Source organism: Squalius cephalus (assembly GCF_949319135.1).
Source record: "Squalius cephalus genome assembly, chromosome: 14".
Lineage (NCBI taxonomy): Eukaryota > Metazoa > Chordata > Actinopteri > Cypriniformes > Leuciscidae > Squalius > Squalius cephalus.
The window spans coordinates 16614431-16744876 of record NC_137135.1 but is presented as its reverse complement, the minus strand read 5'-3'; the positions used below and the strand labels follow the sequence as shown (position 1 = coordinate 16744876).

Here is a 130446-nt window from a genome sequence, read left to right as displayed (position 1 = left end):
GAAATATAGGCCTTTAAATGTCAGATGAACTGTAAAAGTCTACCTGAAACTTCAATTTGTCATGAAACACAATGAATGTTGTTTTGTTTGGATGTTAACGGAATGTTAATAAAATAAGGTTATATTTGGATTTCAGGTTTGGGAATTACCTTCAAAAACTCTGGAGCTCAGTATAATAATAAAATAGGCTTTTGTGTGCACTGAAATGAGGTATTGGGTTTATCTTCACTTCAGTAGCTGAGTCATCCATATGAAGCATTGCCCATCCTCAATTAAGCAGTCTGCTATTGTCATTCACATCATGGGAAAGAGCGACGTCAGTCTTAAGGAATCCACTGCAGGTGCCAAATCATAGGCTGTCAGTCTGCTGCTTTCTTGAGCTTTAACAATGAAAATACCCTTCCTTTGTTCATTTGAAAAACATTTACAGCAAAATACACGGTAACACTTTATTTTGACGGCCCACTTTAGAAATTATACTACTAACTATAAGTAACTTTGACACTACGCAAACTATTAGAGTATCAGTACACTGTCTGCTTAATCTATCTATCTATCTATCTATCTATCTATCTATCTATCTATCTATCTATCTATCTGTCTATCTGTCTGTCTGTCTGTCTGTTTGTCTATATATAAACAGTATATATGTTTATTATTACTTTTCACTAAATGTGTTACCATAGTTCTCAACTAGGGGGCCTCAGCAAACTCCCAGGGGGGCCCCGATGTCTTAAAATTATTTAAATGTAGTTATATTAAAGGGATAGTTCACCCAAAAATGAAAATTCTGTCAGTAATTACTCACCCTCATGTTGTTCCAACCACGTAAGACCTTCGTTCATCTTCGGAACACAAATTAAGATATTTTTGATGAAATCTGAGCCCTATCTCACTCCTCCATAGGCTGCTAGGTGGCCCAAACTTGCTGGCCCAGAAAAGTTATTAAAGAGATTGTTAATATAGTCCAAGTGACTCCAGTGGCTCAATCTTAAGTATATCAAGCGACGAGAATACTTTTTGTGCGCAAAAACAAACAAAAATAACGACTTTATTCCACTATTCATTTCCTTCTCTCTGGGCCTCTAGTTGGTTCGCGTAGTGTTTTTGCGCAGCGCGTCTGTGTTACACGTCACCACGTAGGCTCACTATTGGCCGACGCTGGTCTTGTGTGTGATACGTGATGACGTGCAACACAGACGCGCAGCGCAAAAACACTACAAGGCCCAGAGAGAAGGAAATGAATAGTGGAATAAAGTCGTTATTTTTGTTTGTTTTTGCGCACAAAAAGTATTCTCGTCGCTTGATATACTTAAGATTGAGCCACTGTAGTCACTTGGACTATATTAACGATCTCTGAAATAACTTTTCTGGGCCAGCAAGTTTGGGCCACCTATAGCAGCCTACGGAGGAGTGAGACAGGGCTCAGTTTTCATCAAAAATATCTTAATTTGTGTTCCGAAGATGAACGAAGGTCTTACGCGGTTGGAACAACATGAGGGTGAGTAATTACTGACAGAATTTTCATTTTTGGGTGAACTATCCCTTTAACATAATCATAATTAGGCTATAATGTTAAAAAACACTAAACATAAAGGTGTACAACATTAAACTGACATAATATTTAATTTTATTACAGCAGGGGGACATATCAGCTTAGATTAGTGTTGCCAGGTACTCGGTTGTCTACTCTAGCACAATAGGACTATTTTGAAAATGCCACAGTTTTCCTTTTTTCTTGGTGGCCACCAAAACATTTAGCTTTAGACAAAGAAAAATGAAAATCCTTTTACTAATTTGAATTGATCCTTATGAATACCTGGCAACCTATGAGGATCGCCGAAAGAGCGACTGGGCGAAGGACAGATGTATGTTTGATGATTTTTTATTAAATAACTGAAGAGGTATAAAATAAAGATTAAATAATTAATTTATTATATATAAAATATTACATATAAAATCACTTAAATGTGGTTTATAACAATAAATACAATAAATACTTTTATTTTAAGGACCTTTGTGGGAAGCATTCCATTTTGGCAGGTTTTGAGTCAACTTGGGATGGAAATTTTTTCTGGGACCTGGGAACCCTGGCTTAGATAGGAAGGCCTTCAACTATAATAGAGAAAGGGGACCACGGAGTCAAAACGGTTGAGAACCACTGCAATAGGGGTTTGTTGATTTTTAGTCTCATTTTTGGAGGCTTTTATACTGTCACAGGTCTGTGTAATCCAACAATAAAGACGCATGACACTAACAAAGAGACATTAATGAACGTCAGGTGATTCAAAATGAGTACACAACAATACCGAACAAACAATAACAAGAACTGAGGGCTTGGCCTACAAGACATGCTAATCACTGAAACAAGGAACAGGTGCTAAACCAATTAGAAACCATAGTAACAAATGAACGAGAACGAGACATAAACACGAAAACCATGACAAAGAAACTAAACAGTGAAGTACATGAAGCACCTTGAGTTCGCCAGAGTGAACCCCGAACATCCTAAACTAAAACCTTTTATCTTGTTACAATTTACTACCCCTAATGTAAATGAAATTGCTCCTGTTGTAACAGCTGAGGTCTGTATGTCAATGATGTTCGGACACCCCATTGTCTGAAATGGCTCTCAGTTTCCCACATCTGTTCCCATTCTTCAATTGATGACCATTTGTTTAGGATTTGATCACCCCAAATAGTGCAGAAACAACATAACTATTGACTTTCTTCTTCTCTATAACAATAAAGCATTTTTGGGAAATGAATATCATCTATTTTGGAGTGGAATCTGGGTTGGGGCAGTCTTAGTTTATTTTACCATAAAACTAAACAGAACATAATCATCACATGTCACAAAAATGGCCCATATCAATCAGAAGCATAAGAAGTGGGGTTATACCATCAGAGGGCACTAATGAATCCCTCGAGACAATGGTTCTCAAACCAAGGGGCCGGGGTTCATGAGGGGGGCCCTTAGATTACTTAAAATAAGATGAAATAAGAATTAAAATAAGACAAAACAACTGAAAATCAAGATTTTTCTTATTTGAATTCTTTGAAGAAATAATGTTCCCACTGTCTTGAAAAACCTGAGTATATGAAGTATCCTAATTCTAAATTGTGATAGACGTGGAAAATTCTTATAACATCATGGGCATTTTTATTAGAATACGCATTTTTCTAGTGATGCCAAGCTCTGAAATATTTTGTCAAGTAGATTGTGAGAATTAAAAGTGATTAGTTGACTTAAACAGCATGCGTAATTGAAAAAAATAAGTTATGTGAACCTGACATTCCACATAACTTTTTTTTTTTTCAATTACGCATGAAGTTTATTTACTTATAATTTTAAGGGAATGGGTTTCCTTTTTTAAGTTAAGTCAACTGATACATTTGTACAGTGTAATTAAGCAAATAAATAAAATTCCAGTAAATCACAAACAACTGGAAAAGTCATGAAAGCTTTAAAACAAAACTTTGTCGTTACAGCAGAAACATATTAACATGGGGGCCCTTTGAATATTGTTGTGGACAATGGGAGGCCTTGGAGTCAAAAAGATTGAGAGAACCACTTCTTTAGGATGCAGAAATAAATACTATGCATACTGCAACAATACAAATCACCAATGCTGTAATTAGCCCCTCACCACTCCATTTTATATTTAGATGATGGCTCATTAAATTATCTCTTGAAGGGGTTTGTTTTTATCACTGCTAGATGATCTCTGCGGCCATCTTTAGACAGCCTCTGGTCACCTCCACACCAGTCGTATAGGCTATGTGCTGTCCAGCTGTCCAGAAAGGCTTTGCTGTGTTGCTGGAATGTTTTGAGATGATCTCAGCCTCCTCCTCCTCCATGTGGCAGGGTCATGAGATCACACAGGGTCTCCTCTTTCCCTGTCCTGTAATGTGGCTCAGCAATACAAGGGTTCACTGTAGACTGATTCATTCCATTAGGGTCACACAAGGGCATTCAGTATGACTCGTCTCACACATGTCTAAACATAGCTCCCACCGAAATATATATTGTGGTTTAAGTTTAAGTGGTTATGAAGTGTATTAAACACTGAGAGGTTCAGCTAGACCTGTACTGTGCAAGTACTGTGACTCTCATCAAACTTTCCCATAACACATGTTAAGGGAATCCTGAGAGTGAAGGCCCACAAGAACACAAATATTTCCCTTAAGGCATCAGCCTCAGTAACCTGATCCTGCGTCGACTTCAAAGTCTCTCAAATTTATTTCATTCTCATGGCAGTCATTTTCCCCTATGAAAAGCACAATTGTGGCTGATATTTCTACTTTTGTTGCTGCATTGTTAATGGATTTATTTTCATGAAGAGTAAGACTGAAAAAAGATAGGCCTAGACAGGCTCTGATTTGTTACAACCAAGTTTCTTAATTATATTGGCTTAATTAACTTAATTTCACCAAACAAAAGTTAAATGTAATGGTTATGTTCTGTTTTGTTTTATGGACTTTTAGCTTGTATCATCTCGTTTTCCTGTGTTCTGTTCCTGTTTCCCATTGGCACGCACTGAGTGTCGTAACAAACACAACAAAGAAGATGAAGATCTTTAATAGTATACGTAACTCAGGAGTAGCAACGATCGACAAGACCTGACAACGCCGAACTGAAACAAGAGAACTTAAATACACAGGTAAATGAGGATAGACTGTGCAAAACTAACATAAAGTCGAAACAAAGGGAAACTGTGACACCAATGTTCCCGCTCTTCATTTGTTGCCATAGTAAATGATTATGTTGTACACCTTTTTCCAGTTAAGTTGCTTGTTATCCTGTGTATTTAGCTCTAAGATTTCCTTTTTTTTCCTTGTTGTTTATTGTCTTTGCTTTTGTGAATCTGTTGCAGGTTTCCCTGTTCCTATGGGTTTTGTCTTTTTGGATTTCCTCCTTTCATTTTTGTTTGTATAATAAAGTTAAGCTACATTGGTTCCACATCTCATATCATCTCCGGCTATGACTGTAGGAAAAAAGTAAAAACATTTTGCTAGTCAATGTTTTATTCAGTTTACTTACTAAAGACAAATTTGATAGACCTTAACCCGTAAATGCATGTATGTTTCACCAATCACTATTACAAATAAGGGTCTTTAGCGATCCGGATAACGGATGGATCTCTACCTGTCGTGATAATATCTGATAGAGTAACAATTACAGAAGAATAAAATAAAGCATATTTTGTTACCTTTTGGAGCCTGTAAGGGTTTGAGCAGATGTTTTACACCATCATGACTGTCCTCATCAGAACTCATTTCCCAGTACATTCAGCATCTGGCTCATATTCGCCATCTCAAACATATTATCAATACTATCTTTTTCAACATCTTCAAAATCAATATTTTGATCACTGACAGTTTCACCAGATCCACCATCCAGTGACAGTGACACTGATATTTGATTGCGTTCAGTTCTTGCTCTGCAGTAAATCACTGAGCCATTTCAAGTTTTGCTGATGATACTTCCTATTCTTTTGTTTTCTGCCTGCGGTAACTATGAGTGAAACGTCACTTCATCATTGTGTATCAGACATTGCCATCTTGTGAAATAAAGGTGAATTGCACTAATTCAGTCATCAAAGATAGTTAGCGATCCTATTTTTTTACAAAAAATTTACAATTAAAAAAAAAAGGGAAAAAAGGCATTTTTTTATCATTTTATTGTTTTTTTTCTTGTTATATAGTTTATAATTAATTGATTGAGGAATAATAAGAAAGTTGATGTCTAACTTTAAAAAATGAATGAGGAGGAGGGTGAAAAAATGAAAAAAGGTCTGCAGTAAAAATCTTTTATTATAGACAGGAGATAAAGTTAACAAATGTTTCGGCTCTTTGCCTTCGTCATTGTTATGTACTAACAAAAAAAAAAAAAAAAAAAAAAAAGCCAGAAAAATGCATAAAACACCCATAATCATTTCTGCAGTCAGCAATGAGTTCTGCACATCAACACTATGTTGTCTATTTCAGAAAAATAATTTATTTTATTTTTTTCTTTGGTAGTGTTATTTGCTTTTAGACAAATAGAGAAAAAAAAAACAGTTTAAACCTTAAGCCACGATTTTCAATTATATAATCCACTTTAACGGTTGTTTCACTTTTTTCACTGTACGACAGCCCCTCTATCTAAACAGAAGTGAGCAATAATAATGACGTGCATGTATTTAGAACACTGAAGTATTAAGAACTATAATAAATTAGATTAAAAGCCATATTACTCAGATACAGGCATAAACACAGACAATGTGGGAGGATGTAATCCGAGAAAAATGTACAAAAATAAAATGACCCTTGCTGGAGGACATTGGGGCACTAAACAAAGTACATTTTGAATTGTCTCAACAGATTTCCGCCCATCTGACCTCTTCGGCCGATTCATCAACTTGACTGGAAAGATGCTCTCGGATTGTTTATAGCAGGGATTCCTTGCAACTTATGGTGTAACCATGAGAATTTGCTCCTATATACAAAGCCACCTGTTATACATTTCTTCACTTTCATATACCGCAAGATCCAGTAACTCACTGTTTTCATGTCCATTTTGGATGTTTTCTTTTTAAATGTTTTTAGGGTCAGTGTTGTATTCTTGCTAAATTGTTTTCTGGCTTCAGTTAACCTGATCTTGGAAACAGGAAGTAATGCTAGACAGTAAGGAGACCACTGGTATACCCCAAAGAGACTGGAAAAACACACTTAATTGTTTCCCCTTAAGGTAACCCATTCCCCATTACCCGTGACTTGATATGGAAAGCTGCAGTGATACAGGATGCTGCATGGGCATTTTTCAATCCATTAAAATGATTCTGAATCACCAAAGGAAAGAACGATTAATTCAAAAAGTGTGAAAAGGGCAGGGAAACACTGAGAAATGCATGCATGGAGCTTCAAAGGAGAGCTTAGCTCACACTAAATTAACACACAAAGGGATTTATATCAAATGTCTTGATGTGGAATATAAAAATTCCACTTTCACTCATTTTTGTTACCTGGGCATCTGAAGCATTGAAGTATCAAAATTCAAAGGACAAATGGGTATTCCTTCTCCCTTTGGAGGTTTTAGTGCAAAGGAATGTGCTCTTCCCTGGCTGAAGCTGAGCTGAACATTAAACTCTACGCCCCATGGCAACTCCTGGACATGGCCATAAAAAGTAATAGAAGAAACAGACCTCAACAAGGTAATGTGCCATACTTCATTTCTGACATGAAATAACAAATAAGAAATAGTGAGTAAATTAGACTGTCAATCAATGTTGATTTTTTTTAAATTCTTATTCTTTAATAGACACTTTTTATTGGAGATGTTCTTATTGTTTGTGTAGAACACGTAGTGTATTAAACAGATGCCATTCATTGAAATGCTATTAAGATCAGATGAGAATTGGAGATTGGATTCGCTTTCAGTAGAATATAAAGACTTCTGGAAACATGAAAGATTTATGTTTATTGTGTAAGAAAAAAGGGATAGAATTCAAAAACAGTCGGCAGGTTTGCTGCAAAAAGTCAGTATTAAATGGTTCTCCAGAGAATGTATGCGATTAATATTTTTCCCATTGAACTTAGAATCAGTTAAGAACTGGTCTCTCAACATACTCTTTGGCAAAGCAGGCAAATTATTCATGCTTTAAACGTCTAATTTTTATTTAAGTTTTAAAATTTGATATATCTACAAAATAAAAATGATTAATTTAATCGCTGCAATAAAATATGCAAAGAGATTCCTTTAAACTCATGCACTGAACAACATTTAACCAATTTTACTATTTTTTATTTATTTTATTATTTAATATTAATTTAAAATATTTCTGATGAGACTGATGTCTTTCTTGTTCAAACATGTTTGTCGGCATCCTGGATCCCCGCTGCAAAGAAAGAAAACTGGAAAATAACCCCATTGTGGTTTAGGTGTAACTCAGAAGATATTCCTGTTATTCAATAAACTTCAAAAAACAAAGTCAAGTATAAAAGTAAGGCTATAATGCACATGCAGTGCAAGAAGGGAAAACCCCTCCCCACAGCACTCAGGAGGAATCACCTCTCTAAATACCACACAGCTAATGGAGCATCGGGCTAGAGGATATGAGGAGAGGTCATTAACCACTGCTGCTAGATTTATAGGGTAACCCCAAAATAAACCAGGTACCAGTTCTAAAGAACTTACTGTAAAATAAACTAAAAATAAAAACAATAATATGAAAACACACCATCTCCTGGCTTTGACACTGTGTTTGTTTTAGATAATCTCTTGGACTATTGTCAAAATCAGCTGCAATTTTGTTTTGGGCGGCACAGTTGCTCAGTGGGTAGCACTGTCGTCTTACAGCAAAGAGGTCCCTGGTTTGAGTCCTGGCTGAACCAGAAGGCCTTTCTGTGTGGAGTTTACATGTTCTCCCTGTCTCTGTGTGGGTTTCTTCTGGGTGCGCTCTGGTTTCCCCCAAAATCCAAAAACATGCAGTATAGGTGAGTTGGGGACGCTAAATTGTCCGTAGGTATGTAATGGGGAGGCTTGGGGAAGACCTGGCAACCTACCCTGGAAAAATCATTGGCAAGAAAATTCATGGTCAGTCTCTTGCATATGAGATGGTCCATAGATCACTAAGTGTCGGATACGGATGAAATGGTCAAGGAATGAATTTAGTTTTGGAGGTCTAGTACATTAGGTTGACACCCATCCAAAGTCAAAAATACTTAAATTGTCTCATAATTTACATTGCACATCACCTCATTTCTCAAAGAGTCAGAAAACGGTTCATTAGAAGATTCAGTCTCTATAAGCCCCTCCTTTCACAATCCTAATCTGCTCTCATTGGTCAGATGGCCCAGTTTGTAGTGATTGGTCGGCTGCTTACAGTGTGTGTCGGAAACTAAACTTCCATTACCATATCTGAATTTCAGCTCCGGAGGCTTCCTCAGTACGTGAAACACAATGATCCGAACAGTAAGAATGGCGTCAGTTTTACTATATCAATTCCTGCGCGAGTCCTCATCCTTTTTAAATGTATGCAAAGTGGATTCTCAGCGCTGATGTCAAAAACATGACAAACTCTTCCAGGTCAACAGTGTTTGAGGGCAGGTCAAAGTAGAGGCTGTTCACAGGCAGCCAATGAAGACCATAGTCTGGCATTATGCAAATGTGTTACATTGTGAAGTAGATATGTAACAGTAAGTGATAATGAAATGACTGACAACTCGTTTCTGTAGATCAGAACCAATTCTTTCTTTTACGAGAAAATAACTTTATTTGTCATGCACTTTGATCTTTAAAATTTGACAGCTGACACACTTCGCCGTCTTCTGTGGAATGGCGGAAAGTCTGTGGGTTTTAGGCTTAGCCCTGTGCAAAATCTCTTTGATACTAACGCAGTCGTGGTATGAGACGTGGAAAATGCATCTGAGGCACCGCTGGTGGAACACGTCCAACTTGTGGACAATGTGCAGTGTTTTTACAGGTCTTGCAGTTTTGTGTTCATGAGTGAATTATACTGTGGACTATGTGGAAGAAGAAGTCTGAAGTGTTCTGACGTAATGTGTGTGAGAACGGAAGTGAGTAAAGTAAAGAAGATGGATGAAGATCGCTACTCCTGTCTCATTTGTTTTATTGTTTAATAATTCCAGACAGACATCACAAGCTGGCATAGATTGCTATGGGTAACAAAATGGTATGTCGTAGTATGTAAACCGGTCTATATCATTGAGCAGCTGGTTGCCAATGATGATTGGCATCGGTAGATCTTCGTCTTCTCCATTCATTTTCATCACTTGGGTCTTTTTGATATTGATCTGCAGACCGATCTTAAGTGAAAATCTTTCTAACATGGTGGTAAGTTGCTATAGCCTCTCCTGCGTCTCTACTTGTAGTGCAATATCATCTGCAAAGCCCAGATCGGCCTTGGCGAAGTTGGCGCCACTCATCTGGTACTTGTTCTTCTTCCCAATGTTTATTCATCAGCTGTGTCAGTGCTTGTATCACACTAGATCCGTCATGTTTCAGAAGTTCTGCGGGAATCTGGTCTTGACCTGCTGTCTTGTCCTATTCAATTTTTTCACAGCTTGCTACCTCATCATCTGTCAATGTGTCTGTTTTCACTTGCAGTTCTGGGGAGAAATCCCTGAGGTCAAAAACAAAAGTGCTCTTTGGCTCAGGCTGGTTCAAAGACTCTCGGAAATGCTCAACCCAACGCTGGTCTTGCTCTTCTTTCGCCACATAACTCCCACACTAGATTAAATAAGCTGTAAAAGTGTATGCCTAACTGGCTGAACTAAATATTGTTTTTAAATATTTTAATGCCCAAAGAAAAATCAAGTGTTTATTGTCTCATTTCCTCTAATGTGATCCAACTGGATTGGAAACTTAACCTTATTGTACAATAAAATGCTTATTGGAAACACATTTGAAAGAAAAGTGTTGCAGTAAGGAAAGAAAAGTAATGCAATTTGTGCTGCAATGTGAGGGAACTGGGAGAAAAGGTTAAGAGTTATCTGTCTGTTACAGTATATTGGTATATTATTATATATTCTGTTCTGTGATGAAAGTGAGTGCAAATGTTTCAAAGAGCCTAACACATGAACCAGACATGGTAACTGTTTTATTAATTCTGAAAGTAATGGAGTGCTGTCCAACATGTTTTGATTAAAGCCGGGGACACACTTAAAGACTGTAAGGCCGAGATTATTAATGTAATTTGATACTTACAACTGATCAAGCCCAAATGTGCCAAGTCAGAGACAGTTGCGTTCAGTCAGTGTTCACAGTCTGTGTTTAAAATCTGCTCCAGTCATTGGAAACAGTCTGTAAGTGTGTTTAGTTCAGTCTTAGAATGTTTCAGCTAGCCGTTAAGTGTGTCCCCAGTTTACAAGTGTTTCTATGTTCTGTTCAAGTGAGGTGGAAGATATTTTGGTGAAGTTTATCAGGGAACGTTTTAATTTCAGAATAGCTGTATTTCTTTTGAGTAATTCATTCCTCTGTAGAGTCTTTAGAGGTCAGAGTTGAGGTTATTTACTCACAGCATTAAGTATGCAAACCAACAAATCTCTAAAATGGAAGTTTGTTTTACCTTTAAAAAATAAGAAACGGCTCCCTTGCTACTATACCCCATCCTATTTAAGAATGCTACTGGTACAATCACAATATGGTGAATTATCGAGGTATTATTCTGCACTAAAAATTGCTGGGTAAAAACAACCCAATTTGGGTAGTTTTTAAACGCACTGCTGGTTAAATACAGGACAGAACACATGCTGGATTTGTACCATCTCGTCCACTATGATGACGACAGCGTGTGTGTTTTTTCTTCTCAGGGTAGGCATACTTGTGTCTCCGCGTTGAGATCTTCCCGGAGATGGACCTCAAGGGACGTTCAAGAAATATTTAGACTGGGTTCATCTACATAATGGTTCCCCTTTCACCATCTGCGAGAGAAAGGAGGAATTCAGCGCACCACCCGCAGCCATCATCCCAACGGACGCTAAGCCCTAGCCTGACGCGAACCAAGAGCCGACGCCTGAGCCCCAGATCGCCCTGGAGCCCAGGCCAACCATGTTAGTTTGTCCGGTGCATGAGCCGGCAACATCATCTGTCAGTGAGGGAATACTGTTGAAATATGAGAAGATGGAATGGAGCCCTCTCCCTTCAGCTAAGGTGGCTGAAGATGCTCTAAACTCTGAGCCCCTGATTGATTTGGAAAATGATTGCACCCTTCCTTTTCCATCACCCTGCACCAAGCCTGTTTCGTCACCCAGCACTGGAGTTATTGATGTCTGTGTTCTCACCCTTCCTCCCACTCCCATCTCCTCTGCCTGTTCCGAGTCGTCAAAGAGTGCCATTCCTGAAATGTCTGCTTGTTTCGCGTCGGCCTAGAAAGTAATTCCTGAAATGTCTACCTGTCCTATATCGGGCAAGGAGGATGTTCCTGAGAAGTCTGTCAGTTTTGGAAAACCGTTTTGTAAACCCCTGCCTGCACTGCCCAGTTCTTAAGGTCTTCATCGCCTTCTCGATGCTTTGTGAATTCGCCTCAGACTAATTGTTCGCCAGTTCAGCCCTGGACTGTCGATCCATTTGCTCTGCCTAGAACCTCTGTGCCTGTCAATGACTGCTCGTCCCCACAGCTCCGCCTTGGTCTCCAGGACCTTCTGTGTCACCCGGTCTCGTCGGCACTTCGGCTCTGCCTGGGTCTCCACCTACATCTGATCCGTCTCGGTCCCTTGACTCCAACATGGGCTTTCGTCCTGGGGTTCCTACTGGGGATTCCACCTTAGCTCCTCCCACTATTATCTCCGCCCTGGGTATTGCCGCCTTCAGCTCCTGCCTGGATTCTCTGGTTGGTTGCTCCGCCATGGCTCCTGTGTTTGTCCCTTGTGCCTGCCCTGCACCCACCTCCTAAACCCCCTCCCGTCCTCTTCTGTTGGACTTTGTAGGACGCGCCTTCCTAATTCTGGGTTTAATGTCTGTTTTGGGTGGGTTTTGCACTTGTTTTGGTTCCGTTTCCTGGTTGAGTTTGTTTTTTCATTGATTGATTATGATCTGCACCTGTTCTCTATTTCGTTGATTAGTTTAACTAGTGTTATTCAAAAGTTAGTTCAGTTAATTGTCCGTTCTCATCAGTATTATATTGGTTATGTTCTACATATTTTTGTATCCAGTATTCTAAGACGTGTTATTTTGAGTTTGTTTTCATTAAACATTCACTGCTTGAGATTAGATACAGCTCTTTATTACATTGTGTTTGCAAACAGAGCTGACACAGGCTGGGTTGCACATTTAACCCAGATGGTTATTTCATTTTATCTCATGATTATTACATTTTTTTGTTACTTACAGAAAAGTCCATAAATCGTAACTATGAATATAACAGGTCAGTTTTTATTCAATGTTTTATGGCCATCTTTACACTTTTACATTTTTATGACTGTTTTAATAGTAGTGCATACAATTGAATGTATTTATATTTTTTTATTTTTTATTTTTTACAAAAAACTTTTATGATTACAATGTATCAGAGCTATATCATCATGGTCGAAAAATGTACTTTTAAGTGAAATGTGTCTGTGTCTGTAAAGTGAAAGTGTCGTGTTGCTGTCCTCTGAAGCCCCTCCCAGAGCACCAGAGCGAGGGGTCTCGGTATTTAAAGCGGGTCACAGCCGCTTCCAGCGCCGCTGTGGAGTGCGCGTGCAGGGACGCAAAATGAAACGCTTAACTTTGTTTGCCCTGGCTATCACATTAATCGCGACAGTTTTCGCCGCGAAATCCCCGTATCAAGCGGTTCTTCAGCACAGCAGGATAAGAGGAAGAACTCATGGGTAAGGGCTGTTTTGCTGTGTTCGTACACTTGTATTTCATTGATCATTTTAAAGACTTGATAGCCGTTGTGTTCCATAAATAGGATTTAAAACAATGAGCACAAATAAAGTATGACCCTCATTTATATGCACATATAAACATGGTTTTGAGCATCAGTAAAAAGTTTTACTTTTTCTTTAGTCCTGCACAATGCATTAAGCATTAGGTGAATGCATGGAGCTTTTAAAAAAGGGTGTGTTTATTTGATTTGCTTTGCAGCCCCAATGTTTGTGCTATGCAGAAGATTCAAGGAACGGATAAGAAGTACTTCACCAACTGCAAGCAATGGTATCACCGCAAAATCTGTGGCAAACCAACGTGAGTTACTGTCATAGATATCTTAATATTGAAAATCTGAAATGATATCTATCTATCTATCTATCTATCTATCTATCTATCTATTGGACAGGTACAGTTGTCAGGATAACATTTTGCATTTTGCAGACATGTTCCAATATTTTACTGTGCCAAAGTCTGAGCCAGTGTACCAGACATAATAACTATTTCTTCATAGGTCAAATAATACCATTGTCTTTTCAAGTTGCAGAGAAAAAATCTCTCAGGACATAACTAGATGTAAAATATTTCACCCGTGTCATACCAGAATCTTTTCCCCACATTTATGGAACCAGATTGAAGTTTAAGTTAATGACTTATTTTCAGTATTAACTGCCAGAATGTGCTGAGAGATGAATATGAGAATAAACTTATATCACCTTTCCAACACAGTTTTCACAGAGGAGTTCAAATGCATCATCAATGCGGTTTGAAGTGGTTGTACTAAATAATATTTATTACCCTGAGATACATATATTCATAGCTTCTGATGACTTTGGTGAAGTATTTTCCAAATTGCAACCTTTTGAAGTGATGAAGAGAAAACGTCCTGCTAAAGTGTTAATGACTGTTGTATGACACACTTTCCACCAGCTGCGTAGCTCATAAAGTTCTAATTTTACACAATGGACAGATTCACTTTTTTTGGTAACAGCCTCTTTTCTTTTGTATGAAACGGTGAACAGGGTATTTGAGTTCAAGTTGACGGTAGATATAGAAGAACGTTGTGTAGTAATGGTTACCATATGTCTCTTGGTAATTGGCTTCAGTCTTCACGGGGTTAAGTTGCCTAACATCCTGAACAGTGCATTAATGCGAGGCTGACAAATCTGTGTGCCTTTCTGTCTGAAAGCTCTTCAGTGCTCCAAGACCTGGATTACAATTACAACTTGTAGAAACACTGTTTGATTGACAGCCACTTAATGTCCCCACAGGGGGGAAAGGTGTTATGAACATTCCACAGACAAATATATATTCAGGAGGAACCGCATGTTCAGTGTCTACAATACAAGAACAAAAATTATAGCCTACTTTTAAAAGACAAATAAAAATAATAGATTTAATGGGATAGTTTTAATTGGTGAAGTTGCCGTTTTGGTGCAATACGTTCCATGATGGATGGTTATTAAGAATGTTGGAATCTGGATTGGAGTCTGGAATGTTTATATGGAGACATTATGTAAGAGATTAATGTTGCTTACATAAGGTGTGCATGCTAAATTAGGTGCACCAACAAGTTTTGGGAGTTTTTTAATTGCGGCCGTTTTATATAATCCCATGTGTCCTGGCTGATGATACTTTTTACTGAGTTTACGGCACCATATGTTATGCAGTACCATTCAAATGTTTTTTTAATCTCTTATACTCACCAAGGCTGCATTTATTTGATCAAAAATACAGTAAAAACAGTAATATTGTGAAATATTATTACATTTTAAAATGACTGATTTCTATTTTAATTTATTTTTATAATGTAATTTATTCCTGTGATAAAGCTGAATTTTCAGCATCATTACTCCAGTCTTCAGTCACATGATCCTTCAGAAATCATTCTCATATGCTGATTTGGTGCTTGAGAAACATTTATTATTCACTTTCAGTTATGCTGCTTAATATTTTTGTGGAAACCATAGATTTTTGTTTTAATTGTTTTACCCTTTGATGAACAAAGTTCAAAAGAACAGCATTTATTTGAAATAGAAATCTTTTGTGACATTACAAATGTCTTTTAATCTCACATTTGATCAGTGTGATGCATCCTTGCTGAATAAAAGCATTCATTTATTTAAAAAACAACTTTTGGATGGCAGTACATCAAAAATTCAATGCTGTGAAAGAGTGACACGATTTTTCCCATTTTAGAAATATAAGGATGTTAGCATAGATCATTTATAAAGACTTAGACTTTATATAATTTATTTATTTATGTAGCCTGTTATTTGTCATTTTTCATTATTTCTTTATTCAAATGATTAAAAGCTGTCTGTTTGGCAACTCTGATCAAGAACAAAATTTAATAGTGTACAGTGAAATCTTGAGATAGAGAAGGATTTGTTTTATTCATCTTCCCCATTTTTAAACAGAGTTTCTTTCATAGCAATTCTCAAGAAAGAAGGAAGTCAGAGTTGATGTGGGCGCTTGCTTCTAGGAAATTATTTCAGTTGGGAGTCCTGTAGAAGGCGTTATATCCCCAAATGCACACAAATCATTGACCAGGTCTCAAAAAAAAAAAAAAAAAAAAAGAAAGTCTTGCAGTGGAAGGATGTACCTTCCTCAGGAAACCCCAAGGTTGTGTTCTGTGACACTGAAGTTCACTTGATTTACAGAGTTTTGAGGTTTTGGGGTGGGAGGAATTTTGTGGGAATAAGTGCACTCTTTGTATGACTGGTTTATAAAGGTCTGTACTGTGGAACATGATGTTTCCAGGTCACTTGAGGCGAGACTAATAACTTTCTTCAGCATTGATTCCCTAGTGCTCTCTTTTTGCTAGACACCTGGTTCAGGCTCTTTATTTTGATATATAGTGGTGCTGTTTGATAACTTCAGCAATGATGTGCTTTTAAAGATATAATTAATTTATTAAGATATTTAATCAAATTAGGAATGATTGTTGTCATCTGCTTTTTCCAATTTAAGAAGAAGTTATCAGAGAAATCATGTTGTCACTTTTGATATCCTCTTTATATATGGGAAGTGAGATGTTTTAGAAGACGCAAATGATAAATCAGCTGACCATTCATACACTGAAAATAGATTTCAACATAATCAAGTATAATGCAACTTTCACAATACTTCTGGGAACCTCTTGTCACACCACTTGAAAGTGCACAATATGTGGCCTAGCTGTTTATTTAGTCAGAAATCCATGGCTACCATCTTTGCTTATGTTGGCAGAAGACAAACAGGAGTTGAGTTACCATCTGTTTTGATAATCAGTTCAGTCTGCTCTCCTCTTCCGTGCGTTTTACAAGTCTACCCCATGCCTGAATGTCAGGATTGTTGTCTTCGTTTAGATTTGCCTTCTAGTCTTCCAATCTCACACTCTTAAGATGCTGTGGGTTACTCAAGCTAGTATGCTAACATTTTGTTGCAATTATGTGAGCAACCTTTAAAAATATATAATTCAAATTACTTTGTCTCTAAGTGGTCATACCACTCATACCACATCATCGATGTATCCTCAAGGATTCTTCGCCAAATATGTTAAACAAATAAGTCAAAGAGTTGTTTTATAATACGTCAAGAAAACTATGTAATAGCAGATTCTTATGTTGCATACGCATATTGTTAAAATAAGCACAGACATATTTTACCTTTAAGTCTATAGGCTTTAAAAGGGATTTAGTGATCATTATTTAGTCCCATATAAGCACTTTTTTGTGTCACTGAAAAACCCTTACACTCATGAAATAATGCAATGATTATTTCTTAGAAAAACAAACAAATAAAACAGGCCAACACAGACTCATTTTTTAGTATTGAATTATTAGTAGCGACCTAAAATGATTATGTATATAAAGATTAACCGCATTAGTAAGTGATCATAACATTTTTCTGAAATGGAAACGTTTAAGGAAAAGCTATGTGTCAGTCTCTTGCACCTTTGTATGGTGGTTCCTAGGAATTTCCCATTGTTTTTATTGGCAGACATACTGGTGTTAGACTTCCCTCTCAGGAGATTCCCCCTGGCCCATACTGTGCCTCTGGATTCTTCTGCATCTAAAGGAAATTAGATTTTATGACCCTCTAAGACCAACTCAAGGACAGATCTTATTTATCATGGAGATATCTGGCAAAAATTTAAATGAAGAAGTACAGTATAGCTTAAGCCATGCAGTTTAAAACACATCGAGGAGTGCGTTGGTTGTCTCCGCTTCAGCCCTCGCAATAATAAAGAGAGAAATATAGACTTGATTTCCTGCAGACGTTTTGAGGGGATCTGCACCGAATCTTCTGTAAAACTCAATGAAGTGTAGAGCAATGTTTTTTTGACCTTGTTAAATCTTTTTGTAGGGTGATCAGCTATGAGTGCTGCCCTGGCTATGAGAGGGCCATTGGAGAAAAAGGCTGTCCAGCAGGTATGTAAATAGAATTGCATGCATTAAAAGAGGTTTGTTATGATATAGCAATAAAAACTTGATTTGTTTTTCAAAGCTTTACCTCTGGCGAACATCTATAAAACCTTGGGTGTGGTTGGAGCCACTACTACTAAGATGTACTCTGAAAGAGCGAGATTGCAGGAGGAGATCGAAGGACCCGGCAGCTTCACATTCTTCGCTCCCAGCAATGAGGCTTGGGCTGCGCTTCCCACTGTGAGTTCCCAGTAATGCGTCTCCATAGATCATGTAGAACAAACAAAGTGTTCATAGCCTGTCGTATTCAGGCTATGTAGGCAAAGAGTTCCCAGAAAACATTATGTATTGTCTACCAAACTGTAAAAATAGCAAGAAATATCAACATAAGCTCAATGTGCTGTGTAGGAAATTCTGGATGCCCTGGTGAGCAACGTCAACATTGAACTCCTCAACGCTCTGCACTATCACATGATCAACAGACGCTTGACTTCTGACGATCTCAAGCATGGCTCTTCGTTCGCCTCCATGTATCAGGACTTTGATGTTCACATCCACCATTATTCTAACGGAGTAAGTCAAATGTGAATGAAATCGGTTTGCTGCTTTAACCAAGTCTTGTTTAGATTTTCTCACTTATCTATAGTTCGTTAATACTATGTTGACTAGCGTTTTTGGTTTATAATAAGTATATAGTAATAAAGTACTTGCAAATCATTTGCAAACTCTTAGTTTATAGTGAATTCATTGTTAATATATTATAGTCTCTACATTGTTAATATATTAATAGGTTATATACAAATAGTGAGTTCTTCATTCATTGTCACTGTAATTAACCAAATTATTGTTTAATTAGCCCACATGTAAAGAGTTAGAGTTTTTGTAATGCTTTGTTAACTTATTAACTTTAACTAGTTCTCACTTTAGATTAGGCCACTGAAAATGGGAAAATGTCATTAATTAATTGTTTTAAACCAAGTATTAAGTGTTCCTTAAAAAGTGTACAATTACATTAAGTGTGTGTGTATGCTTAATGTATTTGTAAACTTTTTAAGGAACACTTAATACTTATGTAATTAATGTCTAATAAAGGTTGGTTTAAAGCACTTAACTAATGACATTTTCACATTTTCCATGACCTAATCTAAAGCAAGAACTATTTACTCCTAATAACCAATTAACAATTCCTTTACTACGAGCTAATTAAACAATAATAATTGTGTTATTTACAGTGACAATGAATGTAGAACTCACTATTTGTGTATAACCTGTTAATATATTAACAATGTTGCGACTACTTTATTACTGTATACTTATAAAGTGTTACCATGTTTTTGTTTTTTAATTACAAATGATTTGTCTGTACATTACCAAACCATATGTTTTGTTGCAGATTGTGACAGTGAACTGTGCGAGGCTTGTGAAGACAGACCAGCATGCCACCAATGGAATTGTGCATGTTGTTGACAAAGTTATCACTGCCATTACGAACAATGTCAACTCCTTGATTGACACCGATGACGACTTGGACACTCTACGGGTAGATTGAGGGAGTTTACTGGTTCAATAGGCATTAAATGTAGTATAAATGGTACACAGTACAATGAATGACTTTTCCCCTTTTCATTTAGACTGCCGTTGCTGCTGCTGGTCTCACAAATCTGTTGGAGAACGAGGGTACCTATACCATCTTTGCTCCTACCAATGAAGCCTTTGAGAAGATTCCTCCAGAAACACTGACCAGGATTTTGGGAGATCCTGTTGCTCTTAAAGGTACTTTTGTTCTTCTTCAGCATAAGGCACATGTGATGCATTTCTGAGTGAAACAAGATATTCTATGAGAAAAAATGTTGAGTGGAGCAAATTTTATCCATTGGGAAGTGATTGGATTGTAAAAAGTTGGCATTATAGTGCATACCAGATTGGAGCCAGGAGGTGGGAGGAGGTAAGAGAGATTCATTTGTATCATCGGCCAAACAGAAAAAAATTTCAGAAGCCAAGAAAGCTATTACATTTTGCTAAAGGATTACGAAGACAAACGTTTTGTAAGTAATAATGTGCACTTGTGAATCTCCCAGATACTGCAACAGCAGTTTCATTTTTTTCTTCCAGAACAATTATTATGGTATGTCTTTTTCCAGTAGCACAGCTGTGCTGATGTTGAGATGTGCTGTCACCTTGTCATCATTTTTTGGACTCAATCCACTTTAGATCTGCTGAATTACCACATTCTGAAGAACTTGCACTGCTCTGAGTCCATTGTGGCTGGAACTCCTCTGGAAACCCTGCAGGGCTCCGTGCTGGAAGTCGGCTGCGATGGTGCAGAGATGACCATCAACGGCAAAGCCATCGTCATGCAGAGAGATAAACTTGGAACCAATGGAGTTGTTCACTACATCAATGAACTCCTCATCCCTGACTCAGGTATGATCATTAGGAGACTTTTAGATGCTGTTTTATGGTCAGTGTCATGACACATTTTTTTTTTTATTGCTCTATTAACCCTTAAACACATACCTCGGGTCTTTAGTGACCTGGGACGTCATTCACTACCCTCCTCCTCATTCATTTTTTGAAGTTAGACATCAACATTCTTAGTATTCCTAAATCAATTAATTCTAAACAATATAAAAAGAAAAAAAATGATTAAAGAATGCCTGTTTTCCCATTCATTTTTTGTAAAACTTGTATAGGGTCGCTAAAGACCCCAGGTGTGTAACAGTGTAAGTATATTTTTTTTTCTGCATAACATTAATTGAATCTTTGATGACTAAATAAGTGCAATTCACCTTTATTCGACAAGGTGGCAATGTCTGATACACAATGATGAAGTGTCGTTTCACTCATAGTTACCGCAGGCAGAAAACAAAAGAATAGGAAGTATCATCAGCAAAACTTGAAATGGCTCAGTGATTTACTGCAGCAAGTACTGAACGCAATCAAATATTAGTGTTACTGTCACTGGATGGTGGATCTGGTGAAAAAAATAATTATTTTCGGTGTCTTGGACACTTTTGTTTTTAGTTGATTTTTTAAGCATGTTGTATTCAATGCTTTACTGTGCTTTTTTGTTTGTTTTAGCCAAGACCCTCCTGGAGCTTGCAGAGGGATCAGTTGTTAATACAGTCTCAAAGCTTTTTAAAGATGCTGGTCTTACTGATCATCTCATTGGTTCTGAGGCTGTGACCTTATTAGCCCCACTGGATGATGCTTTTAAAGGTTGGATCACTCCATTTTCATTAATCTAGCAAATGAGCTTTAAGAAACTCTGAAATAACTGTAACTGTATCATTTGTGTGCAGACAAGAGCTTGGCCATGACACCCGACATGAAGAAACTGCTGAGAAACCACATTCTCAAGGAGAGGTTTACCTCCAAGAGCCTTTACCATGGGCAGGAGTTGGAGACTCTTGGTGGATTGAAACTGAGAGTGTTTGTGTTCAGAAATGTAAGTCTTTAAATGTCAATCCATCAAATACACATAAGAGCCACGTTTTTTGTTTCTAGCCATGTTGTAGCTGGCAGCGAGGGTGGTATAGTTCTGTCTGCGCTCTCACATTTCTGCTTTGTAATGGAATTCCCAGACCACCGGAAACCTCTCCTTTGGATCACCTTAACATTTTCCACAGCCCACTTCATGCATCATCAGTCTTGTGAGAAAAGAGAGCTTTGAAACAAATGTGCTGACCTGTATAACCAATAACCTTAACCATTTCACTTGCTTGGACGTTGCAGAACCTGTGCATTGAGAATGCTTGTATTGCTGCCCATGACAAAAATGGACGCTATGCGAATATGTTCGTCGTTGACAAGGTCCTGGCACCCCCCATGGGAACTGTTATGGACGTCCTGAAGGCAGATGATCGTTTTAGGTAAGAAGATCATAAACATATTCAAAGGAAACTCCTTACAGTGAAGTCTTAAAGGGATAGTTCACCCAAAAATGACAATTCTGTCATCATTTACTCACCCTCAAGTTGTTCCAAACCTGTATGTGTTTCTTTCTTCTGCTGAACACAAAATTATATATTTTAAAGAATATACTGTTGGTAATCAAACAGTTGCTGGTCCCCATTGACTTTCTATAGTATGTTTTCCCTACTATGGAAGTCAATGGCTACATCAACTATCCTGTTACCAACATTCTTCAAAGTATCTTATTTTGTGTTCAGAAGTAAGAAACTAAAACAGGTTTGGAACAACTTGAGGGTGAGTAAATGATGACAGGATTTTTCGCCGTTAGTCACTGAATCTTCCCTTCCGCTGTTGCTCTGAAACCAAATAGCATTTGGTCAGAAGACACAGGAGAACAAATGTCTTTTGCTGTCAAAAGGCACCAGCACACCAAAGCTTTTTAGTCGTATAGTCTACTTTTATGATGTTTTTACAGTTACTTTTTGGATCTTGACACCCAAACGACCTTGTCCTTATATGGAAATAAGACAAAATACAAAAAAAAAAACCTCACCTTTTGTATTCCACACAAGACAAAGCGTGTTTAGAATGACATGAGGTTAAGTAAAGGATGATAGGATTTTCATTTTCCTTTTAAATAAGATGCTAATGACTGTTTAAGCCTATCTAGAGGTATTTGGAGAGAATGAACTTCAGTACAAAAGATTTAACCTCACATCAGTGGTGCTTTAAACGAAATGGCCTATTAAAAAAACTAGAAGAAAAAAATGTTCCACCATAAAGGGTGTAATTTTCAGAGTCTTATTGAAAGGAAATATGCAGCTGCCGTTTTTCATCCACATTCAAAGACCTCAATGTCAGTCTCTCAAATGTTTTTTTTTTTTTTTTTTTCCCATAATGATAATGTAGTTGCATGTTCAAACTTGAGGCTGTAATTTCTTCAGATTTCAGATGACCTGGGTGGAATTTGAGCTGTCAGTCTAACTGTCTTTATAGCCTAAAGATATAGTCTAATAATGTGCTTTGATGAACTTTCATCCGTACAGCACCTTGGTTGGCGCCATTCAGAGAGCAGGCCTGACTGAGCTCCTGAACAAAAAAGGGACCTACACCATCTTCGCCCCCACCAATGTTGCTTTCAGTGCAGTGCCCCCCGCCGACCTCAACAAACTCATGAGTAATGTCTTTCAAGTGCCACTCTTGTTTCACCATATGTGTTCGTAAAACAGATGTTAAGTGCATGATTACACACAAGCTGGTCAGATTTGGGAATTCTGTAAGGCAGCAGTATAAGTGTTTGTGAATGTGCAGCATATACTTACATCTGTTGTTTCACTGCTATTGTATGTTGTACATAGGAGACCCCAAGGAGCTGGCAAACCTTCTGAAATACCACATTGGTGACGAGTTCCTGATCAGCGGCGCTGTGACCTCACACACCAGAATGAAGCCCCTTGCAGGCGATAAACTGGAGTTAGGCACTGTCAGTACAATCAATTTTATCTTATTATTGAATGAAGAAAATAAATGCTTTTTAGATTGTGTATCTTCGATAGAAGTAGAATATAGGTTATATATTCATATTGGTACACTGCCGTTCCAAAATTTTATGAAAAAAGTCTGTTATACTCACAAAGGCTGCATTTATTTGATCAAAAATGCAGTAAAACAGTATTATTTTGAAATATTATTACAATTTAAAATGTAATTTATTCCTGTGATGGCAAAGCTGAATTTTCAATTCTTTCAATTCTTCATTCTTCAGTCACATGATCCTTCAGAAATCATTCTAATATGCTGATCTGGTGCCTGAGAAACATTTCTCATTATTATCAATGTTGGAAAAACAGTTGCGCTGCTTAACATTTTTGTGTAAACTGTGATACTTTTTTCAGGATTCTTTAAAGAATAGAAAATTCAAAAGAACAGCATTTATTTGAAATAGAAATATTTTGTAACATTATAGGTCTTTACTTTTGATCAATTTAGTATACAATTTCAGTAATTTCTGAATAAAAGGATTAATTTCTTTTTTTTTTAAAAAAACGTATTTACCCTAAACTTTTGAATGGTAGTGTATATATATAAAATTTCGGTCATTATTTACTCACAGTTGAAACTATATGCTGTTATTCTGCAGAACACACACACACACACACACATACAAAATCATGAAGCATTAAAGAATTAATGAATCTGCTGAATCTTCATATTGAAGATTCATAACTGCCGTTCTGTTGAGAAGGTCTGTTTGAAGATTCTTTCAAATTCTCCTTTTGGAGAAAAAAATAACATGTTTTTTAACGAAGTCAGGGAGAGTAAATGATGACAGAATTTTCATTTATGGGTAAAATATTCCTGATTTCATCTGATAATGAATTAATTATTTTTTGTATGATTTTCAGCGTAACTCCACCATGTACGTGAACAGGGTGTCTGTTGTGGAGGGTGACCTGATGGCTACCAATGGAGTTGTACATGCTGTTGATGTAATCATAAAGCCACTGCGTAAGCCATTAGACACATTTTCTTAAACATTTTGAGAATAAAAATATCTTATTTCAGAGCTTCATAACAGTATGACGTGCCACTTTGTTTTAGCTCCTAAAACTGTGAGTGACCAGGCAGAAGGCTCGACAGTCAGACGCTCCTCTGCTGTTAGGGTTAGTATAATGTCATAAACAGATTCCAATAGATCAGTGCCTCTATTTAATTTCATTTTTTATAAATGTGAATTATTGTCAAAATAAATGAAATATTTCTTCTCACTTTTCCATCCCAGGCTGGGACTCATGTAATGAAAAATGGTATGCACTGTTCACTAACTTTAACTTTTTTTACCCCTACATAAATAGTCAGATATATATCATCTTTTGCTTGTGACTGTATTGAGATGTAAAAATAATATATTTCTTGTCACATTCCAGATGATCTCTTCCAGAAGGTCCTGAGAAGTCAGAGCAGCAAAGCAATGTCTCGTGTTCAGTAAACGTAGCTCTGCAAAGTAAAACTGCAATTCATTTGAACCTCCACCACTTTAAGAAGAAGGAAACACGCAGTTCAATGTCTTATTTTGCGCAGTGGAGAGATAATCTGAAGACTAAGACAATTCAGGCAATAAAATACAGAATTCTGAAAATGGAAAACAGTTTGCATTGCAAAGCATTGTAACTTTTTCACATGCCAAAGACCTTTGAATGAACAGCAATGTGTTTTTTTTTTTTTTTATATCACAACTTGATGACAGCGATTTGTTATGGCACTTCATATGTTTTGGATATTCATTCAGCTTCCGTTTTGGACTTTCAGTCTGAATTATTTGAATCAGATGTTGGTTCAACACTTTTTATTACCATTTTGTATTTCTTTTTATTGTTTTTGGTTGTTGTATTTGATATACCTGTAGCATGTTTGCATGGTTTAAGATGGAACAAATGCTATTTGGGCACATGAAAACACAGACCAAATGTATGTCTTCATTTCTCATGATCTACAATGTAAAACCTGAAACTTGTGCAGATTATTTGTCATGTTGTATCAAAGATATTTTGTAAAAAACCAAAGATCCCTTTCGGCATATTTCATAATAAAATGACCATTTTGTAGCCACAGAGTTATAGTTTACATAACTAGTCAGTGCCCTTGAATGTAGTTTACTCTGTCTGTTATAAGCCAATTTGTCAGTTCACTGAGCTGAATTCACAATGTGCTGGATTGTCATAACGTGGTGATTAATCTGTGTGGTAATTAAAAGTCTCACTCAGATGATCATTTAAAAGTCTGCTTGCTCCTATTATTCATGACTAAAGAAGTTCTTTATGTTTCCTGTTTCTTTCTTAAAAGCACATTTTCATCAATCCAAAATATACCAGCATTTGGTGGCTTATTTTGCTTCCAGACCTGGATTTTACATTAAACATCACCCAGAGAATCAATATTGTTTTTTTGTAAAACTAAAAACAATATATATATTGTGTATATATATATATATATATATATATATATATATATTCAGTGAACCACTGGAATCTGAAAACGAGACAGTTAATGGGATCTTCTGTAATGACTGAAAAAAAAATATTTTTGCTGCTTGTTCAAATTGGTTAATTAAAATGAGCTCCAGCAACACAATTGCTATACATTTTGTCCTAACTTAATTTGATTATGTTCAGTCCACTTAAATATGTAAAATGTAAGTGTACTCAATCCGTTTGTGTTGGGATTACATTAATGATTTGTGTCACATTAACTGAAACTGGGCGGTGCTTGTTAGTTCCCAGCATGCTTTGCAATTGTTATTTTTTTGTATTTATGGGGTCTTTAAAAGTTGTTAAACCTATTTAATTTGCTATAATCTCATAATTATACAGATCATTGCATTTTATTATTTACATTTAGCATTGCCCCCCATCCATGAGCCTACGTATCAGAACAGACCTGCCATTTTTGGATCCCAACCAACAACTGGAATCTGAAAACGTGACTGCCAATGGGAGCTTCCGTAATGGCTTTACATGAAAAGATGCCTGTTGTTTAAACCTGCCATTTCGCTTCACTGTGCTTGTTATATCACCGCGCACACACTCTGGAATAGTCTGAGGATGTTAAACGGAGCTTCTGTATCCCGCAGTGGTCCTGGGATGGGATGTCTCGAGTTTCCCAACAGAGCCGGAGTAGGAAACATATGTGCACAGTGCCCTTTCTCAGCTGGCAGCCCGAACGAAACATTCCAACAGCGTTTTACTTCCACAGCAAGACACTGGCAGACTGTTTTGTGTCTGAGATCGAGGGCAGTGAGGTTTAGTGCTACTGAAACCTGCTGGCAAACACGCTTGTTAAGTTAGTACAGTTTGCAGTATGTAGCAATCAAAGGTCGGCGTGCTGAAAAAAAATATCGAAGATACGCTCATCTCCTCTAAGAAATGTTTAACCACGAAGTTAAAATCATTACAACACTGCTCGGAAACAAATGTCAAGTCTAATAAGTCTGTATTAAATCCAGGATTATACTATATGCCTGAGACCATTATAAATCATTTGATGTCTGTTTTCCTTAAGCATCAGTCCAGAGTAATCAGACATGATTTGTCCACTATTTTGACCGCCTGCATTTAAATCAATCAGATAACCAGTTTAAGTGTTGTTATATAGCGATATCAGTGGTGATTTACAATTCTCTCCACTCAAATTGAAAAAGAAATGTTTCTAGTACACCTACGCATGGCTATTGTATGATACATATCTCCTTTCTAATGGAAAACACATGTGGCCATTGATGGCTCAATATAATGTGTTCTTTCACTCTCTGTATATCACAAATGTGCTTCATATTTGGTCACATCTACATTTACTGGTTCTATTCAAGTCGAAAATATTAGTTAATTTGCTATACACCAAACAGTAATTTTTAAGGGTTAGATCAAGTATAAATATAATGTAACAACCACAGCACAGACACTATTCTCTTTTTACAGAGAACACAGAGACACAAAGTGCCAAAATGTTTGGCAACTTGAACCTTGCTTGGAATATGCACAATGAAGTCAGAGCTTACTTTCAAACATAAGTGGAACTCATGGCAGTCGTTTCATGCTAGTCATGAGTTACAAATGAAATTGTTGTATTGCATGCAGCTGTTCTCTTTTAGCCTGAGTGATAGAGGGAGTTTTCGTTGATTGAAGGGCTTACAGTAACAGAAACCAGCCAGCTTCAGTGTTCATAAAAAGGCAGTGACATAAAAGAGACAAACTGTTTAGATGTGTGAAAGCAAAAAGAATAAGTCCTTCTTCTGTCTTTACAGACAGACACAGATGTTTTGTGATCTGGGTGGATGACTTGGACAACATGCATGACCTGCTCTACATATGTTGCCCTCTGATTTGGCCTTTTGCTGTGTGGGCTTGACCCACAATAGCTCCCTTATATCACATTCAGGACACCCAGTGAGAACAGATTGTAGGACCAGGTTTCCAGTATCCATAAAACTCTCAGCTTGTGAAAGCCTGAACAAAATCTGCGAGGACAAGGGGGAGACGCAAAGTAAAACAGGAACAGAAATTAAACTTAATCACCTTAAACTGCACAAAAAACATCTCGCTCCACTCAGGAAGAGTAATGGTTCATTTAATCCCACTTAATAAACTTGTGGCCTCTGACGCTGTTGTTTGTTACTTCAGGTGTCTTCAGCCGTTCAAAAATATTTTCCAAAATTAACTGTGAAAAATAGTACTGTATCTTAATATGCATTATTGTTGTGTGTTTTTTAGTAAATCTTTAAAGAATCATTTACATCAAGTTGAACGATTTTTTTTTTTTAAAGAATATATTAAATTGAGATTTTTTTTTTTTTTTTTTTTTTTTGGAAGAGAAAGACTGACCCCTGGTGATTACTTCAGGATGTGTCTTCATGTTCCATCCAACAAGAAACACAGAAAACCTGGATGTTAGAGCAATAAAAAAATATTTTATTGGAGTAATAAATGTGATCTGAAGCTACTGGTTTTCCAGGTTTTATTATAGTTACTGATATAAACATATAAAAATATAAACATAATAAAAAAATAATATTTATTATTTTATAATTATTAGTGTTCTTGTGATTAAAAAAAATACAATACTACAAGGATAAGGTGTAACAATGGTCAGACTAAGTGGACGGGTCATCAGGGGCGATTATAGGATTTCAATATTAGGGAGGCTCAGTCCCCAATGAGGGTATGATTTAAAAAAATAATCATTATATATTACTGGTATACTAGGGTGAACATACACTACCAATCAAGTCAATCCCTGAATATTTCATTTTAAATAACCAGCTAATATTCAATAATATTCATTAAGAATATAGACATTTATATTAATGTACTGTAATTGTTTTCAACACATGTAATGTTTAAAATAAAATGTAACTACGTGTGCAGTAAAATGAACTTTAAAGAAGTTATTTAAATTTCTCATTTTCATTCATGGAGATAATATGGACAATGTGCCATGCTTTAGTGGAGGATTACTGTCACCTGGTGGAAAATAAACACATTTAACATGAAATTACCACTATAACCAGATGGCTGCAGAGGACCACATAAGCTAATTTGCCATTTCCACTCTACTTTTATAGTGTGTCTGGCTTATGGATTTATTATAAATTGAATATTATAACAAATATTTTGCAATTTTATAGCACTGAAGTAAGCCTATGAAGTATAGCAAGAGTAGGAAAAGACAAAGTCTCATGCCATTTAGATTAAAGGAATTTTATTACATAATTCAATAAATAAATATAAATAAGCCCCAATTGTACAGTGAATGGGAAACTGTCTTGAATTGCTCCAGCATCATATTATGTAAACTGCATTTATGACAAAGAAGTACACAGACGCAGATATCATAAAAATCTATCAGTAAATGCACACACCTTGTCCTCTGCTTTTGACACTGGCCCTGCTGCGCTGCAACACATTCAAGAACAAGCTGAATAACTTGCAGCCTAAAATACGGGGATGAGCCGAGCCCGAAGCCCATCGGAGCTTTAAATGGGACTGAGGCGATCATGAATTAGCTAGTTAATCGCAAATGTTTAGGGGGCCTTGGTGGAAATTTAAGTGGGCCTCCTAAAATGGCCCTAGTGACACCCCTGCGGGTCATCTTGTATAGGACATGTCTTTAAAAACAAAAAAAAAGCCAGTGCAAAGAGTGCATAAGTGGGATCACAACAGGGGAACAGAATGTCAACAGAATGTTCAGATAAATGTGAATCATGTGGATTTGAATCCAAACTTACCCCTTGGCTCATTCAGGACAATATCATAACCCTGTCTGAGATGCTTCCTCATTCACTTCTGGAAAAAACAGAGAAACCCTGAGAAAAACTCAGTGTCAGTTGAAGGTGTTTTCACATCTGTGCAGTCAGTCGAATGCAACTTTATCATAATAAGCACCATATAGTGTGAAACTCACTGTCTTATTATTTATCCAAGAACTAGAGGTGTTACTAAATGTTAGATTATACATACTTATAATAAACTTAAATGTATATGCTTATATACTGATTATAAATACATTCGTTCATCCACTAGTAGTAGATAGACAGATAGACAGGTAGATAGATAGATAGATAGATAGATAGATAGATAGATAGATAGATAGATAGATAGATAGATAGATAGATAGATAGATAGATAGATAGATAGATAGATAGATAGATAGATAGATAGATGTACTATGGGATCTACTATGGACTTTAATATAGGCCTTAATGTTTCTCCTCGTCCAATAATAGAGATGGGCAAACTAATTAATTTGAATATGACCTCGTGTGTATGCGCGAGTAAGCAAACACCGCGTAACTCACTCTCTATTGGCTGTTGCACTACTGAAGTTTTAAAAGCCAGACAGAGTGGAGCCAAGTTTCGTGACGTCACGTGACCGTAGCACAACTCCAAGACGGGCCAGGCATTACATAGCAACCAACTGTATCCTTCCGCCTTTATATCTAGAGTAGACTATGGACCTGAATGTATTTAGTATTCGCTCATGACAAGTTTGATTGTATGCTGTACACATATACGTTTTTTTGTCATATAATTTTCACGTAAATAGATGTATAACATAAACTAAGCCTATAGCGCCTAATGTTGAAAATAATAAAATGACAGAAGCCCGTTTTAAAATATAAAAATAATAACATGCCTAAAAAAATAATGTGTTATAAATGCATTTCCGCCTGTTTTATAAATTGCCAACCATAAACCAGGGGTAAATGAACTATTTTATTCACTTCGTTCTGTCAGTAGGCCTATTGATGACATTATTATTTTTGATTGGATAATTCAATGATATCTGTCTGTTGGAAACATATAAACCATACTAGGAAGGCTAAGCTGTATGTGGGGGCCGACACAGCAATAAATGCACATACTAGGAAACTGAATTGCAATAGAGCTAACTGTATCACTTACAATTACTTTCGCCATCATATAGCCTAGTGCCTTCTGATCTAATTAGAACAGGCATTTTCTTCTTAGTAAATGCCTTCTGATGTTGTCCATCTTACAGCCACAATAGAGAAACCATCATACTCACATAATACTATACTCCATTTATCACAGACATCTTTCTTTTGATCATCTCAAGTGCATCTGCAGGCACTGAGCTAACAGTGTGTAGAGGAAGAAGAGTGGTCGGTTGTCAAATGGGCGGATGGATATGCACTAATGTGCTTCGCCTCCAGTCTGTTTGACGCCAGGACGGGTGAGAGAGAGAGAGAGAGAGAGAGAGAGAGAGAGAGACGAGGGAAAGAGAGGCAGGAAAGAAGGGGGAAAAAAAACTCCTTCATGTCGGTGTCTGTTAAACAGAGCAAAGGTCGACAGACGCTACACCATTTCATGAAAGGTATGCAATCTAATGATAATACATCTAGCCGATAAAGACGGTTCAGCGGTCACTTATCAACTTTATTCCAGTAGGGATGGTGGTTTTTCCGCAGGGGGTGTTGAGAAGTGATTGAAAAAGTTTCCTTGCTGGGTTTTTTCTTTTCATTTTTGTACGAATGAGGTGAGGAAAACACGTGAACGAAGTATATTTACATTTTATACAAATAATATGTAAAATATTTATAACATGTTATATGCAGCATTTTGAGGTTGTAATTGTTATTTGGGTTTAATTAAATCGCAAATGTGAATGGCTAACTGGCTATGTAGCAACTCGGCTAGCAGTAAGTTAAGTTTTTACACAATAGAGAAAAACAAACGAAACACAAATTTAACCAATAATATATCGTTGTGATTTTAGAAAGTTTTGCAAACGGATAATGTTATCAAAAAAATAAAAGTAGTTCGAATTTAAAATTAATACCCATGTTTTGAACTCAATTACACAAAGTTGCGGCTAAAATGTAGCTTAGCTTCACTCCTCTCGTTTATTAAGCCAATACATATTTACGGTTTAACATTGATCCGCACATATTTGCATACAAAGCCCCACGAGGATCAAATAAACAACAGTGTATTTAATAATAATTGTTGTGTAGTAGAAGAAAGTGACTGTTCGCATTCTTGTGAGGAGAGATGTGCGTGTCGTGGCGTGTCTTTCTGGCTGTGTCTCAAAACCTAGTGTGCTGCCCACTCAGACAGCATTATGGGGCTTTATAATCTCAAAAACTAGTGTTCTTCCTTGGCTCAAACTTTCTAAACGTGCTTGTGATGCCCCAAGATGCTGTCTAGATGGGCAACTACCTCGGTTTTGAGGGACAGGTAGCGAGAATGTCTGATATTATCCGCTTGAAAGCACATCCACAGAGCTTTGTTTATCGTTTAGCGACCAAATTGTCCATAAAGTTTACGATTTTTTTTTTTTCTTTGATCGAGCATTTGAGCTGGTGTAATGAGCTTGTATCATTCATCCACATTTGCATAATTTGGGAATATCCATGGTGTCCTTCTCAAAGTTCATCATTGAAGCAGTTGTGAGGATGAAGATTGTTGTCAAGATATAAATAGGTGTTTTTTGTTTGTTTTGGGGTTAAAATATTGTTCATGTGGTCTAAGACTTGTTTATTGCTGGAGTGTTCCTTGAACCAGATAAAGAGCTTCAAAGGGAAGGTTTTCCCTGGCCTTGATGCACAACGACAGATGCTACACTTTAAAAATATTTTTTTAAAGTATCAATGCCAATCCTTTGTAGAAACAGCATTTGAAAGTCATCAGCTTGTTTTTGACCTTGACAGAGAGGGGAGGTTTAGATACGGTCAGCTTGTAACATGTTAACAGAGATGGAGTGCATTCAAAGAGCAACATCACCATGTTCCTGGCTTTCATGCATCACATAGTAAGATTCTGATTTGTAATTGTAATATTATTATTTTTTGCATGGTGTTGCATAAATAACTATCTTTTGCGACTGTCTTAACTTACTTAAAAGGACAGTTGTTCACCCTCAAGTTGTTCCAAACCTATATGAATTTCTTTCTTCTGCTGAATACAAAAGCAGATATTTTGACTTTAGCTTTCCATACTGTGGAAGTCAATGGGGGTCCATCAACTGTCTGGTTACAAACACTCTTCAAAATATCTTCTTCTATGTTACACACAAGAAAGAAACTCATACAGAATTGGAACAACTTAAGGGTGAATAAATGATGACAGAATTGTTTTGGGTGAACTCTTAAAGGTCTTACTCAGCTCACTTTTTAAATTAAACAGTCTGGATTGGTAAACATTATAAACAATCTACATATACGTAAAAATACATAGCCAGTGAATGAAAATAAACCTCACAGACAGTCTCATTCACTAATAATTGCGTGGATTATTTGTATTTATGCTGACTAATTCACAACACGTGCATACGCAGAGTACGCACATGGATTTGTTCTTGCGTTAATGAATTTGGAGTATTCTAAATGAGCGACCGCTTGCCCGTGGTTAGAAATTTTAATATAGCATGCCAAAACCGTGTCCATATAAGGGCTTCCCTTTCGTCTCTCTCAGTAAACATGATGCTTTCTAGGTTCACACACAATAACCTATTACAAATATAGACCTCTGATTAACCAGCTGTATATCTGCATCTTTTTGCACAGCAATAGCAATATCGACGATATTAGTTAGTATTTCGGCATGTCAGCGGGAAACTTCCGGACGCATTATCCTCTCATTTTACCGTACTCCTGCATGAGATGAGAACACCTTTTTATAATTTCTTGGGTCAAGAATGAATCAGAGATGGGCCCTAGCTATATTTTTCCTCCTTCCTATAGCTACCACAAATAGCTCGCTCTGTCTGGATGCGCAGTAAGGAAGCTTTCCTGTCATATAGCATATCTCATATGCACACTTCAATAAGCCCAAAGAAAGCAGGTTATGTGTACATGCCGGGAGAAATCGGGGTATGGGGCAAAAATCGAGCTGTGTCAGTCGGTTTATGCTTAAACCGTTTATTAATATAATAAGCATTCTTATTTTTGACCTTGACAGAGGGGAGGATTAAGCATAATCGAGTTAAGAGCGTGCATGTAAACGCGCTTACTTATTCCATGGAAGTCAAAGTGAAAGCAAAAACTGACTGAGCTTTTGGCATCTGTCGCTGCATAAAAGGTGCAGACGAGACGACGAGATGAGTCTACCTCAAAATAAGCTGATAACGGTAGCCTATCAACTATCTTAATGTACTGGCTTAATAATTTTCTTGTTGACCAATACATTAATGAAGAATCAGTATTTCTTGTTAAACAAGTTGTTGTATTTTAAGTCGGGTTTTGAAGCTACGTTTGATTTTCACAGATAACTGATTTATGCTGTGTTCAGACCTAAAGACTATTATTAGGCCTATACAATTTTAGTGATATTATTATTAAAATAATTTGTAATTGTATTGTTCCTAGTGTCATGTACAAATGCTTTGTTAATGAGCCGTGGAAACAACAAAATGCTGATGAACAACGATGCCATTTTCATCTTAAGCAACAGTTTTGTAGTCTGTTTTAAATCACATTTTCTTTGAGGAGTATTCAATCCTCATGCGTGCGTGTCACATGTGTGGTTATGTGGTGATGTCATTATGAAATTAGGAAAGGCACCTATACAGTAATATAGGCCTACATATATAGCCTATACATAATGAAATATATTTAAGATGTAACATGTATGTTTAAAATTTCATCTAAACCCGTTTGGAAGACCACCCAGATATCTTTGTGCACGTGTGGTTTCAGTTGTTCCTACATTTTCGTAAATTTTGAATACAATTTAGAACGAATGTTATTAATGAATCATGATTTGTTCGTAAAAATGTTCGTACGCACAAATCATTACTTGCGCACGGTTAGTGAAAGAGACCCATTGAGTATGCCACATGATCAAGTATGATATTTGTTTAAAAAATCTGGTCGTATTTTGCTTCTACAGTTTTAGTCTGTTCTTGGCGCCTAGTTTTTGCAATAGCAGAATTTGTTTCCATTGAGTCTCTGAATATCTGCCAACGTGTAACATCTGTCACATAGATGTTCATGTGAGTGCTCACATCTGTTGTCGATCTTGAGCTGTTACCTGATCATGAATAATATCAGTTGAATTGAATGTAATGCATTGAAGATGTATATCATTAGAAATGTGTTTTTCTCTGTATTATTGATAGTATTTGAGCCAGTGAGAGCAATAGGGTGGTTATTGTTTATGTGCAGCATAAAGAGGGTCTATCTATTAGTGTCGACGATGTAGCCTAATACTCCAGGGATGGAGAGACTGGATGGTGTCAAGCAATTAAACAGCCCCCCTCGTAACGACTGCATCTTTGTCTTGGATGGGTGTGACCCTATTTACAAAAAGAGAAATGGTCTTGTTCTGGGTTTGTAAGAAAGCCTTATTTAGTCGAACTGATAAAATTGTAAGGCTGTGCTTTTGTCTTGCCTCTGTCGTGCTCTTAAATGTCACTGAAATGTTAGATGGCTCTTTCAATCTGGCTATTATACCTAATTGTATACGTAATTTGATTTTAAGGATAATGCATGGGTTGAAGCCCACTAGAGGCATTGCGACTGCACGACAGTCCTTGTAATAAATCAATTGATCCAGTAGAGAATAAAAGCGCCTCTTCCTTGGTCTGGAGCTCTACATTAGTGTCAAAATGTGACTCCATTATGATTTAGAAGGCTGATTTCATGTGTAATTTTGCAAATGGCACTGCCCTTGAATGTATATCATAATTATGAAGCAGCATTAAGATGCACATCTTCTGATAATCACGTTGCGGTTGTGGTCAGAATCTTAACATTATTTTCATTATTTGGGATGAAGCAGATGACTGTCAATTTTCATTTTAATGACATTATTAGACTCACGCCAAACATTTCTTCTTCGCTTTTTAAAGCAAAATTGCTTCCTTGCCATGAAATAAGAGCACAGAAAGAGTAAAAGCTTTAAGTGGGAGGCTTTAGTGACGGCTAGAAAAATCAATACGGGTAATGCTTTCTGTGCTTCTTATTTTGCAAGTGGAGCAGTTGAGTGTGAAGGCAGGATGGAGATAGGGAACAGGGAAGTGTGTGTTTGTGTATTGAGCCTCTGTATTGCTGATCTGAGTCCTGTACTTCCTATTGTTAAAGCTTTGTTATCATCAGTCCCTCAGCAATAAAGGCAGAGTGTGCTGGTTACAAGCTGATTGCTTGTTTCTGCTGATAAGCAAGACGTTCTGGTGTGCACCGTCCCATTGAACATAATCTCAGGAAGATTTCAGGAATTCAATCTCTAGATTTTTTTTACCATTATCGATGTTTGCCATTGATCAGACTGGGAACAGTTTCAAATAATGAGTTTTAATATGTTACGCTGTTAACACAATTTGCCAGCATATGTGGCGTAACATTCATTACCCCCAAAAAATCTTGACATTCTGTTTTTTTTAAACATAGTACATGGGCAGCTTAGTGGCCAAATGTTGACATGTTGCTGTTTTGAAGGTATAGCGTCAAATTATACATGCTTCCGTCAGTCTAGTATGAAAATAGCGTTTCTGTATGCTTGTCGGCTCCCATCACAGTAGCTATGAAATATTATGTGCAAGTATCCAAGAAGAGGAATGTTTTGCTCATGTCATGTGACTTGCTTAATACATTTCCAGGAAACATTTGACACATACCCATTCTTGTACGCAAGCAGTGGTCTTACTGCAAATGCAAAACATTTGAGCAAATTTTAAAGAAGAATTAATACATACTTTTGAATGTTTATTTTTAAAACTTTAAACCCTTGAAATGCATATCCCCATCTTCTGTTCGTTTTATCCAGAGATGAACTTCGGGATTCATTTTTTAAAAATAATTTAGCACATTCAAAAGATGACAAAAGATTGCCATTTCAAATAAATGCTGTTCTTTTGAATGTTCTATTCAAAGAATCCTGAAAAATGTTTCACAGTTTCCAAAAAAATGTCAAGCAACACAACTGTTTTCTGCATTCATAATAATAATAAATGTTTCTTAAGCTCCAAATCAGCATATTAGACTGATTTCTGAAGGATCATGTGATACTGAAGACTGGAGTAATGATGCTGATCACAGGAATAAAGCGTCGGTGCACAGCCATTTTCAGATCTCTCCAGAGATGTTCAATCGGGTTCAAGTCTGGGCTCTGGCTGGGCCACTCAAGGACATTCACAGAGTTATCCCGTAGCCACTCCTTTGTTATCTTGGCTGTGTGTTTACGGTTATTGTCCGGTTGGAAGTCCAGAGCTCTCTGGAGCAGGTTTTCATCAAGGATGTCTCTGTACATCTTTCCCTCGATCCTGACTAGTCTCAATCTTTGTTTCATCAGACCAGAGAATTTAGTTTCTCATGGTCTGAGAGTCCTTCTGGTGCCTTTTGGCAAACTCCAGGTGGGCTGTCATGTGCCTTTTACTGAGGAGTAGCTTCCGTCTGGCCACGTTACGGATGATGGAGGCCACTGTGCTCATTGGGACCTTCAATCCTGCAGAAATTGTTCTGTACCCTTTCCCAGATCTGTACCTCGATATAATCCTGTCTCAGAGGTCTAGAGACAATTCCATGGCTTGGTTTGTGCTCTGACGTGCACTGTAAACTGCGGGACCTTATATAGACAGGTGTGTGCCTTTCCAAATCATGTCATATCAACTGGATTTACCACAGGTGGACTCCAATCAAGTTTTAGAAACATCTCAAGGATGATCGAGGAAACAGGATGCACCCGAGCTCAATTTTGAGTGTCATGGCAAAGGCTGATGTGAATTTTTTTTTTTTTTTTTTAATAAATTTGCAAACATTTCAATCAAACTTCTTTCATGTTGTCATTATGTTTCACAGGAGACGAGTCGCGAGTGTCTAGTTAATTTTCACAGAGAACGTTTTTTTTTTTTTTTCATTCCACAGTTTTTCCATTGTTTTTCTTTGTAAACGGACATGTTTGACCAACGACTTTTGCAGTATCTCGTGCATAACGGCATCATCATAATCATGCGGTGCTCAAGTTAAAAGAAGTTAAAAAAAATTAAACACACCTCTACAAAAATAGTTTTATCAGCAGATATGGGCTCAAATGAACATCTGACTACTAAGTAGGGTTTGTGTTTTTCAGCAATAGTGTGCACCCTTACTTCACTGAGAAAAGAAGGTCAGGGAAAAAACTTCATATAATATAAGTCGCTTCTGTGCATTTGCAGGCGTTCTTTCCTACTTGTTAATTGTTATCTTTTTGTTAGAAAATTTTAATTTATTATTTTTATTTTTTAAAGTTTTTTTTATTTATTTGTATATTTATTTTTTGACAGTATTTTCAGTACATAAATATTCTTAAGAATTAAAAGAATTATTGACAATAATATCGTTTATTGCAGTTATTTCTGGGACAATATATCACCCACCTAAATTACCTACCGGCCTACCTAAACCATTGACTCGTAACCTGCATGCATGTAAATAATTAAAGCACTGCGCTTTACTCTGAAACCTGCAACTTATATATTTATTTAACTGAATTGCAGTCTTTGAGATGGATTCTCGTCCGTGGAATGCGACACTTCAAATTGAATTGAAATAAACGTGGAATCCTGACAGCCCTAATCGAACACCTTTTACATGTTATCTTATGAACTGCAAAATTTTATTTGTACTCCTCGTGGAAGACAATGACATGTCAATTAAAGCTTGTGCTATTAATGTCAGAGCTTGTTTGAGTGCTCCTGCTTCCGTTGTATATACGTGCCTGTACGCAAACAGGGCTTGAACAATATAGGGGCAGCTCTGTTGTACTAACACTGATGGCGAAATGTGAAGAGATTTCCTACTATACTTACTTTTTGTAGATGTTCGGCTGTTGCTCGCCCATCTTAACTGTACCATTCACTAATAATGATTACTGATCCATCAGACTCATTTTACATAAAGCATGGTGTGGTTTTGACAGGACAAACACCATAGTGGTCTGGGAGCGGGGAGTGCTTTGAATAGTAACATTCTGTCCCGAAGAGCCAATGTTGGGCTGATGTTTGGCAGCTGAAGAGGTCAAGGGGAAGGGATGTGGCTACAGGAAGTGCCTCTCAGAGGTCTTATATCCTCTCTGTCCTGGTTACATTTGCAACATTTTCAACAGCTGTGCTGTGCTCCCCCTCACTCTCGCCCTGGGAGCTCCCTGGGTGGGGCAGCGGGAGGCTGTTGCTTACAGATCCAACACAATGAGTCTGTTGTAGTTCACCATAACACATGGAAGATGGGTACATCCTAACAGTTATCTGCAAGACCCCAGATGTGCGCGTACGTGTGTTGTTTTTATAAATTAATCGCTGGTTGCTTTTTTGTGCTTATCCTTTGGGCACTGTTTTTATTTATTGTTTATTTTTTTAAGATGGCTGTAATTATCATTGTGGGCACTAATATAGTGGTTTTAAATGTTTGGTCAAATACTCGTAAGCAGTCTAATTGTATCTTTGTAGAGCTGAAAAGCTGGAGGGTAATTTTTCATCATCCATAAAAGGCTATGTACTTTTTTTTTTTTCTGTCCACATCAATTTTAAGTTAGACTTTATGTGAATGCATAAGGGATAGTCTGTATCTTAGATCAGGGGTTCTCAACAACCTTTGTGACTCCAAGACCTTCCATTGTCCACTACAATATTTGAAGGCTCATATAGGCTATTTGGTGTTTTTGTTGTAATGTGCAGTAGCTAGGAGTGTCCATAAATTAAAATAAGTAACTAAAGTAGTTCTAATTAAAATGTAAATAATTAAATGTCAGCTTTACAAATAGCTGAATGTTCTTCAGGGATCCCAGTCTGAATTTACATGACTTTCCAGTCGTTTGTGGTTTACTGGAGAATTTTCATAATTTTTTTAGGTCTAGAAACTACACTTTTTAAAATGAGGCATACCTCCTATATCCTGGTTTTCTAAGATACAAACATGTTTTGATGATCAGGTGCATTTAAAATAAGAAATATCTTGATTTTCAGTTGTTTTAGCTTATTTTAAAGCTTTTGTCTTATTGTAAATAAATTAAGTTTGCTGTAGTCACCATTTCACCATTTTTAGTCTCCTTTTCCCCCTTAATTTTAAAGTAGATAATGTAAGGTTATGAAAGAAAGCTACGTGTAAAATTCTAAGATAATTAGCATATTTTTTGTTGTTTAAACTAGTCTTGAAGATCCAATCAAGTCTATCCTGTCAGATATTTGTTGTCATTATAAATTGCCTACACATTTAATTTCCAAACTAATGTCAGTTTCTCTTTTTGTTGCAGGTGCCCCTTCTTGAAGTTTCAACCTCTGGCCACAATCAATATCTGGCATGGATTAGTCTCTAATATCTAATAGCTGTCTCATCTGTGTTTTCAGCCTTCATTTCTCAATTGCCCTTTACACTAATTTTCGGAGTGGTTGTGACCCAGTTCCACCCCCTGCTTCACTGCAGGCCTTCCTGAGCACCAGCAGCTGCGTCCTGCCTCAACTTCCTGTCCTTGGTCCTGCAAGGCTAAGCTTGTCCTCTCCCCGCCCCCCCCCACACACACAAACACACACAAACACACACATAATCATCTTCCTGGCACACTGCTGGTCGAGAGAGCTTCAGATCCCACTTCCTGGTGCAGATCGGCACTATGACCTCCATGTCCAGTCTGTTCTCCTTCACCAGCCCGGCGGTGAAGCGGTTGCTGGGATGGAAGCAGGGTGACGAGGAGGAAAAATGGGCGGAAAAGGCTGTGGATGCCTTGGTGAAGAAACTGAAGAAGAAAAAGGGTGCCATGGAGGACTTGGAAAAGGCCCTCAGCAGTCCTGGGCAGCCCAGCAAATGTGTGACCATCCCCCGGTCACTGGACGGGCGGCTACAGGTGTCCCACAGGAAAGGCCTCCCTCACGTCATCTACTGCCGCGTGTGGCGCTGGCCTGACCTGCAGTCCCATCACGAGCTCAAACCCCTCGAGGTGTGCGAATATCCGTTCGGTTCCAAACAGAAAGAAGTGTGTATCAACCCATATCACTACAAAAGAGTTGAAAGTCCAGGTAAGTCATGACTGGTGTGTTCATATTAGTCCTTCTACGCGAATGTTTTGTCATATTAAGAATATTATTGACATTTTATGGAAGTGATACAAGTACACTACAGTTCAAAAGTCTCTTATGCTCACCAAGGCTGAATTTATTTTTGGTTAAAATAAAAAAGTAATATTGTGAAAAATATTATTTCTTTCTATTGTAGTATATTTTAAAATAAATGTAATCTAATCCTGTGATTCCAAAGCTGAACTTTCAGTATCATTACTCCAGCATTTAGTGTCACATGATCCTTCAGAAATTTTTCTAACATGCTGATTTGATGCTCAAGATGCATGTATTATCAATGCTGAGAACAGTACTGCTTAGTTTTGTGGAAACAATCTGCATTTGAGTATTCTTTCTTTGATGAATTCCAAAGAACAGCATTTTTTCCTTTACTGTCCTTAACTTTTTTTGTCACCTGTCTCAAAAAACTTAAACTTGCTGACCCCAAACTTTTGAATATTAGTGTATTTTCAACCAATCGCTATTTAGTCTCAGCTATTTAATATTTTTTGATGAACAGTGTTAAAACTCATTTGACCAATCACACACCATTAAATCCTTATCAACTGATTTTATCTATCTGTCAACTCAGTGTTTTTTTCTGAGAAGCTACCGTTGACATCAAGCAAACAAAAATCAGACAAAATAACAAAGATTGCTCAACATATGTACCCTGTGAGGATATGTGGCCTGTCATTTCCTCTGCATATCCAGTGGTATAGACCGTGTTGACTATCAGATATCTTTAGCCTCCAGAGGCCCTCTGATCTCTGTAACCTCTCTTGCCCTCTGCTTAGATTGAGATGTACACTGTATTGAGCTTTTCAAGGGCAGATATCACATGTCACTCAGGAGAGAAAACACATTTCTGTTGAAGCTGGAAAACTGATCTGTTGTGCCTTAGCTATTACCTTGGAGCCCGAGCCAGCCAATTGACACACAGATGTCAAAGATGCTGGATTATTATTATTTTTTGCCATAAATATTAGAATGTCAGAATGATCTGTTAGGATGTTTAAAATGTTATCATCTTTTCTCAGTGCTTCCTCCAGTTTTGGTGCCACGACACAGCGAGTTCAACCCTCAGCACAGTCTTCTAGTGCAGTTCCGCAACCTGAGTCACAACGAGCCTCACATGCCTCTAAACGCCACCTTTCCAGAGTCTTTCCAGCAACACAGCGGAGGGAGCTCCTTCCCCATCTCTCCAAACTCGCCCTACCCTCCGTCTCCCGCCAGCAGTGGCACCTACCCCAACTCTCCTGCAAGCTCTGGGCCATCCAGCCCCTTCCAGCTCCCAGGTACACACAACACCAGTCAACATATTGATAGACCGTTTGGGATATTTTTGCCAGTGGCAAACTGATATTTGTATTTTCTTTGCTGCTGCAATCGCAAATGGATGCGTGATGCTGAATGATTAACCCATGATATGACGGTGAGTTGTGCAGTGTCGATTGCTGTCAGTAAACAATGGAAATGCCAGCTAAGCAGCACACTAAAGCCCAGGGACTTCAGTCCTGCTGGTGGGTGCCCATCACTTGGCACTGGCCCGCACTTCCTCTATTCTGCATCAGAGTGATTTGCTGATGCCTGCATCCGTTGGCTGGGTGCACTCAGGCAGAAGGGCAACAATGTTTTATAGCACTGTGGGTTAGAACTAAAGCTGGATTTATTCATAGAAATTGCTTGATTCATTGCAGCATCTGATCTGCTTCAGTGATTAAACAATGAAAGTACTTGAAGCTTTGACGTATATGGCATGTACATTGTGAATATAACTGTTATACAATATAAGGTCCTTTTTGTGTCAACAGCAGTCTTTAGTGGGATAATCACCAGTGCGGTTCCAACAGCGTCAACATTTAAACATTACTGTGCAAAAATAATGTATTTTTCACAATATTAGCCTTGATGAGCATAATTGCAAAAAATTGTAATTACTGACCCAACTTTTAAACAGTAGTGTAATTCGGTGGTAATGATTTATTCAGATTGATCAGTTTTTCCACAGCAAAAATTCAAAGGAAAAACAGCATAACATTGTTTTACTTGTTCATGTAAAAAACAACAATCTGATATAGCTGATCCACCAGACGAGCAATGTGACAGCGCTCTTCTCCTTTGGCTTCATTGAATTTGTCTGGAAAGTAGTAACATTAACTTATCAAACCCTTTTTAAAATTCTTCTTGCATTAGATAACGTCTTCCAAGGATTTATTTAGAGCCAGAGGTGTTTTTTTTTTTTTTTTACTGCTTTCTTTTATTAGCTATAATCAGTTTCTGGAAGAGATTGTATTTGAATGCAATTTGCTGTTCTGTGGGACATTCAGTGGTTGCATTCATAGATGGTAAAGTAAAACAAACACACAAAGCAACATGTATGTCCAAATAATAAACAACCCTGCAATCATGTATTCACACTTGCTCGGATTATACCATCAACAAAAAGCTTCTCTTTAAGTGGCTGTTTGTTTCTCTGATTGTTTCCACATCTTGAATGTATGTATGGTGGGTGTTTGATGTAAGGGATTTGTGAAATCTGAGACTAAAAGGTTTCCATAAGATGTGAAGCAGCTTCCTGTAAAGAATAATCACAATTGAGGCTCCAGGGGATTGCAGTGGAAGCCCATTTGTTTGCAGCAGGCTTCATCGTCTGACCACTCTCTCTCTCTCTCTCTCTCTCTCTCTCTCTCTCTGGTGTCTTTTTACCAGCTGATACCCCTCCTCCTGCCTACATGCCTCCAGATGAGCAGATGGGACAGGACGGGTCTCAGTCCATGGAGACTGGCAGCGGCAGCATGGTTCCTCAGAACATGCCCAGAGGGGGTAAGAAACTATTGACATCCTAATCAAAAGTGGTCTAGGTGTGATATCAAACAACATATAAAGAACTCCCACGAATCTGAGTATCATCATGTAGCTTGTTCATTTCAGTAGTATTTGTCATAGCTTGTTTTGTAGAGGAAATATTGCCCTATATTTCCAAAGGTCTTGCAGAAGCAGACTTTTGAATAAAGGCACACAATTTGAGATGGCCCAGTCTGTTGTGATTGGTCTACCACTTACAGTGCGTGTCGGAAACGAAACACCCATCGTCATATCTGAATTTCAGCTCCGGGGGCTTCCTCAACACTTGTATATGCTGTGATAAGAACCGTAACAATGGCATTGGTTTTTCGGTATCAATTCGAGCCTGAGTCCTCATCCATGCAAAATGGATTTGCTTTCACAGCGCAGAAAACGGCGTCTTCTCGACATGTTGACAACATGAACTCTTCCGGGACGCAGCTACAGCTACAGTGTTTGAGGGTCAAAGTAGATGCTGGTCAGGGGAAGCCAATAAGGACTATAGGCTGGCATAATGCAAATATGTTTCAAACCTACGTATGATCGGTTCACACATAAGACTGGAATTACGCAGAATCGGTTCTTTCTTTTGGGAGACAATAACTCTATCTGCACTTTGATCTTTTAAACTCTGCAGGCCTTTTACATTCACAGACCGTTATATTACACACTACATAAAAGATGATATCCGAAAAAGCATAATAGGGGCACTTTAAACGATGGCTTGTCAAAACTTGTTGTTTGCGTAACGCATTTATTCAAACATGCATCAGGACATCACTAGCAGGTTGAAAGAAATATAGTGATTACGTTCTCTCGTTTATGCGTAGGTTTGGAAGATGGATTCATGATGAACTCGCTGATTATATACATTTTGTAACTTCTGAACAAAAAAAAGTTACATTGTCTAACTTAAAGAATCTGTATTGGTTCATTAAAAGGAGAATTGATTAAAACCCAGCCCTAGAAATGACTAGTAAAATGACCAACAACAGTTGACTCTTTGTACATAACATCTGGGGGCGTTTAGCAAATCAAATGACTACTTTTTTCTCAGAAGCACTCATTGTAGCAACCTGGTATTTTGAAAACACAACTTCGTTTTGTGGCAGACCAAAATAAAACCTGTGCATGGCAATTGTGTAAAGCCAGACAGTCCGATTGTAGGTCACAGAATTGAGAAAGCTCATGCATGTTACACAAAAATGGCAACTTCTGGAGTTAAAAACATTCCCATCATGACTTGTGCAACCTGAATTTGCTTGTTGTAACCGTCAAATCCCTTTGGCACGGTATCCCCCTCTAATCTCTTCAGTTAGTTTATCTAGCTGATGTGAAGTATCTGAGCGAGTTGAAACAATAGATGGCTTAAGCTCAAGGTCTTGTTTTATTTTCCTCTTTCAGATGTGCAGCCAGTGGAGTATGAAGAGCCCAGTCATTGGTGCTCTATTGTGTACTATGAGCTGAATAATCGTGTGGGAGAGGCTTACCACGCTTCCTCCACCAGCGTGCTGGTTGATGGATTCACCGACCCATCCAACAACAAGAACCGCTTCTGCCTGGGCCTGCTCTCCAACGTCAATCGCAACTCCACCATTGAAAACACCCGCCGCCACATTGGCAAAGGTATGCGTGCAGTCATTATGCACAAAGTGCTCTCTTTCACTCAGTCCTGGAAAACCAGTAGGAGTTATGAAACCCATTGTGGGAGGTGAAAGCTGTGCTGCCGTCAACCCAAATATTTTAGATGATGAAATAAAGCTGAAATCAAAAAAAGTATTATAAGAAATATTTTATAAGTAAAATATACTAAAATTACTAACTGGACTAAACCTGAAAATCGATTAAAACTATTTAGAAATAAATAAAAAATTAATGTGAGAACTGAAAATGTTAAATTAAAAGCTAATTCAAAATATTGATAACTATAATAGTATATAAATGCAAAAATAACACAGCAGCAATGGTTTGTCAGCATGATGACGACCTTTACCCTGTCTAAGGCCCATTCACACCAAGAACATTAACTATAGAGATAACTATTAGTGTCCACATCAACACATGATAACTTTCTGTTTATTAAAGCGCATACTGCAGTTCTTTAAATGCTGAAGCGTGTGGATTCGGATGATCTGTTTTATTGTTCTGGAAAAAAACAGCTGGAAAAACACTTTGTTCCTCTGTGTTATCATTATAGCTGTTGTGTGGACTTCCCTATTCTATAGAATTAGAACTGTTATAGTTATCGTGCTGTGTGGCCCTTTAAAGGCTTTCAGATGATTCATGGTGGGTGACCTGGTTGAATAACAAAGAAGACTATTATGTGTTAATATCTCAATAACAATTCCTCATCTCCACACCTAACAAGGTAAATAAGTGTTCTCAAAGAGAATGTGTTTGATTACAATGATGAATCATTGTTGGACTGTTATGATTCGCTGTGGAATTATATCACAGGAAAACCTACAAGAATTGAGTTTTAGTATTTCAGTACTACATCTTTCCTGTGTTTGACCCCTCAGGTGTCCACCTGTATTATGTCGGAGGAGAAGTGTATGCAGAGTGTCTGAGTGACACCAGCATTTTCGTCCAGAGTCGGAACTGCAACTACCATCATGGCTTCCACCCCACAACTGTCTGCAAAATCCCCAGTGGCTGCAGCCTCAAGATCTTCAACAACCAAGAATTTGCTCAGCTGCTTGCTCAGTCCGTCAACCATGGTTTTGAGGCCGTCTACGAGCTCACCAAGATGTGCACCATCCGCATGAGCTTTGTAAAGGTACGAGTATCACCACAGATGATTAGTATTCAGATGGTCATTCGCCATTGAGAGTTCAGGGAGGAAGAACCAGGGGCATTTCCTTCAAGGAGGCAGTAGTGCCTCAGAAAATTGGATGAGAAAATGAATCCATATTACAAAAATCAAACAAAAATGGATTTGTGCGATAAATAAATCCTGCCTCTTGTTTTTTGGTCTGAATCGACAAAATGATGGCGTTAATGGGATGAATAATTAAAAATGAAGTGAACAACCGTTCTTTGTCATGTCAAAATCAAACTTGTCAAGATCATGATGATTGTGTTTCATCAGCTTGATGACATTAAACAGGCTACATATTGCATCTGCAACCCCCTTTAATCAGATTGATGACTGATGATATGAAAATAATTTGACTATTAAAAAGAACAGCTGAACATCAGTTCACAAATGAAAGTGTTTAAATTGTTAAATTGTTCAAATGAAAATCATCCCATAATTTAGTCAACCTCAAGCCATCCTAGGTGTATATGACTTTCCTCTTCAAGCCAAACACAGTTATTATGAAATTATTATTTTTTTTTTACAAAAATGCATTGCTTCGCTTCAGAAGGCCTTTATTAGCCCCCTGGAGCTGTATAGATTACTTTTATGATGGATGGATGCGCTTTTTGGGCTTCAAAGCCTAAGGTACCATTCACTCCAATTATAACCCTAACCCATATTTTTTATATAACTCTGATTGTGTTTGGCTGAAAGAAGAAATTCATATATACATAGGAAAGCTTGACGGTGAGTAAATTATGGGAACTTATTTTTTAGTGAACTACCCATTTAATGCCTTTAGTTAAATTTCTAACTTAAAAATCTAACTTGTTTTTAATATATTTGTTTAGGGCTGGGGCGCCGAGTATCACAGACAAGACGTGACGAGCACCCCTTGCTGGATAGAAGTGCATCTCCACGGCCCCCTCCAGTGGCTGGATAAAGTCCTTACACAAATGGGTTCTCCTCTGAACCCCATCTCTTCTGTCTCATAATGATGGGCCCCTCTGGGCTGGGAGGATTTTTTGTTTGTTTTTTTAGCATTTTTCTTTCTTTTTTTTTCACTTTTGAAAGAAAATGAGGTCTTAAGGGCTGAACTGTTTACACTACCTGCAGAAGGGTGACCGAATCCTGCAGCGATCAGAACGAGAAGAATGAACTGGGGCCACAAGCACATCAGGCAGATGAAAATTCTAGGCAGTGACACAAAATGGACTAACTACTGCTTTAGCAATTGCCTTCATGTTTGTTTGTCTTTTGCTTACAATTGTTTTAAAATTATGCTTGTTGACTGATTTTCTCTAACTGTAGGTAATCTAGTAGATGAATTTGACATGCTCTTATGTATCTCTACTTCACTTTACACCAGTTGAAAATGGCAATTTCCTAGTTCTATGAGAATCTTTTTAATTGCTATGTCTAATCCCTGTTATTCGCAAGGCATTTCCCCCTTTATATGTTTACTGTTAGACTGAAAGCTCATTACAAATGTTTCCTTTTTATAGCATCTGTTGCCTTAAGGCAAATCAAAGTTACTGCTTTTAAATAAAGTTCTTTTATCTGATAAATTCATGGTAATTTGACATGTTTTTTTTGTTTTTTTTTTTTAAATATGATAATTCAAAAAGTTGTTATTCTCTAAAAAGTACATATTAGATATAAAGATTGAGACATCAGCTTTTAGTGTCTAGTGGAATATGTCCTTGCATTGTTTGTCCTTGCAGTTTATAAATCAAGAATATAGAAAACACAAAATTGCATAGTTACACTTTACACGTATAGTAGATTTGTATTTCATTAGCGTTGCATGATTGTGTTTTCTAAAAGTGGAATCCGTGGGCATGGAGACTGAAGTGGACCATGATGTCTGTTATTTGGTTCCCTCTACTGGACAAGTAGTATTTTTAGTACTAGGCATTTCTTTTAAAATCACAGTTTAGACATCAATTTGAAGAGCATTGCAGACAGTCTCTCCTAAATAATAAGGTAACACTTTATTTTACTTGGTATACCTGTTGCATGCACTTACTATAGAAATAACTGTACATTATGCACAATTACAAGCAATTAAACCTAACCCTACACGTTGTTAGTGTATATTAATACTCAGTACTTGTGTAGTTACTCTGTATCAAGGAAGCCCTAAAATAACCAGTAATAACAATAATGTACATTTGCAATTACAACTAAATAGCATCTAACGACCTGGATCGTTTTATGAATGTACCTACCCGATGCGTAAATAATAAAACGGTGAGTAAAAACTGACAGCTGACTTGACAGCTCTAACAGATTCCCCGCCGCGCTCACGATAATGTGCACGAGCGCCAGGCGCGTTCGCGCACGCACATATTGAAGCCAAGATATGTAAATTAATTTTAGTATTGATTTATGTAAATGCAAATTATATTTCGGTTCTAATTTACTTATTTTTATGAGCGATTAGTTAGTTATAAACTAGTTTTTTTTTTAATTGTGTATTTATTAATGGCTGCAACTAACAATGAATAGAATCGAAAATGTAAGTGTATGGACCATGTGGACGCAATTACGTCATTTAAACAAGTCTTTTTTTGAAACCTCACAAACAGATTCTCAATCTCAATAAAATTTAATCTATAGTAATATAATCCACAATTTAAACGTTTTAACCTTGCAATTACTATATTGTAAGCATTTAATTATGAAATTGATATGTTTTGATATTTTGCACATTTACATGCGGAATTTGGAGTTGTCCTCATTCGTCTTGTTTTTGGACCGATTTCTGATCATTTATTAAAGGAGAACTCCGGTCAATTTTAACATTGAGCTCATTTTTTTGTAAATTTGGAGTGCTGTGTCAATACAGAGAACAACGACAAAAATCGGTGTTGCCTACACCGAGTTATATCCTCTTTTTAAAATTTGCACCCTGTTGACTTCAATGATTCTCCAAATTTACAAAAAAATGACCGGAGTTCTCCTTTAAGGATCACATCATGCCCAGCATTTCAGTTGTATTTTGGAAATGTTTAATGTGTCGTTTTTCCCCCACTTATGACGTACTATCATAAGGAATCTGCTACTTTTATCAGATAAATTTAATATAGGTCTACATAACTGCAAATATGGGCGAAGTAAGCAAGCATTTTTATAAAATTTTATCAAAGTTCAATACCTAAACAATTTTATGTTTGAAAAGAATGCTGTAAAATGTTTTAATAATAGTAGGTATTTTAATGTTTTTTATTTAACCTTTTTATGTTCGTTTATATCTGTTGAATTATTGATTAATTCGACCGTTGATATGCTTTTATTTTGAAATGGAAGCTCTTGTAGGCGTAACCATAGCGCTCGCTCCAGCAGTCTCAAAGCTGCTGCTGTCGTGCTGTCTTCACTCTACTGGCAGGAATGAGCTCTCGCCGGAAGTGAGGTGGCCTTTCTCGAGAGCAACGAAAAATAAACACGTAGCCGTGACTACAGGAGTTTGGAAGCGACAAGATTGCTTTAGATGGAAGGATAGGAGCACGACGCTGTCATAAGAAGAACAACGCAAAAGAGGTAATCTCTCTAAAGCAGAAATAGCGGATTCTTGCGGCTGTGGGTAAGACACAGTTCGTGTCATCTCAGTACTACCTGCTTCTAGCTAGTCGGCCAGTTCATACTTGCCAGCATATGGTCGGGTTATTAAAACACGTCTTGGCGGATTTAGTTAGTATTTATTATCTGTGGCGTAGATTAATAACTGTCTTTCGTAGCATTCATGTAACCGTTCAGTAATGTAATGGGTGCTGTTTTCAAACAGTCTGCAGCTAAGTTAAGTGTTATAAAGACAAACATAATACAATGTAACTAAAGCTTAATTTTAGTAATTTCTGCTTTTAGTAACATTTAAAACATAACTAGTTTATGCATATGCATACTACTGTAATTTGGGCCCTTACTTTCACTTCAGTTTACTAGAAATGTCTATTTGAGGCGTGTGATTTTACCATGTTTATACGGGCTTTCGTATTGTTGACTGTTCTCAAGCGGTCTTCCTCTTAACTAACTTACTAGTTACTGTACAAAATAAACATGAATTAATATCAGAGGGTATGTCGCAGGTTTACTGAAATATATCATGGCTCATGTAATAGCTCAATCAGTGTTTTAACCATGGATAAAACAGCTTGTAAACATTTTGTCAGGTAGCCTACTTCCATTTACCTCACAAAAAGCCATTCACTGTTCATAAACTGTATAGTTAGTCTAGAGAGGAGCATATGCATTGTATATTTTACTTTAATACCATTAAAATGTATTATCATATAACATTATTATAAAAACGGCCTTATGCAATTGTATACCAATCATAATCATGTTGTTCCAACCCTGTATAGCCTACATTTCTTTCTTCTTTTGAACACAAAAGAAGATATTTTGAAGAATGTTGGCAACTAGACAGTTGACTCTAGCCAATGACTTGAATAGTAGGGGGGAAAATGCTGTGGAAGTCAATGGGTGCATCAACTCTCTGGTTATCAACAACATTCTTCAAAATATATATGTAATGATGACAGAGTTTTCATTTTTGGGTGAACCATCCCTTTAATCTTTTAACAATAATGTACCAGCCGACAGGGTTCCATGTGTAGTTTACAACATTAGATTTTTTTTTTCCCTTGAGAAAAATGAAAGTACTATATCCATGTATATCCAGATGAATAGATATTGAATCAACATTGAAATTGAATCACAAGCTCATGAATTCTTGTAACAGCACTGTGTTTTCAGTTTTGATTCTCAGTAAAAGCTTTCTCTGCATGTGCTGTGTGTTTGAGTCGCTGAGAACCATTTATAAATCTGTTGTTGTCAACAAAGAGAAACAATAAGGTCTATCTGCGTTTTTTTTTTAGCCAAAATAAAAACTCAATGGTTTAACGTTTGAAAACAAAGAGTTTAAGACAACCATAAATGTTAGAATTATAATTTCACTGTTGTTCTGTTTCTAATTATTTATAACAATTCAGTTAATACTTTTATTATAACATTGCATTATAATATAATGTATTATTATCATGATTATGAAATACAGTTTTTTTTTTATTTTACAGTATAATAGTGTAAATTATTGCAATATAAAATATTTTTAATTATTTTTAATTTGATAAAATATGTTTTAATAATAATTGCTCAGGTTTTCCTCCTTTAGCTGATGACATGCCTGCAGCCGAATGTTGTTAATACGCTGGTATTTGTCATGAAATGTCGCTTGTCCTCATCATTGATTCTGAAGCTCATGTCCTTTTTTCGAGCAGTGCAAGATGGTGCGAGCCACTCTTGTGACGACCATCAGTTTGGCGCTGACTGGTACAGTCATTGCCCATGCCTACTTCCTCAAGCACCAGTTCTACCCGACTGTGGTGTACCTCACCAAAAGCAGTCCTAGTATGGCAGTAAGTCGCCGTTGGTTTATTCAGTATCAAATGTTGATGGTAAGACAGGTGGACACTAAACTCCGTACTTTTTCTTCGACAGGTTTTATACATTCAGGCTTTCGTGTTGGTTTTCCTTTTGGGGAAATTTATGCGGAAGGTCTTTTTCGGGCAACTAAGAGCTGCTGAAATGGAGGTTGGTGTCTAAATGTACAAAGTGTGCAAGGGCAATTTTTATTTTATTTTTTGTCATTCTCATTTTTATATTCTTTATTTGTCTAGCACCTGATTGAACGCTCCTGGTATGCAGTGACGGAGACCTGTTTGGCCTTTACAGTCTTCAGAGATGATTTCTCCCCTCGCTTTGTGGCCCTTTTCACTTTGCTGCTTTTCCTCAAGTGCTTCCATTGGCTGGCTGAAGACAGGGTGGATTTTGTGAGTGAATATTGAAATGTTACATTTTATATACAATATATATAGGGCTGTCACAATTTTTGGATGTGATTCAATTAAATATACGCCCTGCGGGTTTAATATATATCATGCGCTTTAAAGGGATATTCCACTTTAAAATGAAAATTCTATCATCATATACTCACCCTCATGTTGTTTCAAACCTGTATGAATTTCTTTCTTATGCTGAACAGAAAGGAAGATATTTAGAATAATGTCAGTAACCGGACAGTTTCTGGGTCCCATTGACTTCCATAGTAGGAAAAAAATATACTATGGAAGTCAATGGTACCAGAAACTGTCTGGTTACTGACATTATAATTTAAACTGACGTTTAATCAAATTTGTAAGGTGAATCATTTATAAACCTACGCCAACACAGGAGAATACATCAATATGTTTCTAAATATGCGACCTGATCATTGCGATTTCAAAATAAAAGTTTAAACCCACGCCCAGTTTGCATGTTTTGATGTCCACATATTGTTGTTCAAGGAATTACAGTGGCTGTAGCATTTCTATCGTAAAGAAGTGGCCAAATATTAAAAACTAAATAAATGTTGTTTGGCCAATATTAAAAAAGGGTTTTGTCATGCTGTAAAGTGTAACAACCATAGATTGTAAAAAAAGATTCACTCAGAAGTCACATCCCCGTTTTTATAGCATCAAATAACTAACTAAACCCAAACTTATTTAACATCAGCGTGATAAAAACAGCCTAAAATGACAGAAACCATATTTGGAAAAAATATTGCGGGGTTTATGAGCTATACTGATTTTGATTCTAATGTTTTTATTTCATTTTTTTAGATGGAAAGGAGTCCAAATATCTCATGGGTCTTCCACTTTAGAGTTCTCTGTGAGTACATTATGGTTGGCTGCGGCCTGTTTTCTATACCACCAGTATATCTCTTACTTCCTTTTTATTTATGAAACTACCAAGTCATTTTTTTTTTTTGACATGCAAATTTTTTGAGCTGCACCTGCATTTTAAATTTGAAAGCATTTGACATTGGACTGCCTTATTTGGAGTCACTGTGTTGTGGTATTGCATCATTTCATGAGCGTGTCACTACTGTTCTTTTTTTCTGGTACAGCTCTTATGGTGTTGCTGGGAGTGTTAGACTTTCTGTTTGTCAATCATGCGTGTCACAGCATTATAACAAGAGGGGCATCAGTGCAGCTGGTTTTTGGATTTGAGGTGAACATCAATTTAATTCTAGTTTTATTATGTCTTAGCTTGAGTGAGATCCTGCTAAACTGAATTTCATTAATATTATTGAAAGGCCCATTGACCCTAAACTTTCTCACATGGTGGCCCATAACTTGAAGTTGAGCAATTTATAAATCATATTTTATACTACTAGTTTTAAAATGCCATAGACTTTTCTGTAATATGAATGCTGCATTTCTTTCAGTATGCGATTCTGATGACTATGGTCCTCACCACCTTCATCAAGTACACCTTACACACAGTTGATCTGCAGAGTGAGAATCCATGGGACAATAAAGCTGTCTACATGCTGTACACAGAGCTCTTTACAGGTACGGCCTAGAGAACCAGAGCATGGGGTGAGCCCATTTACAGATTGACTGATATTATATTTATCCTTCAGGATTCATCAAGGTGCTTTTGTATATGGCGTTCATGACCATAATGATAAAAGTGCACACCTTCCCTCTGTTTGCCATTCGGCCCATGTATCTCGCAATGAGGTGAGTGATACATCATCAGATTCCAGCTATGAACAGCTGTCTAGCTTATCTTTATTATTTTGTCATGTGCCAAATGTTTGTCTTCATCAGGCAATTCAAGAAGGCAGTAACGGACGCCATCATGTCTCGACGAGCCATTCGTAATATGAATACTCTGTGAGTGTTTCTCTAAAATAATTTAAAATATCTTTTAATATGAAATATATAAGTTTTATTTTATTATTCATCTATTTTATTAATTGACATGTTTTTAGTATTAATTTCTTTATTTGTATTTTTTTCTTTTTGTTTAGAAAAAAGTATTTGTTTATTTTGTGTGTTTAATGTTTTTATAATTTTATGCCTTTTTTTTTTTTTTTTTGAAAAATTAAATCTGTTTTTTTTGTATATTTACTCTTTTTCTTAATATTGTGCCGTTTTTAATATGTTGAGAGTGTATTAATAGTTTTCTGAGTATTTGTCAAATCGCTGGTTGCCATGCTTTGTCACAGCTATCCTGATGCCACCCCTGAAGACTTGCAAGCCACCGACAATGTGTGCATCATTTGCAGAGAAGAGATGGTGACTGGAGCCAAGAAACTGCCGTGCAACCACATCTTTCACTCAAGGTTCATGTCCACTGATTGACGCATCTCAGTTCCTTTAGTGTTTATATCTGCATGCACATTTCAAATGGTCTTTTCCTCTCATTGTAGTTGCCTTCGCTCATGGTTCCAAAGACAGCAGACATGTCCCACCTGTCGTATGGATGTCCTTCGAGCATCCCAGCCAAACCAGAATCCAGCCCCAGCTCCTGCGCAAGCACCTGCCCCTGCTGCTCCTGCTAATGCCCCCGTACCTCCACCTGTCAATGGTAAGACCAGGCCGGTTAATCTGCTGAGATTTGGCTGTTTTGAGATTGCTAATTGAGATTGTATGCCTACACTTCTGTGCAGTTGCTCCAGGTATGATGCCTCAGTTCCCTCCAGGGCTGTTTCCATTTTGGGGTCCCTTCCCTGGCGCACCTCCTCCTGCGGCTGCCCCTGGTGCACAGGCAGCTACTGACACGCCACAGACCAGTACCGATGGAGCGCAGGCTCAGGGATCAGGTGAGCATCTGTTCTACCTCCCTGTGAAAATGTAGAATATCCATGATTTTCATAAAAATTCTCACCATCTGTCATGTAGAATCAGGAGCCAGCAGCTCAACTCAGCCGACTGCAGACAGCGCCTCTGCTGCTCCTGGAGCTATCCCAGGATTCCCCTTTTCCATGCCGCCACCTTTCCCATCAGCTCCATGGCTGCCGATGCCTCCACCTCCACCTTTTAGTATGTCAGAGTGGTCAAAATGCTTTCTTGTTATGTAAAACAAATGCTTTAGAAACCTTCCAGGTCAGATATTTGAGTAAACTGTGTTCTCTGTTTACTAGTGTCATCCATGCCACCGCCACCATCAACTCTGTCCACCATGTCAGAGGCTGAGCTCAGAGAACTGGAGCAGGAGGGCAGGCGAGGTTTGGAAGCCAGGTTGCAGTGCCTTCACAACATCCACACATTGCTGGATGCCGCCATGCTCAACATTCACCACTACCTCAGCACGGTGGCTACGTTAAGGTATGCAAGTGTTGCGTAAGGTTTGATAGAGAGTGGCACATCCAGTTCCTACCTCTGAAATCCCCGTGTTTTTTGTTTTTTCTAAACTTCCTGTTTAGTCCGCCAAGATCAGAAACCAACACTGGTGAGACGAGTGCATCAGTGAACATGGAGTCCTCACCCTCCCCGGGCAACACGGAAACCCCCAGTCAGGAGAACGAGGCTCAGAGCGGTGAGTGGAAGAGGCAAAATAATGCCACAACTTTCTGAATGACTGAGCTAATATTGTATAAATAGAGTAATATTTGAATTGACACGCCCCCTGATACACAGCATGACTGCCAGTGAAATGTGCAGTCATTATATCTGAAACAGTACATATATATATCCGTATATCCATATATGCACCTCCTACTCTCCTAAACTATTATACTAAAACACTAACATTCTAACACATATATATTAACTATTAACTACACATATATATATATATATATATATATATTAACTAGGCACCTGGGCCGCATGTTAGTACCAGAGTCATTGTATTCTCTTGTTCCTAGGTGAATCTGTGAATGGAGCTACAGGCTTTTCTCGACCAGACTCAACCACAGAGGAGGACAAAGACAGGATGGAGGGAGATGAAGATGACGGCGAGCCTAGCGCCGCCGAGTTGAGACGGCGTCGCCTCCGTAAACTGGAGACCACGCCCACTCCTGACCACTGATGATGTGATGCTTAAATACATGACCGTAGAAACGCTTCTTATGGACTTTTTGGGCACTTGTCATGTTGAGATGTCAGATTATCTGAGGAAAGTTCATGTGTTCTTAGATGTTATCTAAATGTGGCACATCAAGGCACTTCCCAGTGTATGGAGGATTTGTCATTGTCGCGTGTACAGAAGACTCGGGTAGAGAACTGGTTTCTGGGTAACCGTGCTTGAAGATTTAAAGGATAAAAAAAAAACCTTGCACCTTGAAGGTCAGCCGTGACTATTGAATCGAGTATTGGTGAGACTTTCCTCTCTGAATGTGATTTCTGTTTCTCAGAGGATCAACAAGGTCTGTGGATTTCTCATGTGCCCTTAAAATTTGATGTTTTCCCCTTCTTTGTGTATTTTCATTATTTCTAGCTCTACATAATAGATTTTGTTTTCTTAGGTCTACTTTGGTTGTGGGTAAAAGATGACCATGAACCAAATATGAGTAAATTAACTTAATGTACATAATGTATAAAGTGTTTTAATAGGAGGATATGTACATACTGCACAATAAACTATATGACAGACTTCAAAAACATCAGGGCGAACAGTGTGTATCTTAAGTGTCTCAGCTCAAGGAAATTATTATCCGTTATTTATCGGGGTTTTTTTCATAGCCGATAACGATAACATTAAAAATGAACATGTATCGGCCGATACCAATATGGTTTCTGAAATATCGTGTATCTAAATGCTGTTCTTTTGCAGTGTAAATTCAATGAAATGTTTATAGTCTTACCAACAAGAGAAACAAATGAACCTAATAGAGTCCTAATAATGAGCATTAACCAAAGGTAATATTAAAATTGTTAATCAGATAAGATTATTATGTTTTCATGACATCACAAATGGTCAAATGAGTTATAAATATTCAGTTTCTAAAGTCCGAGTATTAGTCTTGACTGAAATTCCAACAATACATGAACGCACCATAAATATATAAAAAGCAAGTTAAAAATGAAAATGTTTAAATTAGTTTTTTATTAAAGTAAATTGGCAAATATCAGAGCACAAAGTACCAAATGTATTGCTTCCATATGCACCATTTGAAGGTCACCATCCCACACACACACAAAAAACATCTGTTAATACATTTCAAAGAATCTCATGAATGATAAAAAGATAAATGAGGTTATAACTCCTTTAAATCGTAGTAAAGTCATTTCTGGTCCCTTTTATCATGAGCATCTAGTCTAATTGTGCTCAGCTTTAAAAAGTCAAGGTGCAATTTCAGAAGTATAGATGCTTCTGATGCATGTTAGTGCAAACAAACCTATTGAGCTACTCAACAGGAAGAGGTAAAGCTGTGCTATTGCCTGAGAAGGTCAGAGGAAGATCTCTGCAGCTGTGCATAGCGGTCAGGTCTGTGGAGTGGAGTAAAGTGAGTGGTGTTGGTTGATCTGGTCGCTCCTGTTGAAGAGGAGTGGAGTCGTCTCGCTCGACCCAAACCAGCTGTTGGTGCAGACACTCGCTTTTAATCACTGTATCACAATTGATCACATTAACGTCAAGTATCTGAGTTGTAATAGTCAAAGCCTGATGATCACACTACCTGCTATGAGGATTGATACTGTGGCTCCAGAGAGAAGCCGTGTCATCATCCATTCCTCGAGGATCATCAAAGAAATATGACTGTGAGGCTTGTGGGTTGCACATGGCCGGGCTGCAGTTCTGAAATAAACAACAAAGCAAACATGTAAATGACGCTCAGACCTATTATTTTATTAAAAACGCATTTCATACATTTAATGACTGAACTAAATTAATTTTTGTATTTTGTGAGGATTAAAAAAAGTCATTAGATCAAACCTTTTTTTTTTAATACAGGAAGCCAACATTTAATGCAAATATAAATATATATATTGGCAGATGAGAAACTAGTTTGCTCTTCATTTAGTTTGCTTTTCAATCTTTTTTTTTTGTCATGGAACTAAATACAGAAAATGTACACTACTGTTCAAAAGTTTGGGGTCTGTAAGGTTTCTTAATGAAAGAAGTCGCTTATGCTCAGCAAGGCTACGTTTATTTGATAAAGTAAAAACAGTAATATTGTGAAAGATTATTACAATTCAATATGACCGTTTTCTATGTGAATATATTTTATACTGTAATTTATTCCTGTAAAAAAGCTGAATTTTCAGAATTTTCTCTAGTCTTCAGTGTCATATGATCCTTCAGAAATCATTCTAATATGCTGATTTGATGTTCAAGAAATATTTCTGATTATTATCCATGTTGAAAACAGCTAATCTTTCTGTGGAAAATTATTATTTACATTAAAATGATTATTATTAAAATGATTATTAATTATTAAAAGTATTAATAAAAGTATTATTTAACTGTTTATTATTATTTATGGTACTAAATAATTTTTATGCAGTTGTTATAATCCATTTATTAACGTTTTGAGTATAGACCTGTAAATGAAATTTCCAAGTTAAACTGTCATGAATCTTGAATGCTGTGGAACACAGACTTAATCTTGGACTCTTTTTAAAGACACGGGGCAGATTATTGCTGAAGTGAAAAAAAAAAGTTATAGAATTTTACATTTATAGTTATGAAAAATGCACAAAAACACTATTTCAACTATTTTCCAAAACACGTTTTACTCTAGATCTGCGAGAAATTAAAAGCCATAAATCAAAACAAGTTGTGTTCCAAATTTGAGGTTGATATCTAAAAATAAAAAAAGCTTTTTTAGATTTATTTGGGCGCAGTACCAAAAGTTTCCACTAGAAATTCATTTCCCATTCATTTCCAATGCCGACATTTTTGAATGTGAGAAGTGCAATTGTGACTATTTTTTGCACAACCTTTTGAAATCATGTCCATGATTATTTTTTTTATTATTTTTTTTTAGTTCACAAAGCAAGTGCCAAAACCTTTACCAAGTTTCTCACTATGAAGTAAAAAAAAAAAAAATTAAAAACATCAAATTTTTCAGTCAAAACTGACCAAAGAGGGTTACCAGTAGTGTATGAGGAAAAATAAAAGATAAAGACCTTTTCTTGAGGAGGCTGGCGAACTCTGAAGATGAGAATGAGCAGGCCGGTAGGTAGCAGCTCCCAAATGAAAAGAACTGCTCCAAAGATAATGTAGCCTCTCTCTCCAAGTTCACTCTGAAGGTCAGCCTTTGAGAAGAACACACAACCATCAAAAACTGACCAGTGAGAGAAATACCCTTTCATTAGCAACCAACAAAAGTGCAACTGCCCACCTGATCAGAAATGTTGTACCAGTCATAGTCAAAAGCCTCGACTTTATGATTCTGAGACAAAAACAGCACTGCAAGATTGTAGCAAGCCCTGCTAGAGAAGAGCAAGATTACACCGGCCCCCAACACCGCAGTCCGGCAACGCCCCTGCAAACACAACACAGCTGGACATCATCAAACATACCAAAGTTTGTCTTGTTTATCATGAACAGCAACAGAGATTTAATCTTGAGTAATCTTGAGTAGATATTTAGCAGACACTGTTATCCAGAGTACCATAAACTACATCAGAATATTTTAGATTAAACAAGTCAAATAGATTGCGACTACCATTTGAGCTCAAGTCCTTGCAAAGTATGTACCTTACTGCGTAGATAAGGGGTGGTGGTGGTGGGCGAGAATCGAGTTAACAGGAGCAGAGATGTGGCCAGACACACAGCTTCCAGAATGAACAGTAGGTCATTAACCAGAACCCGAAGCAAAACCAGCCTCCAAGTGTTTTCACCGGCTACACCAGAACCTCCATGCTCTCCGAGGCCTGCGCAAACTATGTTGACGCACAGGAAGACGGCACTCATGGTGGCATACACACACCGAGCCGTCAGTCTGGAAGTCAAAGTTCACACACAATTCCTGGGAAACTTGTTTCTGCCACTTAAATCATAAGGTCATCGCAACTTTTTATCTCACAATTCTGACTTTATAACTTGCAATTGAAAAAAAAAAAAAAAAAAATCACAATTGTGAGATATAAACTCGCAATTCTGACTTTCTCCTCACAATTCCGAGTTCAGATATAAACACGGAACTGCGAGATATAAACTCACATTGTAAGTTCTAAAGTCATGAACTCAGAATTTTGAGAAATAAAGTCAGAATTGTGAGATTTAACTCGGTATTGTAAGAAAATTTCTGAATTACGAATTACAAAACTCGCAATTATGAGAAAAACAAATCCAAGTTTATATCTCGCAATTTTGCCTATTCCCCCCCCCCCCCCCAGAATTGTGAGATATAAACTTGCAATTCAGAGGAAAAGAAATCTGAATCGTGAGACAAAAAGTCTCAATTACCTTTTTTAGTTTTTATTCTGTGGCAGAAACAAGCTTCCATACAATTCTCATCAAACAAATGATATCCATTAATATTAAGGTTGTAGATTTAACGTGTTCATTTAATTAGTTACGAAAAAATAACGTGTATAAAATTTGTTTGCCCAAAAATGAAAATTATGTTTATTTACATTTACTCACCCTCATGTTGTTTCAAACCTGTATGACTTTTTGTTGACCTGTATGACTATTTATGACAAGATATTTTGAAGAATGTTGGTAACCAAACTGTTTTGGTCTGTAAATATATCTAAATACCAATTAAGATGTAGCTTCCGAAAAAAATCATGGCTTTAAAGGTTTATGTGTAATAAATTATATGTTGAATATGTAAAATATTGAATTCTAAATCTACTTTTTATAATAACTATTTGATGTTTTTCTTATTTAACACAATAACGACACAATAAATTTCTCAGCTAAATTTGATGTGCAAATGAATTATCACACCATGTAATTAATTAGATTATGTTATTCACTTGACAGTACTAACTAATATGCATGAATGTGAATGTACTCACAGCGCTATGCTGGGCTCAATGTTGAATACACTTCTGACTTTGAGCAGCTCCTGTCAAAATGAAACATTGTTATTAGGGAGTGGATTGATTTCTCAACCGAGCAAACATCTTATAAATCTTTCTCTGTGTAACTTGTGACTTACCTGAGTAAAGTAAAGGTTGAAGAGACTCAGAGTAAAAAACTGCAAGCACACTGGGAAGCAATAAAGGAGCCAGTAGACTGGAGTGGACAGGTGGTTGGCCGCAAGGGCATCACGGAAATAAAACGAGAAGAGTGTTGTGCGAAGAGCTGCCCAGAACAGGCAAAGAAAAAGAAAAATACTCTGGTAGCTCCATCGCTTATGCCGGTAGAGTAACAGCAACCAAAGCTGAATGTATACGACTAAAAAAAGACCCCCATAGAGACAGGCGTAGAGAACCGTGACACCCAGCTGTACTGATGGGGCCACGGCTGGTCTCATGGGGGACGGTGGAACTGGAGAGTGCATTATGATGATGGATATCAGAAAAATATTATACAAAACAATGTATAGACCAAAGCATCAAAATAAAATAAAACTAAAATGGTATAAAATCAGTGTAAATCATATTAGCAAAATGGTAATAAAAATAAAAAAATCAGCCGTACTGTCTTTGTATGATTATCATTATGTGGTCACATATTACTACACGACGAGAAAAACACACTTCTGAAAAGTCCTTTGTGAGAATGTCCCTTTTCAACCTGTGATCTGCAAAATAAAAGTGAAAGCGTTTAATGTAACTAAAGTAGCACAGCCAAGTTTTACATCAACTCAAAAATTGACACTGAATGTCAAGAACAACATCTTCCTCATCGAAAACAAAAGCATCTTGTATCCGACAACAGCCATTACAGTAACATTAACAGTAACAGTGACTGATCGGGAGTTTTGACAGTCGCGAATGACAGCACTTTTGTTTATTCGCTCGACCTGTTCATCCGCACGGTGCACACAGCACAGATTTTAATAGTTTTTAACTGTTTAACTCACTAACACTGACACATTTGTATCAAAATGACTGATATAAAGTGGCTAGCTGTGTGGCTAACGTTGCTAGATAAGAGTTTAAAATCGATTTGCTAGTTCATAGGTCGGTTTTGACATAAATATGCGACACAAAAATCCCCTAAAATATTACAAAAATAAATTCAGCAATACCTTACAAATGACCATGAAAGACCATATAATCGCCGTGACACATCCAATAAATCCTTTCCCTCATCACTAAAGTCCCGTTCGTGTTTATGCACTGCGTTATCAAACGGACTCATCTATGGCGACATCTCGCGGTACATACTGGCAATGACAAACATAAACAAACGTGACTTCCTCCTCATGCAAGACCACGCCCACTACGAAGAATGGTAACGATGCTGTTCTTAAAACACTGTCTTACCAAACTCTTCAAAGGTACAGAGGAGCTTCAAAAAGGGGAAAAGACGAACAAAGAGATTCGCCATCTCATTTTTAGGAAGTATTATGTAGTGGGCGTGGTTTACTGGGCGTGTTACAGCGGTAGAAGTTTCAGGACGCATGAAAAACGCCCGTTGCATTACCGCACTTGGCCTGTAGGGGAGCCCTCAATCAATCAACAATGGTACTACAGTACTACCACTTGAGAAACGGCGGTTAGTTCAATTTTGCGCCATCAATAACCGTCATGTCAGCTGTCATTCCTTCCTGTCATTATGATTTATATCTGCTTTTCATTACACGAACTGATTAAAACGAGCAAATCAACAACTTGGTTTAAATAACACATTTTTAAGTTATATACATATATACATATATATATATACTCTGCTGTATTTGATGAACTCATCATTTCATAACATGAACAAGAGTTATGTCAGTCGCACTGATGCTGTGCGGTCAGTGTAGATTCGCAGGCTGTGAGTCAGAGGTGGTTTGTAACGTCTGAACTCATCGCGTGTTTAGTAGGCGAGGTTTTTCTTCCTCACTTTTTCCTCTCTCTCGCTCTCTCTTTCTCTCGCTCTCCTTTCTTCACTGTACCGCACTGTGTGAGCTGTAGTTCTGCAGCCACGTCGCAGACAGATACAGCGTCTCCTTTACCAACTGTATCGCCTGGACATACAACAAGTTTACCACCTCGTACAGATCGTCATACGTTTTGTTTTTGCCGTTTTATTTGTGAAAATAGTTACTCGTTACGGATAAGTTGAGAATAGTTATCGCCTGTGGTCATGGTGAGTAGCTTGCGTGCTAACTAGGGTTTCAAACTTGCTGGCTTGGTGTTTAAAAAGGTTACAGCTTTTTTTCTTTAGCGTTTAAACATTTCAGTTTCACACCTTCTACTGCCCTTGCATAATGTTAGACAAACGTTTTGCTACTTACTTGTTAACCAGTCTTGCATTTAGAGATCAAGGGATATGGAGTTGATTATACAGTATTATCTTTCTATTCTATCTGTCTACAGTCTTTGCATATTAAATAATTTTGTATTTTATACGTGATAATAACATACTGTATGTACCAAGTGTAAAGAGTGTCTAAAAACAACAAATTAAATATACATTATTTGTACCTTTATGCTATCTATATATCTACAGTCTTGCATTTTATAATTGCTAACAACATGTACCAAAGTGTAAAGGGTGTATGTATACAAACAACAAATTGCATATGTTACATGTGTATACACCCATTATGTTATGTTTTTGAATTATATTATGTTTTTGAACTTATGCTATAGGAACCAGAGGATGTGTATTTTAGATCACCAGAACAATTGATAGACGAGGAAGCGAATGAGAAAGCAACATCCGAGAGGAAGGAGGATGGAGAGGAATCCCGTAAAGCAGGGAGACCACCGTTGTCCCGTATCCCTACCTTTCAAAGCTCCCTGGGCCGCAAGCGAGTCACCGTCCAGAGTGCAGAGTCATCACTGAAGACGGATGGATCCAGCCAGCAGGGCCAAAAAGAGAAAGCTGGCTCTACAGAGGCTGGAAGAGGGAAAATGGCAGTATCTGGGGGGAGAGAAAAAGCACTGCCCATCCCATCGGCTCGTTTACCCACAAGCCTTGCTGATGTTCTCTTTGAAGGTGATATCTCGGATCACACCTCCACTCTTTTAGCTCCGAAAATAGATCAATCCCTTGATCAAACACCTGAGATTACAAAAGACTCTGATCAGGATGACATGTCACTGCAGCGACCCCCTCTCAGGAACATCTATGAGACCAATGATCTCGTCATAGAGCCTGTTTCTGAATTTGAAACTGCAAGCGCAGAGACCGTCTCAGAAGATGAGCAGATGTCGGCACAGGATGCTGTTGTAGAGGATCTGAGCTCGTGCTCCTCCGATGATCAACGCGAGGCCTCGGATCAAGCTTGTGAAGAAACTTTGAGTGAGGAGAAAGGAAGTGCTTCCCAATCACATTGGACAGAAGAAAATCGTGTCACAGAGAACAATGTGAAACAGTGCTTTGTTTCAGATAAGGGTGATGGATCCACACTTAGTGGTCAGGATGAAACCGCTAAGATGCAGAAACCTTTAGATAGTAAAAAATGCATTAAAGAAACACGACAGGGAACCAAAACTGGCAATACTAGTCCCACAAAACACACCCAGGCCAAAACGTGTACACCCTCAAAGGTGAGGTGAATTATATTACATGCAATATGCAAAATGAATGGTGTTTAGGCAAGCATACTATTGTTGTTCCTGTTGAGGAAAGGCATGCTATTACCTTTCTAAGTGAACAGACATAGATTTACCCTGAAGAAGGGAATCACTGCAAATCATTTTCTTGCTTTTCCAGTACATTTTTTAAATTAATATTTACTTAAGAATCAACAAGGCATAATATATTAAGTTTTCTGAATGATTTATCAAAATAAAGTGAGTTTTCTGTTTAAAACATGGCAAATAACTGCCAATGGGATAAGAAAAATAAACTTGTTTTCCCTTAATATTATGCCTTTTTGAGCCTAAAACAAGATATTTTGTCTTGTTTTAGGCACAAACTCACATCATTTTTATACAAAACAAGACTCAATAAGTCGTTTTGCTCCTCAAGTAAATGTGTCTTGTTTTTAAAATGTTTTTTTTATGTGAAAATGTGACAAAAAATACCAGGTAAGAAAGAAAAATACTGCAGTGCAAGCCATGTCTGCAGACCAGAATGTCTTTCTCTGGACTAATTTGACCTCTTTGATTTGCATACATATACAAATTCGAAGTATCTGAGTCCAGTTGCCTTCAAATATTTGTTTTACCATCAAAGACAGAACAGAATTTCAACAGAAGAGGATATGTGAAATGAAAAAGCCACAAAACAGCAATTTCATCACTAACAGATATCTGCATATGTCTTGTTAGATAGATGCTAGCATAAGTAAATAGTATGTGTTTCATTTTATTTTTATATTGTTTTAGCAGACAAAAGGAAGGAGCTTTTTCCTTTTCTGTCTCGTGCCCTCCATTCTCCTTCTTTTTGGTGGATTTGCATTGCATATCTGGCAGTATGGAGTCCCTAAATCCATGTCACACCTGATGGCACAACTGGAGCTTCACTGTCTGGAAAGTTTCTGGATGCCTCAAGAGACGTGCATCTCTGACTGTAGGTGAGGAAACCGGTCCTCAAGAATTTTTAACTATTTAAATAGCGAGTTTGAGATGTTTAAATGTGTTTCTAAATGTTGTTTACCAGGCTCACTCTTGTTGAGAGTGTCCCAGAGGGCCTCAGCTTCCCTTCCGGCTCGCCACACCTGCCAAGCATTTCAGAGACTTGGACTAATCTACTAAACAGAGCAAACAGCTCTGTCCACATTGGTGCTTTCTATTTCACACTCCGAGATTCAGACATGGGCCTTACGGAGCCCTCGTCCGTGCTGGTATGTTGTGCCGTGGACATTTTACTGTGCATAAGTGAGAATAATGCACTCTAGGCTTTAGAACATTTGTTATCGGCATAGGATCTAATAAGATGCGGATAATAATAGGATAGTATTGATTCTGATTATATTGGAAGGCAGTTCATTTCTATCTTTTCAATAGGGCAAAAAAGTGTTCAACCAAATGAAGCAGCTGGAAGCAAGAGGAGTGAAGTTGAAGATTGCAGTAAACGCCCCTCAGCCATACATTGCAGACACAGACGAACTGGTAGCAACAGGTACGTACAGCAGAATGTATATTGCACATTTGCATGAAGCACTTCATAACGCTTGAATGATTTTGAATGGATGTTATGCAGCCTTTTCCCTTCGGCTTACTTGCTCTGTGCTTTCTCTCAGGGGCTGAAGTCAGGGGAGTTGACCTGCAGAGCATCACTGGAGGCATTTTGCATACCAAACTGTGGGTTGTGGATAAGAAGCATATGTATTTAGGGAGCGCGAACATGGATTGGCGATCTCTCACCCAAGTGAGTCCAAGGCTGCGTCCGGAAGCTGAAAAATGCTATCCTTCGCTGCCTACGATATCTCACAATCCTGTGTGTTAGATTCTGTGACAGTAGAGCTAGTGTGTGAAACTTATTAACAACCTAGGAAACTAACGAGGAACTCAGGCAGGCAAAACAGGAATCAGTTTTGTGCTATCTGCAAAGTCATTGCTTGATAGGATAGCTTTCGGACACAGCCAATATCTATCAATATAATTATCTTATTGGATGGTTAATGGATCTTATTGGAGGTTTCTGTTGACATGCAATGCCCTTGGGTCTTGACATGTACATAATGTAATTTTGTTTTGTTTTTATTTTATTTTATTCATTATTCAGTGCAGTTTATTAGACTAAAATGGCCATCAACCCAAATAAACAATGATATAAATATAAATTCTTATGCTAAAATAAAGTCAATATTTCTACCAGGTGAAAGAGGTTGGAGTGACTGTGGAAGACTGCAGCTGTCTAGCACAGGACGCTTCACGGATATTTGACGTGTACTGGGACATTGGAGCTCAGAAGAATGGATCTCTACCTCCTTTCTGGCCGGGCCGGTTCTCCGCCCTCTCCAGTTCTAAGTACCCATTAGCTGTTAAATTCAACGGTGTCCCTGCACGTGTCTATTTGTCTGTGAGTTGTGTTTCTCTCACAAGTTGACTTTGTTGTTTGGTCTGGTTTTTGTTCACCATATTCATTATATATATTTTTTCATTGCATGTTTTTGCAATCATTTTATTCAACCTGTTCACAATTCCAGTCATTCTCTGACTCTTTTGTGTTGGCTGGTTTTCATTCATTCCATATGAGTTTTTTTTAATGCATTGTGTAGAAAGGTTGTCTTTTTGTCATGTTGTCACCTTTTCACTTCTGAAAAATTGAGCTTTGTAATGAATACATTGCATGGACTGTATATGTATGTCCTAAATCATTCATTTTAATGTGTTTCTAAACATGACATGCATCTTTTTGTGTGAGCAGAAATGTTTGAAATGTTTACATGGCAATTTTGACTTGTTCTTTTAGAGTTCCCCTCCTCCTCTATCATCACATGGCCGTTCTGATGACCTCTCAAGCATCCTGTCAGTGATTGCTGATGCTGAGCGCTTCGTCTATGTGTCTGTGATGGACTACCTTCCCATGTCCCAGTTCACGGAGCCCATTCGGTAATCTTTACCATTTGATATTGAGTAAAACTAAAACCATAAAAATTTAAATAAACATGAACTGAAATAAAATAAAATATTAAAGTGCCCCTATTATGCTATTTTAAAGGTTGCTAATTTAGTTTTGGAGTTCTCCTACAATAGGTTTACATGCATCCAAGGTCAAAAAACACTTTAATTTCCTTAATTTCCTCAACTGTTCGTTAAAGTATTCGTTCTTTCCAAACCCCTCCTTTCTGAGAGCCTACTCTGCTCTGATTGGTCAGATGGTACTACCATGTGATTGGTCTACCACTTACAGTGCATGTCAGAAATGAAACGCCCATTACCATATTTTAATTTTATCTGCAGAGGCTTCTTCAGCACTTGACACACAGTGATACGAACAGTAAAGATGGCGTCGGTTTTACCGTATCAATTCAGAAAACAGCGTCTTCTCGACATGTCGACAATTTGAACCAAAATTTGTGTCTTTGTAGACGTTGTTTGCGGACAGCCAATGACGTTTGAGCAAGACTGGTAAGACTGGTTTAATAAGACTGGAACTACTATTGACCCATTTCAGTCAATTCAGAATTGGTTCTTTCTTTTGGGAGACAAAAACAATATTTACTAGGCACTTTGATCTTTGAAACACACCTTTTACATTCACAAACAGCTATGTTACACAATACATGAAAGGTAATATCCAAAAAAAGCATAATAGAGGCACTTTAAAAATACTTAGACTAACAGCTAGTAGCCAAAGCGACATTTCTCATTTCAATATACTAAAATAACTCAAACTGAAATAAAAATTAATAAAAAGTATAGATATAGATATTTTTAAATCAATAGCTAGTATCTCAATACTAAAATAACGTTAGTGGGAACAATAATTCCATTAACTGAAGTAAGTTAATCATTTTTAAAATGTATTAAATGTGTATGTGGTGTTTAATAGCTTAATTTGACTAGTTGAAAGATTGTTTTCCATGATTTTTATGTATATTGTCTTTAATGTCATGTAGGTTTTGGCCTGTCATCGACTCGGCCCTTCGTGAGGCTGCTTGTACCAGAGGTGTTGAGGTAAAGCTGTTGGTCAGTTGCTGGAGTCACTCTGCTGGTGCCATGTTTGTCTTTCTTCAGTCTCTGTCAGTCCTCAAGAAGCCCCCGCTGAGCTGCAACATTCATACTGTACGTTTCTCTGCTCTTTATATTTAATATATATATTTAAATTGAGGCAGCACTGGTGATTTAATGCCTATAACCCTTTAATATACAGAAAGTTTTCGAGGTGCCCTCAACACGAGAACAGCAGAGGATTCCGTTTGCACGTGTCAACCATGCCAAGTACATGGTGACTGATCGAGTCGTTTACATTGGTATGTTAGCTGTCTACATGCACAATTTCTCACCTGCATGATTTTCCATATTGCTGCAATCTGACATCAGGTTTCATCATAAAAAGCACTGTGAATATGAGTTGTGCAATAAAGTGAATGTCATATTTATAATCCTGCTACAATGATCGATTGTTATATTGTGTTTTACAGGAACTTCCAACTGGTCTGAGAATTACTTCACCCAGACGGCAGGGGTTGGGCTTGTTGTGAATCAGACAGGTTCTGCAGTGGGGCAGGGCCAGCAAACCGTCCAGATCCAGTTGCAGAAGATTTTCCAGAGGGACTGGCATTCAGAATATGCCCAACCCATCACTGATGTTCACGCAGAACATTGTAGCGGAAAAAAGCTTACATAATGCACCATGCTCTTTATTTGTTATGTTGCTAAGCATTATGATTGAAAAAACAAAGACGTCAAAACCCAAAAACTCTTCCCTGCGGCATTCCTGCCTACTGATAATTTATTTATGTTTTATGTATTTGCCAAAAGGATGCTGTGCATTTTTAATGTTTGTTATAAATATGACATTAAATCTCTCTCTCTTTTTTTTTTCTTCTCATCAAGTGCATTTATTGTATATTTGCATTATGTGACATTTGCCAGAATAAGGACAAGATCCTTGAGCAAGCACTGATCTACGTTGAACTGGTTAAACATGCATGTCAATAAAATGTTGTAATAGGTGCCATGGCTGTAAAGCTTGTTTTCAAAATAAAACTACTTTTCAGTAAGAAAACGCTTGTGCTCTGTTGTTCCTGAAATTACATTTAGCTTATTCAGGTCTTTTTTTAGGTCTTTTAGTTTAAATATTTTTTTTAAAGTTTACTTATACATATAGTTTAATGCTTCAACATTTACCTAAAACAAACAAAAAAGAAAGATGTCTTGGCACTTAACAGACAAGCTGAAACTCGGCTCTACAGCTAATTTTAGATATTTTCCTTAAAAAGAAAAATGAATGTTGGACGCCAACACATGTCTTATATATGTGCATGTTTATTGATAAACGGCAAATTTACAACAAAATAACTTACAATAAAACAAAACAATTCATCTTGAATTGTGAAGTAAATGTTGCTGCTGTGTCTCAAAACCTAGTGAGCCCCCTACCTAGACTGCGCTTTTAGCGTAAGAACGCTCGTATCCATGATGCTCAAATACGCTGTCTAAGTAGGCAGCTCACTAGGCTTTGAAACACGGCCTGCGTCTTCTTCTCTGCGCAGGAAGTGAAGGCGCAGAGGAAGGAAGACGCTAAAAATGGCACGAGAAAGAAGCCCAGCTTTATGGCTTCACACTCAACCAAGTGTAACTCGTAAAATGCCGGTGTGTCACAGAATACTATTACTTTTATGGCTACTCCACTTTTCTTCCGTATATTCAGATATAACGGACGGGAATGCGGAGCACTTAAAGCGGGAGCACTCGCTCATTAAGCCATATCAGGGTGAGTAGCGTTAGCTGTGTGTAGCCTCTGCCTGCTAGTGTTCTTGACGTCATTTAGCCTCATCATCACACAAGTTTTCTGTGCACTACCTCGAGTAGGATTTCACCTTTTATTTTGTAATGTCATAGATCATGTATTTTATTTCGAGCATGTACCACAGGGAAATAAGTAGTCTTTACAGGAACACAACTTAGTGTAAACAAAACTAGTCAGCGCCTTTATTTGAACAGGTGAGGTGAGGGTAGTTTGCATTTGTATTGCAGGTTGTAAAGCAATCTGCCTTCACACGCAGAGTATGCAAATTGTTAAAACACTATTTAATTGTAAAAAATATCATTATTCTTGCATAGCACATTGACTGTTTTCTACATGCGTGAATATATTCAAATATTTTAAAAGTAACGTTAGAAGAAAGCAGTTTTGTTATTTATATACTATATAAATATACACATATTTACACCTCAAGTTTGTGCAAAACTTGATGATCATGTTCTCCTAAATGGCAGAAATTTGCAGTTAAAAACTATGGTGATGTTTTCAATATTGGAGGATGCCTGTATAACTTGTAACCATATGTTTTATTAAGTAACATAATGTTAATATACCAATCTACTTGAACTACCGAAATCTGCTTTGTACCTTAAAATGTGCTGACAGCCACCATTATAATACAATTACAAGGTTTATTTTTTTAAGTGGCCTATTCATAAAACATGGTCAATACTGATGTAGATGGTGCACAGAGTGCAAAACACCATCAGAGTAACATACATGAGGATAAAATAATGTATTAACATTAATTCAAACACTAAAATTGTACGCAAACCCCCCTAATTTTACATTTCTGAAAACAAAGTCAGAAGTAAAATATGATCTCATGTTATGTCATGTGATATAATCTCAGGGGCTTCTAGTAATGTCATTTTACTGTTTTTCACTGTAAATTATATGGTTATTTATTAACATAAATTTGACAGACTATTTCACAGTAAAATTACATCTAATGTTATAGCATTTACAAAAGCTCACTGTATGTGGTAACTTGCAGTACTGCAGCATTTTTATTTTTTTCTGTAAAAATGACAAACAAATGTTTACAGTGTGTAAATTTACAATTCTATATTTTCATTGTGGTCTCAGGCTTTTGAACCCCAGTGTATGTGATGCCTAGTTCAGTTGTATCTCATAATGTTCTCATGGTTTGTAGTGTTTACACTCTTGAGAAGCTTGTGACTGACATCCAAGACACTGTGAATAAATTATATGATTATTCATTTATCTGACGATCAGGTGTTGGAACGAGTCCCTCAAGTCAGTGGGACTTTTGGGGAAGTACTTTAGTAACCAGCCAGTATGTGCGTCTAACTCCAGATGAGAGGAGCAAACAAGGGTCCATCTGGAATACAGTGGTGAGTAAAACTTCCTTGAAGAACTAAAAACCTACAGCTGGCTGAGCTGGGCTTCACAAACTTTTTTTTTTTTGTCAGCCGAACCCTTTCGATGTAAAATATTTATTGAAGTACCCCTTGAGATTTTAATATGCCAATATTTGAACCACACATTTGCATGTTCACGGTTCTCTGACGCCACTTAATGGTCACATGACATTAAAGTACATAGATGTATCTTTTTTTTAAGTGTTTTATTCTGAGTTTGAAACTGGACTTTAAAATTGAGGTTATTATAGTTAACTGAAACTAAAACTAAAAAATGTTTTGTTACTTTAATTAAAATAAACGTTAACTAAAATATAAAAAAAAAATTATACGCAAGTATCCTTGTGAAACATAGTCGGTTATGTCTTGTGAATGTAAACGGTTGAAAATGAAACGTGTGTAACAGTATGTTGGATACGTGTAGCTCTTAAAGTGACAGCAGCCTGATAAACCTATTGCTGTCTTTGTCCTCAATGTTAAAGGTGCTCTAAGCGATGTTGGGTGACCTCACTTCTTGTTGACGTTCGAAGTATTGTCAAACAAAACGGAGGCTAGCTCGACCCTCCCTCCTCCTCATCCCTCCCCCTCCCCCTCCCTTCCGTGCTTCCAGAAACAGTCATGAACCATTTAGAAAAAACCCCACCTGTCCAGCAAAAACAGAGCCACATGAATTTCGGATTGGAAGCCCTTCTGCCGGTGGAGTTCTCGCCACCTTTTGAACGCTTTTCCGATGTAAATTTGGGACTTCGCGCGTTCCTTCTCCTTTTCCCTATTCTTTGTTATTTGTTCATCGGAACGTCATCTCTTTGGTTGCGTGTCGGCCATTTAAAAATTCTAAAGAATATAACATTGTAACGTTAGTCGTTGTTAGGACATCTCTCCTCTAGCTAACTTCCCTCTTCATGCTTCTCTCTCCTCCACTCCCCACACCCCCCTTCATGTGTATGCGCACTAACCCCCCAACCCCCACCCCCAAATCATTCTTGATGGTTATTGGCTGGAACACTTTGTTATGTTTCGTGGTCCAGGTTGGGCCAGTTTGTTTTTCTTGCCGTTTGTGGAGCCTGGGCTGTCTACAGAGACTGCGGGGTTTTTTTACAGTGTGTTCAGGGGACAGGCAGATAGCGGATAGTGAGGAGATGTTTGCTGGATGTGACAAAAGATGTTTTGGCCTAAAAAACACGTGACGCCGCTTAGAGCACTTTTAATCTAACAACAAAAGACAGAGAAAATCACTAAATGCTCTTGACTGATTGAGCCCTGCTGGAACGGCTCCAAATATTGTGCTAGTGAATAAAAAAAGTATCTTTAAATTAAAGATAAAATATGATAGAGCAATAATATGAACAGTGAAAGTAACAGTAGCTCCAGTCCTACAATATATTTTAACAGGCATAATTAAGCATGAAAATAAGTGAAGGTAATTTGATTCATATTATTTTAGTTTCTCTTCCCAATATAAAAAAAAAAAAAAAAAAAAATGCAATGAAAACACAGGCATCGGTACTCTGCATCGGCAAGTATCCGTATCGGACTTGTTCTAGAACAAGTGGTATCGGTGCATCCCTTATAATTATAATAATTGTATTTTACACTACAAGTTGCAGTACTAATATTTATGTCTTAAAGATGTCTTAGATGCGGTCACATAAGAGAAATGTCACGTGAAATTTCACTGGCAAATAATGTCCATTGTATGTTGTCAAATGCATCTTTCGCCCTCGTGCGAAATTCCCGATCATGTGATTCCTATTTAAACGATTTGAATTTGATTTAGAAAATTCCCCAAAATACTATTTTGTTAATTTTATAATGTTAATTTTCTGCCTTTTGTAGCCATGCTATTTGAAGGATTGGGAGATGCATGTGCAGTTTAAAGTTCATGGATCAGGAAAGAAGAATCTCCATGGAGATGGCTTTGCCATTTGGTACACTAAGGAGAGACTACATCCTGGTAAGTGTGAAAGATGTGATCCTGTGAAGGAAAATTGCAGGTTCACTTTCTCTGACCATTTCCATTGCGCACTTCATGATTTTAACTGTAATGAGTTATAATGCTGTCTATATATGTGTGTGTGTGTGTGTGTGTAGTCCATCTGTGATCCATTTGCAAGTCTGCTCTTTCTTCCCTGCAGTTGATTGTGTCATACTTTCATTTAGGCCCAGTCTTTGGAAACCAAGACCATTTTGTAGGCCTGGCTATTTTTGTGGATACCTTCCGTAATGATCTCCAAGGAATGGATGTAAGTGAGCAGTACTCATGGGTCCTTCTTTCTCTACAGGCACCGTGTTTGGAAGTAGTGGCAATTTCCATGGGTTGGCCATTTTTATAGACACATACCCTAACGATGAGGCTCCGGATGTGAGTTGAGAGATGTAAAATTTTTGTGTTTTTGTACCTTCATTTGAATGAAAGCTTTGCTTTTTCATGATCAGAAATTGACTTGAGACTAAAATGCAAAGATATCAATATCCAAACTATCAAATATGTTTTGAAGCGTTAAGAATACTGGACTTCTGGCATGTTCGGTCTGCTTCTGGTCATCTGAGGTTTTGTCCTCATCTGTAAACTGAACTTTAAGGGATAGTTTGAATACGATTATGTGCCAGGTATTTGCTTTCAGATGTTGAACTGAGAGAAACAATCCTTCGAGTAGAGAAGAATATTTTATTTGGACTATCCCTTCACTCTCTTTTGATTTGCTTTTATGTTCCGAAATGATCTTTCAACAATTTTTCAAGTAAGCAATGCTTTCTTTGTTTTGCCTGCCTCATGTGGTCCATGTCATTTTCTTACCCTCATCATTCATTATTTGTTGATGAAGCATTTTGTAAACAATATTCAGTGTTTATTATTTTGATTTTAGTAGTTAACAGTGACCTTTTATAAATTTAGATCATTCTGTTTGATTCAGTAACAGCTGTATCAAGTTACAAAGTACCATCATTTAGTAACTTTAAGTGTATTTTTGTCGTCCATATAGAAAAAAGTCAATGAAATAAATTTTATTCATATTCATTTTGGTCCTCTAGCGCTCTTTTCCCTACATTTCTGCAATGGTGAGTAACGGCTCCTTGCCGTATGACCACGGGAAAGATGGCCGGTCTACTGAATTGGGAGGATGCTCTGTTGAAGTCAGAAACAAAGATCATGACACATACCTGGCTGTTAGATACTCCAAAGGCAGACTCACGGTAAGAGCGCAATAATTGTAAATAGTAATAATCAGGATGGTAACAAAAAAAAGTAATATTGTGAAATACTATTACAATTTAAAATAACTGTTTTCTGTTTTAAATATATTATAAAATGTAATTTATTCCTGTGAATTATCAGCATCATTACTCCAGTCTTCAGTGTCACATGATCCGTCAGAAAACATTCGAATTTGCTGCTCAAGAAACATTTCTTATTGTCAATGTTGAAAACAGTTGTGCTACTTAATATTTTTTAAGTATAATTTCTTTTAAAAAAAACACCCTTTGTGACTTTTGAACGGTATGTCACATTCACACCAAGGACGATAACTATAGTGATAACGATTTTTTTCCAGCTGATGAACAAAAAAAACATTGACAGCCAATCAGAATCCATCATTCCACTCATCAGTCCATTCATTTACACGAGAAGGGCGTTTTTGGGACCTGAAAACGCAAACTTTTTTGCAAGTTTTTGAAAATGATGCCGTAATCGTCTCTGTATAAACTACAAAAATGTGTATTACATGTTCGGTCTATAGGTGCGTAGTATTTCTTTACAAAGTGACTTCGTCAAATACTGGCCTGGATTTAGCATAATACAGTGTTTTTAGTCGTTTTTATGGATCCGTGAACAAGGATCGGTTTGGCAATGTTGTCAATCGTTGACACGTAAACATACCCTAAAACGGCAGATGATATAACTGCAGTGCCCGCTTATAATAAACAAAACTATGTCTTGACACTAATATAGTTATCTTTCTAGCTATTGCGCTTGGTGTGAACGGATCTGTAGTGTATATTGTTTTATACTGGCATTTTCATTTTGGCACTGAAACAGTCATGACCATTTTTTTCATGACTTTTGTTTTCCATTCCCTGAACCTTAGAATTAATTTAGATTTGCATGCTTTAAAGAAACATGTGAAATTAGCAACAGCTCAGTGGAGAATATGTTTTGAGTTCCTAATTATAAGTCCTTTATTATATTGAATATGTATAGAGGTTTTTCACAGCTACAGTATATTGTTTTCACAGATTATGGTAGATGTGGATGACAGGAACGATTGGAGAGAATGTATTGATATTGGGGGCGTCCGCCTCCCCACAGGATACTATTTTGGGTCTTCTGCGGCCACAGGAGATCTCTCTGGTAAGTGTTAGTTCTAAATCTCCTCGGTAGTCCTGATGCCTTTTGCCAGACCTCACTGGCACTGTTTCTTCTGTGCAGATAACCATGACATCATCTCTATGAAGATGTACCAGCTGATGGTAGAACATACTCCTGAGGAGGACAACCAGGACTGGACGAAGATCGAGCCTAGCGTCAGTCTCCTCAAGTCGCCGAAAGGTAACACAGCTGATGTGTAGTTGCAGACATATTCAAATTGTTGGCAGAAAGATTTTTCATTCAATTGCTTGTCATGCTTGCATGTCTTCTCCCACAAAACAGACAATATTGATGATCCAACGGGAAATTTTCGGAGCTCACCCCTCACTGGCTGGAAGGTCTTCCTACTACTTCTGTGTGCCCTGCTGGGAATTGTGGTTTGTGCGGTTGTTGGTGCTGTGGTCTTTCAGAAGCGTCAGGAGAGGAACAAGAGGTTCTACTAAACATCTGGATTTTAAAGAACTCTGGAGATTGTAGGTGAAAAACATTAATGTGAATTTCGAACAGCTGTACAAATGTTGATATTGTTGAAGTGCTTGATTGGAAGGAGTAGGATTGGTGGCTTCGAATAAACCTTTCTTTATGTTGGTCAGTCTAAGTTTGGGTCTGCTTACATATAGTAGATTACACATTTCCAATGTGTTCAATGGTAGTACATCTTTATTTCTGTGTAAATGCTGTGTATACACTACGTCTCTAAATTCTTTGTGGTTTTATTTTTTTATTATTGTTTTTAATCCTCAATCTGTTCCATCTACACATTGTTTTGTTCTGATCTGGAGTGCTAATAATGCTGTGTACAACCTGTATGATTTACCTATGAGGGTTTTAATGGACTGCGAAATAAATCAAACTAATGAAAATGTTCTCTTAAATTGATCAAATCAATGTAAATATTTTAGCTTATTTTCTAAAGTTACTACCCTGGTCCCTTCTCTCTGCAGTATATTGTTTCAGCCTTGTTTTTTAACCAATATTGAACAAAACAACAAAAAAAAGAAAACAAATTGTCATTTTTCTTTTCTTTTCTGCAGAGTAAAAAGAATTCAGCCATATGAGTTTTTGTTTCTTATGTCCTTTTTGCTATTTTTGCGCATATGAAAGAAGTGATTGCAATGCACTGATTTACAACAGTTTCTGAAAGAAGTTCCCAAAAGTTTTCTGTTGGAGAGCAAATGGGCAGTGACTATAAAATGATGCTTTTGGTGAGAAAATAAAGCAGCTATAACAGTTGACTTGTTAAAAATGTGTTTTCCTTTTTCTTTTTGTATTACTTTAGCCATGTGTTTATGTAATTACAGGAATTAAATGATTAATTCTCCTGACAAATATTTTAGTATAATAAAAATGTCACTAACAATGATTTTTTAGGCTACAACAACTCCGGATCGATTCAAATTCGTATCGTTTTGTCGCTGTGTCAACAGATGAATCCCTTGAACGAAGCTCTGACACATCTGACAAAACAGTTTTGAATGTTGATTTAGTGCAAATATGAGGATTTAATTTTGTGAATCTTCTAGTAGTTTAACTACAACCTTGTTGTGACGTCAAAAACATTGGGATTGCTTTAATAGTGATGTTAAAGTACACGCAAAAAACTCATTTTCATTTGTTTTAAATTAAATTTGGCATCTGACCAGATCAAATAAATAATCATTGGGCACATCTTTGCAGTAACAAAATTATATATATTATATTATATTATATAAATTAGATAGAATGTATAGATCTTTTATAACATTGTATCGTCTTTCTATGGTTAAGTATAACACCGGTAGTGTCAAGATGGTGGAATTCAGAATGCAGTTTACACTTTATTTGGTGGTGTTGTTAAATATTTACAACAGTTTTGTGTCTGCGTTGTACTTTCATATCGGCGAGGCTGAAAAGAAATGTTTCATAGAAGAAATACCAGACGAAACCATGATATCAGGTAAGTAAAAGAAGCAGAATTAGCCAAGTTTGCAGTGCACCTTAATGCTTAGCTTTGTGCTAACTAAGTTAGCAGGTTTATCTGGTCGAGTTCATTCGGTCAACCAGCTTGACTTTAATTAACAAAAAAATAAGTAACAAAAGATAATTTATACGAATGAACATATAGACATCTACCGGCTTACTGGTTTGGGTAAGCAACATTAGCTTATACGCTTTTTTAAACATAATTTCTTAGGTAACACCAGTGATCCTTCCTGCTGTCACTTTGACAAAGTTAGACGACGATGTAAATTATGAGAAGAATCTGATGTTGAGATATCATAAATGTCCAAGTAACGTTCTATATTGCAATATCAAGTGAATTTTACTCCTCATCTAACTCTTAAGATAATAACGACTTGTGTTTAGTGTATTTCTTTCAGTTTGTTACTTCTAACCTGAAGTAGTTTGTGTTTATGACTTGCTCTCTTTTAAGCCCACCGGCAACTATATAGTTGCCGCAGTGCATAGTTGTCATTTTCCTTTTGTATATTTTTCTAGATGTTGTCCATGTTTTATTTCTCAATGACATGCAAGCAAACAACAAAATAAAGGATTTCAAGAAAAAAAAAAAAAGGTATTCACTTCCTCCCTGTCACATGAGGCTGTCAACTTCCTACCCCTGCTTCTAGGAAGCATGGCGAAGGCAAACCCTCCCAAAGAAAGGTCATTTTCATGTTACTAATAAGTATTTTTTGTTGACATATATATATCTACATAATCATGAAGGTCTCTAGAATCATCCAAACAAAACAAATCTTACAAGAGATCTATAGTTTTTTGTATACTTAGTCAAAAGTCCAAGCGGCAACTATAGTTGTACACAAAGTACATATCATGGGGAAATGGGGTATACTGTGTTAATAGGTTAATAAATCAAGTTTATTGGTCTTGTTTAGTGCATAAACATAACTTAACCCTTTAAATGACATCTCTATATAGATATTTTTTTTATTCATTCTATTTATTTATTTTCATTTAGCTTTTTGATACACAATGCCCTGTTATGGCTGCACTTTGTTCTGCACTATGTTCCACAACTTTAACCCTTGTGCGCTGTTCGTTTGCAGTTTACAGTCAGGCTATTTGGGGTCTGAGAGACCCCAGGCAACACAATTTAATTTTGTAACAATATATATATATATATTAAACAAATGTAATTTTACTCAGTTTATTAATGTTTTTACTCTACATTTGGACATTTTTACTCCACAAAATGTTTTTTAAAAAAGAATAGAAAAATTCTCCAAAAAGAAAAAACAAATTAATACAAAATTTGTCTTATAAAATAACTTTCATTCATGGGAATAACATGGATAATTTTACATGGTTTAGTGTAAGATTTTTGCCCAAATTTTGGAAAATGCAGTAAAAAATGAATAAAAAATCACTTTAACCAGTAGATGGCTGCAGAGCTCTAAAAGTACTAAAAGTTTCAAACTAAAAGACTTCTTTTCACAAGTTTTTCCAGTTAGATTCATATCTACATATAATGAAATCACAATTATAACAATAAAAGTTACTTTTTGTCAAAGTTTAGCAGTTTTTGTACTGAAAAAAAAATCAGTTTTTCAATAATGTTACATTATGATTAGAATCAAACCTGATCAGGATGTTACAAAGAGAAAAGTTGGAGTTTTTAGAGTTTATCATTTATTTCAAACATCTGTTTTTCATATAATTCTACAAATTTAAAGTGTGCCATTTCATTTCTGTCTGTGTGTTCTGTGTTGTTTCTGATTTTGAGGATGAATTTTGTCCATTGATCAAATTCATTTGATTCTAATCATAATATAACATTACTGAAAAACAGATTTTTTTTTTTCAGTACAAAAAGTGCCTAAACTTTGACAAAAAAGTAACTTTTATTATTATAATTGTGATTTCATAATATGTATGAATACAACTGGAAAAACTTGTGAAAAGATGTCTTTCAGTTAGTCAAAAAAGCAAATAGCAAATAGTGGTGCTTTGCAGCCATCTACTGGTTAAAGTGATAATTTGTTACTTTTAAAACAGCATTTTCCAAAAGATGGGCAAAAATCTTACACTAAACCATGTCAAATTATCCATGTTATCCCCATGAATGAAAGTTAGAAATGTGGGTCAAAAGACTCTGAACAGCGCACAATGGTTAAGGCAAATGGATTTGTTGTTTGTTGTGTTTTCATATTCAAGAGTTTATAAGCTAGATGCAGTTTTTTTGGGTCTGCATCAAATTTTCTTCGACTTTTATACATAATAAATTTGTTTATGAATAAAGATTGATCTGTTGAAAGCAGTTATTTTGAGATAAATGCCAAATGTTCTCCTCCTATTCATATTTTACATTGAGGGGGTGCATACAACATATTTGCCCACCGGCAACTATAGTTGCCGCACATTCAAATATGATTTTCAAGAAAGAAAAAAAAAAAACCTGGGGAAAATAAATGCAGAACATGTTCACATAGGACACTATTAACAGGATTATATGCATGAAACCAAATTTGGGCACAAATGGGTTAAGTGTGTAATTCTCTTTTCAACAGGTAACTACCGAACGCAGCTCTATGACAAGCAGAAAGAAGAGTATTTGCCTGCAACTCAAGGACTTGGGATGTTCGTGGAAGTGAAAGATCCTGATGAGAAGGTCTGTTTGATGAAAGATTTGTGAATAATAAAAGCCCAGTGTTTGGTTTTCATCATGCTCATTTTCTTATCTTTTCTGGGTTTCAGGTGATCCTGTCCCGCCAGTATGGATCTGAGGGCAGGTTTATTTTCACCTCCCACACACCTGGAGAGCATCAAATCTGCTTGCACTCAAATTCCTCCAAATTTGCTCTGTTTGCTGGTGGGATGCTTGTGAGTTCATCTTGTGCATCACATCTTCTGGTTTCCTTTAAGTCGCCATGAAATTAAAATTGACAGACAATTTTTTTTAATGGAATATTGCAGTATTTATTATAAAAGAGTTATCTGTGCACATTATTTTTTTAATCCAATTGCCCTCGTAATCTTTAATCAAAACAACTTCCCCCTCCCGACTCCCTATTGCAACCACATCTCATCTCTTCTCTGATGAAGTGTTTACTGGCGCTGCTGTCATTCACATGAGATCACAGCAAACTACAGCCAGCCATCCAAACAATTCCCAATGGACAAAATCAAGTCCCGCCCTACAATTTTCTTGTTTGGGAAGCCGTTTCATTCAGACGTCACATTGCGGAAGAAAAGTCTATCGTGACCTCTCTTTCATGCCACATTTAAAGTATATTGCTACAAGTTTCTTCCAGATAAATTGACAAAAACATTATTGCAAGTAAAGATGTGTTAGTCTATTAATTATTTTTTTTATTTTTTTTAGATTTTGTCAAATCATAATGTGTTTACATATAAATTGTTTATATTTATATCTTTTAAAAAAAAAAAAAGCTTTTTATATATATATATGTTACATAAAGTGTAGAGCACCATCTGTTATTATTTATCTACCTATTTTTGCCTACTTTTTCTTTTGAATTTTCAATACAGCGTGTTCACTTGGACATCCAAGTTGGTGAGCGCACAAACAACTATGCAGAAATCGCTGCCAAAGACAAGCTCACGGAGCTGCAGCTGAGAGTTCGACAGCTGATGGAGCAGGTGGATCAGATCCAGAAAGAGCAGAACTATCAGAGGGTGAGTGTCCTACAGGTTTGGCAACTGAGATCTGGCTGATTCAGATCCACCGCAACAATTGTTTTCAAGGCATTCTTCCACCGACGCTGATAGAACATGGTAGTGAAACATGCAATACATGCGTAAGCACCACTTTTGCCATTGCCTTAGTTTCTGTGATCCTTACATGAATCTTTTTTTTACTTTCAGTATCGTGAGGAACGCTTCAGACAAACCAGCAAGAGCACCAATCAGAGGGTTCTGTGGTGGTCTATCGTCCAGACGCTGATCCTGGTGGCCATTGGTTTTTGGCAAATGAGACATGTAAGAAAAAATGATGTGGACGTCGAAGATCTCAAAAATGAAGTTTATTACAGTATAGCAGTGGCAGGGTACACAAAGCACCTTGGGTTCACCGGCGTCAGAATGAACCCAGAACATCTAAATCTTAAACCTTTTATCCTGTTCTTAATGTAAATGAAGTTGCTCTTGTTGCAACAGCTGTGGTCTGCATGTTAATGAAGTTGTGACACCCCATTGTCTGAGAAGGTTCTCTGTGTCCCACACCCATTCCCATTCTACAGTTGATTACCATTTGTTCAAGATGTGATCAACCCAAATGGTGAAGAATCAATATAACTTGACTTTCTTTTATCTCTATGATAATTAAGCCATTGATGAGCTCATTCTAAAATATAGTTTGGAGTGGAATCTGGGTCGAGGCAGACTACAATTTCTTACAGACTGACATCTCAAGAGCTTCTTTGAGGCCAAGAAATTAGTATAGTAATTTTTTTTCTTTTTTTATTGTTGATAGAGTACACACAAAATTTTGAAGATCACCCGCTTCATGTGTGGTCAAGACTGCTGAAAACTCGACATGCTCTGTTCAGTTCCCACCCTAAATTCCCCTGGTTTATCCTGCATTAATTCATTTTACATTGCTCGTTTCAGTGCCGCACTCCAAGTAATGTGAATAGTTTCGGTTCAGAAATGCATTACAGTTTGTTCTAAACTGTTTGGAGGTGATAGGCACTCCAATAGTTTACTATGGAAGTAAAATAATGCCATATGTTTTTGAAACAAAAAAGCCAGTTGAATTGCAGTACTTAAAAAAAAAAAAAAAAAGGCATTGCATTAACCATGCTTGCATATTAATGTATTGTATTTTTAAGGCTTGCATTTTTATGGGCTGCAATTCAACATGGTTGAATATTTAAGCTGTGAATATTTCAATTCAAAATATTTCAAACACATTTTCATTATTAAAAATTCAATAATCCATATTCGCCTTTCATATTTCACTTCCAAAATATTCAAACTGTTTAAAAATACAACCTATAATATTCAACAAGCAATTTTTGGTCCATTTTATTTCGCTTTGCAAATTCACTTCCACAAATTCAGCATTGACATCCAGGAACTGCAGGAAAAGTAGTAGATTGCCGAGCATACTCTTCTTCTGCTGTTAGTCTACCTCACCAGCAGGAGGTGCAAAAGCACGTGTTGTAGACAAAGACCAGCAACAGTTAGAGCAAGCCATTCATTCATAACTCATTTACAGCAATTGAGCATGCATTACGTTTTTGTGATGATTATCTGGGTCAGTATATATACGGAAAAGATGATAAAGACACAAAAGCTGTGTTTATGTTTCATTCAATAACTTCATTGTTCCTTTCCCTGTGTAGCCTACATGTTATCAGCTTTCTCTACCATGAACGGGATTATAATCGGTTTCCCTCAATACCTCATCATACTCAAGAATTCCCCTTCCGTCGGGACAAAACGCTTAATGTAGCTTAATGGACTAATACAGTGATATAAAAGACCAAACTCGCACCTTATTGGAGATGTAGGCTGTAGGCTACTATATAGGCTACAGGCAAGCATGGACTCAGAATATGAACCTAACGTGCAAAGTTTCATGCTCAGCGTTTCCCAGTGATATACAGGCATAAAATCAACACTTGATCAATTAATACTAACACGTTCTCTTCTCTTCTATATATATATACAGTGCTATGCATAAGTGAATACACCCATGCTAAAGTTGACTAAAAAGAGGAATAAAAAATCATATTTTGGAAATTGAACTTAATGCCTTCATTTAAAAAATTAGGAAAAATCCAACCTTTAAGGACACCAATTTTCTTTGTGAATAAATAATGTATCGTAAATAAATAAATGTTCTTCCTTAAAATACATGGTGCATAAGTGAGTACACCCCTATGTTAAATTCCCATAGAGGCAGGCAGATTTTTATTTTTAAGTATTTTTTTTTATTATTTTTTTAGGATACTATGCATCCTGATAAAGTTCCCTTGGCCTTTGGAATTAAAATAGCCCCACATCATCACATAGCCTTCACCATACCTAGAGATTGGCATGGTTTTATTTCAGTTAGCCTAATAGCTAGTTTGATTTGCATTGAGAGATGATCTTATGGAAAGTACCCCATGCCAATCTCTAGGTATGGTGAAGGCTATGTGATGATGTGGGGCTATTTTAATTCCAAAGGCCAAGGGAACTTTATCAGGATGCATAGTATCCTAAAAAAAATTTTTTTTTAAATACTTAAAAATAAAAATCTGCCTGCCTCTATGGGAATTTAACATAGGGGTGTACTCACTTATGCACCATGTATTTTAAGGAAGAACATTTATTTATTTACGATACATTATTCATTCACAAAGAAAATTGGTGTCCTTAAAGGTTGGATTTTTCCTAATTTTTTAAATTAAGGCATTAAGTTCAATTTCCAAAATATGATTTTTTATTCCTCTTTTTAGTCAACTTTAGCATGGGTGTATTCACTTATGCATTGCACTGTATATATATATATATATATATATATATATATATATATACATACATACATATGCATATGCATGTACATGTACTGCATTCGATTAAACTGGGAAGGGTCATAGCACTTGCATATTGTAGTCCTATTGTTTGTTTAACTGTAAGTCGCTTTGGATGAAAGCGTCTGCTAAATGACTAAATGTAGCCTAAATGTAAAATTGGCTTGACATTCGCACATTTAGGGACCGTCTCTAAAGTTGCATACAACTTTGGCATACACATTTCTAACTTCAATAGCAAACTTCAATTTATTTGAATAAATATCAAAAATCTAAAGGGTGTGCATTATGCCTGACACCTACATGAACAATTTACTGTTGGTTTTATGACTATAAGTCATTCTATTCAAATGCCATTGAAGTTAGAAACGTGTATACCAATCTCGTATGTAACTTTAGAGACGTCCCTAAATGTGTGAATGTCCAATGTCAAGCCAACTTTGTGCCAGTATATCACTGGGAAATGCTCAGCATTAAACTTTGTGCGTTACGTTCATATTCTGAGTCCATCTGCTTGCCTGTGAGTTTGGTCTTTTATATCACTGTATCAGTCCATTAAGCGTTTTATATGTATAGCAGGGGAATCCTGAAGTATTGAGGTATATTGAGTATCGCCGTAAATTCCGCAATATAAAGTTAAGGCAACTAAACAACCAAGAGAAATATATGTCAACCTCAAATGTAACATTTGATCTGTACATCCGCATCGGGGGAATAACATTATAATCTCGTTCACGGTAGAGAAAGATGCTTGTAGGCTACACAGGAAAAGTAACTGTGAAGACACTGAATTTAACATAAAAAAGCCGTCATAATTGTCACGAACTGCTCCAAGACACGAAGGTGGAGAATCCAAATGCAGATTTATTTAAGGGGTAATCCAAAGAACGGGCCAGGCCCGTGGAGCGGAAGAGGACCTGGAGACTGCGGCAAGACGGGAGGCCAGGGCGGAGCAGGCAGTGCAGGCGACCAGGGCGGAGCAGGCAGTGCAGGCGGCCAGGGCGGAGCAGGCAGTGCAGGCGGCCAGGGCGGAGACGACCCTTCAGGTGGCCAGGGCGGAGACGACCCTTCAGGCGGCCAGGGCGGAGGAACAGACACCGGCTCAGGAACAGGAACAGGCTCAGGAACAGACTCTGTGGCAGCGGCCATCTCTGCTGAGGGCTCAGGTTCAGGCGTGTCGGCGGCCATCTCTGTTAAGGATTCAGGTTCAGGTGTGTCGGCGGCCATCTCTGCTGAGGGCTCAGGTTCAGGCGTTGCGACGGCCATCTCTGCTGAGGGCTCAGGCGACGTGGCGGCGGCCATCTTGTCCGGAGACACTGGCTGGGCGGCGGCCATCTTGTCCGGAGACACTGGCTGGGCGGCGGCCATCTTGTCCGGAGACACTGGCTGGGCGGCGGCCATCTTGTCCGGAGACACTGGCTCGGCGGCGGCCATCTTGTCCGGAGACACTGGCTCGGCGGCGGCCATCTCGTCCGGAGACACTGGCTCGGGGGCGGCCATCTCGTCCGGAGACACTGGCTCGGGGGGCGGCCATCTCTTCCGGAGACACTGGCTCAGGGGCGGCCATCTTGTCCGGAGACACTGGCTCGGCGGCGGCCATCTTGTCCGGAGACACTGGCTCGGGGGCGGCCATCTCTTCCGGAGACACTGGCTCGGGGGCGGCCATCTCTTCCGGAGACACTGGCTCGGGGGCGGCCATCTTGTCCGGAGACACTGGCTCGGGGGCGGCCATCTTGTCCGGAGACACTGGCTCGGCGGATGTGACGTGAACAGACTCTGGATCGGCGGACGTGACGTGAACAGCGGCGGCCACCCCTGCTGAGGGCTCAGGTGACGTGGCAGCGGCCATCTTGTCCGGAGACACTGGCTCGGCGGACGTGACGCGTCTCTGGCTCGGCAGGACTTACGTGAAGCTCTGGCTGAGGGGATACTGTGGGTTCACGGAGCTCCTCTTCTACTCCGCCCACAGTAAACGATGAGCCGCTCAACAAAAGGGCCAGGTCAATATAGTGCTCTAAAGTCCCGTGAGGATCATGCAAGGGCATGAATGAACTGAGCGGTTCAGATAGTCCTCCCCGAAAAAAGATCATAAGGCACTCTGTGTTCATTGAGGTGAGATGTGCCAGTTCAATAAACTCTTCAACATACATCTCAATCGGCCGATTCCCCTGACGGAGATGCAGGATTTGTACTGCTGTATCCATGGTTGGCATCGCTGCTGGATCTTGGTGTGGCGAAGTTTTCTGTCACGAACTGCTCCAAGACACGAAGGTGGAGAATCCAAATGCAGATTTATTTAAGGGGTAATCCAAAGAACAGGCAAGGTCAAACACAGGCAGGCAGTCTGTACAAACTAACTAACTAACTAACTAACTAATTAACAAAACAGGCATGGGGCAGAGGCAAAAGAGTAATCCAGGGAACAGGGCAAGAAATCCAAAACCAAGAGACAAGAAAACCAGGAGAATGCTCGGAATTGCAGTGTGACGCTAAAACAAGACTTCGCAGGGAATGAATGAGTGTACAAGGTATAAATAGGCTGAGACTATCAGGGTAATGAGATACAGGTGAATGCAATCAATGATGATGAGTCCGGGCAGTGAGTTCTGGGAAATGTAGTTTGTGAGAGTGACAATAGTCTGGTGTGGAGTGCCCTCTGGTGGCTGTCATGGGCACTCCAGCTGGTGACCGTTACAATAAAAATCACTGACATGAGTTTTTATGAATTAATGGCTTGCTCTAACTGTTGCTGGTCTTCGTCTACAACACGCGCTTTTGCACCTCCTGCTGGTGAGGTAGACTAACAGCAGAAGAAGAGTATGCTCGGCAATCTACTACTTTTCCCGCAGTTCCTGGATGTCAATGTTGAATTTTCTGTCGAATTTGAACCTCCGAATTTGTGGAAACGAATTTGCAAAGCGAAATAAAATGGACCGAAAATTGCCTGTTGAATATTATAGGTTGTATTTTTAAACAGTTTGAATATTTTGGAAGTGAAATATGAAAGGCGAATATGGATTTTTCTTTATTTTTGCTAATCATCAATGTGATCAGGATCATGTTAGTATTAGGCGCTCTTCCCTTTTGATAGCTACACTTTGACTGACCTCAATGATTTTGCATAAAAGTGTACATGTTTAAAGTGTATATACAGTGCTATGCATAAGTTTAGACACCCATGCTAAAGTTGACTAAAAAGAGGAATAAAAAATCATCTTTTGGAAATTGAACTTAATGCCTTAATTAAAAAAATTAGGAAAAATCCAACCTTTAAGGACACCAATTTTCTTTGTGAATGAATAATGTATCATAAATAAATAAATGTTCTTCAAACTTATGCACCCTGTATTTTAAGGAAGAACATTTATTTATTTACGATACATTATTCATTCACAAAGAAAATTGGTGTCCTTAAAGGTTGGATTTTTCCTAATTTTTTTAATTAAGGCATTAAGTTCAGTTTCCAAAAGATGATTTTTTATTCCTCTTTTTAGTCAACTTTAGTATGGGTGTCTAAACTTATGCATAGCACTGTATCTAAATAAATGGCAAAATGTAGTTATCAAAAGGTGAAATGTTTAATTGTGAGTACTTGGCACTTTGAAAGAAATTATATCAAAAGTTATTGTTTTATTTAATCATGAATACCTAAATCCCCACTGTCTATTAATCTGACTAAAGATTTGACATATATTAATCGAATGAGATTTCCTCAATTCCCTGTGAAATCCGTAATGCCATGTAATGAATATGTTTTGAGTTCCTTATAATAAGTCCTTTATTATATTGAATATAGAGGTTTTTCACAGCTACTGTATATTGTTTTCACAGATTATGGTAGATGTGGATGACAGGAACGATTGGAAAGAATGTATTGTTATTGGGGGCGTCCGCCTCCCCACAGGATACTATTTTGGGTCTTCTGCGGCCACAGGAGATCTCTCTGGTAAGTGTTAGTTCTAAATCTCCACGGTAGTCCTGATGCCTTTTGCCAGACCTCACTGGCACTGTTTCTTCTGTGCAGATAACCATGACATCATCTCTATGAAGATGTACCAGCTGATGTTAGAACATACTCCTGAGGAGGACAACCAGGACTGGACGAAGACGGAGCTCACCCCTCACTGGCTGGAAGGTCTTCCTACTACTTCTGTGTGCCCTGCTGGGAATTGTGGTTTGTGAGGTTGTTGGTGCTGTGGTCTTTCAGAAGCGTCAGGAGAGGAACAAGAGGTTCTACTAAACATCTGGATTTTAAAGAACTCTGGAGATTGTAGGTGAAAAACATTAATGTGAATTTCGAACAGCTGTACAAATGTTGATATTGTTGAAGTGCTTGATTGGAAGGAGTAGGATTGGTGGCTTCGAATAAACCTTTCTTTATGTTGGTCAGTCTAAGTTTGTGTCTGCTTACATATAGTAGATTACACATTTCCAATGTGTTCAATGGTAGTACATCTTTATTTCTGTGTAAATGCTGTGTATACACTACGTCTCTAAATTCTTTGTGGTTTTATTTTTTTATTATTGTTTTTAATCCTCAATCTGTTTCATCTACACATTGTTTTGTTCTGATCTGGAGTGCTAATAATGCTGATAATCAGCTTATTTCAGCTTAAGTTACTACCCTGGTCCCTTCTCTCTGCAGTATATTGTTTCAGCCTTGTTTTTTAACCAATATTGAAAAAAAAAAAAAAATTGTCATTTTTTAAACATTTCTGCAGAGTAAAAAGAATTCAGCCATATGAGTTTTTGTTTCTTATGTCCTTTTTGCTATTTTTGCGCATATGAAAGAAGTGATTGCAATGCACTGATTTACAACAGTTTCTGAAAGAAGTTCCCAAAAGTTTTCTGTTGGAGAGCAAATGGGCAGTGACTGTAAAATGATGCTTTTGGTGAGAAAATAAAGCGGCTATAACAGTTGACTTGTTAAAAATGTGTTTTCCTTTTTCTTTTTGTATTAGTTTAGCCATGTGTTGTACTATATATTCATCTTAAACCACTCAAAATTAATTCCAGGAATTAAATGATTATTTGTCCTGACAAATATTTTAGTATAATAAAAATGTCTACAACAACTCCGGATCGATTCAAATTCGTATCATTTTGTCGCTGTGTCAACAGATGAATCCCTTGAACGAAGCTCTGACACATCTGACAAAACAGTTTTAAGTGTTGATTTAGTGCAAATATGAGGATTTAATTCTGTGAATCTTCTAGTAGTTTAACTACAACCTTGTTGTGACGTCAAAAACATTGGAGCAATATAGTGGTGTTAAAGGCACACTATGCAGTTTCCGTTTTTCTCAAACAGTGACCCCTAGAGTCACTGTGGAGTACTTGTATACGTTACTGTCGTAAATACCACTCACGAAGAGCCGTCTCTGCACTCTTCCGACCGCGCTTTCTTCGTTTTCTTCGTCGACTCTGCCATGATTCATGTTTGAAATGCGTGCTAGTGTCTTCCATAGAGGCTGCTTCATATGTTGTTGATGTATGTGACGTCGTGCCGTAAAACAAGTCGTGATTCTCGCGAGATTTGTCGGGATGCCACCTCTTAAACTTACATTGCTGGTTTTGCCAGCGGTGCCCCCTCCCCCTCTCACCCCCCTATTTTTAACATATTTTTATATGGTTAAAAATAACCTGGAACCAAAAAAAACAGGGATGTATTGTAGAGCATTATGAGAGGTATAGCCTAGAGAGCCTCTCCCTAATCTTACAAAGAAACAACCATCCTGATTAACACATGTTGTATCATACATGAAGACTGAATAAAACACGCCTCCTAATCCTCACACATCATCTAAAAGTGAATTATGAAAAAGTAATTTTTGTAGTTTATGAAGCTAATATAGTAATGTTATCTTTTTACTTCAAAATAAAACTATAACTTTAACTCCACAAATCCCTCATTAACAAATAGACAGAAAAACTTTGATAGTCAAACATCATACAGTGTCATAAAGATGACTTTTCCAGAGACACAAAATTAGATAATTAAACCGACTTTTTCCCGCCACGCCACCTGCTGGTCATTGAACTAAACAAATCCTTTTGAAAGATTCAAAAGATTCGGTTCACTGAGTTGAATCAAAAGCTCAACCAATAAACTACAATGACCATGAAGAATCTCGGGATTGCACTTTCCGCTTGTGATTGGACGATGGCCGACGATGGGTTACGTGGCATTGGAGTCTCTGCGCACAGTGCGCAGGCGCAGTGTACTCATCACCGGTAGTGTCAAGATGGTGGCAATCAGAATGCAGTTTACACTTTATTTGGTGGTGTTGTTAAATATTTACAACAGTTTTGTGTCTGCGTTGTACTTTCATATTGGCGAGACTGAAAAGAAATGTTTCATAGAAGAAATACCAGACGAAACCATGATAATAGGTAAGTAAGAGAAGCAGAAAATTAGCCAAGTTTGCAGTGCACGTTAATGCTTAGCCTTGTGCTAACTAGCAGGTTTGTCAGAGTTCATTCGTTGGCAACCAGCTTGACTTAACAAATTAACAAAATATAAGTTACAAAAGATAATTTATACGAATGAACATATAAGTAGACATCTACCGGCTTGCTGGTTTGGGTAAGCAACATTAGCTTATACGCTTTTTTAAACATTGTAACTCATTTCTTAGGTAACACCATAGTGATCCTTCCTGCTGCCACTTTGACAAAGTTAGACGACGATGTAAATTATGAGATAATAATCTGATGTTGAAATATCACGAATGCCCAAGTAACATTCTATAGGCTATTGCAATATCAAGTGAATACTCCTCATCGACTTGTGTTTAGTGTATTTCTGTCAGTTTGTTACTTCTAACCTGTTTAGGTACTCAACAAAGTAGTTTGTGTTTATGACTTTGCTCTCTTTCCTTAAGTGTGTAATTCTCTTTTCAACAGGTAACTACCGAACGCAGCTCTATGACAAGCAGAAAGAAGAGTATTTGCCTGCAACTCAAGGACTTGGGATGTTCGTGGAAGTGAAAGATCCTGATGAGAAGGTCTGTTTGATGAAAGATTTGTGAATAATAAAAGCCCAGTGTTTGGTTTTCATCATGCTCATTTTCTTATCTTTTCTGGGTTTCAGGTGATCCTGTCCCGCCAGTATGGATCTGAGGGCAGGTTTATTTTCACCTCCCACACACCTGGAGAGCATCAAATCTGCTTGCACTCAAATTCCTCCAAATTTGCTCTGTTTGCTGGTGGGATGCTTGTGAGTTCATCTTGTGCATCACATCTTCTGGTTTCCTTTAAGTCGCCATGAAATTAAAGTCGACAGACAATTCATATTTTTTATAAATGGAATATTGCAGTATTATAAATGAGTTATCTGTGCACATCATTATTTTTAAATTCATGTGCCCTCGTAATCTTTAATCAAAACAACTTCCCCCTCCCTATTGCAACCACATCTCATCTCTTCTCTGATTAAGTGTTTACTGGCGCTGCTGTCATTCACATGAGATCACAGCAAACTACAGCCATCCAAACAATTCCCAATGGACAAAATCAAGTCCCGCCCTACAATTTTCTTGTTTGGGAAGCCGTTTCATTCAGACGTCACATTGCGGAAGAAAAGTCTATCGTGACCTCTGTTTCATGCCAAATTTAAAGTATATTGCTACAAGTTTCTTCCAGATAAATTGACAAAAACATTATTGCAAGTAAGGATGTGTTAGTCTATTAATTATTATTATTATTTTTTTTAGATTTTGTCAAATCATAATGTGTTTACATATAAATTGTTTATATTTATATCTTTAAAAAAAATAATAGCTTTTATATATATATATATATGTTACATAAAGTGTAGAGCACCATCTGTTATTATTTATCTACCTATTTTTGCCTACTTTTTCTTTTGAATTTTCAATACAGCGTGTTCACTTGGACATCCAAGTTGGTGAGCACACAAACAACTATGCAGAAATCGCTGCCAAAGACAAGCTCACGGAGCTGCAGCTGAGAGTTCGACAGCTGATGGAGCAGGTGGATCAGATCCAGAAAGAGCAGAACTATCAGAGGGTGAGTGTCCTACAGGTTTGGCAACTGTGATCTGGCTGATTCAGATCCACCGCAACAATTATTTTCAAGGCATTCTTCCACCGACGCTGATAGAACATGGTAGTGAAACATGCAATACATGCGTAAGCACCACTTTTGCCATTGCCTTAGTTTCTGCACACAAGAATGATCCTTACGTGAATCTTTTTTTTTTACTTTCAGTATCGCGAGGAACGCTTCAGACAAACCAGCGAGAGCACCAATCAGAGGGTTCTGTGGTGGTCTATCGTCCAGACGCTGATCCTGGTGGCCATTGGTTTTTGGCAAATGAGACATCTCAAGAGCTTCTTTGAGGCCAAGAAATTAGTATAGAACTGTATTTGGAATTTTTTTTTTAATTGTTGATAGAGTACACACAAAATTTTGAAGATCGCCCGCTTCATGTGTGGTCAAGACTGCTGAAAACTCGACATGCTCTCAGTTCAGTTCCCACCCTAAATTCCCCTGGTTTATCCTGCATTGATTCGTTTTACATTGCTCGTTTCAGTGCCGCACCCCAAGTAATGTGAACCTAGTTTCTGTTCAGAAATGCATTACAGTTTGTTCTAAACTGTTTGGAAGTGATAGGCACTCAAATAGTTTACTTGATTCAAAACACAAATCGCATAGTGGTTGCCCTACAAGTTTTTTTTTATAGTCCCTTAAGTTGTTAACAGTAGTTTTTGTTTCAGAAAGCCGATGAAGAAATTATCTGGGCTGTGAATGTGATGTTTTCCTAAATGTCCTTGGATTATTTGCGTTAACATTTACAAGACAAAAATAACTGCGTTTATCCTGGTGGCAGGTGTACATTTCTTCTGTTTGGTTATGCAGTAATTAGGATGATATTTAAAGTTTTGCTTGGAGTGAATGTTTCTTGGTGTTTTTCTTTTTTATTCTTTATACAATTGGTTCATGTTTTCTCTTCTATACCCCCCCCCCCCACACACACACACTTTATTTTTGTTAATCATCAATGTGATCAGGATCATGTTAGTATTAGGCGTTCTTCCCTTTTGATAGCTACACTTTGACTGACCTCAATGATTTTGCATAAATGTGTACGTGTTTAAAGTGTATATATCTAAATAAATGGCAAAATGTAGTTATCAAAAGGTGAAATGTTTAATTGTGAGTACTTGGCACATTGAAAGAAATATCAAAAAGTTTTTATTTTATTTTATCATGAATACCTTAATCCCCATTACCCATTGTCTATTAATCTGACTGAAGTTTTGGCAGATTTTAATCGAATGAGATTTCCTCAATTCCCTGTGAAATCCGTAATGCCATCTTGCACATACATTATTGTCATTTTTCTATTTCACATCTTTATTTTCCTGTTGTCACTTGCTCAGGTTAATGTAGAGATGTCACAGATTATTTGCCCCTCAAAGTGACCAGCCCAGAATACACTGTAAAAATCTAAAAATATATATTTGTGCTTGCTTTTTTAGTTACCATAGCTGGTGTCACTGTTGTATTTTCTTTAAAAAAAATGGCATGCCTTTTGAGTGTTTTGTTACACAGATTATTGCTCACTGAATTGCTTTGCCCTATCATTGTAATGTTTTTGTTGTTGCTGGTCATTTTAGTTTATAAGCAGCCACAGGGACATGGGGTTACCTTTTTAAGTGGGGTTAGGGGAGGGAACATTTTGCTGGTGAGAAATCAACCCATAATTGCACACAGAAATAAAGTTTCCCACTCCCCCAACATTGGCTCAGTTTTAATGTCCAAGTCACAGTTGTTTGGGTAAGATTATGTTGAGGAATTAATTTACTAGTGGAGTGTTTTACTACTACTATACACATTCATACAGTAGCCTACATTCCAAACATTTACACTTAGGCGTCCTATTCGGTAAACGTAAAAAGTAGTTTGTGCCTATCATACAGCTTTAATAGGGTGTGTAATAATAATACTGTGGGGATGACGGTGACCATGCGATAGCGTAAAATAATTACTGACATTTTTAACCGGTTCATTAAAACGAACTATTCAAAAGAACCGATTCGCGGAAAAGAGTCGAACTTCACATCACAATTTGAGTGTAGTCGTATTTGTTGTACATTTATTACATGACACATTGCACTCAGATTTCCACTGTCTATTGGTTCTGGTCACTGTCTACCTTCGCTTTGTGCATATAACTGTAAATAAAAATATGTGTCTAATCATGTCTCTAAACTAAATGTACCTGTCAGGTCAGAACATCCTAGGAACTTTATTCCGTGCACTGTTTCCAGGGGAATATTTTAAAGACGGACGATTCCAGCCAGCGTGTAATTTTTTTTCCTTTTGTCACCGTTCTGTTAAGTTTTTGAACGTTTATCGTCAATGACGTGTCGTATTAAATAACGTCAAACTAACGTTATATAGTATGTTAGCGGCTTGTAACACGCGTCAGACGGACGTGTCGTCCTAAAGCCATATCACGCGAGCTCGTGCGCCTTTTTTTTTTTGTTGTCGTACCGTTATGAGTGACATGTAACTGAACTCACGAAATGCTCTAATCAGACATAACGAGACGAGGATGAATTAGGTTTATATAGATTGAGATGGAGTGATTGGCTTCGCACCTACTATGCAAGAGAACGTTTAAACAGACAACTAGGAAGAATGTGTTTTAAAGTTATAGATCATTCATGATGGAAAGAGACAAAATACACTATTATTGCAAACGAGAAATTTGATTTTAACATGTAGACGCCATAAGGCCGTATCAGTGAAGTATATGTGAGGATATTGCGATCTGCTTGTCTACTTCATGCGTGGTACAGTGTTGCACTGACAGGCACAAAGATGATGTATTCTTCACGGAGAAAACCTGTGCTGTATTTCAAAGATGATAGAAGGTAAACGCTTTAATCATAACATGCAAATCAACATGTGATCACTCTCTCTCTATAAATATATATAACGTTAAACTTGTTCCATTTGCTGAATTGCTGTAATTATTTGCAAAATGCTGGTCTGTGGGTTTGTAAAACCCTCTGTGTGTATGAAAAGAAATGTAATCTTCGTTTGCTAGTAGTTGTTTCATGTGTTTCAAAATTTCAAGAAGTGAAAGTCAAAGGATGCAGCGTCATGGAGAGGTTCAGTGAGTATAAGTGTGAAGTTAAGTGTGAAGAGTTGTAACCCTGTAAAGCCTGACACATTAAATCATAATTAGAAAAACGTTAATTGAACCTTAAGTAAAAATACCTAAAAATAAATAAATAAAAAGTTTGCATATGTTTTATATAGGCTAGAGAATAATATTTGATGCATAAAGCTTTATGGCTCAAAATGGAGCTCACACTCTAGGAGGAAAATAAAACGCATACATTGTATTCAGAGGCCCAAGCTGAGCAAAAATACACAATTTGGAGCAGTTGCTGATATTTATATGGCCAGAAAGTAAGATGAAATATGATAGCTTGTCATGTAAATCAGTGAGATCTTTATAACAAGACTACTCGCATAAAATGAATATAAATATCAGTAGTCACTCTATATCTCCCAGTAGTATATCTTAGTAAGAAATTTAAATTCTTAGTTTTATTGTTAAAGTTCTATCATTTCAATTGTGGGAGGCAAAACGTATAATGCAATTCAATAAAATTATGATGACAAATCAATGTTAATCAAAAGCCTGATGGATCATATTTCATATGCATCATTTCTTTTGAAAAATGTTAGTGAATAATGAGGTAAACATAAGTTTCAGTTCAGTAAGTGTTCATCTTGCAATATTAATAACTATATAAAAGCTATTCTTATGTTTACTTCATAAAAATCAATGCAAATTTCCCAGCAATAAGACGTGTACCACAACCTGAAGGGGAATGTTTTTACAATTATACTAAAAGGCCATTTACTTGCTAAAAAGGTATGAAATATTAATCAGACGACATGGGGCATGTAGGTTTTTCAGCACAGGTTTTTATCATGTTGCTAATTTAGAGGCCTTAAAAATGCATGTATCAAACATACAGTAGACTTTATGGGGTCAAGTCTGGTTGAGCAAGACAAGTTGTTTAGAGATGCATGGTGTTTATTTTCTAGGAAATCTAACCAAAGTATTGATGACTCATCTTGCACTCATTCATTTTGTCCAATCAAATGCTCTCAAGAATGAGAACGTCCCTCCCACTAATACTGCCTGTATTCGCCTGAATTCTAACCTGCACTTTGATTTGTTGCAACACTTACTTCCTGGTTTAAAGGGAAATACGTCAGTTGCACTCGTTAAGCAATGTCATGGGTTATTTAAAGTGCTTTTAGTGTGTCTGGAACGGCATCCGCATAACCACAATATGCTGACCGTTGCCTTTATGATTTGCAGGGACTGTTATTTTCCTTTTATTGAATGCTTGACATGTCATATATCAGGTTTAGCTCAATTATTTTTATTTTTCACACAAATGCATTTATGCTTGCAGTTTTCTGTCGAGGAAATGCACCGTCTGGAAGCTCTTCGGGTTCTGCATGGTGTTTGTTTTGGGGTCCCTTCTTTGGGTGCAGCTGACTTGTTCAGGAGACATGAACCAGACTGTTGGATACAGCCACCTCCCTCATCAGCCCTGTCCCATAGAGAGACAGTCCTCCTCTGCTGATGACCCCTCCTGGGGCCCTCACAAAATGGCCCTCATCGTGCCATTCAGAGAGCGCTTTGAAGAGCTGCTGATATTCGTCCCTTACATGCACGCTTTCCTCAACAAAAAGAAAATACGGCATAAAATATTTATTATAAACCAAGTGGATCGTTTTCGGTGAGTAATTTTACTGTGTCTTAACTTTTTGTGTTTGCTAGTGATTCTTTAAAGTGCCCCTATGATGCTTTTTCAGATACTACCATTCATGCAGTGTTTAAATAGCTTTGTGAATGTAAAATGTCTGCAAAGTTTCAATGATCAAAGTGCAGATAAATTAGTTATTGTCTCCCCTAAAAAAGAACTGATTCTGAACTGCTGAAACGAGTCTTCAGTAGCTCCAGTCTTACTTCATTCTTGAACGGTCTTAAGTTTGTAACATATTTGAATAATGCCAGCCTATAGTCTACATTGGTTGCCCACGAACAGCATCTACTTTGGCCCCTTAAACACTGTAGTTGTAGCTGAGGCCTGGAAGAGTTTGGTTCGTGTCATGTCGAGAAAACGCTGTTTTCTTCGCTGCGAAAGCAAATCCACTTTCCAGGCACTTCCAACGGATATGGACTCGGGCTTGAATTGATGCGGTGAGACCATAGACTGTAAAAAAATATGGACGTAGTGTCCGTGACGTCACCCGTAGGTTTCTGAAGAGCATTTTTGAAGCCTAAAGTGGGCGGAGCCGGCCGTCGCCATCTTGTCCTCGCGTCACTCCCGGATAACAGAAAATGGGCAAAGAGGCGGGACATGGGTGGAGCAGAGGAGCCTGACTATCTGAAACCACGCCCGCCTAGCTCGACGCGATCGAGTTAGCTCAGGCTTTGGAGCTAATGCTATATGCTACCGACAGTACCAAGTCTGCGACCGCACAGGGCCTCGCGCTAAAGTGACAGTTGATGATGTAAAGCCAATAGTTAAAAGTTGCTGTTTTTGCCCTTCAAAATATTATAATATTTAAAAGACATGGCTACAAGTCAGACTGTGTATCGTGATTCTGTACTATTCTGCTAGTTGAAAATGTATTATGCAGTAACTTACAATATTACTCTGAGAGTGTGTGTGTGACAGTGATCTATGTGCATACATGTCAGTCACTCTTTTTTTTACAGTCTATGGTTCGTCAGCGCGGCATCGCTCGTCAAGTTCGTAGAGAGCTTTATTCAGTCCATTTTACATTCTGATTTTGTCCGCCTCTCAAATGGGTCAAACCATAGATATTACCTTTAAAGTTCAAGTAAATGACATTTTTGTTTTGAAGTCCATCAAAGTGCATCCATCCATGATAAAAGTAATCGATGTGTACGGCCGTCTGCCGGTAGCCAGTTATTTTAGTCGATAAAGTTTTAAATATCGCTTCGCTTCAGAAGGCCTTTATTAACCCCTCGGAGACGTGTGGAGCACTTTAATGATGGATAGATGCGGCCATTAACTGCCATTATAAAGCTTGGAAGAGCCAGGACATTTTTTTATTTAACTCTGATTGTATTCGTCTGAAAGAAGCAAGTCATATACATCTAGGATGGCTTGAGGGTAAAATCATGGGGTCATTTTTATTTTTGGGTGAACTATACCTTTAATAACCTTTAAAATAGCATAATAGGGGCACTTGAATCATTGCAGGAATAAATGTGTTATTTTTGCTGAAGGAAATATCTATTACACAAGTGTTATGGAGTAAAACAATTTGGATTTTGACTCTCATTTTTGTCAGGTTTAATCGTGCCTCTCTTATTAATGTTGGCCACATGGAAAGTGATAATGACACAGACTACATTGCAATGCATGATGTGGACTTGTTGCCCCAAAATGAGGATCTGGACTATGGATTCCCAGAGGAGGGGCCCTTCCATGTGGCCTCACCAGAGCTCCATCCCTTATATCATTATAAGACGTATGTGGGAGGGATCCTGCTGCTTACCAAGAAACATTATCAGATGGTAAGAAACCTGAATACGTTTGGACATTCAGTACTGATTCCAGGACTGCAGAATATCATTGCAAATTACAATTGCTTGTGATTTTTATTTTATTTTTATTTATTTTTTCCTATAGTGCAATGGGATGTCAAATCGCTTTTGGGGATGGGGAAGAGAAGATGACGAGTTTTTCAGAAGACTAAAAACGGCTAAACTTGAGGTACAAAAGAACTGAACACTTTAACACTATTTATTCTTACGCACCTGCTTAGAGGATTTATAAGGAGTTTGTGCCGTTTCATTTGATAAGTTATTTAATTGTGACAATTCAAATCTCTGCAGCTTTTTAGGCCAACGGGTATTACTACAGGAACTAAAACATTTAGACACATCCATGATCCAGCCTGGAGGAAGAGAGACCAGAAGCGGATCGCTGCACAAAAGCAGGTAGAAATAATTATAAAAAAAAAAAAAAAAAAAACGTCTCAGCACTCAGTACCTGCTCAGAAGTAGTCTCTCAAAAATACAGTAAAAACAGTAATACTATGAAAAATTATTACAATTTAAAACAACTGTTTTCTGTTTGAATATATTTTGGCAAAGCTGTATTTTCAGCATCATTACTCCAGTCTTCAGTGTCACATGATCCTTCAGAAATCATTGTAATATGATGATTTGATGCTCAAGAAACATTTATTATTATCAAAGTTGAAAACGTTTTCAGAACTCTTTGATGAATAGAAAGTTCGAAAGAACAGCATTTATTTGAAATATAAATCTTTTGTAACATTATAAATGTCACTTTTGATAAATGTATTGCTTTCTTGCAAAAAAAAAAAAAAAAAAAAAAGTTCTGGTCTTAAAGTTTTGAGTGGTAGCATAACTTAAATGGATAGAAATGTATTAACACTATGGTATAATTATGTATTAATCAAATCTTAAATTCCTCACACATTGCCAATATTTAAATTGGTATAAAGATGTGGATTAATTAATAAGCTGTATTCATAAAATATCTTGCATAACCATGTAAAACATTTGAACGTATTTGGCTGAATTTATATTTATAATGATCTTAAACATTTGGATCTAAAGGTAAATCATTCTTTAGAAGCCATTTAGCAGACAAACATAAAGTGTGGTTACAGATTTTCTTTACAAGCTAAATGTTTATTGTTGTTATTATTTTGTTTTTTAATGGATGAGCATAAAATACAGCCAACAAGCATCCATCTCACTTGATAATTAAATATATAAATATATTAGATTAAATTTAATATTGTTTTGAGAATTTTTGGTCACTACATAATTCCCAGGATTCAGTTTGTGTTATTTTGTAGTTTATTATTATTGTAAGGTGTGGAAAGGTACTACTAATAAAGACTAAGGCTGAATCTGAAATCACCCCCTAATGCCTAATCCCTTCATTCACTATTCCCTACGGTAGTCCACTAATACTGTTCACATGAAGGAGTGAATGAAAAGGAGTCAGAGAATTCGGACAGCCGTTGAGTGTACATCGGCTGTACACTCGTTATTGCGGTGCAATGTGGGATTGAATAAGTGCACTCAATAACGTCCACTATGGTTTCGGACACCACTACAAATGGCTGTCCCTTCAAATAACGCCCTATTTGATGGTATTGGGGGGGGGCGATTTTGGAATCAGCTTAACAGAAATTTACAAACATATACACTTCCAGTTTTTCTAAAATGAAACAAAGTTTGCCAAACGATTTCTAGTTCTGATCAGTAGATGTTTTTGTCGTGACAACATTGTCATGATGCACGTTCTTGTCCAAATGTTTGGATTCATATCTGTCTGCTTTCGGCAGGAGCAGTTTAAGGTGGACCCCGAGGGTGGCCTCACTAACCTCCGCTACAAGGTGGAGTCCAGAAAGGAAGTGACCATCAGTGGAGCTCCATGTACTGTCATCAGCATCGCTCTAGAGTGTGACTTCAGCCAGACCCCGTGGTGCCAGTCCAGCTAAAGTGCTTGAGCAGGACCTGTAACGCCAGAATGATACGCATTCTGGTGGCAGGAAAGCTTTCACAGATTATTAGTGCCAGTCACTCTGTGATCGTCTAACCAAAAGGACTTGAATATGTGACAGTGGGGAAAGAACTTTTCCCTTTGGATTTATTTTTATAGGACAGTGTTGTTGACTTCATCCATGATGAAGTGCTGCCTCATTTTTTTAATCGATCTATGGACCAATGTCAGGTACTACACTGAGTTTGCATCATCAACTTTGCAAATACGAGCATCCAAATGTCAGATTTTGAATGAGTTTTATAATATTTTAGCTGTAGCGGTGGACTGTTTCTCTTAGTGCAATTGTGAGTATTTGCTCAGCCCTGTCTTGACAAAATTGTTTCTTTTTTGCTTGAATTCAAAATCATGTATTGAAAAGGACAATATTATATATACATGAAATGGGTTTAAGGGTACTTTGATTGTATTTGCACAATATTCAGTATTTATATAAAAAACTAATGTTTCTTAAAAAGTCTTTTTACTTTTCCCCCCATGTTTCAGAACGCATGGAATGCTGTTACAACGTACACTCACAGGATTATGTAGAGACCCAATGAACTGGAGGCATGAAGCTATATCCAAAAAACAGCTTTCGGTGCAAATGTTAATAAAATTTAGTCACCACATACTTGTTTTCATTAGCAATGCCTGAACATAAACTGTGAATGAGTACTCTGTCCAGACTGAGATGCATTATTGTGCCTGTGGCAACAAACTGCTACACAACTGCACAGAACATGTTTGCCAAAAAAATAAAGAAAATACGACTCGACAATTACTTTGTCTTTTTAAAAAAACAAGGTATTACACATTCACCAGCAGAGCAATAATACTAGTTTGAGTGTGGAAAGAGAATTTGTCATTCCTGACCCCATTTATTTGTATATTCTTTAACACTCTAAAACAATATTCTATCCCTAATATCTGGAGATGTTTTAAGAAAAAAGAAAATGGATTTCAAGGGAGGTTTGTGTACATGCCAGTAGTGCATCCTGTTGAGCTCCACAACATTATACAGTTAATGACGTTTGCTGTGCTGTGTTTTCGTGAACTGTCGTTTAATTTTATCATCAGCAAATTGATGGTTATTGATAGTCATTTTAATGGCTTGTTAAGCTGGGTTTTGTTGACCTAAAGTGTCAGTTTTGGACACAATTAATGGAATTTGTTTCTTGTTCGCTTGCAAGCCTAAATGTTGAAATATTTGAAGTACTAGTTAAATATAATTTTTGACCAGAGAGAGAAAAATGTGTACAAAGGAGAAGAGCTGGAGTCAAAGGAATGTGACTATGATGAAGCTTAAATAGGAGTTTTGATTTTGAAAATGTATTGTCACAGTATCAATTTTCCATACTACTTTTTTTTGTGAGTAGTTTTAAGGACTTTAGTCTTACTCTAATATGCTGAAAAAAATAATAACAGTAATAATAAAAAAAATATTTTTTTATCAAGTAAAAGGTCACTTAACTCTCTACTTGTATCTGAATGTCAAAGATAATAATAATGAATGTCCTTCATTCTCAGTGATTAACACAATGCAGAGCTTCAACGAGGATTCACGTGTCTAACTAGCAGTATGATAATGTTGCATGCATAGTGAGCGTATGTATTTGTTCTGTTCGGAAATAACTAGCCCCCCGGTTTCACAGACGAGGCTTAAATATAAAAATGAAATGAAAATTCTGTCATTAATTACTCACCCTCATGTGGTTTCAAACCCGTAAGACTTTCTTTCATCTTCGGAACACAAATGAAGATCTTTTTGATGAAATCTGAGAGATTTCTGTCCCTTTATTGGCAGTTACGCAACTACTACTTTGACGCTTCAAAAAGTTCATAAAGGGATGGTAAAACTAATCCGTATGAATTGAACGGTTTAGACCAAAATTTCTGAAGAGACACAATCTTTTTATATGAACAGGTTGAATTTAGGCTTTTATTCACATATAAACATGCATCAACTCACGCATCATTTGTGGAAAATGCCTGGTAGCTCAAGCATGTTCGCTTGATGTGCGAGATCCAATGAGGTTCATTCTCGTGTGACGCAGCATGTTTGAGCTTCTGCAAGAACCAATGAGGTTTGTTCTCACGCGTAAAGCAGGTTTGGTTGAGCTTCTGTTTATGATCATTGATAAATCTTTATATGTGACTAAAATATAAAAGCCTAAATTCAATCTGTTCATTATAAAGTGATTGAGTCTCTCTTCAGAAAATTTGAAATGTCAAAGAAGTTTGAGGCTGGAGCAACATAGCAACTAGAAATGGTTTTAAATTAAATTCCAAGAGAAAATTTCTGGCCTCAGTTCTTGCTCTATCCACGCGGCTCTGGTGAAAGACAGTCCAGAAATGCGTTACAAAAAGCATCGTTTGCTAACTTTGGTAGCAAGTTCCATTGAACTCTAATTGGCAACACGGAAATTGCGATAGTTGGCTTTGGGAAACGCACCTCAGATCAGTTAGAGATCAAACATGAAGGCTTGTCTCTCGGCGGCTCATGTAGGCCTACTTACACCATGCCATGTTCGTTTTACTATTTAATTGTTTTAAACATTTAAGTGCCGACCATATATGTTTTCAATTTATCGATTTTAAAAGCATATCTAAATGCAGTGTATAAATGGATGTGCTCTGTGTCTTTTACACATTGGTACAGTAGAGGGCGTTGTTTGTTCACCACACACCCTGAACAGTAACTAACAAAAAGCCTGTATAATATCTTTGAGTGTTTGTCCCAGCATTCATGGCGTGTAATACATTTACTTTATATAGTTATTAGTGGATAAACAGAATAGGATACATGAGCAAATAAATACTAACTCTGAGTGCCATATAAACAGTGACTGTGAGCTTGACATCCTTAACTTACTGACCTCCAAATGCCCTACATCATGCAAATATGGAGTAGAAAAAGGACTAGCTTTATAATTCAGGCACTTATCATATATTAGCTATAAAATATATTTTTAGCTATATTTAATATAGCTGTAATTTTTTTTAGCATTTTTTTTTTTTTTTTTTTAGATCTAAAGCCTAGAATCAAGAGCTGAATTATTGCAAAATATTAACTTTCTATTAAAAAAATACTTTGCAAATAATGCATTCGGCAGTTAGAAAGGTTTTTACTATGGCTGTCTGATAACTCTATTAATAGATTTGAGTTCTATTCATGGTCTGATAAGAGAAGTTTTACAATTAGCTTAATTCAACCTTTTTTGTAGCCTAATGTATCTTTGATTTGCTAAAAAAAAATTTTATTATTGTGAATAAGGGATTTCATGAACATGCTATTTTTTTGTTCCTCAAGTCAATAGGTATTGATGGTTATCCATTTAATTTAGCTTCTCTGAGTCAGCTAATGACTAGTAAAATAACCAATCTTGGCTTCTCCGTGTTCAAAGAGGGTTTAACACCAGTTAGTGCAGGCAGGGGAACAATAATCACATTTTAACTCGCCTTCACACCCAGAGTGCTTACAAAAACTCCAACTGTTATAGCCTTTCAGCTGTGCACACTCTGCAATCAATTGCCAGAGGCAAAATTAATAGATGTTAATGGCCATTTGTATTTGAGGCAAAGGGGACAAAATTGGCCAGAGAAAGCTATTAATTATATGCAGAGGGAATGAGAAGGGAGGCACAAGAGGGCTGGAGACGGACCGCTTTGGGGCTCAATGGGGTCTGTGCCCTGCGTGGTTCACATGGGTTTCCGCTGGGTGGATTGTGAAAGGCCTGAGCAGGGGGGCTTTTGTGTGGCTCCTGAGCCACCATTGTTCCTTCTCAAAAGGGTGACATCTGTCCAGGGTTTCCGAGACTCTGATCCACCCCATTAGCCTCCATCCTCTCTCAACAACTTATTGCGTTTGTAACTGACAAATGAGACAAGGAGAGGCACTCGAGACATGTCAAGCCGAGAGATCAATGCCCGGTTCCCTTGATCTGTGTCTGCTTCATTAAGACACCTTCATAAACTCCTTAACTAAGCTCAGATTCCTGAGTTCTCTTGTTATGATGACGATTTCTATCCATGAAATAAAAATAAGTGTTATGTGATAACCATATTGATTATTTCACTAGTTAATGTTCTTTATGCTTACCTATAATGGCCCATAAATCAAACCAATCTATAAAATAAAAAATATATATAATTTTCTCTCTTGTAAGGTATATCCTTTAATAAATCTCATTAAAGGATATGCCTAAAGAAGATAATAATTATTTGATAGCTAAAACAACAAGGGTAATAAAAAAAAAAAAAAAAACTATAGGCTAATACTGCAAATGATAATAACAAATTGCATGGATGCATGTGGCAATTTTAATGATATTTAATATTTTTATTGTTATTATTGCCATATTGTATTATTATTATTATTAGCCTATATTATTATTCAATTTACTTGTTACAACGAATTTTTACGTTTGTAGGCTTTAATTCTTACTGGTTGTACACTGTTAAAAAAAAAAAAATTAAAAAGCTTTTTTTTCCCAAATAATTTTTTTGTTAATATTTTATTTTGTCAAATCAACTTATCAACTTAATATTTTGAGTTTCTATTGATTAAACCAATCTCCATTGTATTTTTTTTCTTTTATTTCAATAAGTAACCAGGTTACTTACTTTTTAAAAGTTAGACCAACAATATTTTTTTACAGTGTACCGATAGCCTATTACTGTGTAGCCTATACACATAATATAAATAATAAATCATTTAAATGCAGTAGCCTAGCAAGGAAACACTTTCAAAATATTTTTTTAAATATGATAAATATGATAGATTACAGTGTGTGAAAAATTATTAACGGAAATAAATAGGCTATTTCTGGGCTGTAAGAAGTAATAGGCAAATAATAACCTAAATGAATATTGTGACGAATTATGAGGCCGTTCATTTAAACTAGCCTCGAAACAAAATCTATAGATCGATCACTTTCACCTGCTTCCGCTTATTTCGCAAAATTAGCCTAAATAAATCAAATAAAAATGATTCAAAACCAATATCAATCACAGTGTAATAAAATTAAATTTTATCTAGCCTAATTAAATCTTAAATCCTGCTGATCACTAAGCCACCAGAACGATTCAGTTTTGAAGCTTCAAAACATTTTAAATGTAGCCTAGCTAGGTATAACCTTCACAGATTCTGTTCTGACACATCCGTTTATGTGTTGTTGAACTCTTTCTGGTCAAATAGCCTGAAGAATTTCTTCACACAACACAAAATGGCTGTAATTGAGTGCGAGTGCGCCGCTCGCCGATCTGCGCATGCGCAGCACACCTCGCTGTCGGAGCTCTGTGAGAGCAGGTATTGAAGTTGGCTCATCATGACAAGCGCTGGCGCACAAGCTGACGGATCATCGATCACAAGAGCTCGCAGCGATCTGACTGCATCGGAGCTGATGCCTGCTTCACACGCTCGAGGTTTGCTCTGACAAGGACATGAATGAGATGAGATCTGAATGACTTTAAACACAACTGGTGACAGAAACTCACACGTCTATTTGCAGCTATTGGAAGTGGATTGCAACCCACGAAATTGAAGGAGCCAAAGGAACCTTATGAAGTTATGGATTGTAGAGGGACTATATAAATATTGTCTTTTTGACTTTTTTTAGACGTGGGTTCATCATCGGTTGACTTCCTGTTCGATTTTTTTTTGTGTGCATTTAATTGACTGAGTATTTTTTATAGCCCATCACAATGTTCCAGCACAATAAGAAGTGCTTCACTATTGAATCTCTTGTGGGTAAAGACTCCAATTCATCAAGTGCCGCTGCGGATGAGCCCATCAGACCCACTGCTCTGAGGTTCTCTGAATCCATCCATCCTTCCCCCTTTGGGAGCTGCTTCCAGAACTCAGGCAGGACACTGTACAGCAGCAGCCCAGAGATGATGTTCACAGACCCGGCCACTCATTCCACCAACTCCGGGCTGTCTCTGCGTCACCTCCAGATCCCCACACAGCCCTTCTTCAGCCCTCACCATAGGGACACCCTCAACTTCTACCCGTGGGTGTTGAGGAACAGATATCTGGGACATCGATTCCAAGGTAAAGATCACTTGTGGGATGTTGAGAGATGGAGTGAGAGATTGAAGTGGGGCCCATGAAGTTAAGAAAAGCTTAATAACTATTGAAAAGATTGAGCCTAGTCAAGGTTTTCAGCTGCTCTTTGGCCTATATTGATTTAATGTTTTATTTCAAAATTGTTATGGCGATGCGATAAATACCTCTCATCTGAATATTATCCTATTTTTATAAACATATCGGTTTAAAATAAAAAGGACTCATGAGAAAATGATGCCGTGCAACTCGTGTTAGTCTATTTAAAAATGGTTTGACTCCAAATTACCAATAAACGTGAATTGCTAAATAATTTTGTAGTCGTCGTAACATTATAAGACCGCTAATTTATTTCGATCACATAGAAGAACGTTGTTCGATACAATTTTTTTTCTGTTTGTTTGAAACATTTTTAGCTCGCATTGTGTATTATAATATAAATCATTCCTTATTAAAGATAATTAAGATAAAGATATTTTCAGAAGCATATACATTTATATTAATGATAGGCCTAAAATAAATGTAGGCTGTTAATTAGGCTTTTACTTAAATTATAGCCTACTTTCATCATACGTTCCATCGTTTAGGATCATTTTAACACTATAAATATAGTAGAAAAAACTAAAGTAGCCTCCATTGTTTTACTGTTATTTGAATCATTTTTATTTAAATATTTAAATATTTGTTTGTGTATCTTCTTAAAGATGCACCGTATTTCTACGTCGTTTCCGTTTTCCTTTTTAAATGTGCGATATACATAATCTATTTCAATAATTATATTAGGCCTGCATTATTGTGGGTGGACGAATATTTTTATGAGGTAGTCGAAGTGCTACATGCAACATCTTTCTTTTACATTTGGGATTCTTCCACAGAGTAAACACATTTGTTATTATACGGCTCATAAACATTTACAGCTCTTAAAATTACCATAATAATGCAAATACTGTTAATGACATTTGTTAGCTTTTAAAACAATTATTTGGACAAGCACTTTACCCCATGGATTTAATAGGCAGCTCTTGTAATAAAAAAATAAATAAAATAAAAAACAGCCTTGAAATGTTTGTTCCTTTAAGAGCTTTATTTTATTTTGATTACATTTTTTATTTTGTATATTTTAATCACCATCTTTGTGAGATGAATGTGTCTTTAAACTTCTTTAATTTATTATTATTATTATTATTATTATTAAAAATCAAATACAAGAATATTTGATTGATTTGATAGTCCTGTTTGCAGAGTCCTTTAAAAAGTGTAATGGATACTAGGAGGTCCTATTTACCAGGCAATTTGTTAAAGCTGCTATCAGTAGTCTGACTTATTGCCTGCTTGGAGGGCTGTGATGAGAAGCCCAGACACATTTGCTGTTATAGGGTCCTGAGCTGGACCACAGTCCTCGAGGGCATTGCTCAGGTAATTGGTGGAAGTCAGAGGTTGTTGTCACTATTACTCAGATCCGGGGTTCAGATAGAGCCTCTTTGTTTACACACACAGCCGATCCACTCACTGATGGTGTCCAATAACCTAGAAAACTACTGTTTAGACAAGACTAAATGCAGCCGTGGGGATTGGGTGGGAACGGATCACCTATCGAGGAGAGTGTCGGTGCTAATGTGTCCATGGGTTTTAACTCTAGCACTTCCTGAATGGGAAAAGAGATGCGTCCACGTCCTCGGATCCGTCATGCGGGACAAGGTAAACAGGATCCCAGACCGGCCTGCTGTTGTACATGAGCAGGGTTTCGTGTTATGGTTACGATTCACAGACTGTGACAGTGGCACTGATGCATTTTTCTGAGATTTGTGCGCTCTCAGGTTACAATAAAAATCTGTGAGGTTCCAGATGTATGAACAGTGTCATCAGCAGACTGGATTGTCTTTCTTTAGAGGCCGCATTCCAAAGCATAATGTAATAATATGAGAACAATGTAATAATAATGTAATAATATAATAATAATAGCAGTTATATATGTATTTAGGGGTGTGTCGATACCCTTATGTCACAACTCCATACATATCACGATACTGAACTCACGATACAATAGTATTGCGATACTCCCAGACAAATGCTAAAAGGTTAAAAATTATTTTAGACGAATATGCTTGCACTCTGTCACTGACTAGATATATTTAAAATAGTGTAGGCTGCTTTTTACTGGTAACAAAAGACATTTGGCATGATCAGGACCCACAAATATTCCCCCATTGCACTAATATAATTATTCATTATATTTATCATTATATATAGTAGTTTAATGTAGTACTGACACTAAAACTTTGTAAACTTGAATTTTTTCTCACACAGTAATTTTCATTTTGGGTGAACTATACACAATACAGATTTTCACTATCCACGATAGTTTTTGTATTTTGTATAGTGATATATATATACATGGTATATTGTTACACCCCTTATGTATATATATATATATATATATATATATATATATATATATATATATATATATATATATATACATATAGGCCTATAGATGTATAAACAGTGTTATCAGCAGTCTTTTAATAATATAGAAAGATTGATTTATTGTCTTTCTTTAGAGGCCGCATTCTAAAGCATAATATAATTAAAAAATATTGTAACAATGTAATAATATAATAATAGCAGTTAAGTTACACACACACACACACACACATATGTATATATGTATAAACAGTGTTATCGGCAGACTTAAAACTAATGATAGAATGATTTATTGTCTTTCTTTTGAGGCCTCATTCCAAAGCTTACATAACAATGTAATAATATAATAACAATAATAGCAGTTACAATCTTTTGAAAATATATATATATAACTTTTTTTTCCCCCAAAATTGCTCGGAAAATATTGAATCAAAATGTCAGGGAGGCGGCGTAACGGGGAACACTCATTCTGTAGGAGAGACCAAAGGGTACAGTCTCTTTCTTTCCCACTATAGTCCACCCTTCTCCCTGCCTCTAATGAGAACGGCACTGACAAGACCAAGCTTGTTTGTGCCAAGGGAATGGTAGTAAAGCTGATCTGGGTGCCATCTGGTTCCCTTTTCCTCGTGTTGGGGGCTTTCTTGCCTGGATAGGCCAGTGTGTGTTTGAGTCCAAACCCCCGGAGGGTCTCCCAGCTCTTCAGGAGGCTTGAGTCTCTGTCAGTGTTCTGGCCTGCTAGTCTGATCCACCACCTCTCTCGAGAGACACGGAGGTGATGCCACACATGCTGATGATGCCAGGCCGAGAGCACCGAGCATACAACGAAATAAGATTTCGCTTTGATTTGAAAGTTTGGAAAAGTTGCCACTATGACACTGCGTAATCGGTTTCGGTTGGTTGGCGCTCAGTGCACCTTGAGGAAGGTTTAAGGAGGGCTTTTCAACACCTTCAAACCGCGTAGAACTCATTATTTACATTCTTCCGCCCTGCTCCCCTCAGTTTTGCACGGAGATGTCTCCATTGTTTTTGCCTCTGGTGTTCAAAGCGTTTTCAGCGCACCAGCTGAAAGCAGTTGTCAATGACAGTGCTGTGACAGAAAATATGCACCTTTTAGTAAAATAGCAGTAAAGTGCAAACATTATTAGGACCTTTGGGAAGTCTCTGCTAATGGAGGCTTGCAACAGCGAACTAGTCATTCTGTGCACGCAAACAAACATGTTGCAACTGTCTTCTCCGCAGTGGGATGCCTAGAAACGTGTGTATATGAAGCATCGCTGTGTTTGAGGCTGAGAGGTGAAGTTGCTTCTCTGTGATGGCTTAATGCTCGTCTGAAAGGAGTCAGTTCAAAGCTATTGTCTGCAGATAAAGGCTCGGTTTCGGAGTTTTTAAAAGACTTAAAGTCCGAACAGCCTCATGCTAATCCTCTTTTCATCTTCTGGTGATGCCATTAGTGAGCTTTTGTGCTCAGAATTGGTGCATCATTGTGCTTTCTTTGATGATCAGTGTTAAAAATTTCAATGGGTTCTGTGCACACTGAACTCTTATAGATTTAGATTAAATGCGTTTATCAAAATTTGTGGTTTAGAGGATTTAGGCAGCCTTTGGAATTGTGAAAGTATTTCTGGGTGGCTGAATATATGAATGCATTAATATGGTTTTAGCAATCGCCACTGGTGTTTTCAGCAGCTTCGCGGCCTACGTGTGGGCCAACCGCATTCATAAACCCAGCCGAATTCGCATGCTCAGAAAAAGTCGTTATTGAAGCAAACACCTATTTGGGACGTTTGCATGTTACAGATGCACATTTGCGGTTGCACACCTGATGCGAACGTTGAAACCTTTTGGTTATTTTTTCATTGACAAAAGATCATGGTCTGTCGCTTCTATCCTCCCTGTAACCGCTCCGCGAGAAAATTTTGTTTATACGTGATTGCGGTCATCGCATTTCTGAAGATTCTTTCAAGCATAGCTCTCCAAACACTAAAGTGGTCACATAAATTACACATCCATTTGTTTATGAAAAATGTTTTTCGCTCTTTGTGTGTTTGCAATAAACGGCACACGTACTCTGCCCTCCAGATGTTGTCTGGGGTCGAGCGAAGATCACGTTTGCTCTGATACTGATGGGGACAAAATTTTACTATTGCCTCATGTTGAATATAATCAGACCAAATGTAAGGGATTTAGATTTGCTTAACTGACAATTAACATATTCATCACAAATGTTTTTGCATCTATTCAACCATGGATGTCTATTTATTTTTTAGCAGCCTTGTATTTGTATGAAAATCAGGGTAATGCCATATATTATGAAGACCGAAGGTTAAAGACTCGTCGAGAGCTGTCTGAGTGTACAGACGTTCGGTTGGTATGAATGATGCGGTGTGAACACACTTTACATCAGCCGTGTCTGGAACTGACCTGGAATTATTCAAATCAACTCATGTGGCTCAATTAAGACATGCAATCCTGTGCTTAGTGTCAGCATTGCTATGCTATGTAAAGCACTTATTTTGTATAAAAGCATAAAGAGCCTCTGGATAATCGATCTGCTAAATGAAGAAACGTCAACGTAATGGCTGCCATAAGACTTTTTTTTGGGAATTTTGATGAATTCACATCACTTCATTTTGTAATCCCACACAATCCAATGATGTCATTAGGATTTCAACAACACGATACTTCAAATTTAAATGGTGAAATTTTCATGTAAAACATATTTGGCGCATAAGTCACAGTTTAAAATCTTTCAAATGTACACATTTCACTTGTGTTTTTCACTTTAAATCCCACTATAAAAGTATCCACTGGGCTAATTGACATGTACTTTTTATTCCCCTGCTTCTTGTCTCCAGGTGACGACAGCAGCCCGGAAAACCTGCTGCTACACGGGCCTTTCTCTCGCAAGCCCAAGCGCATCCGCACGGCCTTCTCCCCGTCGCAGCTGCTCCGGCTGGAACGTGCCTTTGAGAAGAACCATTACGTGGTGGGAGCCGAGCGCAAGCAGTTAGCCAACGGGCTGTGCCTGACAGAGACACAGGTGAGGAGGCAGAGGCGTCAGGGTCCGTCCCTTCAGCATTCCACCGCACACACACACACACACACACTGCTAACGGCATGGGATGTGAACACGCATTTACTCATCTAGTTTCCTCACAGGACGGAAGTAATTCATCATTCATTGCCTTGGGATAGGCCGTATAAATTCCAAAGCATGTATACAACATGCATTTATTGGTTATTTTCACAATCGGCTTCACAAACATTCACATACGTACTCGTGTAGGATTGTTAGGCTTGAGCAATGCCTGTTGTGACACACGGAGGGGTTCAAAAGTCTGAGACGCCACTGAAAATCGGGGAACACAAATCTGAACGTGGAAAGAAATGGAATAATACAAAAAAATAAAAAAAAAAAAAATGTTATGAGATAAAATAAGAAACTAATTATATGATCAGTAAGTTATGACAACATTTGTTTTTTGCATTGCTTTAACTCATCAAAATAAGTTAAACAAGATTCAACTCTTTTTAAAGTGAGTTTAATGTAATTTAAGTTGAAGTGACTTAAACATCCAGGTTGATTGTACTTAAAAACTTAAGGCAGCAACTTTTTTTTTACAGGTTATATGAATCTTTTTATCTAAATTCAAAAGATTCATATATTAATCTTTTAAATGAGTTATTTTGTTACTTTTATTTTGGATGTTTTTTTTTATGCAGATACATTTTTAAAATAAAAATATAATTTTTTCATTAACTTTAGTTCAAATGTTCAAAATTTAGGGCATAAATATATATATTTTTAATTTAATTATAAAAATGCAATTTCACTTGTGGTTTTAGAATTTTTAATGAACCTTTTTAATTAGTTATAATGTTTTGGGTTTTTTTTACATAGTTTTATTCGTATTCTAATTCATCTTTAATTACAAGTTTCGTTCAAATGTTCATACTGATAATATAATTTGTAATGACCTTTATTAAATGATAGTAAATTATAATAAATTATTAGTGGTTTCAGACTTTTGGACACCTTCTGTAAACCTTTGCAATTAGTCATTTTGTTTTTACAGTTGCTTTTATTTTGGATGTTTGCTTTTTTTTTTTTTTTTTTTACATACTGTTTTATCCGTGTCAAGCACACATAGTTAGAATATGTTTCCACATATCGTGCAATCACAATACATGATTTCCTCACCAGATTACGTCAACAACAATCCTATCTCACATGAGCTGCAGGCATAAGCATGTTTTTAAATGGCATAATAATGTGCCGCCAAAGTATTTTAATAGCAAACATGGTATGGGGAAGATATGCTTTATAACTTTCTTTAATAAAAAAAGGATAAAATAGTTAAAACATGCATTTTAAAAACATTAATTAATATATACTATCTATTATTAGCTATATATTAATTATATATGTAACTATTTGGCTTTGGCTAGATAAGCTGATATATTGAAATGGCCTCTCTTTCTCGTTCTTGTCCAGGTGAAAGTCTGGTTCCAGAACAGAAGGACCAAGCACAAGAGACAGAAGCTGGAGGAAGAGTCACCAGAGTCGCAGCAGAAGAGGAAGGGCAGTCAGCATGTGAGCCGCTGGAGGGTGGCCACGCAACAGGGCAGCTCTGAGGACATTGACGTCATTTCAGAAGACTGATATCGTACGGCTGCGTTATCTCTGGTAATAAACATCAGTCATGTTGACGGATCTCTGCCACACAAAAAAAAGAACAATATTTTTCAGACGGACGGCGTCATGAATTGAACTTGGTGTGTAAACTAAGGAACTGAGTCACAGTCGACTGCCACTGACTTCTGATCGTGCACAACGGAGCAAAGGACGTCAGCAGCTGAACTGCTCAGAGAGACTTGACTGTAAAAGACTTCTGTATGCGATACACATGGACCTCTTCATTTTGGATCACATTCCATCTCAGAGCAATGAGACTTTTTTGTACGCTTTTTTTTGTGTGTGTGTGTGTGTGTGTAAGTTTTCACTTCTCTCTTGCTCCTTTGTTATCAGTCAGAACATTTCCATCATAAAGAAGTATACTGGATGACAAAAGTAATAATAAAAGAACACCTTAATGAATAGATTGATCAATGTTTTGTAGTGTTAAATTGATTTAGAGATTCAATGCCCACAGTCTAACACCAATAGGTCGATCCAGTCTGTGAATGAAAAATCACACATAGATGTACTTCAAAAAAAAAAAAAATGGATGTGCGTATTTTATACAATGTCGTTCTTTTACGAACCAGGCAAACAGTTCAAATTTAAAGCGATATCCATTTGAAATGGTTCTATTTATTCTGAGCGAGTGAACTTTTCTATGCATTTGAGCTCCAAACCCAAAACTGTATTTTGCGTTTTACATCTGGGTTAAAGCTTATTGAAGATTTTACATGTATCGTGTGAGAATTATTTTTCTTTCATGTTTGTTACCACAACGGCTCTTGAAATGAGATCAAATATCAGCGAACTAGAGAAGCTTAGGAATTGTTTGAATTTCTTTCTTTACTCAATTAAATACGAGGGAAAAAAAATGCAGTCTAACCTCTAAGACCCAGAACGGTTTGTAGCACTTCATAGATGTTTGTTTTTTTGGGTTTTCTTTAAGGTGATAAGCACTCACTGTAACCCCATTCGTCTGTCTTCATTGTTCAGGAATCTTTTGGTATGTGTGTGTTTAACTTTTTTTCTGCAGACTATTAGATAATAAAAACCTTAACTTAAAGACTGTTTGGGAATTATTTATCCTTTGTTATTATGTTCTAAGCTGGTCATTTAGCAGTGATTTGTCTGTTTTTTTTTTTTTTCAATAGACTATGCTTTTGCATTCCTGAGGAGCCACAGGTTCAGTTACATAAAACAGACAGGTGTCATTAGACAGAAATCCTTCCAAAAATAGTGTACTTACATGCTCACTGAACATATAAGAGCTTGAAAGTGAACAAACATCCCCACCTTTGGATTTACATGTGCAAACAGTGTCACGCCAAAACCTGTGCAAAACAGCACTGTATCAAAGACCATTACCTTTGCTGGGCTGTGGAAATACTTATAAATATGTTTCTGAGTTGATTTAATTTGTGTCTTGTATCATTTAACTGTTCGCTTACGGTGTGCATCTCATCTGCTGGCTCAATAAAATAACTTTATAGATAATGCTGATTTGGCACTCAAGAAACAGTTTTTGTGGAAACCATGATACACAAATAAAATTCAAGAGAGAAAGAAATTAATACTTTTATTCAGCAAAGATGCATTAAATTATAAGTGATAGTAGTGTCTATTTCAAGTAAATGCTGTTCTTTTGATCTTTCTATTCATCAAATAATCCAGATTTTTTTTTTTTATCGGCTTTTCCACAAAAACATTAAGCGGTATAACTGGTTTAAACATTGATATTAATAATAGGAAATGTTTCTTGAGCATTTTAAACATATATTTAAATATGATTATTTTAAATGGTAATAATAGCCTATTTCACAATATTTAAGTTTTACTGTGTTTTTATCAAATAAATGCAGCCTTGATGAGCAAAAAAAAACCACATTAAAAATCGGTAGTACACACACACACACACACACACACACACACACACACACACATACATATATATATGTATATATATATATATATATATATATATATATATATATATATATATATATATATATATATATATATACATATACTGTATATATATACTGTATATACATACATATACCGCATATATATATATATATATATATATATATATATATGTATTTCAGTCAGCTGAAAAGGCATCCATGTCACCTTTATGTACTGTAATTTACACCAGCTAATCCTTAAGGGCCTGATTGACAGAAATGTATTAAATTTGCATGACCTTGGATGTAAATACATAGCCTCATTATCAGTCGCAATGCCTATAAACTGTGAAAGATAATATAAGAACAATCTATTCATATTTCATATCTTTCATTGAAGAAGTCCCCAGGAAACAACACTTCTGAAACACACAGCAAGAAAAACAAAACATATTTATACGCCACAACACTCCAGACAGATAGGCTTAATTTAAACACCCACTCCATTAAAAAACATACCTCACTCGAATAGTGTAAACAAAGACTGTTTCTATCTTGCAGATTCTGTTTCAGATAGGCAGCTTAGTTCTGTGAGCGTATCACAACGAAATAAAATCGAGAACAACAAATGTATAACCTCCCGATACATTTTGTGTGGGTAGTCAAACTTCACCAATGTAACATAGCCACCGAAGTCGCAGTGTTTGTGTATGCAAAATTACCACTCTCAGTCTGTATGAGTAATGATCGCACAGACAGGACGCTATCAGTGTTAACACATGATGATAAATAGAAGGTTGAGCTAACTCTGAAGTGATTTTATCACAGATATGATGCAACATATGTGAATTACTGACAATCACACAGGCCTAATTCTCAATTATGTGTGTAAAATAGTTTCGACTGACTGATTGCTTCACTGTTGGAGTCACAGTTTATGATGAAGCAACAATATCCGAATATCCTTCTGTGTCAAAGCACATTGCTTTAAACAAATGCTCATTAATCTTATGAGGGCTATGCTACTTACAAATATTTCCGACTAGCTACCTGCCCCCATGTTGTTGCCATGGATATGAAGAGGTGTAAACAAAAGAACAGATGGTTGAAAGCATGTAGGTGTAGAGAGCAGTCTGTGATGTTTCCCAACTATGTTAAGTGAAATAATTCATCTAACTCACAGTAATTTGATCTGGACCGATGCCAAGCGGAGAGTGGGCTACTGATTTGGCTTCATCAAGTTAATCAAAACTAGTGCTGCTTCTTATTTATCCTACAAACCAAGGTTGTCTAACCAATGACAAAGTTATCCTAATTATTTTCGTACATAAATTGTATGTCCTTGTCTGTGAAATGTTGCTATAATTCAACTGAAAGCTTTGCTCATTGCTTTTAATTCTCTTTCTTATAAATGTTGAAAACAAAATTGGTCAGTGATTGCAATTTATAATACAATTACTTTGATAAACAGGCTAAATATACAGCAGTATGAATTTGCAGTAGCCTACTTTTGTTTATTTCTATAACTTTTTATCATTTAAAGCATTTAATGAAACTTATAATTTAAATTATGTTCAAAAGTTTGCGGTCAGTACGATTTTTTTTAATGTTTTTTGAAAGAATTAAGTCCCTTGTGCGTAAAAGAATTGTATGATCAGTAAGTTATGACAACATTTTAAATTGCTTTAACTCATCCTTTTTTTTTAATAAGTTCAAGATTCAACCCTTTTTTTTATGTCAGTTTAATGTAATTTAAGTAGAAATGACTTAAACATCCAAGTTGATTGTAGGCTAGGCTACTTAAAAATGTAAGGCAGCAACTTTTTTTTTACTGTGAGGGCTGAATTTATTTGAGCAAAAATACTTTTAAAATTGTGAAATATTATTAGTATTTAAAATAACTGTTTTCTTTTAAAATGTCATTTATTCCTGTGATGCCAAGCTGTATTTTCAACATCATTACTCCAGTCTAAAGAGTCACGTGATCCTTCAGAAATCATTCTAATATGCTGATTTGCTGTTCAAGAACATTTTATCTTTTTAAGTCGAAAACAATTGTGCTGCTTAATATTTTTGTGGAGACTGTGATAATTTTCAGTATTCTTTGATGAAAAGAAGCTAATAAAAGTTTACTACAAGCATTAATAAGAGATTTTTTGGAAAAATCTGTGTAGCCCCGCCCCTTAATCGGCGCTGTTGTGTTCATGGAGTCTTCCGGTTTATATTTCCACAGCATAAAGGTAAGATCTTAATTAATTAATGAACCGCTCGTTTTAAAATCTTCCCGTTTATATTTGTTATGACACCCGCTTCAAACATTACAGTGCTTACGACAACTTTCGTTAACTCTATAAGTAAACCCACTTGACCAGCTTCGATAGTGCCATAGAAATATACAGTTACCGCAGCAACGGAAGTTCAATCGCAAAATTCTCAAGATGGCACCGCACACAATTGTTTCTCTGGAGCAAATTTTAAGATATTAATAGACAGTCATTTAATGACTAAGGTTGCTGTTAAAATTATTGATTCAAATATGTTTTCTTTATAAGTTGGTGTAATTTATGATATCTGAGGGTTAAAAAAAAAAACGATCTAGTTCTAACAGTGAGACTCATTTGCCTTATTTGTGGCTGTATCAACTGCAGCTGAGCAATTACCATGTGTTTAGAGGGTAAGAACACACAGTACCTCAGCGAGACTATAAACAATGTCAATGTTCAATTAGGTGTGTTTTTTTTAATTACAAGTAGCCTATTCATAACATTATCTGAATAACTGTGCAAATGACTAGCCTAAACTTAACAACCTTTTGCTATTAGTTTATGGGTTGCCATGATTACAAGATCCACTGGAAAATGAAAACACAACGATGCAGGATCCTACTTTAAGATTTATTGCTTTTCCAAGGCAGAATTATTTGATATTATGATGTACAAAAGGCATTATAAAAATGTTGTACGCCCTTGCTGTGTCCAGATGACAGGATAAAAATCCGGTATGGGTGGGTATGCTGGATTCGGGGATGTTTAGACTTGAGAAGGGGGAAGTACATGCTACCTGCGTTTGAGTCTATTGTGCAACGTACAGTAGGGAGGGCCATCTCTTCTGCCTATGGGACAATGTCACACAAATGCGCTGATTTATGAACCACATTCACAGCTACTCAATTCCAGCTCTGTTTATTGAAACTGAAACCATAATCCAGTACATACTTTTTATTCTTCCATGTGAAAATGACCTGAAATATCTTTACTTTTTAACATTTGTTTCTTTTTTTTAGGGGTGGGGGGTAGATGTGCTGCATGAAATTGCTGCAGCTGATGATACCATGACAAGAAGCAGTGTGATTTACAACACAAATGATATGATAATTGCAGGCTGGCAACTTTCAGGAGCTAGTTAGCCAGTTTTATGGACTGGAAGAGCTTGTTTCCTCTGCTGCCACCTGTTTGGTCTGCAACGATTGGCTGCGGGGCACTTGAGAAAAGGAAAGCAGTCACCCAATTATAGGGTACCGACAGTCAAGTCTAGAAGAGTAATTGATTGGTTTTTGTGAATCAGTGTTAGGAGCTCTAATTAATGCACAATGACTGTTGGCGATCCAAAATCCTTGAGCTAAACCAAGCACGCTCATCAGTGGTTAAATCGATCTTTCAAAAGTAAATTGCTTCTGACTTTGTGCTTGCGCAACAATATTTTGATTGGCCAGGCTTTTTTGTGTACCCAAAACAGTCAGTGAGAGTTTTCTGTTTTGATGACAAATATCTGAATTATTGCAGACATGCCGCTTTGCTTCTTTGAAAACATACCAGCTTCTTTTGTGAGTGTCTGTGTGTTGGTTAAACACACAGACAGAGTAATTACACAGAAACATCAGTTAATAGCGCTGAATGGACAAAGGCCGCGAGGCAATCTAAAGAATCATAACAATCATTCAAGTCTTGAGAAATATGCAATGAAATGTGTAGGCACCTTTGTTAATCAGTCAAAAGCTATGAATGATATTTACTCATTTACTTCTTAGTAGGCATATCCTTTGTATTGATAAATGCTCTTAATAATACAGAGTACGTATTTGATTATGCATAATCTGAATGTGTAGATGACTTTACAAGCAGGCCTATTTTTCAGCAAAAACTAGATACAATTTACAATAGTTGTCCACTAATTTGATTGAGTAAATATTTCTTTTTTTGCAAATAATAAATATATGGACTAACTTTGTCAGAAATGTTAGTATTTAATACTTGATATTAAAGGGTTAGTTCACCAAAAAAATGAAAATGATCCCATAATTTACTCATCTTCAAGCCATCCTAGGTGTATATGACTTTCTTCTTTCAGCCAAACACAATTGGAGTTATATTAAAAAAAATGTCTTGGCTCTTCCAAGCTTTAGAATAGGAGTGAATAGAGATTTTGAAGCCTAAAAAAGCACATTCATCCATCATAAAAGTAATCCATACAGCTCCAGGGGGTTAATAAAGGCCTTCTGAAGCGAAGCAATGCATATTGAAGAAAAATATCCATATTTTAAACTTTATAAAATATAATCATATCGGTTTCCGCCGGTAATTGCCGTACACGATTCTAGTTCTGGCGGAAGAGTGACCTCTAACCTGGCGTATGACATATGATGTAGGAATTAGCGTAAGCTTAGGTGAGATTCGACGCCTCTCGTGGTTCAAACAAATATGGCTGAGCAACAAACACAAGCTCCTCTGACATTTCTCTTTAAAAATTCTCATTTTAGATTTCTCATTCTTGACCGGCTGTGTTTCGTTTTGCTCCATCTTCTGTGCTTCCGTGTCATCAATACGTCATTTTTTCGGGTCAGAGGTCACTCTTTGGCCGGAAGCCAGTGATTATAGTATATAAAGTTATAAATATGGATTTTCTTTTTTACAAAAACGCATCACATCGCTTCAGAAGGCCTTTATTAACCCCCTGTAGCCGTATGGGTTACTTTTATGATGGATGGATGTGCTTTTTTGGGCTTCAAAATCTCAGTTACTATTCACTCCCATTATAAAGCTTGGAAGAGCCACCTTTTTAACTCCAACTGTGTTTGCCTGAAAGAAGAAAGTCATATAGCTACACCTAGGATGGCTTGAGGGTGAGTAAATTATGGGATAATTTTCATTTTTGGGTGAACTAACCCTTGAGCCTCTCAATTGAACAATTGTATAAAAAAAAAATTCACACTTGCAATCATGATATTTCTTAAATATCGTAAATTCTGTATCTTTTTCCAGTCCCCGTCACTTCTTTCTTGCCTTTTTTGTCATTTGAATGGATACACTGTGGGTTTTCTGACATGTGTGAGCTGTTGCTCCTTTGTTTCATGCGGTTCATGTAGAAAATTCAACGCTTGATTCCTTGCAAACAGCTTGAGACACTCTGACGTGTGTGTTAAAAACAGAAAAAGCAGGCCCAGCAGATGACTTTGACTGACAGCTGATAGAATGACACTCATGGCTTTTTGCTTATACCAGAAACAGTTTTGCATGGCTTTCACACAGACCTGTTACTAATTAAGTAAATCAGCTTGTGGCCAAAGATGATTGTGCATGCTCAACGTGTGTAAAAATACTGCAAATCTACAGTATCATATCATGCCGGTGATTAATAAACATTGATGAGCGCATTTCTTTCCCTGCCAACGCCTCTCCTCCCAGCTCAGCTATAAAACTGACGTGCGTCCCCATTGGCACTCACCAGACAGCGCGAATCAACACCCGACAGCAGGTTTTCTCCAATGTGATCACGCATCCCCTATTTGTGTTCTAGCACATTACTATTTAAGGGGCCCAGCCTGGTTCTGGGTGCAGAATTATGATGGAAATCAGTGCATCGGCGTCACGGCCATCCGGTTGCTGTGACTATATTTACCAGTTCCTATATATATGGATGACAGTAAAGAAAGAGACTGACAATTGACTGAGAAGTTTACACGGCATCCTTACACTTCTGTCTAATGGTCATCATATGCTGCTGAAAAACTTACTTAATGTGTTGCTTAGCTCCTAATAATACATTAGGCATAACTTACTATTACAATGGATATTAAAATTCAAATGTTGGTTTCTATCTCCACCTGTGGTTGAAACATACTTTAAAATGTCACTTGAAGATATTACGTTATTTTTACGCCGGTTGTGTTTCAATACGGCTTGTTTGCGCGGATGAATCCAATATTTGTGGAATCTCCATTGTGTGATCGCCTTATCTGAGCGGATCTGTTATGTTGCACACCAAGACACCAAAAATGTCCAACAAGGTGTATAAAAAGAAAAAAGACACCTGAGCAAGTAAGTATGCTATGTCTGTTGTTGTGGTTTGGATTTTATTGCACGGACTGGCACAGATTCGATTTTCGAATACAGACTCTATTCGAGGTTTGTTTTTTTCGAAAGGGTGATTCACCAAAGGCCAGTGAAGGTTTCTGTTAGCTGTCCATGTATACAATCCAACTGACTATAGTTCAAACAACACTAGCCTATTTATTGTAGCAACAGGCTACAACCCATACATAGTATAGCCGAACCTTCTTGTGTTTATGGACATGACCTAAACACGCAATTGCATGGTATTTACCACAAAATCCGACCTACATGGAAACCTTTCACACATGATGACACACATTCTCTGAATATATTAGGCCAGTTCAGTTATTTACGAGAGTGACAATCGCATTCTATAACCAAACTCGCACCCATATATTTTCAGGAAGCACAACTGCATTCTCAAAAAACCTGTGCTATGAACTGAACCGGAATGGACAAATAGGCCCTGTTTACACATGGTATTAAGATGCGTTTTGGTCGATTGGATCGTAAGTGGATGAAGCTAAATACAGAGGTGCAAACGGGGTCTAAAACTTTTGAGCTTGTCCACTTTTGACTACTTCTAAAGATAGTGGAAAACGCATTGACTGGATTGCTTTTTTGGTCAAATGCATTCGAACACACGCCTACTGACCTAACGCATAAACATTAAGGGTAAGCGCGCTAGCCAGACGGGATGTAAACTTTCTTTGGCTGAAGATCCAAGTTTGATTTGAAGATGAAAAATGTACCAAGCACAATGTTCTCTTACCATTCCAGATTTCAAACACTCACAGCGTTCGGCGGCTTCTTGGGGCTGTCAGAGCAGAAAAAAAAGCTGATGTTCTCCGTGTGTTTTTCCATCGTCTTCTTTCACGTTCATGTGTGTACAAGCTTATTTTGTCCATTTGATCCAAAGATCTGAAAAAAAAAATCCATACATTTACCTGCCCATAGAACCTCCCCTTAAAGAAATCACGTGCTATCAGAATTATCATAAATATGAGTTTCCTAGTTGAAAATTGGACATGAATGCCTTCTCAAGTCGTATTTACCTCTGGGAAGTTCAGGGATAATTTTTTTGATACCCAAGTTCCCAAGATGGGTGGGCCACAAACTTTAAACATGGCGGAGCTGTGAACGATTGTGATTGAGGGGAGAAATGGTATTCTTTATTAGTTTTTTTTCCACAACCGCTACATCACCATGTCTCGTCGTTAAAGTAGTGCATATTTACATGAATAATCATTGATGTATGTATTATTCACAGCAAAAATAGCCTGTATTTGACTGAAATTCCACAATCGTCAGCAAGCTGACTATAGATAGCATGGTGAATGTTGGCCAATGAATGGCTTTAATAAGATTTTCCCAATTTATAGGCAAGAATAAACCTAGTGTTCTCCATAGTTCCTGTTTTTTCCGACAACAAAGATCTTGAATGTGACGAGCTAGTAATTGACTTCAGAAGTGGGAAGTAGGACATTTCCGATGGTATGTGTCTGCTGATCGACCAATGCTATCGTGCTATCCGAAATGTCCTACTTCCCACTTCTGAAGTCGTGATACTAGCTCGTAGCATTCGAATTTTGACTTGAGAGGGCGTTCATGTCCAAATTTTTTAACTAGGAAACTAGTATTTACGATAATTCTGATAAAGCAGCATTAATACAGGTGTAAACAGGGCTCTAGTTGTGTCACATCATACAGTTAGAGAGCCGAACAAACACGCTGCACAAAACGCTTGTCTACCGTGTGTTGCTTTTCTTGTGTGGTTTCGCCTTTGGTAACTTACAACAGAGATACAGTATGAGCTGTGTGTCATCTGAAGGTTTTAGATCCTGGCACTGTTCTCCAGCGGAGCTGCTCCCGTCAGTTTTGTGTCCTACACGCGATTCATATGCTCCATTGGACTCTTGTCGTGTCAAAAGTGATATGATTTTTCAGTTTTATGGACGTCTTTGATATTACTTTGATATTACATTTGGTCATTGTCGCTATGGTTACTGGTGAGAGAATACAGGCTTGACTCCCGTTGCACGTTCAGAGAGACAGTATTCGAATCGAGACATTACAGTTGCTGTTTGAACGGGACATTTGACCTGCAGTAAATCCAGTTGACAATCCCAAAAACTGACAGTGTGAAAGCCTATCTTACCTATGATAAAGTATGCAAAAAGCAGTAGGCTATGTCAATAAATGAGTAGGCTGTCCAAATACCTAACTTACTGCGTCTGAAATCGCGTACTGTCTGATTAGTAGGCTACATTTGAATTTGAATTTACTTTGCGACCGTTAAAAAGTATGCTATAATTGAAAGCTAAAAAAAGAGAGATGAACAGAGGCCTTTTTAAGTGCTTATAAGTACCAAGAAAATTGCTCCCCATGGGTTAAATTATACTTAACAATAACAGAAAAAATATTCTTTGCAGTTGAGTCAATATACTTCATCATGGTTCAGAAATAAGTTCAACAAATTCAATGCTTATGAAAGTACACATTTTTGGGCAAATTTTTTTTTCCTTTTTTAAAAAATGAGCTGAAAAAAATTATGAAATTAATTACAGTTAGTTATTTTAATATATTATATATATTTATAATATTTAATATCTTATATATATTTTATTTTATTTTATAACTTTAGTAAAGCAAAATCAAAAACTTTTGCAAGATAACAGTCAGGGTCCTGAAAAAGCATCAAATGACTGACTGCTGGTCCGTGTTGCTTAAAAATATGGAGAAACCCTGCCACTGATTTATTTTAAGCCGCACTGTGCAGGATGCAGGATAATGTGCTGTTTAGCCATCGGCTAAAGGCCTTCTAAATGTAAGGCTTTAGATTTATAACCATAGTTTTCAGTAGATGTGGAAAATGTGTGGTCCCTCCAAGATAGAGTGGATGAAACGGCAACTATGAAAAGCATTAGCCTCAAGTGGGTATTCAAAGTGTTAAACTCAGAGGTATCGTGTGAGAGACTTTTGAGTATCTAACACTTGTTTCACAACGCTCCTTAATTGCTGCTTTAAGCGCAGAAGAACGTTTTAATATCAGGCCTCGGGTTAAGACTACGTTCCTCTACACTTCATGAAAAGACATGGTATTTCCCTATTATCTGCTCTGTCTTGAATGTCACAGTAAAATTCCACCTCATAGTTTTTAATAAGCTGCAGTTAGCTCGTGTTGTCTCCTGAAAATAAGGCTTAAACATGGTAATCCAGGAAGGAAAATTGAGACGGGCAGAGCGAGCATCACGTAATTTTGGCCTCAAATGGAGACTAAACATGAAGAGGGAAAGTTATTTGGTAAATGCTGCTTTTTGAACTCGACCTTGTGACTATTAGTGCGGCAATTCAGTCTCACAATTAAATGTCTGAAGTAGGCTAACTAACCTCTGATAACACATTGATTAATGCTGATTAACAAACTTTACTAAATAGATTATAAGGCAGGAGCACCTTTGTCATTAAAGGCAAATTTGCATTATGGTATAATTTCACCATCTCTGTTCAAAGGTGTCAACGTTTACTCCAGTGTTGCTAATTAATTTTCTCCCAAACAGGATGGTTTTATTCAAATGAGCCGATCCCTTCATTAGCACACCTGTGCTCTGCTCCCTCATTAAAATTGGAATCCTGTAAATTTTTACATCCGCAGACAGTGGCTCTGTTACCAAATATTGAGCAAGGTAGCACTGTGTTAATTAATGTTATAACGAGTTGGAGAGTCAACGAGGACTGATTTGCATAACCTGTGCAAAAACAAAACCTGCCGACGAGTCTTTGCTCGGTGCGATTGTCGGAGGTCTCTTCATAAAATATATTGCATTGTGTTATTTTCTACCCTCTGGCCCACTAACACACTCACTGACGCCCTGTGGAGAAAAACTCATAGCAGGAAATATCAAAGACACAATGGTTCATTAAAATGCACTTCATAAGTCACACGTTGTCAGATGGGAAATTGATATGATGAACTCCTTTTTTTTTTTTTTGAGCACTATCAGTGTTTCACTGCATTATGTATGGAGGTACTTAATATCCATGCAACAATCCGTTAATCCCTTATTGCCAAGGGTAATGTCAGCAGTGCCTCGATTCAACGGAAGCAGCTTCTGAAATCTGAAAAATTTCTAATTAAACTTGAAATGAAAACTTGAAAAAAAAACAAAAAAAACAAACATTTTTTTTATATATATACACAAAAAGAGACAGGGTTTGAAGGAGTTTATATATAGTAGTAGTATGGGGGAAGATGCCCCCCTTAAGATGCCCCTCTTTACTCTTAAATTGTAACATATAGATTAAGTTTAGCATATGCAGGATGATGATGCACCAGACAATGTGGTATTATAGGAAATAAATTGAAACATTTGCTAATTTAGTTGGTGTGTTATCTGTATTCATTGATAATGTGTGTAATGCTGTGCCTAAAGTTTTATTAGACAGCTGACAATAGTCAGGATAATGCACTTTATCTCTCTTTTTGTATTGAACACAACCATTGTTACCATTGTCATTCAATGAGTCATAAGGGTAGTAGATAGTTTATTTTAATATATATTCACAGGATTAAGTAACTCTACAACATTTACAAATTTGTATCCTGTTTAAGCATTAAATCCAGTCAAAGGATTTTTTCTTTCCTCAAATGTTCTGTTGTTTTTTAATTGTTTTATCTCATCTTTTTTCTTTTCCTCGTTGTGAACAAGCAAAACACTAAAATGTGTAAAAAAAAAAGTTTTAATATTTATATATATTTTAAAGTGTCATTAATGTAAAATACTAAATAAAATGTTTTATTAAAACATTTATTTTGACAACTTAGTTGATAATAATTGAATAACTGATGACAGACAAAGCAAAAAGAGATTCATCTGAAAGGTAAAATTATTCCATAACGTATTTACAGAGGCATATGAATATTTACTTATTTATTTGCCCATATTTTAATTGAAGATATGTTATAATAGCAACACTATGAATGCAAATTGAATGATTTAACTCAACTAACCTATAGGTTTTAATGAAAGCAAAGATGTCTGAAATGTACACAGTTGATGGGAATACTGAATAATAACCCCATTAATTACAATAATTATTAAATTAAAAAAATAATAACAATAGTAACTACATGTTACTTGGTGCCTTCTGTGCCAATGTATGTACTTATATACACAGTACTGTATATATACAGTTTTTAATATATTAAAACTGAACTTACAAAATTTTTAAATATCCCTTATGTATTGCTTAAAAGAGAAAGATGTCTTGGTCATCTCTGTGGAATAACTCAATCATTCGCTATGGCATCACAGATGTAGGCTTCAATCAGGCGTCTCTTTTGTTCACTTCACTCTAATAGTCCGCAGACCAATTGGTGCTGGCGCTGTCTAAATTGGCCATTTGGACATGGGTTATTTATTGGTTATTTGTTTAAAATGGACTGCGGGCAAAGAGCAGGCTTCTCCCTTCCCTTTAAATGGTCTTTTGTGTGATGTATCCTGGGTGCACTCTTCACTCATGCATGCCAAGTGGGGTGTGGTGCCCATGTCCTGCAAATTAGCAGGCCTATTTCCATCCAAAAGTTTGGACAGCACAGACCAAGCGTTACACGCTGGGCTAAAGAGGGCGGCCATGACCACTGCGGTTGGGCCAGAGGCTGCTCTCTCAATTCAAAACAGTTGACTTAGTTATTACAACTAGGGATTACCCAAATAGTTTTACCATGCTCTGTTAGGTTTTGCTCATGTAACACGAGCCAGGATTGGCTGCGGGGAGGGTTGTTTATTTAACGTCCATCGTGCTCGCTCACGGGCGGTTCGATAAGGTGCGCTATGAATCCTCATTGTTTTCCCTGCTGTTGACAGAGTGGAGGAGAAGATTTGACGAATGCATTAGCAAAGAAAGCACATACATCATTACAGTGACCTTGTCAAAGCATAAAAGCGAAAACACCAAACAGAAAGAGCGCTCGCTATATATATCTGCCGCGTGCTAAAAAAGACTTTTGGCAGCGAATGATTCATCATATGTTTCTGTTAATGAGAAAGTACGAATGCGCAAGGCTCTTTGCCCGAGAAGTTGGTTGCACAGAATCTTGGCACAAAACCGCCGGTGTGTGATAGAGTTAAATAAATGCACTTAAAGTTGTAATCATAAGCATATGCACCACAGTCTGTTGTGTTATTTTCCAGCACGCTAATCACCAAAAAAGCAAATTTAGTGCGTCCTGCCTGTTCAAATTCTGGAAAGACTTCACAGTTAATAATTCATAAGCACTTGCTAATCTCACTGTAGGAGTCTAATTAACGCATCATTAAAAGCATAATTCTGATAATTATAATTTCTCACTTTTTAAATGGGAGCGCCACAGAACCGAGGAGAGCGAGGAAGGGTGTCTGTACAGCCAATTTACTCAGTGAACCAGATGCCAGAAACAGGAGCGGGGCGAAGGAGGAAAGAGCCCCAAGTTAGGGCGCAAACGTCAACCGGTACGCCCCAATTAGATATTAGCGATGCATTCAAGTGACAATCCTACTAAATGCAATGTTGACTCGTGTTTATAGTAATCTGATAATTAAAGATGACTTAAATAATACATTTGAAGATTCGATTAAAGTCATACCACAACTGTAAAGAAAAGGCTAATTAATTTCATCAGGGGACATTTTTGAGATTTTAATGCCGTACGTAAATGTATTTACAGGGAAATATTGGTGTAAATGACTGTGCCTCGCAGTTCATCCTTCTTTTATTATGTCATCAGAAGATGTGCCGGTGTGAGAAAGACCCCAGATGTTCCTGGTGCGGCTGCCGTCCAAATCAATTATTCCACTCTCAGCATGAATTCAATTCTCCTGCACTCATCAGAGGTGTGAATAGGTAAACATCACTCTATCCTCTTTTTCCCTTATGATGCAGCACTGCATAAAATGAGACCACGGGGGTAGTGCGAGCGGAGCTGCGGCTTGTATATATAGCGGCTGGTGTTGCTGTCTTCCCATCACGCCAAATAGGGTTAAATACGGCACTGATTTCCCTAATGGAACGACACAAATCACAGGCCTGTTACGGATGTGTACCCTTGTTGATGCTCTCTAGAAGTGAACGATTAGGTTCTTCCTTCTCATGCTGCTTGATGGAGTGATTAGATCAAATATCCACTTTCTAAAGTGTCTGATGATCCGAAAGTCTGCCGCGCACCTGTGTTGCGTTTGATGAGACTTCACGTGATTCAACCTGAATAAAGATCCATTGTATTTGCTTTCACACCTGTATGCGATCGGGAGGTGAGAGCTTCGCCACCTCAGGTGTGGGAAGGATGTCGACTCTCTTTTGTGTGCGAATGCGAATGTTGTGTGTGTTGATGTGGATTTGTTTCTTGCGTGTGTGTGTGTGGCACTTTCCATTTTGGTAAGTTTCTTACAAGTCACAAACTGGGTTCAAAAACAAAGACTAGACAAAGAACAGAACTTTTTACAAATTTCTTGAGATGCAAAGAAGGGTCATACCACAGAAACAAAATAAAGTCAATTTTCCTCATTAAGAAAGTTTTACACTCAAAGAAGTTAATACTTAG

At 37.2% G+C, this 130446-nt stretch overlaps 10 protein-coding genes across 18 annotated transcripts; 9 read left to right on the top strand and 1 right to left on the bottom strand.

The window, feature by feature from the left end:
• Nucleotides 1-13113: 13113 nt before the first annotated feature.
• On the top strand, nucleotides 13114-25283 carry tgfbi (transforming growth factor, beta-induced). Its single transcript, XM_079892524.1, has 17 exons — nucleotides 13114-13314; nucleotides 13574-13672; nucleotides 17705-17769; nucleotides 17846-18003; nucleotides 18172-18336; nucleotides 19157-19303; nucleotides 19395-19536; nucleotides 19975-20187; nucleotides 20845-20982; nucleotides 21066-21211; nucleotides 21499-21635; nucleotides 22725-22855; nucleotides 23037-23161; nucleotides 24084-24186; nucleotides 24280-24341; nucleotides 24461-24485; nucleotides 24606-25283. The coding sequence occupies exons 1-17, from the start codon at nucleotides 13199-13201 to the stop codon at nucleotides 24665-24667; spliced, it is 2034 nt and encodes a 677-aa protein (XP_079748650.1). The 5' UTR covers nucleotides 13114-13198; the 3' UTR covers nucleotides 24668-25283.
• Nucleotides 25284-30826: 5543 nt separating this feature from the next.
• Nucleotides 30827-48352, top strand: smad5 (SMAD family member 5). 3 transcript variants are annotated; one of them, XM_079892895.1, is made up of 7 exons: nucleotides 30827-31068; nucleotides 39918-40677; nucleotides 41757-42014; nucleotides 43429-43542; nucleotides 44968-45189; nucleotides 46086-46342; nucleotides 47218-48352. In XM_079892895.1, the coding sequence occupies exons 2-7, from the start codon at nucleotides 40275-40277 to the stop codon at nucleotides 47359-47361; spliced, it is 1398 nt and encodes a 465-aa protein (XP_079749021.1). In that variant the 5' UTR covers nucleotides 30827-31068; nucleotides 39918-40274; the 3' UTR covers nucleotides 47362-48352. The 3 variants fall into 3 exon arrangements, with proteins under 3 accessions (XP_079749021.1, XP_079749023.1, XP_079749022.1); XM_079892897.1 differs by having other exon boundaries at nucleotides 30948-31068; nucleotides 40012-40677; XM_079892896.1 differs by having other exon boundaries at nucleotides 31016-31230.
• Nucleotides 48353-49709: 1357 nt separating this feature from the next.
• On the top strand, nucleotides 49710-56617 carry syvn1 (synovial apoptosis inhibitor 1, synoviolin). Of its 2 annotated transcripts, none has more exons than XM_079892893.1 (16): nucleotides 49710-49909; nucleotides 51649-51786; nucleotides 51869-51961; nucleotides 52048-52200; nucleotides 53029-53077; nucleotides 53316-53419; nucleotides 53637-53763; nucleotides 53835-53934; nucleotides 54025-54090; nucleotides 54426-54542; nucleotides 54630-54787; nucleotides 54870-55022; nucleotides 55102-55242; nucleotides 55344-55527; nucleotides 55626-55738; nucleotides 56070-56617. In XM_079892893.1, exons 2-16 carry the CDS (start codon nucleotides 51655-51657, stop codon nucleotides 56231-56233), a joined length of 1854 nt encoding a protein of 617 aa, XP_079749019.1. In that variant the 5' UTR covers nucleotides 49710-49909; nucleotides 51649-51654; the 3' UTR covers nucleotides 56234-56617. The 2 variants fall into 2 exon arrangements, with proteins under 2 accessions (XP_079749019.1, XP_079749020.1); XM_079892894.1 differs by having other exon boundaries at nucleotides 49838-49952.
• Nucleotides 56618-57230: 613 nt separating this feature from the next.
• Nucleotides 57231-62431, bottom strand: gpr137 (G protein-coupled receptor 137). Its single transcript, XM_079892898.1, has 8 exons — nucleotides 62301-62431; nucleotides 61263-61850; nucleotides 61120-61169; nucleotides 59849-60092; nucleotides 59490-59633; nucleotides 59275-59403; nucleotides 57822-57940; nucleotides 57231-57721 (listed from the first exon to the last, which is right to left on the bottom strand). Exons 2-8 carry the CDS (start codon nucleotides 61605-61607, stop codon nucleotides 57628-57630), a joined length of 1125 nt encoding a protein of 374 aa, XP_079749024.1. The 5' UTR covers nucleotides 61608-61850; nucleotides 62301-62431; the 3' UTR covers nucleotides 57231-57627.
• A 19-nt stretch (nucleotides 62432-62450) lies between these two features.
• On the top strand, nucleotides 62451-69832 carry pld7 (phospholipase D family, member 7). 3 transcript variants are annotated; one of them, XM_079892891.1, is made up of 11 exons: nucleotides 62451-62506; nucleotides 63856-64758; nucleotides 65542-65729; nucleotides 65816-65999; nucleotides 66163-66277; nucleotides 66399-66526; nucleotides 66977-67180; nucleotides 67574-67713; nucleotides 68724-68889; nucleotides 68978-69077; nucleotides 69249-69832. In XM_079892891.1, exons 1-11 carry the CDS (start codon nucleotides 62504-62506, stop codon nucleotides 69452-69454), a joined length of 2337 nt encoding a protein of 778 aa, XP_079749017.1. In that variant the 5' UTR covers nucleotides 62451-62503; the 3' UTR covers nucleotides 69455-69832. The 3 variants fall into 3 exon arrangements, with proteins under 3 accessions (XP_079749017.1, XP_079749016.1, XP_079749018.1); XM_079892890.1 differs by lacking the exon at nucleotides 62451-62506 and adding an exon at nucleotides 63130-63349; XM_079892892.1 differs by lacking the exon at nucleotides 62451-62506 and adding an exon at nucleotides 63149-63349 and having other exon boundaries at nucleotides 65545-65729.
• Nucleotides 69833-70283: 451 nt separating this feature from the next.
• On the top strand, nucleotides 70284-77067 carry lman2 (lectin, mannose-binding 2). Of its 2 annotated transcripts, none has more exons than XM_079892522.1 (8): nucleotides 70284-70543; nucleotides 71834-71952; nucleotides 73816-73933; nucleotides 74140-74222; nucleotides 75013-75174; nucleotides 76216-76330; nucleotides 76409-76528; nucleotides 76631-77067. In XM_079892522.1, the coding sequence occupies exons 1-8, from the start codon at nucleotides 70357-70359 to the stop codon at nucleotides 76789-76791; spliced, it is 1065 nt and encodes a 354-aa protein (XP_079748648.1). In that variant the 5' UTR covers nucleotides 70284-70356; the 3' UTR covers nucleotides 76792-77067. The 2 variants fall into 2 exon arrangements, with proteins under 2 accessions (XP_079748648.1, XP_079748649.1); XM_079892523.1 differs by lacking the exon at nucleotides 74140-74222 and adding an exon at nucleotides 74262-74341 and having other exon boundaries at nucleotides 70309-70543.
• A 1031-nt stretch (nucleotides 77068-78098) lies between these two features.
• LOC307171089 (transmembrane emp24 domain-containing protein 9-like) lies at nucleotides 78099-89910 on the top strand. The gene is made up of 7 exons (XM_079892472.1): nucleotides 78099-78284; nucleotides 80857-80957; nucleotides 81044-81169; nucleotides 81839-81985; nucleotides 82175-82288; nucleotides 88663-88777; nucleotides 88856-89910. Exons 1-7 carry the CDS (start codon nucleotides 78107-78109, stop codon nucleotides 89011-89013), a joined length of 939 nt encoding a protein of 312 aa, XP_079748598.1. The 5' UTR covers nucleotides 78099-78106; the 3' UTR covers nucleotides 89014-89910.
• Nucleotides 89911-90969: 1059 nt separating this feature from the next.
• On the top strand, nucleotides 90970-94596 carry LOC307171667 (transmembrane emp24 domain-containing protein 9-like). Its single transcript, XM_079893429.1, has 5 exons — nucleotides 90970-91224; nucleotides 91738-91838; nucleotides 91925-92050; nucleotides 92716-92862; nucleotides 93064-94596. The coding sequence occupies exons 1-5, from the start codon at nucleotides 91005-91007 to the stop codon at nucleotides 93211-93213; spliced, it is 744 nt and encodes a 247-aa protein (XP_079749555.1). The 5' UTR covers nucleotides 90970-91004; the 3' UTR covers nucleotides 93214-94596.
• Nucleotides 94597-95119: 523 nt separating this feature from the next.
• On the top strand, nucleotides 95120-102874 carry b4galt7 (xylosylprotein beta 1,4-galactosyltransferase, polypeptide 7 (galactosyltransferase I)). Of its 3 annotated transcripts, XR_013823584.1 has the most exons (7): nucleotides 95877-95983; nucleotides 97308-97637; nucleotides 99226-99451; nucleotides 99567-99650; nucleotides 99773-99877; nucleotides 101266-101654; nucleotides 101970-102091. XR_013823584.1 is itself a non-coding variant. In XM_079893426.1 (6 exons), the coding sequence occupies exons 1-6, from the start codon at nucleotides 95686-95688 to the stop codon at nucleotides 101419-101421; spliced, it is 954 nt and encodes a 317-aa protein (XP_079749552.1). In that variant the 5' UTR covers nucleotides 95120-95685; the 3' UTR covers nucleotides 101422-102874. The 3 variants fall into 3 exon arrangements, 2 of the variants coding, with proteins under 2 accessions (XP_079749552.1, XP_079749553.1); XM_079893426.1 differs by lacking the exon at nucleotides 95877-95983 and adding an exon at nucleotides 95120-95738 and having other exon boundaries at nucleotides 101266-102874; XM_079893427.1 differs by having other exon boundaries at nucleotides 95122-95983; nucleotides 101266-102874.
• A 3918-nt stretch (nucleotides 102875-106792) lies between these two features.
• Nucleotides 106793-116046, top strand: emx3 (empty spiracles homeobox 3). The gene is made up of 3 exons (XM_079892753.1): nucleotides 106793-107517; nucleotides 112809-112993; nucleotides 114449-116046. The coding sequence occupies exons 1-3, from the start codon at nucleotides 107169-107171 to the stop codon at nucleotides 114614-114616; spliced, it is 702 nt and encodes a 233-aa protein (XP_079748879.1). The 5' UTR covers nucleotides 106793-107168; the 3' UTR covers nucleotides 114617-116046.
• The last annotated feature ends 14400 nt before the right edge of the window (nucleotides 116047-130446 follow it).

Excerpts from the sequence above, each read along its gene's own strand:
- tgfbi (XM_079892524.1), top strand. The coding sequence starts at position 13,199 with ATGAAACGCTTAACTTTGTTTGCCCTGGCTATCACATTAATCGCGACA. Across the intron at positions 13,315-13,573 it reads ATAAGAGGAAGAACTCATGG|CCCCAATGTTTGTGCTATGC; the intron begins GTAAGGGCTGTT and ends TTTGCTTTGCAG. Across the intron at positions 24,342-24,460 it reads GACGCTCCTCTGCTGTTAGG|GCTGGGACTCATGTAATGAA; the intron begins GTTAGTATAATG and ends TTTCCATCCCAG.
- smad5 (XM_079892895.1), top strand. The coding sequence starts at position 40,275 with ATGACCTCCATGTCCAGTCTGTTCTCCTTCACCAGCCCGGCGGTGAAG. Across the intron at positions 40,678-41,756 it reads CAAAAGAGTTGAAAGTCCAG|TGCTTCCTCCAGTTTTGGTG; the intron begins GTAAGTCATGAC and ends ATCTTTTCTCAG. Across the intron at positions 46,343-47,217 it reads TCCGCATGAGCTTTGTAAAG|GGCTGGGGCGCCGAGTATCA; the intron begins GTACGAGTATCA and ends ATATTTGTTTAG.
- syvn1 (XM_079892893.1), top strand. The coding sequence starts at position 51,655 with ATGGTGCGAGCCACTCTTGTGACGACCATCAGTTTGGCGCTGACTGGT. Across the intron at positions 53,420-53,636 it reads AGCTGGTTTTTGGATTTGAG|TATGCGATTCTGATGACTAT; the intron begins GTGAACATCAAT and ends CATTTCTTTCAG. Across the intron at positions 55,739-56,069 it reads GGAGAACGAGGCTCAGAGCG|GTGAATCTGTGAATGGAGCT; the intron begins GTGAGTGGAAGA and ends TCTTGTTCCTAG.
- gpr137 (XM_079892898.1), bottom strand. The coding sequence starts at position 61,607 with ATGCACTCTCCAGTTCCACCGTCCCCCATGAGACCAGCCGTGGCCCCA. Across the intron at positions 59,404-59,489 it reads GGTACAACATTTCTGATCAG|GCTGACCTTCAGAGTGAACT; the intron begins GTGGGCAGTTGC and ends TTCTTCTCAAAG. Across the intron at positions 57,722-57,821 it reads AGTATCAATCCTCATAGCAG|CTGGTTTGGGTCGAGCGAGA; the intron begins GTAGTGTGATCA and ends CTGCACCAACAG.
- pld7 (XM_079892891.1), top strand. Across the intron at positions 65,730-65,815 it reads ACGTGCATCTCTGACTGTAG|GCTCACTCTTGTTGAGAGTG; the intron begins GTGAGGAAACCG and ends GTTGTTTACCAG. Across the intron at positions 68,890-68,977 it reads TGAGCTGCAACATTCATACT|AAAGTTTTCGAGGTGCCCTC; the intron begins GTACGTTTCTCT and ends TTTAATATACAG.
- lman2 (XM_079892522.1), top strand. The coding sequence starts at position 70,357 with ATGGCACGAGAAAGAAGCCCAGCTTTATGGCTTCACACTCAACCAAGT. Across the intron at positions 74,223-75,012 it reads ATGATCTCCAAGGAATGGAT|CGCTCTTTTCCCTACATTTC; the intron begins GTAAGTGAGCAG and ends TTGGTCCTCTAG. Across the intron at positions 75,175-76,215 it reads ACTCCAAAGGCAGACTCACG|ATTATGGTAGATGTGGATGA; the intron begins GTAAGAGCGCAA and ends TTGTTTTCACAG.
- LOC307171089 (XM_079892472.1), top strand. The coding sequence starts at position 78,107 with ATGGTTAAGTATAACACCGGTAGTGTCAAGATGGTGGAATTCAGAATG. Across the intron at positions 78,285-80,856 it reads AGACGAAACCATGATATCAG|GTAACTACCGAACGCAGCTC; the intron begins GTAAGTAAAAGA and ends TCTTTTCAACAG. Across the intron at positions 82,289-88,662 it reads GTTTTTGGCAAATGAGACAT|ATTATGGTAGATGTGGATGA; the intron begins GTAAGAAAAAAT and ends TTGTTTTCACAG.
- LOC307171667 (XM_079893429.1), top strand. The coding sequence starts at position 91,005 with ATGGGTTACGTGGCATTGGAGTCTCTGCGCACAGTGCGCAGGCGCAGT. Across the intron at positions 91,225-91,737 it reads AGACGAAACCATGATAATAG|GTAACTACCGAACGCAGCTC; the intron begins GTAAGTAAGAGA and ends TCTTTTCAACAG. Across the intron at positions 91,839-91,924 it reads TGAAAGATCCTGATGAGAAG|GTGATCCTGTCCCGCCAGTA; the intron begins GTCTGTTTGATG and ends TCTGGGTTTCAG.
- b4galt7 (XM_079893427.1), top strand. The coding sequence starts at position 95,925 with ATGTGTTTCAAAATTTCAAGAAGTGAAAGTCAAAGGATGCAGCGTCAT. Across the intron at positions 95,984-97,307 it reads CAGCGTCATGGAGAGGTTCA|TTTTCTGTCGAGGAAATGCA; the intron begins GTGAGTATAAGT and ends TTATGCTTGCAG. Across the intron at positions 97,638-99,225 it reads AACCAAGTGGATCGTTTTCG|GTTTAATCGTGCCTCTCTTA; the intron begins GTGAGTAATTTT and ends CATTTTTGTCAG.
- emx3 (XM_079892753.1), top strand. The coding sequence starts at position 107,169 with ATGTTCCAGCACAATAAGAAGTGCTTCACTATTGAATCTCTTGTGGGT. Across the intron at positions 107,518-112,808 it reads TCTGGGACATCGATTCCAAG|GTGACGACAGCAGCCCGGAA; the intron begins GTAAAGATCACT and ends TCTTGTCTCCAG. Across the intron at positions 112,994-114,448 it reads TGTGCCTGACAGAGACACAG|GTGAAAGTCTGGTTCCAGAA; the intron begins GTGAGGAGGCAG and ends GTTCTTGTCCAG.